The sequence below is a fragment of the Ahaetulla prasina genome, chromosome 1, assembly GCF_028640845.1.
Source record: "Ahaetulla prasina isolate Xishuangbanna chromosome 1, ASM2864084v1, whole genome shotgun sequence".
In the NCBI taxonomy this organism is placed as follows: Eukaryota; Metazoa; Chordata; class Lepidosauria; order Squamata; family Colubridae; genus Ahaetulla; species Ahaetulla prasina.
Genome location: NC_080539.1, coordinates 264864783 through 265008961, shown reverse-complemented (window position 1 = coordinate 265008961; position 144179 = coordinate 264864783). Strand labels below are relative to the sequence as shown.

The window sequence follows — 144179 nt, the reverse complement described above, 5'->3', positions numbered from 1 at the left end:
GCCAGTGCAGTCTGCGCAGGATAGGTGTCACACGGGAGCCACGAGGGGCTCCCTCTATCACCCGCGCAGCCGCATTCTGGACTAACTGAAGCCTCCGGATGCCCCTCAAGGGGAGCCCCATGTAGAGACCATTGCAGTAATCCAGACGAGAGGTCACGAGGGCGTGAGTGACTGTGCACAAGGCATCCCGGTCTAGAAAGGGGCGCAACTGGCGCACCAGGCGAACCTGGTGGAAAGCTCTCCTGGAGACGGCCGTCAAGTGGTCTTCAAGAGACAGCCGTGCATCCAGGAGAACACCCAAGTTGCGCACCCTCTCCATCGGGGCCAATGACTCGCTCCCAACATTCAGCCGTGGACTCAGCTGACTGTACCGGGATGCCGGCATCCACAGCCACTCCGTCTTGGAGGGATTGAGCTTGAGCCTGTTTCTCCCCATCCAGACCCGTACGGCTTCCAAGCACCGGGACAGCACTTCGATAGCTTCATTGGGGTGGCCCGTGTGAAAAGTACAGCTGGGTGTCATCAGCGACAGCTGGTACCTCACACCAAGCCACTGATGATCTCACCCAGCGGCTTCATATAGATGTTGAACAGAAGGCGAGAGATCGACCCCGCGGCACCCACAAGTGAGGCGCCGCGGGTCGACCTCTGCCCGTCAACACTGCTCATGCGACTGGTCGGAGATAGGAGGAGAACCACCGATAAACGGTGCCTCTCACTCCCAATCCTCCAACCGGCGCAGCAGGATACCATGGTCGATGGTATCAAAAGCCGCTGAGAGGTCTAATAGGACCAGGGCAGAGGAACAACCTCATCCCTGGCCCTCCAGAGATCATCCACCAACGCGACCAAAGCCGCCTCAGTGCTGTAACCGGGCCGGAAGCCGGACTGAACGGGTCTAGATAGACAGTTTCCTCCAGGTGGAGGGAAACTGATATGCCACCATACTCTACAACCTTCGCCGCGGCGGGTTGGAGACCGGACGATAATTACCTAAAACAGCCGGGTCCAGGAAGGCTTCTTGAGGAGGGCCTCACCACCGCCTCTTTCAAGGCGGCCGGAAAGACCCCTCCAACAAGGAAGCGCCAGAATCGCCTGGAGCCAGCCTCGTGTCACCTCCTGAGTGGCCAGCACCAGCCAGGAGGGGCACGGGTCCAGTAAACACGTGGTGGCATTCAATCTACCCAGCAGCCTGTCCATGTCCTCGGGAGCCACAGGGTCAAACTCATCCCAGACAATATCACCAAGACCGCCCTCAGACGCCCCGTCCGAATCGCCACAATTTTGGTCCAGACCATCCCGAAGCTGAACGATTTTATCGTATAGATAACTGTTAAACTCCTCAGCACGCCCCTGCACCGGGTCATCCCGCTCCCCCTGGTGAAGGAGGGAGCGGGTCACCCGAAACAGGGCAGCTGGGCGGTTATCTGCCGACGCAATGAGGGAGGAGGCGTAGCAACGCCTCGCTTCCCTCAGTGCCACTAGGTAGGTCCTAGTATAGGACCTAACTAGTGTCCGATCAGCCTCTGAACGGCTGGACCTCCAAGAGCTCTCTAGGCGTCTTCTCCGGCGTTTCATCCCCCTCAGCTCCTCGGAGAACCAAGGAGCCGGTTGGGATCTGATACCAAAAATAACATAAGTAATAGTAGTAATAATAATAATAATATATACATATTCATTTACTCATAGCATTCAATTTTTTTCATATTTAATACATGTACATTGAATGTGCAATACATGAACTTTCAATACATTGAAACAGACTAATTCATCAAAAGTGTTGCCTCAAATTTCTAGCTAAAGATCCTGAGGGAATATCCAAGTCTTTGATGCCATGCAAAATTCCAGAAGGATTGAGACCATCCTGATTTTTGGGAAGAGGGGATAATTTCCCACAGGGTAGGCACTGTAAATGGGAAGGCATGATAGGTTCTACAAGATGACATTGCTTAATATAGACACCTGAGCATGCCAACCCTGACTGGAGAAATGGCTGGAGACAGAAGGTCCTCCATGTAACCTGGTTCCATGTCTTGCAGGATTATATAAGTAAAGCCAACGTTGAATTGCACCCAGAAGCTCAATCGAAGCCAGTGCAGCTCACAGAACTGAATTGTCACATGGGTAGCAGTATTTTAGTATTTGAGGAACTGCCACAAAGAGGAGGGGTTCCAAATATTCTCCAAAGCATCAGAAGGCAGGACAAGAAACAGTGGTTGGAAACTAATCAAGGAGAAAAGCAACCTGGAATTAAAGAGAAACTTCCTAACAGTGAGGACAATAAACCAGTGGAACAGCTTGCCTCCAGAAATTGTGGGTGCTCTATCACTGGATGTTTTCTGAATGTTTTTAAGAAGAGTCTAGACAGTCACTTATCTGAAATGGTAAAGGTTCTCCTGCTTGAGCAGAGGGCTGGACTAGAAGACCTCCAGGGTCCCTTCCTTCTTATTCTATTCTTCTTGTGACTCCGGCTCCCGAGCCTGTCCTCATGGAGGAGGATGACTCTGAGAGTGAGGGGGAGGAGCCAACAAGGCCTCCCTCTCCAAGTCCCTCCTTTCTGGCAATGCCTCAGGTGCCAGCTGAAGGCCAGGAAGAAGGCATGTCGGAGCCCCCACAGAGAGAGGGTTAGGAGGATCAATCCTGGATTGATCCCAGACAGCGTCGGAAGGAGAAACATGCGCAGCAAAGGAAGAGGTGTGGCAGGCCCAGAGAGTGCTGAGTCACTGAGCCACACCACCCAGGGGATAAAAGCAGGTGGAGTTGCTCTGTAACCCCTATGATGGACAAAAACTGCAAAGCATGAACTTCGGATCAGTTGTTTTTGAGTTAAGACCTGGACTGTGTGAAGGAATTATTCTGTGTACTCTTGGCTGCCCCGGCAATGGCCTATGGACAAGTGGACTCCCGTCTCTGCCAGTGATAAGGAACTTGGCAGGCATTTGAACTGTAGCTGCCAAGTCTTTTGTCCACAAAGGAAATTGGTTGTAGAATAAATGACTGTTAGACACTCGCTCCTGCGTTCTTCTATGTGAGGTGAGGATGGGGACAGAACTATTCTATTCTATTCTATTCTATTCTATTCTATTCTATTCTATTCTATTCTATTCTAAAGGTGCATCATGAAGGGCTCAAAGCTGCCTGCATTGCTGCAATCTGGATCAACTACAGCTTCTGTATGCTCTTCAGTGACAGCCCCATGTAGAATATGCTACAGTAATCCAGTTGGGAGATGACTAAGGCATGGATCACTGTGAATAGCAATAACTTCATAGTGCTTTACAGCCGTCTCTAAGAGGCTTGCAGAGTCAGCAGATTGGACCCAACAATCTAGGCCCTCATTTTACCGACCTCAAAAGGATGGATGGCTGAGTCAACCTTGAGCTAGTCAGGATTGAACTGCTGGCAGTGGACAGAATTAGCCTGCAATACTGCATACTAACCACTGCACCACCACCACTCTAGTGCCTCCTAGTTCAGAAACAGGCATTAATAGTGCACAAGATGGGCCTTGTAAAGACTTCCCTAGTCATGGCCCTCATCTGCTTTTAGAACAGGATGGTGAACCCAGAGGAATTCCCAGGTTTCATACCAACACTTTCTAGGGGATTGCTACCCCATTCAGCATTACTAGGTCAGGTTGGGACAGAGATATATAATTAATATTACCAATGTACTGATGATAAATTTCCCCAGGATTTTTATTTAACAAGAAAATCTAAAAACAATCATAACACATTGCAAAGAAGCAAATGAAACAAAGAAAAAGACAGAAAAGGAAGAAGATAAAGAAAAATGGGCGAGGGATGAAAATACCAAACTATTCAAATTACAAAGTTCCACTGCCATTCTGCAATGTCAGACTGTTAATTGTATCCTCATAGACATTGTTACCATTCCATTTTTATCAGTAAATTGAATCCAAGTCATATAGAATCATATTTTCTTGATCTTGCCTTTCCTTGGAGTCAAGAAACACCATTAAGCCACTGTGGCACATGGTTAGAATGCAGTACTGCAGGCTCCGACCCTGTGGAACGAACTTCCCCTCAGACTTCGACAATTACCTGACCTTAGGACCTTTCGCCGCGAACTTAAAACTTATTTATTTCGTATGGCTGGACTAGCCTGATTTTTATCTTTATTGGATGGGTTTTTAAAATTTTGTGATTTTATGAGGGAGTATATTTTTTAACATTTGGGCATTTAAATTAGTTTTTTAAGGGATGTTTTTAATTATTGTGTGTATTTGTATTTTATCTGCCTGTTCACCGCCCTGAGTCCTTCGGGAGAAGGGCGGTATACAAATTAAAATATTATTATTATTATTATTATTATTATTATTATTATTATTATTATTATTATTATTATTATTATTATTATTATTATTATTATTATTATTATTATTATTTCTGCTGCCTGCCAGCTGCCTGCAGTTTGGCAGCTCAAATTTCACCAGGTTCAAGGTTGACTCAGCCTTCCATCTTTCCGAGGTGGGTAAAATGAGGACCTAAATTGTTGGGGGCAATATGCTGACTCTTAGAGAGAGCTGTAAAGCACTGTAAAGCAGTATATACTGGTAAGTCTAAGTGCTATTGCTATTGGTAACTTAAGTTTTCACATTACTAAATTACCGTCACCTTCATCCAGAGCTAACATTACCTGTTACCCAATGTTTAGAGTACACTTTTTCTTCTTTTCTTTCTTCTCTCATACACATGCAATCATCAACATTGTGACGATTAACCACATTTTCTTTTTACCAATATGGTATAGAAAAATTGAACCACTAATTTCTTCACAGTCTATTGAGGAAATATTGATACTTCCCCTTCCAAATCATTCTGAACACCAGCAAGCTGTTAACGTCATATAATCTTATTTGACTTTCTAAACTTACTTGGCTATGATGTGTATGTGTTGAATTGGCTGCAATCACAGCGATAAGAGACCCTGTATAACAATGGCAGCAATTGCACAAAAGTATGAAGGAGTGATTTTACCCAGCTGTGGACTCAGATGTCCCTCTTTCTTTCCCAAAATTGCACTACAGAGCAATAATATGCATTCTTTGGTATAAGTTTTTTCAGGCTATGGAGGACATGCAGAATAATTATCAGAATATCACAATAATTTATGGGTAGAAAACGGGAGATGAGTGGTGTGAAACAAAGTTTGGGTATCGGAATTAATATCTTGAACATGTGTGGTATTAAATTATTTGCTGAAACTCTCCCCGATCAAATGGCTTTGCTAGCTAGGAATTATAACATATGTGGAGAATTTTGGACTAAGAAAGCCTGCCATATGAAATTAAGTAATTACTGTTTAAGTATGATATTTTGTGTATGTGTGTGTGAGTGTAGAGAGGGAAGAATGACCTCATGGACTTTACCTGATATTACCCTGTTCTTTGTCACTAAAGGGTCTCTACACACATTTGTTTTCCTCTTTCCATAAGCAATTTCAGTCTGTCCTTGGCCATAATACTATGCCAAATATATATTACACACAGCCAGCACAAATTCCCAACATTACAGCAGCCCCACTGTTCCAGGAATTGCTGCAGCTTTCCAAGGAAAATTTAGGAGATTTGCTTGCTTGTGGAGATCTGAATCAACCCTTAGTGGGTGTGTTATGGACAAGGCTCTTGGCCATAGGACAGTATAGCTTTCCAGTGAGGCCCACTATTAATATAGATGTTTTACATTTCAGCTGCCCTCTACAGACAACAGGGAAGATCAATGGTTGGAGATACACATTCACGGAATATATGTATCAATTACATGCATGGCTGTCCAAAGAAAACAAAATAACAAAAGCAAGAATCTGAGTGGAAAATGTTACAGTTGTTAAAATACTTTTCAGTGGTGGGAGGAAAAGAAGGAAGGAAGGAAGGAAGGAAGGAAGGAAGGAAGGAAGGAAGGAAGGAAGGATGAAAGGAAGGAAGGAAGGAAGGAAGGAAGGAAGGAAGGAAGGAAGGAAGGAAGGAAGGAAGGAGGGATGATTTTGTTACTCTTTACTCCCCCTATCTATATACAAGCATAAATAAAAAACTATTCTATGTATGGAAACTGCCTAAAGTTCCAAAAACTTACAGACATACATAGGAGTTTGGTAAAATGGTTCATTAAATATTCCTAGTGAATTTCCAAGTAAAGCAAAGAATTTGGATGGAATCTGTAAGCAGCAGAGAAACAGTTACGCCTATGCACCCTGTGGTCATTTGCTCAACTACAATCACATAGTTAGGTGGAAAAGCACAGGATGGATTAAAAATTAACACAATATGCTGCTTGTTACTGAAAATTAGTCCTGCACAATCACTGCCATTTTTAAGTGCAGTAACATCTGGATCAAGTACCCTTATGGATCACATTTTAATGCTGAATCTCCCACATATTTGGGAAATATTTGCAAATATTTATGATACATAAGTGGCTATCTGCCAGTTTGTCTGCTACAGACTTTAGGTTTAGATTAAATATCAAAAAGACTTGAAGTTAACGCCAAAAGACTTTAAATGTATCAAGGTAAGTGTGGTGTTTGTGACGACTTTTTTTAGTAGTATCATCACTTGTGTTTTCAATAGTATTCATTTCATGAGTAAATAGCTTAAATAGTTCACAGCCATTGGAAAAAGCCACTGGAAGCTACCATTCATGTGCTTTTTTAAAATCATTTTTAATATTTGAGAGGGAGGACAAAAACTTTTCATTGGCTCTGTCAGGATTGACACGCCTGTGAACTAAGTCAGGGGCAGAGGTGGGTTTCAAATTTTTTTTACTACTGGTTCTGTGGGTGTGGCATGGCTTGGTGGGCGTGGCAGGGGAAGGATACTGTAAAATCTATATTCCCTCCCCAATCCAGGAGAAGGTTACTGTAAAATCCTCATTTCCTTGTGATCAGCTGGGGCTTGGGAGGCAGAGAACATATGGGGGTGGGGCCAGTCAGAATTTTTACTACCGGTTCTCCAAACTACTCAGAATTTCCACTACCAGTTCTCCAAAACTGGTCAGAACCTGCTGAAACCCACCTCTGGTCAGGAGGATTAGTTACCACTCTCTCCCCTACATTTTCTTCCTATGTTCTCTCCCCAAATGTCTGTATGGGTGGATATATGGTCCACAGAGTAATTTGATTTTGGAGGAACTTCTCTAGGACTTTGTGTCTGGAAGATTGAGATGATTGTCCTCTTTTGGTCACTGAATGTTTCTGCTCTGTTTTACAACCTCACCACCAACCCAGTTAAGTTTGTCATTTGTACTTCTTCTTACAGGTATTCTTCTTGTGCCATATCCATCATCAGATGTTGGAGATCATGTTCATGATCCTATTTTTATCAACAGCTGTATAAAAAAGTGCTGCTGAGTTTTGTCCAAACCAGTCCCTTAGATTTTGAAGCCCTGATGTTCCCCTTCTGCCTGGACCTTGTTTGCTTTCAATCTTTTTCTGGAGAAAGCGAGACACTGAGAGTGAGAGTGAAAGTGAGAGAGACAGAGACAGAGACAGAGACAGAGACAGAGACAGAGACAGAATATCATAGCATTATGAATGATTTAAAATATAGCCATGATGGCAAACCCATGGCTCACATGCCAGAGGTGGCACACAGAGGCCTCTCTGTGGGTATGCATGCCATCATGAGCTGCTCTTCTAGGTTTCATTGTGTGCATGCACGCTGGCCAGCTGGTCCGTTGCACATGCACACCAGCCAGCTGCTCTCTTCCAGGTTCCGGCGCATGCATGCACACTGGCCAGCTGGTCGACCAGCTGGCCAGCGTGCATCCACGCAATGGAACCCGGAAGAGAGCAACTGGCCAATATGCATGTGCTGCATACCAGCTGTCTGGCATGCATGCGTGCAACGGAACCCGGAAGAACGGGTGCACCAGCCAGCTGCTTTCTTCTGAGTTCTGGTGCTCTGGCATGTGTGCATGAGCTCCAGTTTTGGTACTCAGTTCTGAAAAGGTTAACCATCACTGAAATATAGCAAACCTTTTGACACCAGTCTGTTAATGCTGCACACTAGGGTTTCCTTTAATAATAGAAAAAAGATTAGTGAGTTATGTCTTCAACACTTCACTGCTTGTATGCCTTCTCTGGAAGTCATTGGAAAATCAGACATAGTTTTTAAAGAGCATGATTCTCATAGTTTTCTTCTGCCACTCATTTGTTGTTAGTTGCAAAGTCGTATCCAACCCATCGCGACCCCATGGACAACGTTCCTCCAGGACTTCCTGTCCGCTACCATCCCCCAGAGTCCATTTAAGCTCATGCCTACTGCTTCAGTGACTCCATCCAGCCACCTCGTTCTCTGCCATCCCGTTCTTCTTTTGCCCTCAATCTTTCCCAGCATTAGGCTCTTCTCCAGTGAGTCCTTCTTTCTCATTAGGTGGCCAAAGTATTTCAGTTTCATCTTCAGGATCTGGCCTTCTAAAGAGCAGTCAGAGCTGATCTCCTCTAGAACTGACCGATTTGATCGCCTTGCAGTCCATGGGAATCTCAGGAGTCTTCTCCACCACCAGAGTTCTCATATTTTATGCATATACTGCAAGTAATATGTCTCTAACAAGTAATATATACCAATAGCCACCAGAAAGGACAAGGTGGTGCTGAACAGATTCTCAGTTATGTGAGGTCAGGTTTGTGCTTCATCCTCAGAGGAAAACTTTTGCAAAAGACAATAATATTGAACCTTTACATTATGATTGAAAACACTTTAAAAGTGGTTTCAATGACGACAGGTGGTATCAATGTGTAGCAGCCTTTTCAAGAACTCATTCAACTTCCAAATACTCCCCCCAACACAGAGACACAATAGTTTGTGGGAACCCATCCTTTAACCATCCATTTAACACATGGTCCTGTAAACCTTTAAGAATGAGTACTAAACCCTGCATTCCTATGAATAATTCTGTACTCATCATTACCATTATTTACAAAGCATCTTAAAGTATGAAAAATATATCTGTAAATTAGGCATAGGTAGTACATTTCAGATTAAGATGACATTAATAGATATTAGTTATTTTCATATTTGATAAATCAGTACCTGACAGCTACTCTATTTTATTTTGTGCAGTAGAACCTGCTCACTTTAAAAAAATACAGGTTACACAATGGACTGAATGGCTGAGAAAAGATTTCATTCTAATCTATCAAACTGAACCACATAACTAACTTTTTTGATTAACTTTTGTTGTACTTGTGGAATATTGAATGGAAGGAAGGAGGAGGGGAGGGGGAATAGGAAAAGGAAGAATAGAATAGAATAGAATAGAATAGAATAGAATAGAATAGAATAGAAGAGAAGAGAAGAGAAGAGAAGAGAAGAGAAGAGAAGAGAAGAGAAGAGAAGAGAAGAGAAGAGTTGGAAGGGACCTTGGAGGTCTTCTAGTCCAATCTCCTGCTTAGGCAGGATACTCTACACCACTTCAGACAAATGATTATCCACAATCTCTTCTTAAAAACTTCCAGTATTTTTAAGGAAGGAAGGAAGGAAGGAAGGAAAGAAGGAAGGAAGGAAAGAAGGAAGGAGACTTAATTTAATCCCCAAGGGCCCAACCTCTGTTTGTGTATACATGATGAAGTTTTCTCCAACCCAACATCCAACAAATGAACAGCAATATTCAGAGAAGGGTAAGAAACCCTCCAGGAAGTTCTGATATTCAATTCCTTGCACTTTCAGCTGCCGTAGACCATGGTGCTAGATGCTGACCATTTTAATTTGGCAACAATTAGAGCACCCAAGGTGTTCCTCTTATGGTTATAACATTTTATTAGTACTCATTGAATTGAATTTATAGTTTGCCAGTCATTTGGAAGCTCAAGGTAGCATGGATACATAGTGCCATATGAGGGAAGTTGGACTGAGCAACTAGCCTTATGGAAGCCATGTCACAGGGTGGACTTGAACCCCTTCATTGCTTTCTGTAATCCTAGTTTAAAACTCATTATCATATCTCATTGCTCTCACTATCTTTGCTAAGCTAACAACTACTCCATGATTCTACCTTTTCCATTCCAATGTTTCCTTCAGCAAAGGAAGCCATTCAACACATAAAAGGCAGCCATCCCCACCTGACACAGCACTAAGAATACTAACCAGTACGGTCGTTGTCCCAGTAGCTGAAGAAGCTCTCCTAACAATGGAAGTGGTAGCCCAGAATTCAGTGTGCATATATGTTATCTCTGTTGTTGATTCAACAGAATCAAGTATTGCCTGGTATACTTTCAAAGACATTTCTATTTCTTTGGAATGTTTATATGAAACAGTACTTTCTAGTGATTCCCATGGCTTGCGTCTCTGAGGCACTTTCACAATATGCCATATGGTTTAGTTCCTAGTCTGTCTGATCTTGTTATTCTCATGAGAGGTTGCATCTAACTTTCAGCAGTGTTGTGGGATTCAAAGGAGATGTTTCATTGCAACATGGCTCGGGATGCTCTGCCAAAAATCTTGCTAAAGCTATAGCTACTGTAATTGTTTTTGAAAGGGAATGGTGTCAATTGCCTAATTTTATTGGTACATGTACAGAATATAATGTGCCAATATTTTAAATGCAGTGTTCCATAAATGTGCATTTATTCTACTTTTAAACCACCCTCTCACAAACATGAGGGTGGTCTATAAAGCAATAAAATAATAATCCTTATTTAAAACAGCATAAAACATCACTGCTCCCCCCACCATCTCTCTCACACACATATACACGGCTAAAAATCATCCAAATAAAATTGCTAGATATTCAATGCTCATTTACGAAGTATGGTTTTTACTGTCTTCCAAAATGCAAGAAGCATAGTGGACAGGCATATCAGGAATTAGAGGTGTCAATCAGATACTATGTTTTCTTCAAAATGATGAAAGCAGCATTATTATGCTGTTGCAATACAAGCTTCACCATTTTCATATAAGTGTGGGATTAACAATGCACATGCAAAGGAGTCCAAGCTTATGGCACAATATCATGACACTGCTTTTCTCATCCTATACATATCCCTATTTGGGGGAAAACTTATTTCATAAAGTGGAGAACACTATGAAAAAATATCTACTTTCTGTTCCATACCCCTTTTTCTTCCCATGGGCATCATTAGCAAGGCCTCCTTAGATGCCCATACATGAAAGGCAGAATACTAATGTTCTCTGGAACTGTACTGGTGTACCACATACCCAACTTTAGAGGTGATAAAGCATTTTAAACTGGGCCTGGAAGCCTACTGGCAATGAAGATAGTGAGCATAATATACTATAGATGTTACTCTAAAGCAGGGGTCCCCAACCTTTCGGACCTGAGGGACTACTAAATTCATAATTTTAAATCCCACAGACTATTAATATGATCTGCCTAATGACCGGCTTGGTGGGCTTGGCAAGGTGGTCATGTGACTGAGTGGGTACAGCCAACCAATGTTACTCATGTCGAGGGGTGCCTTGCCAGCCTCTACTTGCCACTTCTCACCTCCCCGCCTGGGCTCCGTAGGGCCCCAACAGGAAGCAGTCATTGGAGCTAAGCAACCACCATGAGAAAAAGTTGGCAAAACAGCTGGCTCAGTTCAAATTGGATCTGACCAAGGAGGCTCAGCAGAAGCACCTCACTGAGGATTACAAGCATAAGCTTTCCAAGCAGAGGGAAGACTTGCGGGTATGCAAGGCCTGGAGGCTCAGCAGGCTGAGTTGGTCAGCTAGTTCCAGGCCATGAGGCAATCCCACTGGAACAAGGTTCTCCAACTCTTTGCCACCAGCAGCACTTCCTCCAGCCTTCGCCCAAAGCCCTGCACCAGGAACCTGAAGCAGACCCCAAGTTGGAATTGCTGCCCCTCTCCGACACAAAAAGACCCTGAAGGGCAAGAGTCTCTGCAGCAACACAAACGTTCATCGCACGTATCTGGCCCAGAGGCTGTAGATTGAAGACCCCTGATTTAGTGCAATCTAAAGGTAAAGGTTCCCCTGGCACATACCTGCTAGTTATTCCTGACTCTAGGGGGTGGTGCTCATCTCCGTTTCTAAGCCGAAGAGCCAGCGCTGTCCAAAAACATCTCCATGGTCATGTGGCTGGCATGACTCAATGCCAAAGGCGCACGGAACGCTGTTACCTTCCCACCAAAGGTGGTCCTTATTTTCCTACTTGCATTTTTTACGTGCTTTCGAACTGCTAGGTTGGCACAAGCTGGGACAAATAATAGGAGCTCACCCCGTTACACGGCAGCACTAGGGATTCAAACCACTGAACTGCCAACCTTTCAATTGACAAGCTCAGCATCTTAGCCCCTGAGCCACCACATCCCGCAATATAAAAAATGCAAATAATTTTTCTGCGGACCACCAAAATTTTCTCATGGACCATCAGTGGTCCACGGACCACCAGTTGATGACTGCTGCTCTAAAGCACCAAGTTTTTCTGCAGACATCCTAGCTGTTCATGGTTACCAACTTGGTTTTTAGGTCTTCTTCAAATACATCCCCATATAGAACGTGTGGCAGCAGTCCAGTTGCATAAAATAAGGTCATAAATTGATATCACTAAGTCTTCCCAGCTCAATAGGATCATAACTCTCACACCAGCCAAAGCTGGACAAAGGGCTGCCAGGCATGATTTCTACCTATTGATCCTGCAGAATCCACAAGTCCAAATGGACCCTCAAATCACAAAACATGCTCCTTCAGACAGAGGGCTACCTTGCTTACAACTCCCAAAATCAGTATTTTTCTGTAAGACACAGATGTTTATTGATAAACACCTTGCTCCTCACAGTCTCCAAACTTCAGCAAGACTGGGTGGATGTACAATCAGATTACTCCAAATTGATAGATGATTTCCCCCAGTGTTTTCATATATATGTTAAACATTGGTAGTTGACTAAGCTCTAGGGTACTCCACATTATTATTGCTTTCTCCTCAAGACTTCTAACTGAAACTAATTATTCAGATAGAAGTAGAACCATTGTAAACTACTCTTAACCCTTAAAAGTAGTCCAGAAGGATATTAAGATTGATAGTAACAAGCATGATCAAACAGTGAAATGGGACTGGATGGAGTTTGGTTCCTCCATCGAAGTCTTGACAAAAGTCAACCAACAGAGAAACCAGTGGTGTTTCTCTCCCATGTCCTGAATCTTAACTAGAAGGATCCTTGATCATCATTTTTCTAGGTTCTCTGAAGCTGACTTTCCACTACCCTCTTAATGATCATCCAAAGAAAGGTAAGTTTAGACATTGGGTGGAAATTGTTTAGTGTAGTCAGAAAGAAAGTATAGTCAGAAAGAAAGATGATTGGGACGCATGTGGACTAATGGCTTGAAATTCACATTGAATTATAATTTAAAAGAAACATTTAATAAGATGAAGTATAATTGGAATTTAACAACCCCAAAAATTGTCAAAAGTATATAAGGGCATTTCAAACGTATGTTGGAAAAAGGATACTTTTTATAATCTCTGGTGGACCTGTGATAAAACAGAGAAATAGGCATGGCATAACATAGGAGAACAAACCCATCAGGACAAGATTTAGCAGTCCAGCAGCATTTAAAAGACAAAGGCTACTCTTTTGAAGACAGCAAAGTCCACATTTTGGACAGAGAGGACCCTTGGTTTGAAAGAGGGGTCAAAGAGGTAGTTTATGTCAAAATTGAACAGCCCTCTCTCAGCCGAGGGGGAGGGATCTGTCTCTATAATACAGTCCTTTCAGCGGCTCCAAGAAGGCTCCACATCCATTTGCACCATTCAGGTGACCCTGAGGACACAAATAAACTTCCAAGTGGCCTTAATGACTCTCTAAAAGAATGCAAATAGCCAGCTCTGCAAGGAGTATAAATCTTTCCATTGCCCACCATCCAGTCAGAGCTGAAGACGCTTCTTGGATGAGAAGTAAAACGTCTTCAAAGAAAAATCAGAAAGTCCAGTTGCCTGTTGAAAAAGCACTTTTCGGACAACCATGACCTGGATGCCTGAGAATCTCTATACATATTTAGAGAAATACCAGGATCAGATTTCTACTTTAATTCAGAGGATTATTAAAATAAATTTAAAACTGAAACCAGAAGTTTGTCTTTTCCTTTCTCTTTGCACTTTTCTCTTTGCTTTTTAATTTTTTTCTAACTTTTGTTTTTTCAGTGTTCTTATCTTATAACGAAAATAATAATAAAAAAATTCTTAAAAAATAAAAACAATTTTTCAAGTCAGAGTGCAGCACTTCCTCGTCTATGGCAGCTGACATTAGCCCCACCCTAAGAGAGAAATAATCACCTCCCAAATCTAGCCATACACAAGCTATCTTGCTGCCTTAAGGAATCTAATTTACAAATAGCATCGTTCATACTACGGACCATCGTATCTGCTTCCTCAGGTTTCATATGTTAATTGAAATTCCAGGCTGCAAAACAACAGCAGCACCTACCTCACATTGGTCTACCCAAATGCATCCAGACTTATAAGCAAGTGTTAGAATCAACGATAGCTAATCCTTGTATTGCATTGTATTGCATGATTCTTAGCCAATCCTTACTGATTTTAGAATTCTTAGCCAATCCTTACTGATTTTAGAATTCTTAACCAATCCTTGATAATCTTAGAATTCTTAGCCAATCCTTGCTAATCTTAGCCAATCCTTAGTTAACAGAATTAGATAAGGATTTAACCACATGTGGGTACATGGTTATGACTTCCCACATGCCACAAATCTGAATACTTACTAATTTTTGGCAGGGCCAGCAATGATAATTATTTTACCAAGACTGTGGAACTGGACTCACCATTGAATAAGTTCTTTTAAAATTAACAGATCAGGCCTACAATTGTTTGGAATGGGGATGCTTTTTATTTTGGGTACAATTAAAGTATGTGCAATGCCTAAGTGGAGTTTCATCTAGACATTGCCTGTATCCTGATTTAAATAGCTTCAGCAAGAATGCTGGATCATACGACCTTAGACTGTCATAAAACAGAGAGAATCACTCAATACAATGTCCCATAAAAGTTATATGATGAGCCTGTAAGCTCTGGCTTCCGTTTCTCTGGCAAATTTTATTCTGAATTTTTAAAGCCAGAAGACCACTTTATCAGAACACTATTCCACTAACCTGCAGTAATAAAGAGCTTATCATGAGAAATCAAAATTAAATCCATTTCTGTATATAAAAGTAAATTCCAGTGAAGCTCCTTTTATGAATCTTTACTAAATAGGCAGTAAAATTTCTTAGCCGATCAATTGCCTTACATTGCCTTACACAATGTAAGCCGCCCTGAGTCTTCGGAGAAGGGCGGGATATAAATGTAAATATATATATATATATAAAAATTGGCTAATAAAGGAAAATCAAAATATTTCTGGCTTGCAAAACATATTGATAATAATCATAATAATCATAATGGTATGCCAGTACTTGGAATATAAGCAGGCCTCTTCTGTTAATGTGTGAATATATACTAACTATAGCAAAGACAATTTTTTAACACTGTGTCATGATAAGTACAAGGGCAAAACAAAGAAAAAGCATTAATTGGAAAATCATATTTTCCTTTGCTATACTGGGAGGTGAAGCATATAATAAGGATATTTTCAGGCCCTAATTGCTTCCTAATCCCTCAATACCAGTTTGAACACCAACTGTTATCATTTTTCAAACCTGCCACTCTCAAAACTCAAAACAAAAAGAAAAATATTAGTGTCTCATCCCAAGTTGTTGCTGCAATTAGAGAAAGCGGGGGGAACCATCCCTTTATTACTAATTCATACCAAACAAGTCTTAAAAATTGGTTGCAGAACATCTCTGTCTATGTCCTTCATGTGGTATCTCCTTGCCTGCTTATGTCAATGATAGAAAAAAATCTCAGTGGTTCTTATGAAAAAATGTCAGACCACCTCTCCGATGAAATAAACGCAAAAGCAGGAGCTAGAAAGCAAGGCAAGGAGGCAGGTTTCCTGCCAGCTCCATAAAACTGCATCCCTTTCAGAAACATCCTAGTTTGATTGAGGATTCAAATGCACCCGATTTATTCCAGGAATAAGTGGGCTCAGGTCTCGAATATATGTCGTGCGATCACAGAGATCCTTGCCTTGTCTGGGAGTTGAGTCATTAATTATGATTTCACAATTTATTCTGAAAATGAGCAATGTAATCTGTTATGTCTACTCAGCAGGAAACTCTATTGCTCTTAATTTAAATACGTCAGTCAATTTGGCAGCAGGGTTATAATCATGGACACTGGTCAGTACCATTATTTACTTGGGTTCAGTCAATTGAATTAGGAGCATGAATATAGATCACAAAAGGATAAGATAATAGTAGGTGTATAATCCATTATTTCCAAGACTACTGTACAATATAATTTTCTTTACAAAGCTATAGCCATAATATAGATATAAACATCCTACAACAATGGTTTTAATATAATTTAAGGTGGGTATTCTTTTGATTTTCAAAGCTAGTAGTCTAAACTTTTTCTCAATCATTCAGAGATAAAGGAAAGAGTAAAATATTCATAGATTGGTTAAGGAGAAAATTTATCCTTAAGGTTGCTTCTCTTCTGAATTTCTTTCACGCACATAACATCTCACAAATTTAGCATAATGGGTTTCTGGTAATTCATATTTCATGTATACAAAGTAGATTTATGTTATATCTGCTTTAGATAACATTTGGTTTTTGAAATTGCCCCTGCTGAATCACATGCCAAACATTATGACAGAAAGTGGCATTTGGAAGCGCTGAGGACTTAACATGGAAGAGGGAGGAAGGAAAGAAGGGGAGGGGAGAAGGGGGAAGGGGGAAGGGAAGGGAAGGAAAGGAAAGGAAAGGAAAGGAAAGGAAAGGGAAGGAAAGGAAAGGAAAGGAAAGGAAAGGAAAGGAAAGGAAAGGAAAGGAAAGGAAAGGAAAGGAAAGGAAAGGTATTCATCTGAGAAAGATGCAGTAGCAAACAGCTTATATGGTATTGCCAAGAACATGACATGGATATCGCCATGAAATCACTAGGAATCAAGCTTGATTTCAATTAGGCTTTATATTTACGTTGTTATATAGTTACAAGGTCTGAAGAGCACTAAGATGCCAATACTCAATAAGTCCTATTTTCTAAACCACTATGCCATAAATTTTCCCTATTATTGTTTGGCTACAGTTGTACTTTAGAAAAAGATGTCTGTAGATCTGTTCATTTTGGAAAAGTTGTAAAACTACTATTGGTGCTATAGATACACGTAGTTGAAACCTCTCCCTTTCCAGAACTGTTGTTCTTGATGGTCTTGTTTGTATTAGTAAACATACACATATCTTCTCTAAGATTAAAATACATGTCTTATTCATTCATTCATTCATTCATTCGTTTTTACATATCCCCAGATTCAAGAACAACTTCCTAGCAGTTGACATCATGAAAACATAAAACATAATAAAAACTGAAAAATCAATAAATAAAAGTCTGAACCCAGGAATATGTCAGCTATGAAAAAGAACACCAGCCTTAGTAGCAATTTTTATGCAACTTTCACGGAATGCTTAAAAACAAATCATAAAGAATACTTCAGAAATTCAGAGAACTGCATTGGAAATAGATGTTAAAATTTTTATTATTTAGTACTACTATCCACTTTGTCTTTTAGTTTATCTCTGCAACAACATATCTTGGAAATAGGGCTAGGCTAAAAGAGAGCAACTGGCTCAAAATAACCAAGTACCAGTAGGTTTCCATAGCTGAATGTAGACTACAACCTGAAGTTTGCCACTACTGTAGAAACTGGAATATGCTGAAAATTAATGGTGTAAAGTGGTGTTTTTCAACATTGGCAACTTTAGTGTGGGCATCAGCTCCTAGAATTCCTCAGCATACTGGGGTTGAAAGGCAGTGGGGTAACATATAATGAAGACAATTGATGTGGCCACCTTGGGACACATAGAGCTCTACAGGAAGGCCTTTTGTCCTTCATCCCTTGCTCCACATCTTCAACAAAGCTGCTCATGCAGGTGGAAATACTTTAAGTAGGCTGGACAAATCCAAATGATCACTACTAAAAGTAGAGACTTCTGCAACACTTTTACAGAAGACAATGAAGGAAGGAGGAAGGAAATTCTTGGCTTCCTGCCAGGTTGGCACTGTTTGCCATGCAACAAGAAAGCAGGCAGAACTTTCCGGCTCTATCTAAATCTTTGCAAACCAAACATGGCTGTTACTCTTGGGAGTTGTCAGGGTGGGAGCAAAGGTGGGAGGAATGTTTTTGCACACAGGGGGTGGGGGGTAAATAGGGTGCAAAAGAGAGATCTTCTTCGTAATGTGGAGAGTTCTTCAGGTATTCCATATTGGGACTGGAATTGATTTATAAAGCTATCTTGACTAGGAATTTTGCTTCTGAGATAGCAGGATGTAAATATCTTTATATGAAGATGTGCTAACTCTCCCAGTTGGAGACAAACTGGGAATATTGCTGGTGTACCATCAATTGTGCTGCATAGCAGGATACCTTTTTGACCTGCTCAATCTAGTTGTGGGGCTGATGTTTGACCACTGCTCTGACAACATAGAAAGTTGAATTTTTTTTCTCCTTCTGAAGTGGGTGAGTTTGTTTCCCATTTCAAAAATGTCAAGAAAGGAGGTGATTTGATCTTAGTAAAAAAACTTTAAAAATATTGAACGGTAGGACCCAATTCTGGCATTCTGATGTAGATGTAGATAGATTCAATGTTCCGGATTTCTGAAGATTAGAACTGATCGGTCCAAATATACAAAGGAGACATGATAGACCAAACTAGCTTCCACTTTTTAGCTGGTTGAGTATAATCAGCAAGCTAGGTCTAAGTGTTGCCATTGGAAAGAAATTGAGAAGTACAGAAGTGAAATGGTGTAGGATCAGGCCAGTTTTAAAAGAACTGTCTGATCAGTTCTTCATCTTTCACCATCTAGCTGAACAATACATAAGGAACCTTTACATGATCTTTTTGAGCTAAAGGCAGTTTTTGACTCCAGAGAAACTGACTCTCCTCTGTTGACCAAAACCTGCTATTTCTATTGTGAAATATGTGAAAACAATCTAATATAAAACAATCCACTGGGGAGCTTCAGAAAACTTGTCACCTGTAATCCCTGTTTACAAATGGCTGAAGGATGGTATACATTTTGGCATTCCTTCTTGTCCTTACAAACCCAACTAAAACCATCCCAGCTCCTATGTCAATTACTAAATCTGTCTGGTCTTTCTATATGTAAATGGTGCAACAATCCTACCTTGAACCCGTGGGCCTGGAAATGCTTATTTATTTATATAGTTGCAGTAAGATAAAGGTAAAGGTTCCCCTCGCACATAAATGCTAGTCCCTAACTCTAGGGGGTGGGGCTCATCTCCATTTCAAAGCCGAAGAGCCAGCGCTGTCTGAAGACGTCTCCATGATCATGTGGCCGGCATGACTCAATGCCAAAGGCGCACAGAACGCTGTTACCTTCCCACCAAAGGTGGTCCCTATTTTTCTACTTGCATTTTTTACGTGCTTTCAAACTGCTAGGTTGGGACAAGTAACGGGAGCTCACCCCATTATGCGGCACTAGGGATTCGAACCACTGAACTGCTGAATTTTCGATCGACAAGCTCAGCATCTTACCCACTAAGCCACCACATCCCTTTTATAGTTGCAGTGATGAGCAGTTATTAATTACGCTAAACTTTATTTACTATTTTATTTATTTTTATACCGTACATTTTGCCTAGTGGTGGCTCAGTATAGTACAACCAATGTTATAAATATCTTCTTTTCTAAATAGCTTGTTGCTCATTGTTATTCCTGGAGAAATAATGGCTCTAGCATTGAACTAGATGCTAGAGCTTACTTGGTTTGTAACTATTCAGAACATGCATTTCCAAGGATTAGTCATTTGGAACCAGCAGCTAATGGAGGTCACATCTGAGACCCCAAAATTTTCAAAAGAAACTATTGTATTGTACTAATCAGAATGGCCAACCCTGACTGCTCTTTAGAAGGCCAGATCCTGAAGATGAAACTGAAATACTTTGGCCACCTAATGAGAAGGAAGGACTCACTGGAGAAGAGCCTAATGCTGGGAAAGATCGAGGGCAAAAGAAGAACGGGACAACTGAGAATGAGGTGGCTGGATGGAGTCACTGAAGCAGCTGGTATGAGCTTAAATGGACTCCCGAGGATGGTATAGGATAGGAAGGAACATTGTCCATGGGGTCGCGACTTTGCAACTAACAACAACGACGATCAGAATGGCAATACAGGCAATCCTCAATTTACAACCAGCCAGTCTACTCAACAATGCCATTTCTTTTATTTCAATCAATAAACATAACAGTTTCTCTTTTCTATGTCTCTAAAAGGATTTCTTTTTTCATCCCAAGTTATACATTCATAACATGGGGTAAATATTGTTTTTTTTTTAAAAAAAGAAGCTGTCAGGCCTGGAAACCATACTAGACTTTAGGTTTCCAGACGCTGCCACGTTTTTCCCCTGAGGGGAAGAAGGGGGGCTGAGGGGTATGGTAACATTCTTCAGACGGTCAAGGTCGGATGGTGTTCACATCCGCAGGGAGAGTGGCAAGAGGATATTCGAATGAACTGGGAGAACGTGGGACCATGTGACCATCAAAGGGGTCAGGGGGGTGGGACTCTTGGGGGTTGTATAACTGGGAAAAGAATCCGGAAGTTCAGTTTTGGAATTTCACTCATCGTGTGCCAGTTTCCTCATGCTAGTAAAGAACTCTTAAAGACAATGGCTTCTGAGTTTTCTTTATGCAGAAGAGGTTTTTCTGGAACCTTGACATTATTCCAAAACTCCTAATTTTCTTTTGCTAACGGTACCCTCTCCTCCGCTCAGAGGCGGCCCGTTAGGGGGGTGCTGGGCCCCAGCCTCCGCAACCTCCACAGCAGTGCAAAGACCCAGTGAAGATGGAAGAGCAGCAAGCTGAAAACGTAGAAATAGCAGAGAAGCTTGAATCTGACAATTTAGTTGAAATCACCTACTTCCCATCGGAAGATATGACTCCAAAACCCGAAGTGGTAGAGCCTGCTTGTCAGCTTGGAGCACGGCCCAAAGACTCTGATTCATGGGTAAGCTGTCGTTCGGGAGAAAACATTTCCCCGGGGCGGAATGGAGAGCCCCCTCCCTCTTCTCAACCTCACTGGAGGACAGTAAAACCCGGAGAATCGGGAGAGTCACTGGATTGGGACCTGAGAAACCCCCTGAAATCCCAGTCCCTATTAGACCTCCCTGAAACTTTTGAGCGTTTGGAAGTGAGGCCTCGTATAAGCTCAGCTCACCCATCTCGAGAGCCTTTAGCTCAGCCTAAATTCACCTTCCCTCCCACCAGAGAGGGAGAAATTACTGAAGCTCAAAGCCGTTCCGATGAACGCAGGAGGACCTCCCTTCCCTCCTTCAGACGGCAGGGAGTTCAGGCAGCACCAGGGACTTGGGGGGAATCGCAACTCCCCCCTCCAATTGACTTTTCCCGCCAACAGAGGCCTACGCTGCCTCCAGCTGCTTCTATTCCTCCTGGCTGGGCATTTTATCCTGGACAAGGGTGGATCCAGTACCAATGGCAACCAGCCAGTTCAGCACCTTTCTTTCCTGGGGGCCCCAGGCCGAGCTTTGCCTCGCAAGCTGAAGCATTTCAAGGACTTCCTTCTCAGCAGCCAGGGGGAATTCCACCCCCCTTCACAACTCAGCAACCAGCCACAACAGCAACGGCCGTCCCCCAAATCCTTCTTCAACCGCAAGCAGGCCAGCTAAACCCACCTGCACCCCCTCACCCAACCCCTCCTCCTTTCAAACCAACCTTTGATGGGAATCCACACCACCTGGCTTACTTTCTCAGCAGAATTGAGGCTTACGTTGAACAATATAGACATCAATACCCATCAGAAAGAAGCCTAATCAACGCCATCTCGGATGGTATGAACATGGGGCTAGCCTCAGAATGGATAACTCAACTACACAATGAACGTGCACCAGAACTAAACGATGTTCACGCATTCATGGCACTGCTTCGCAACCGGTTTCAAGATGATGACCTAATTGCAGAATGTGAAACCACCTCAAAAACAATGAAGCAAGGTAACAAGCCCCTAAAACAATTTGTATGGGATTTCAGAAGGGTTGCTGGCAATCTTAGACATTGGCCAGAACGCATTGTCCTCCACTACTTCAAAGACACGATTGATCAAAACATCAGAAAAGCCTGCTCCACCAGAGGAATCCCAGAACAACTAAATGACTGGTACAACGTGTCCATCGCTCTGGACAGAGAATTCAACCCCCTCCAAAGCCAATCACCAACTACAACTCCACAACGACCACCTACAAAACCCTCCCTCTTAAGACCAACCACACCCTCCACCTTTCAGCCTTCAACAATAATCAAATGCTACCGTTGTGGAAAACTAGGACATCAGGCGTCAGTTTGCCTAGCCCCAACACCCCTCCCACAGTATCGCCCACCAACTGCTACCCAACCACGCAGACCCCCTCGAAGGAATCTGAATACCAGTCGCTTTGCGAGACAAGCCATAAACCTCCCTACTGACCTTCCGTCATCTAATTCACCTCCTGACGACTCAAACCAAGCAGAAAATGACCCAATAGTGAGTGCACCCATTCCTCCATTTGCTATCAAAGTAAATTTGGTAATTCCAGGGGGAGGGGCCAAAAAAGATTTAGAGGCTATTGTGGACACAGGATGCACCAGATGCCTAATTTCAACCTCTATGGTTGCCCAACTCTGTATAAAAACATTTCCCTTAAAACACCCAATTAAATTCCACCAAGTAGATGGAACCTTGATTGGTGGCGTTCCAGCGACCCAAGTCACACAACTGGTTCGCTTAGAAATTGGAGCCCATCATGAACTTATAAGATTCATAGTAATTCCCAAGATGTCAGAATCCATCATCCTGGGTTTAGCTTGGCTGGACAAATGGGAACCCACAATCAAATGGGAGGATGGATTCAGGAAAATTATATGGACTTTCAGACCCTTAGACCCAATTCCCCCTATCAAAAAAAAAAACCCTTATCCAGAATGACCACCAGAGAGAACCAACAACCACCATATCCAATCCATCTCCTAATGAACCACGCATCCCTAAACCATACATGGATTTATCAGAAGTTTTTAGCGAGAATGAATGTAACCTCTTACCCCCCCCCCCCACCGACAAACTGACTGCGCAATTGAATTGCACCCGGGGGCAAAATTACCAAAACCTAAAATGTATTCAATGACACCAGCCGAAATGTCTGAACTAAGAAAATACATTGACACTAACCTAGCCAGAGGGTTCATTGAACCAGCAAAATCACCTGTAGCTGCGCCTGTGCTATTTAAACAAAAGAAAGATGGTTCGCTTAGATTGTGTATTGACTTCAAAAATATCAATGCAATTTGCATACAAAACACATACCCTTTACCACTTATGCACGATTTGTTGAACCACTTAGCAAAAGGCAAAATTTTCACCAGATTGGATTTAAGGGAAGCCTACTACCAGGTCCGCATCAAAGAAGGTGACGAATGGAAAACGGCTTTCAACTGCCCCTTGGGCAGTTTCCAATACCGGGTCATGCCTTTTGGCCTCCAAGGAGCTCCAGCTGTTTTTATGCAACTAATTAATGAAACCCTGCACCCCCACCTCTACAATGGAGTTCTTGTCTACTTAGATGATATTCTTATCTACACAAACAATATCAAAGAACACATCAAATTGGTCAGACAAGTCCTTAAAAAGCTCCTAGCGGCCAAACTATATGTCAAACTTTCCAAATGCGAATTCCATAAGGAATCCCTAGACTACCTAGGTTACCGGATATCAAACAAAGGTATCGAAATGGACCCAGGAAAAGTAAAAGCAGTGTTGGATTGGCAACCGCCACGCACACGTAAGCAACTTCAAAGTTTCTTGGGATTCGCGAATTTTTACCGCAAATTCATTCCTTCTTTCGCAGAAGTAGCTCTACCATTAACAGAATTGCTAAAAATTGGGCCATTACCCGCCAAACCCAAACCTACCCAACCCCTACCTTGGACAATGGACTGCCAATGTTCCTTTGAACACCTGAAACGCCTATTCTCCATGGAACCAATTCTTCAACACCCGGACCCAAATAAACCTTTTGTGGTCCAAGCTGATGCAAGTGATGTAGCAATAGCTGCTGTCTTATTACAATGGAATACCAACAACAATCTAATGCCCTGCGTGTACGTGTCTAAAAAACTGACGGACACTGAACGCAGATGGGCAGTTTGGGAAAAGGAAGCCTTTGCAGTACGCTGGGCACTCCTCTCCTGGAGACACTTCCTTGAAGGGGGAAAAGAACCATTCGAGGTGTGGACCGACCACAAAAACCTCGAATACTTAAAAACCTCTCGAAAGCTTTCTCCCAAACAAGTTGGATGGGCTCAGTTTTTCAAACGGTTCCATTTCACCCTCAAATACATCCCCAGTGACCAAAATCTACTGGCTGACGCCCTATCTAGGAAACCACAATTTGACAGCCAACGCGAAGAGGTAATACATGCGATGATTCCCGATAGCGAACCGGCCAGCCAAGCAATTACTCGACCGCGATCACACCATAGTACTAACATCCCACCAAATAAACTACTAGCGGAATTAAAATCAGCACTCACTGACGATGCTTGGTTTAAAGAAAACTTGCCACACCTCACCTTAAGGGATGGGATACCCTGGAAAGGAACCAAGATTTATGTACCCGTCGCTATGCGGCTGCCTATACTACAGAGAAGCCACGACTCTCGCCTAGGAGGTCACTTTGGATTTTTAAAGACTCTCCACTTGGCTAGAAGACAATTCTGGTGGCCAAAAATGAAATCAGATGTCGAAGACTATGTCCGAAGCTGTGCTACCTGCGCCACCATGAAGTCCAGACCAGGGAAACCCCCTGGACTCCTACAACCCGTAGCCGAACCCACCAGACCCTGGGAAGAGATTGCCATGGATTTTATTGTTGAACTCCCATCTAGTGGGGGAAATACAGTGATATGGACCGTAGTGGACTTGTTCTATAAACAGGCCCATTTCACTGCGTGCAACGGCTTGCCGTCGGCGAGAAAATTAGCAAAGCTCTTCGTCAAACACATCTACAGACTGCATGGAGTTCCTAAAAGGATAATATCCGACAGGGGTGTTCAATTCACAGCCAAGTTCTGGAGGGAGTTCCTACGGTCCATTGGGTCGTCTCAAGGACTTAGTTCTGGGTTCTATCCGCAGACCAATGGAGCGGCTGAAAAATTAAACTCGATGGTAGAACAATACATACGGTGTTATGTAAATTACCAACAAGAGAACTGGTCAGATTTATTACCATTTGCAGAAGTCGCATATAATAATGCTGTACACAGCAGCACGGGGTTAACCCCTTTTCAAGTAACCTCTGGCATGGACTTCGTTCCAATGCCTGAACTCCCTGTGCAACCCCCCACTTCCGTTTCCCTAACGGACTGGATGAATTCGTTAAAAAAAGGTTGGGAAAATACAAAAAAGGCCTTAGCTGTAACAGCTCGGAATTACAAAGCCCAAGCTGACAGACACCGTTCCCTTCAACCCCCTTTTCGCATTGGAGATAAAGTCTTTTTATCTACTAAGTATCTGAGGTTGAGAATACCCAGCAGGAAATTCGGTCCAAAATTTTTGGGTCCTTTCCCCATTGTAAAAATTATTAATCCCGTTACCATCCAACTCAAGCTCCCTCGAATGTTGGGGAAAGTACACCCGGTATTCCATACCAGCTTATTAAAACCTGCTAGACATTCTGGTCTGAGACCTCAACCTGCTGCTCCCCCACCACCCTTGATAATCCAAGGTGAAACCCACTATGAAATCAAGAAAATCCTTGACTCTAGACTATACAGAGGTCAATTACAATATTTAGTCCACTGGAAGGGATATCCATTATCTGAATCTACTTGGGTCAAAAGTTGGAAAGTAAATGCGGACGATTTGATTAAACAATTTCACGACACTTTCCCTGACAAACCTAAAAAACCTCTTGAAGAGGGGAGGGGGGGTAGAAGGGAAGTGTAGACCATTGACACTCTTCTTTATCAACTCTTTGTTTTCTTTCCTAGGATATGGCTTCTTTTCCAAGGGGGGACGCCTGTCAGGCCTGGAAACCATACTAGACTTTAGGTTTCCAGACGCTGCCACGTTTTTCCCCTGAAGGGAAGAAGGGGGGCTGAGGGGTATGGTAACATTCTTCAGACGGTCAAGGTCGGATGGTGTTCACATCTGCAGGAAGAGTGGCGAGAGGATATTCAAATGAACTGGGAGAACGTGGGACCATGTGACCATCAAAGGGGTCAGGGGGGTGGGACTCTTGGGGGTTGTATAACTGGGAAAAGAATCCGGAAGTTCAGTTTTGGAATTTCACTCATCGTGTGCCAGTTTCCTCGTGCTAGTAAAGAACTCTTAAAGACAATGGCTTCTGAGTTTTCTTTATGCAGAAGAGGTTTTTCTGGAACCTTGACAGAAGCTATATATAAATTTAAATCTAGAATTGCTGAGCTCTTATCAGTAATAAAAGGCATAGTTTACTATTTTGGGAGAAGTTTTAATTGGGCTTAAATCCCAAGGAAACTTGGGCATGCTGCCTGCAAAACCTAGTGTCATCTTGGTTCATGCCAGAATTCTGCTCTGATCTGAAGAATAAGATCTATAAAAGCATCAATGAACCTTTTCCATCCTTGAGAGAACAACATTAGTTCAAAGACTGGAAATATAAAGAATAGCTGAATTCTTTCCAAATGATCTGGCTCAATGCTTGAAATGGAAAATGCAAGCAAACTTGACATGCTTTTTTGACATGAATAAACCATCACAAGAAACTATTTCTGAGTCTTGTCACTTTTTAATTGTTCTTCCCATTTTATGTCCATACCAATTTCCCCCCCCCTTTTTTTTTTTTTTCTTAAAGCATGCATGACATTCACATTTCGGTATTAAGAATTTTGAATGCATATATTTTAAATGTATTCTATTTATTTGCTGGATCTATTTGTTTGCTTGATTTTGGGGTTAATGCCTCCACTGAAAACATTCAGAGAAAGTAGAAATCTGATGAACAATTATGTTCCAAACCACAAGCAAAAATAATCAAGGCAATTCATAGCAGAACATGCAACAGTGTAGTATTCACTGAACATCCCTGTATATCGGGGGTGGGGGGAATAAATCCAGGATTAGGGTTGGAGTTTCCACATATAAGGGGGCACGCAAACATATCCTGCACAGACTGGTTGTTTCCAGATTCGGTCCGGGGGCAATTTTGCTATCACAATTGCTGTTGTGTAAGCTAGGCCTGAATGTATATTTGACTCTAGTTTATACTAAACTACAATAAAAACTAAATATGCTGAAACAGCTGTTTTGATTTACTACATTAAAAGGCTTTCTACTACAAGCGTCAGTGTTTCTTTTGCATTTAGCTAAGCCAGCTTTTCTGTTTTGGCCTATGGAACTTACTAGTATTAATATTAACAATCATTCCAAGTCTAGGACAAGAGTGTATTTTATTAATGATGCAAACAGACGACGCCAAAGACCTTAGTCAGGGTGTTGGAATGAGAAAATGAGTCCGGTTAGTTCAAGGGCTGGGCAAGCTTGTTTTGCTTGACTGTAGGGACTACCCAGTCATTGTGGGTTTGAAAGTTAAGCTTGACTATTACTGTGGCACTTTTTTATGTAGGAAAAAAATCTATGGGGAAAAGGAAGGGTGGAACAGCAAAATATCCAAAGGGAAAATAAATATATAGTGAATGGGGAGCATCCCATCTACAAGCTGGATTGCACCACATAGGCCTGTTTCAAAATACACACTAATTAAAGAACACTGTTTTAATTGACTGATTTTTGAAAGACTGCTACAGCCAGATTATAGAGGAAAATGAATTACGTTGGAAAGAGATATACACTAGGTCAGCGCCTCAACTCAATGCAAAGCTTTAACCCAACATGGTATGAAGAAATTCAGGATGGCTTTTAACTTAGACAAGAGGAGGATAAAGTGCCTAAGTCTCCCTAACTCTGATTGTGAATCGCTCTACCCAGCTCTACCCTCTTAATTAGCAAGGAAAAAATTGGTAGAGAAGAATCCAATTATGGTGCCCACTGCTATTGGTGGTTCTAGAAACAGCCATCTATATGTTAGCAGGGTTATGGGAAAGAGAGAAATAGATGTACAGATTAATTAGTTTTAAACCATTCACTCGTGTATGACTTTTAGCGACTTTATAGACAAGTGCTCTCTATGTTACCCTGTCCAGCACACCAACTTTCAGTTGTTGGGTGTTCTTCTTTGTATTAGCTTTGAGGGTATCAAGCCAGCAAGATCTTTGCTTGCCCCATCTTCTTGATCCACTAACCATTCCTACATCATTGGCTTCTCTAATGAATTTGCACACATGACGTGGCCAAAGTAAATCAGACATAGACTTGTGATTTTGGCTTCTAGTGATGTTTCTGGATTTATACGATTCAGCACTTTTCTGTTGGTTGTTCAAGCTGTCCAGGGAACATGCAAAAATTTATGCCAGCACCATAGTTCAAAGACATCAATTCTTCTTCCATCAGCCATTCTTAGTGTCCAATTTCTCAGGCCCATACATCATTATAGGGAAGACTACTGGTCTAACTAGCTTGCTTTTTGTATTTGTATCAATATCTCTGCTTTTCCAGATCTGATTCATGTTACCCATTGCAGTGCATTTCATCCCAGGTGTAGAACTGCCATCTTGAGCAATTTTTGAGACAACAAATTCTTGAACTACTTCAATTTCCTCCTTGTTAATATTAAACATCCAGGATTATGGGAAAGAAAAAAATAGATGTACAAATTAGACCTGTGTAAAAAAAAAATAGATGTACAAATTAAAGGTAAAGGTTCCCCTTGCACATATGTGCTAGTCTTTCCCGACTCTAGGGGTCGGTGCTCATCTCCGTTTCAAAGCCGAAGAGCCAGCGCTGTCCGAAGACGTCTCCGTGGTCATGTGGCCAGCATGACTCAACGCCAAAGGCGCATGGAAAGCTGTTACCTTCCCACCAAAGGTGGTCCCTATTTTTTCTACTTGCATTTTTTACATGCTTTCAAACTGCTAGGTTGGCAGAAGCTGGGACAAGTAACGTGAGCTCACCCCGTTACGGGGCACTAGGGATTCGAACCGCTGAACTGCCGACCTTATGATCGACAAGCTCAGTGTCTTATCCACTAAGCCACCCTAGATGTACAAATTAGACCTGTGTAAGAAAAAATAGATGTACAAATTAGACAGCGATCCAATTTTCAATAGTGCCTTGCATAGAAAAGTTGAATCCCTTCATCTTGACACCATGCCAGAAATGGACCTCCTTGGTTCTGCTGGCTACTTCAATGCAATGCAAAGAATCTCATGTATCTCCCTGTAGCAGTTAGGCCACTCTGATCCAGCAGTGCAGAGGGGATCTCCCAGCTCAGGGGTCTCCAACCTTGATCCCTTTAAGACTTGTGGACTTCAACTCCCAGAGTCCCTCAGCCAGCAAAGCTGGCTGAGGAACTCTGGGAGTTGAAGTTCACAAGTCTTAAAGGGACCAAGGTTGGAGACCCGTGTCCCAGTTGAAGATTCAGCTTTGAGAGGACACTTCAGACAAAGCTTCAATAAATCAAGGTGCCTTTCAAAGTTTCACATAGTGTGTATTGCTGTCACTACGTTGCCCCATGTTATTGCCTAGTTTTTCTTTTGAAGTGGTTCTGTATATGACTCTGTTCTCTTTTGCAAAACACCAATTGACTTATAATTCAGTTAATGCTCCTCATTCCCCTTCTTACTGGTTTCTCAGCTTATTTAATTTCCTGTCTTATCCTATTCCTTCCCTTCCTTCTGTTCTGGTACAATACATTCCATTCTGTTCCAATGTTTTATTTTGTTTAAAGTCAATGATGATTCAATTATATTAGTTCTTACTAATTAGTTTAGGGTTTTTGCTTAGCCTTCCCATCAGGTTCATTTTAAAATACTTCTTTTATTTTATTTTATTATTTTATTTTATTTCATTATTTTTAATACTGGGAGGCTGTGCATTTTCCGCAATATACTGTTTCTTTCTTCAAAGTGCCATTATTTCTATGTGTATTAAGATAATTGTCTACTTGCTTATTATGGTTCTGAGGCAATGCACTTTGTCCTCTGATGGGATATTATACATCTGATCATTTGAAGAAAAAAAAGTCAACCAGTAAATTGACTAGTGCTCCTCCACCATCTGTTATACAAACACAGGGCTATGTGCTATCTTTGCCAAATCAATGTACAAAAGTACCAGGTAAATCAGCAAAAATGAATTTAAGGAAAAAAGAGGCCTATAATTCAGAAATTCAGAAGAAAAGTAAAAAAGAATCTAACAAGTAATTGTACAATCTAATCTAACTGTATACAAAAATTGGCTGCTTGAATGTCATTACTAAATGAATGGAAAATACCCTGGCTAGGACATAGAAGATACTTCTTTGTTTTTCTACCTCTTTCCTTCTCTCTTAGTGTCATGTACCAAGTCATCTATCACTTCTGGTAGCTAAGCATAATTTTACACATCGCACCAGTGGCTAAACTGCAAGCTGTTGGAATGGATTGTTCCAACCTGGAAGAGACTCTGGAGAGATGGACCTCAAGTTGGTCTGTCATCTACGGTACCTACAAGTAATAGATACGCTTTTGCAATTTATTAAGCGCTATTAAACCTTTCACAATGTAGTAATGGTGAATAAGACACACAACTTAGAAGAATGGAATGTCCTCCCAAAAGATTTTCTCACAAAGTACTAGCAATCACTATCTAGACCTAGCCAGGAAACCCAGCAATTTCCATGGAATGAGATATGAGCAGGCATCTTATCTAAATTAGATAAGAATCGGTTCCTGTGCAGAAAAAAGGGGGGAAATTGAACAATGTAAGATGAGGCCAGAGGAACTAACATGCTCAGAGATAGGGCAGAAAGCTGGAGGGAGGGGTATCACATTTAAGCTTAATCCTCGGTGCTCATACTGCCCTTCTAAGTATGTTGTCCATTACTGAATATTTTGTACAGTGGATCAATGATGGTCTCCCAGATCTTCTTAGCAAAAGTGCCTACACACTGATATTGTGCAGCTCAAATGTTAATACTATAGCACAAAGGAAGCATGATATGTCAAAAGAGCTATTCCACAGCCTTCCGAAAAGTTAGCTTCAAGTGTGTAGGATTAGAAGAACTACACACCAAGAAGACTGCCAGAAGACTTTGATTCTCTTTGTTAGGGTGATGATGTAGAACTTATGGATCAGGAGTCAACTGGTTTAGCAGAACATCTGCCAAAGTCAGTAGAGGATCACTTGATTGAGTTAATCTGCAGAAACACAAATCTCACTTATGAGTTCTCCAGATTTGCCACTCATATGGTAGCCAGCCATAATCAAATGTCTGGATTGGATCTTGGACCAGATTCTCATTTAATAGAGGGGGGTGGAATACCAAATTGTCTTGGGGCTGCCTTTGAACAAATCTGCTGTACTGTCAAGAGATGAACAGTGACATTTTCAGATCTAGCCCAACTGTGTAACTGAGCCTGCTAGGAAGATAGAAAATATTATTTGGAAGAATTGATCTGTGTTTTGACAAATGCATACTCAGAAGTTTGAAAGATGGCTAAGAGAGACAAGTTTCAATCAATGCTTTTGCCTTGTTGAAGATAATCAGATGGGGCTATAGAGTTCCATTATGTCGGCTGCTTCTAATAAAATCACCATAGACATAGCATTAAATATACAAAAGCCATGAGATGCTTGTCTAGAAAATAGATTAAAGTGGTTCAAAAGATAGCAAATGGCTTGATCCAGTAAGGCTCTTATGTTCTTAGATGTTTTCCCAAGAAAAGAAGGGAGAGAATAGAAGAACACACACACACACACACACACACACACACACACACACACACACACACACACAAATAGAAGAATAATTGCTGCTTCTCCATTGTATGATAAACACATAATAATTTCCTAAGGTTTATCTTGAACAGTTGTAACCCAAGACAAAAGAGATTTGAAAGAAAAGGTATGAGACTAATATTACCAGCTCCCATTGATTTTAGAAAAAGTTCTTGTAAACCATAATAATTTACAGCTGAGTCTGTGTTTCATTCCAGAATATGATTACAGGACAAATAGCAGCATTTTCCATTTCTAAAATTCTGATATTGCAACATCAAGAGATCTGGCAGGTAGCCATCCTAATCCAGTAGAAACAGGGGAAATAAGATCCAAGCATTACAATGATAGAATGTTAGGAAAGTAAATTCCTGATACCAATATATTATCCCACTTTCCTACAGATGGTTTGGCAGCATCATTCAGTAACTGGCATTATTGGAGCATTAGATCTAATTATATTATATTTGTAAAGTTAGGCTTGTATACGGATATCAAAGCACTTTTAGTGGAAAGACAGAACAAAAGAAATAACATCAGCTGTATGGCATTTGAGAGTGGGGATGGGTGGGAAATATGATTCTTAGAGATCTTCTGAAGTGATATTGATGATAATTGTTGAACTTGACTTCAGATATTAGTCTAATAAGGGTAAGCAATTAAGAATCAACATTTATATTCGTACCATTTATTTGTCAGGATTTCCTTGGATGGTGATGGTGAAACCTGACTCTATGGTTTCATCCCCAAACCCCCATAACTTTAACCTTAGACTGTCTACTGTTGACCTCACCCAATTCCTAAAAGGTCTGTAAGGGGCACCAACGGGCCTACCGTCCCTGTCCTACTGTCCCCATTTATTCATATCCATTTCCTGTATTCATAATCATGTTTATACTTGCATCTGTTATCTTGTACATGCTTGACAAATAAATAAATAAAATAAATAAATATACTACAGAATCTGGAAGGAGCAAAACATCCATTTTACCCTCTTAGCCAATTAGGGCCTTGAGATCAGGAATAATATCACTTTCAAACCAGCCAACGGGGAAACTGAGTTTGTGATAGTCCTTTAAGTGTGCACATTTTACATTCCAGGGAATGAATACACTCCAACTGGGAAGAGTTGAGACAGTCAGACAGTCTGGGGAATGAATGCACTTCAACTGGGAAGACTTGTTGGTTCATTATCACCACTTCACAGGGTATTTATGAGATGTGGTTGAAGAGAGAACAACCCTCTGAGGTGCTTCCTGGAAGGTGATTCATCGGCTTACTCATATGGACCCTCTAACCATTTTTAAAAAAAATATATATAGAAAGTTGAAGTATCAAAATGAATTTCTGTATCACCCTTCTCATTTCCTGATCTAAGGAGATAGTGAGCTCATACATTTCTCAATTGCAAACAATGGAACTAGAAGAAAGCACTCTAATGGGTGATGGGGGGGGGAATGTGAAGTCATCCCTATGCAATGCTGTGTTGTTGACTATGTTTGGAGAGCTACAATACTTAAGACACAATTGCAACACCTTTCTGGCAAGAAACCCTTCTTGCCTTCTCTTTCCCTTTCATCTCCCTCCCTCTGTCTCACTATGAAGAAAAAGAGCATCAGTATCCTAGAACAATATGTGTTTGTTTTTTGCCCCACTATTTCCTCTTTTCCTGACATCCCTCATCCCTGGGGCATGATTCTTCCATCTTTCGCAGCAAGGCGCAGAATCAATAGCCAGTTTGCATACAAGTTCAGCAAAGAAAGGGAGCATAGCCTGCCTGCAGCTATTTAGTGTCAGCAAGGATGGTGAAATCTACACCAAGGGAATCTAAAAACCCTGAAGAGAATGTTATAGATAGTTCTTTAATGAAAAGGAGTCAGGTTTATAAAAAATAAATATAACAGGGCATGTTAACAAAGCTTCTACAGAAAGGAAAAGGTCCTAAATAGGAAATATGCAGGACATTGTACTGAAATTTAAGACTATAGCAAGTACCACTGAAGACAGGAGACTTGGTGCTTAGGGCTTAAAGGTCTGCCTTGAGCAGACACAATTATTCAGCCGCAGATTAAATAAATAACAGTGTGGAATCTGAGGAAATAAAGATAATTACTTTAAATAGAAAATCCCCAAATCAGTTTATGCCTATTATATTATGAGCCATTTCAGCTGAATAAAGGGGCTAAAATCTGTTGAACACAACCCCAGAATAGAAAGGTTTAGTCTTCAGATATTTGAGGTGGCATTTTTCTTCCCTCATTCATGGAAAAAAATCTTCTGTAATTCCAGTAAAGGACAGTGTTTCCTACTTTGATCAATCCATCGCCTAGTCTTCTCTAGAAGCTGAAAAGGACCTACTTTACTTCCCCTTTTCATTACCTGGTACAATTTCATTGATACAACTTTTAATCCCATAAAGTGTCTTTTAAGAAACTCAAGCCATATACACGTGGTCTTCATCGAAACAAAATGTCTTGATTCTACACTTCAACAGCTGCCATCAAAAAGAGATTGTAGCATAATGGTGGTAAATTTGTGCATAAACCAACATAGACTGAATGTAGTAGGACCAGAAGATATCCAGCAAATTTGCCAATTGCAATAAACCTCTAGTAGAATATGCAAGACAATATTTTTCATCTTGTTTCAAAGACCCTGATTACCTGACCCTATCAGGTACTGTATTTTGTTTGAATAGGTGCTAGATCTCTTCAATAATGGCAGCCCAAAGAAGAAATATGACTATACATATTTTCCCATAAAGCTGTGTAAGGAGAATAACAAAAGGGAGTCTAGTTTCGTCTTATTTCTTCTCTGTTGGTTTTCATGCCAAATTCCAGCCCTGTAACTCTGTGAGAGGTGAGAAGAGACAAGGGAGGAGAATGGGAGGCGAGGAGTCAATCCCCTCTTTTTGTGACAGTCCCTCAAGCATGGGAGGACAGTGATGTGCCCCTTAATCCTTCTCTTTGATAAGCTAGACCAGGAGTCTCCAACCTTGGCAACTTTAAGACTTGTGGACTTCAACTCCCAGAATTCCTCAGCCAGCAAAGCTGAGGGAGTTGAAGTCCACAAGTCTTAAAGTTGCCAAGGTCGGAGACTCCTGAGCTAGACATACCTAACTCCTTCAACTGTTCTTCATATTATTTAGCCTCCAGATCCTTTATCATCCTTGTTGCTCTTCTCTGCACACTTTCCGGGGTCTCAATACTTTTTATATCATTGTGACCAGAATTGAATGCACTATGCCGAGTGTGGTCTTACAAGCATCTCTTGATACAACCTAGGACTGCATTGACGTTTTGGCAGCTGCAGCACACTGCTAGCTCATACTTAAGGAGTAGTCCACTAGGACACCTAGATCTCTCTCATAGTTACTCCTATTGAGCCTGGTACTGCTTATTCTATACCTTTGCATTTGGGGTTTTTCCCCCCTGTCTAAGTACTTTTCTCACCACTGAATTGCATCTTGGTGGATAGGACCCAATGCTCAAGTATATCAAGATCCTTCTGTATTTTTTTTTATTGAAAAAGTTTTTACAAAAATTAGTAACTTTCAATATCCATTCTTCTATTGTAGGTAACTCTTTTTTCTTCCAGTATTGTCCTATCAATAGTCTTGCCTCTGTTATTAAGTTTAAATTCAGCTTAGTCTCGGTTACTGTACAGTCTGTAATAATTCCCAGTAGAAAAAATTGCGGTAGGAACTTTATCTTCTTTTTCAAAACATTTTGTATAATCCACCAGATCCTTATCCAAAAAGCCTTAATCTTCTTACAAGTCCACCAAATATGAAAATATGTAGCATCATCACAATTACATCTCCAAAATTTCGCTTACATACATGATAATTTCTTAGGGTCTAAATGCCACCTATAAAACATTTTATAAAAACTTTCCCTTAAATTCTGTGCTTGCGTAAACTTAACCTTTCTAACCCAAAGTTTTTCCCAAGTTTCCAAAAATATTGGTTCCTGAATATTTTGTGCCCATTTTATCATACAATCCTTTACTAAATCCCTTTCAGAATCTATTTCTATCAACACATTATACAATCTCTTTATATGCGCCTGGGTTTGATTTCTAATTTGTTTTACCAAGTTTTCTTCATTCTGCATGATACCAATTTTCTGATCTTTTTTCCATCTAGCTCGTACTTGCCCATATTGAAACCAAGTATAATTTCTCCCTTCTTCTTTTAGTGTATACAAGAATTTTAATTGTAAATTACCTCTCTCAGTATATAAAAGATCTTTATAAGTAATCATTTCCTGTTCTATATTTATATTCTCTATTGCATGCCTGGGATTTGCCCAAATAGGAATTTTGTAATTTAACTTGTGATAATATTTCTTCCAGACACACAGAAGAGCAATTCTTAACACATGGTTCTTAAAGGCTCTATCCACTTTTTTATCATACAATAAATATGCATGCCATCCATATAATAAATCATAACCTTCTATATTCAAAATCCTTTCCTCCGTTAAATTAAACCAATCACTTATTACAGAAAGAGCAGCTGCTTCATAATATAATTTAAAGTTGGGCATTTTTAAATCTCCTCTTTCCCGTATGTCTTGAATTATTTTCATTTTAACTCTCGCTTTTTTACCTTCCCATATAAGATCCTTCTGTATTTTGAGTCTATCTTTCAAAGTGTTAGCAATTTCCCCAAGCTTCATGTCATCTGCAAGTTTAATGAGTTCCCTTCTCATCAAACCCCCTCATGTACACCATTTATGAAGACGTTGAAGATTGTTGGGCCCAAGACTGGTCCTTGAGATACTCCACTTTATGTTTCCTTCCATGTAGAAGCTCCATTGAAGGCTAACTGCTGAGTGTGGTTGCTCAGCCAATTGCAAATCCATGTAACAGTGATATTGTCTATCCCACATTGTTTTATCTTACCCAAAAGTAGATTGTGGTCTACTTTGTCAAATTCCTTGTTGAAATTCAAGTATACTATGTCCACAGCATTTCACTGATCCACTAATTTAGTTACTTTTGGCTTTCATATGGTTCCAGTTAGTCTTTCATCCAGGTATTGCTCATCAGAATTGACCTGATCTTGATATTTGAGCTATCAGGATAGCATATATATAGTCTGAGTTTTATATATGAGTCTTACTTGTGTTCTTAGAATAATAAATACTGAAGCACAAAATAATCCCTTGCTCGATTGCTTTCTTGTGAAAAACTAAAAATATTAAGGCAAATCACAGAATTTGAGAAAATGTTAATATAAAAGCATGTTCCTGACATTTTGTTTATGATTGTTTGTTTAAACCACTTGTTCCAGAAGCAAAAAGAAAGATAGGAAAAGGTATTCCTTTCTCTGGGGTATTCACCTCTGCTTCACTTAGCGGAACTCATGTGGGTGCAGGATTAGAAGGGAAGGGATTGTTGAGAAGCTGGAGGCAGTCAATGAGAGAGGAGTCCAGTTTCCATCTTTTTGCTCCCATTTCAGGGTAAGATTAAGCTAATTCCAGGAACAGGCTCGGACAGTACAGCTGCGGAGTTGGAAAAATACTTCCTCTGGCTATGACAGTTCATTTCCAGTTGCACTGAAAGACAAAGGGGCTCTTCAGAGAGGAGTGGGGAAGAAGTGTAAAAACAAGAGTAGGATTAGAAACCTGAGACTTTGGGGATTTCCTGAACAAAGTGAATCAGTGGACTGAGTTATTTGGCATTTTCCTTCATAAATGATTATCTGTTTGACTTGGCTCTATGTGTTGAGATGATTAATTTCTTTGACATCTCTAGCAGGTCATCTTCCAAGTGAGTTCCATGGAAAATGGCACCTCTGCCCAGAAGAGCCTATAATTTAGAATAAAAACACCTGTAATTGTAAAGTTGGATCCTTCCAATTGGTTATTTGGATTCAGATCAGAACCTAAATTGCTTACAAAAGGAGAAGAAGGAATTAAAAGGCTCTAAAATTTATATATAAAATTAGTTTTCAAGTCTTCAGGCATGTAATGAATATACGGTATCAGGTAATGTTCCAAAAGCATCTATAGGGTGGATGGAAAAAATAAAGATGATGGCTTGGTGAGCAATACATGGGTTGACCTAACAAGAGTTCATAAACCAATGAAGAAACAAGAGAAGAACATTATGATTCTTGCACAATTGACAGAACTAAGAACTTTACATTTAGCTAAGTTTCCATCACGTATAATAGGCATGACTTCTTTAAAATAGCTTTTTCCAAACTCCTATTTCTACTATTTATGTTCTGCATTCCAGATTGTAGAATAGATTTGTCGCTCTTCTGTTGAACATACTGTTCTATAGAGCGCCTTTTATAATAGCGCTACAGTGCCAAATTGACTGCCATGACACCATTCCTATATTATAGCGCAATAAACCTCTTTCAGCCAGCTAAGCCTCCCACCCCCCATCTGTATGATGTATCAATGAAATGTACAATATTGCAATCCAGCTTTTTATTGGCAGCATAAAATTGTTATTTCTATACCACGTACTAAGGCTGCTTGAAAATATCAATGGAAAATATCAATTTTAAAAATATAAATAACATTTTAGAAACACAGAAAACTGACAGCAGAAAAAGACCTAGGGGACTGTCTTTCCTTTTAAATTCTATTATATCTATAAAATGCATAGAAAGGTATTTTTCAAGGGTTAAAAACAAATGGAATCTATAGTAAGCATAACCTAGAAATGTGAAAATCTTAAAGTATCAGGAACACAGAAATTACCAGTTGCCTCCTGAAGCATAATTAACAATCAGAACAGAAACTATATGCAAAGACTATGATGCAATTAAAGTAATACTTAAACCATTGCAAAGAGATGTGCAGATATGAATGAACAGGCTTTTTCTAGTCCATGTGATTAATTTTTGATCTATTATTTTTCTTCTCATGATGTCTAATAGTTAAAAATGGTCATTTGCACCTCTATAACTGTCTGGTTTGGTTCTGCAACCCAACAAGAAAGACACAGACTTCAGAGGATAATTAGAACTGCAGAAAAAATAATTGCTACCAACCGGCCTTCCATTGAGGACCTGTATACTGCACGAATCAAGAAGAGGGCCGTGAAAATATTTACAGATCCCTTACATCCAGGACATAAACTGTTTCAACTCTTACCCCCAAAACGACGCTATAGAGCACTGCACACCAGAACAACTAGACATAAGAACAGTTTCTTCCCAAATGCCATCTCTCTGGTAAACAAATAATTCCCTCAACACTGTCAAACTATTTACTGAATCTGCACTACTATTAATCGTCTCATAGTTCCCATCACCAATCTCTTTCCACTTATGACTGTATGACTGTAACTTTGTTGCTGGCAATCCTTATGATTTATATTGATATATTGACGATCAATTGTGTTGTAAATGTTGTACCTTGATGAACGTATCTTTTCTTTTATGTACACTGAGAGCATATGCACCAAGACAAATTCCTTGTGTGTCTAATCATACTTGGCCAATAAAAAAATCTATTCTATTCTATAAGCAATTTAAGTGTGGTAGCAAAAAACACATATAGTTTCCTTAATGTTTCCTTTGATGAAAAGTTGGGGGAATTCCTAAAGCTGCTATTCATTTACTGACAGTTTGCCTGGTTATAATAAAGATATCAATCTACACATAGCATGTTTCTTAAGTACAAATATGATTCATTGAAAGCTTTGAGGGGGAAAAATAGCAGACATTGCTTTCTTAAAGTGATGGGCATTTTTTATTTGAACTAACACAGGCATTATGGGTGTCGTGCACCAGCATATAACTTTTGTATTCTGTTGTTGCTCTCCAGCCCCATCTAGTCACCAGAGAGACAAATACCAAGTATACTGTTTGAAGCTGACCCAACACATTTACCTATCAGCCTGCATTCTCAAACCAAGTGCACACTGGGAAGCCAGACTCCATTTTCCTTTAGCATTTGGAGAAGGCAGAAGCACAAAGAAGAATCCATCTTTATCTGTGGCATATGGTCATCCAAGGACAAACCCACATCCCACACACAGAGCATTGCTGGTGAGACTTAAATTGCTTATGTTTATTAATTGTTATGTTCAGCAGTAACTCAATACTGTCTATCTTGTATTTGGTTCTCATTGTATGATTTTCCCCAGTTTCACCATATCCTGTTCTTTCAGTAAAGCATTCAGATCTATGCACCCAGTCTGTTTTATTGGAGGATAGGTGGGTTTAGCTGCATGTTGAGATGCACACAGACTAATGTGTAGTGAGGACAGAACAATGGGACCTGCATACTTTGAAGAATCTGTTTGTAGTTTAAGAACTGGTAAAATTTGGAAATATTTTGAAATGATACAACTCCACCTAAAGGATCCTTTCCAGTGGTGGGTTGCTACCGGTTTGCCCCAGATCGGACAAACTGGTAGCAGCGGGAGGCCCACCTGTCAGGATGTCTCTGCGCATGCACAAAAACATTGCATGCGCTCGCGAGCGAACCGGTAGCAACCGAAATTGAAACCCACTACTGACTCTTTCACCATTAATTTTTAATGAAGTTTAGAATAAAAAATTCCTATTTCGGACCTTGCATATGGGCAAACGTATCTAGGCCCCATTTGGGTTTGGAGTAGAAGTTGCTATCCTGGAAGAATGTTTTAACTTTTGCAGGATGTTGATTTTATTAATTTTACCTCTTTTGTGTATGTAACCCATCTTGAATGGGAAGGGTTATTCTCAGAGGCAGGCAATTTAAAAAAAAAAAAGTAACTGCAATTCCATTAAACACAAAAAAGTTTTCTATGCTTTCATATAATTGAAGTCTCACTTTAACTGCCCAATCCAACAGCACTGCCAAATGGGATAGTAAGTTTGGGGGGAGGGGATTTCTTTAAAAGTGATAGAAACATTTATGAACTGAATCCAGCCTATATAGAAATCAATAGCATGTAAATCCATTGATTTAGAGGAAATAAATGTGACCTTCATGGCAAATCACTGAAGGGAAGAAATGCTAGAATATAACGTCTTCCTCTGATTAATGTTTTTCAGAACATAAAATTAAAAACATCAGACAGAACAGTCTCTCCCGTTGAAATGATACTGAAACGAGTAACAAAATAGCAGAGCACAGTATGATGCATGAGATGACAGATGCCAAGGGAGCACCTGTCTTTACCTTGGACCAAGTGCAAAGAGTTCTCCAGGGTTTGAGTGAAAGTTCATGTCTCCAAGTGCTCCTCAACATCAGAAACGGCTTCCCCCATGTATTGAAATGTAGCATATCAAAGAAAGATGCATCCGAGGTCAACTTTTTACATGACAGGAAGTCTTTTAAACATAGGAGCGCACTAGAGAATTGAAACAAGGAGCCCCAATCTACAACCCCAAAATCAAGGAATCCTAGAGTCGGTTACTGAAGTTCTCTGAGAAGTCTATTGAAAGTAAGAGAATCCAAACCAAAATATTCCTATACTATGTCTGCTTAGCCTATGTATGAAAATGTTCAACAAAGAAGTTGGTAATTCCTTAGGTAAGTGGTTCCATTGTCAAACTGCTCTTACTACTGGTTACAATTTGGTCTGGTATTTCTAGATTATACAAAGACAAACAGAACTTTAGAGCTAAGGAGAAGTTGAAGGTTTCTTGCAAAATTTCTGTTCTGGAGTAAAACTGATTTCCATACTCAAAGAACCACAACCAAGTAGCAAATGTAACAATGGTGGGTTTCAAAAATTTTTACTACCAGTTCTGTGAGTGTGGCTTGGTGGGCGTGGCTTGGTGGGCATGGCAGGGAAAGGATATTGTAAAATCCCCATTTCCTCCCGATCAGCTGGGACTTGGGAGACAGAGAAAAGATGGGGGCGGGGCTAGTCAGAGGTGGTATTTACCGGTTCTCCGAACTACTCAAAATTTCTGCTACCGGTTCTCCAGAATTGGTCAGAACCTGCTGAAACCTCTGAAATGTAATATCCTGGCGTTGTAATAACTTTCAGTAATTAGGAGGTACCAAGAATACCACATTGTAGCTTTCCCAGAAGTCTGATAAACCTAATGTTAAGTATTATTATAAACAAAGATGCTACTTTCTCCACCTAAAGGAACTCATAACCCTGCTTGCAGAGGGCAAATTCCATTAGTTGCTACTATCGGTAAAGTAAAAGGAAAATACCACAAACTCCAATAACATCCTTCATGCAGGAAATGAAGACAAAGTCTCAGAACATTGCTCAAAATGATTTAGAGGAAAGAAAATGCAAAATACAGGGGAGAATTAAGTAAAGACAGGAGGCTGTTCTTATCAGTATTCCAGATATAGTTAAAACACTGGTTTCCTTCCTTTCCAGGATTTAATGACAGCCAGCTCTATTTCAAAAAGCCTAATGCCATCTCTTAATCTTTTTCAAAGGACAAATATGGGAGAATGGATCCTCCACTATCAACATCCTTAGATTCATACTAAATTCTGAATAATGTTGGCACAAGTAGAAATGTACAGTATGCACTTAGGCTCTGCCCGAATGAATCGTATTTGTGGAATATAGATCACATTTTTTGCATATAAAAAGAGTGTTGTTGAAGTTTTCAGTGGAGGATGATTGTTGTGTTCATGTCATACCTCTTAATTCTAGTTGAAGAAGGCAGTCCTGAAATATAGCACCTCAGCACCAACCGTACAGGGCTTTGTGGATTGAAACCAGCATTGATGTGGTGGCGGCAGCATTGTGAAACTCCACACTTTTACTGCATTTTTGTGAGAAGATGCTTTAACTGTATCAATAGAAGGGAATATTTGTAGCTCAGGGTAGAATTATGGGGTTCTGGATGCTCTCTGAACTTGGTTATTCTCTTGCAGATGTTTCATTACCAAATAAGGTAACTTCATCAGTGCTAGAAGGGAATGGATTTACTCTCATTAGACATATTAGACATATTAATTGATAATTTCCTAACATGCTAAGCTAATGGAATAAAATGCTATGATGATTAAAGACTGGGAGACTTTGGTTTATATCTACCTTCAACCAGAGAATCTCACTGGGTAATTTCAGTTCAGTCATCTGCTCTCAGACCAGCCTACCTCACAACCTACTTCACAAGCTGGAATCAAGGTCTTGTACAAGGTGGAGTCATCAACGTACATGGGCCTTGAGCTACTAGAGAAAGGATATCATATAAATATGAAAAAACAACAAAATACAATACATGATGCCAATAATAATATCAAAGCCAGTAGTAGAATAGAATAGAATTCTTTATTGGACAAGTGTGATTGGACACACAAGGAATTTGTCTTTGGTGCATATGCTCTCACCGTACACAAAAGAAAAGATACATTCATCAAGAATCATAAGGTACAACACTCGATGATAGTCATAGGGTACAAATAAGCAATCAAATCATAGGTTGTCACATATGAGCTTCTCAGTAATACTCTGAAGCTAAACATAATCATATGCTGTTATCTTCATCAATATGAAAGATGCCACTAGTTTGTCCAACAATTAACCTAGGGTTAGATCTTCTAAGGAACTGTCTATAGTCTGTTTTTTCAGACTAAAGAATTGATAATATAGTCTTCTTTAAGATGTTTTTGAGAACTCAAGCATTTAAATCTGGAATTAATGGTTCCATGGTATCTTTTGCATGTAATTACATTGAATCATGTGTCTATGTGATAATGTGTATATGGATAAAGTTTTTCCCAGCCTTTGGGCTAGGGTGGTTGGAGTCTTTTGCTGGGTTTATGATACATTTGTTTTGCTGATTAGATTCACCAGCTTATTGTTTTACATTCCATTTTTGATTGTATATTTGTTGTCTTGTATTTTTGCTGTGAGCTGCCCAGAGTCAATTGGAGTCAGGCAGTGTCAAATGAAATAAATAAAATATGATTGCCTTGAAGGTATCATTTGTGCCAAATTACAGCATCAACAAATCCATGTTATTTAAAAAATATGGCTAGTGGGAAATGAAGCTAGCATATTGAGTGAGACATTACAATCCTACACTGAGATGAATGTGGAATGAAAATGCAAGAATATTTTACAAAACACAGTTCATTCTGAGAAGGTATGTGACCATGTTTTGTGTACTGCAGTGATATTTAAAACAAAGAAAACTAACTATGTACAGCACAAGCATGGATTTGGACGTGATTCCAAGAAAGTTCATATAGAGCAGCAGTCTAAGCCACAGTACCAAAATACATGGTTGCATATATAAAGGATACAGCAGACCTGTAAATAAACTAACACTTATTGTTCTGTTTCCCTTCCCCCAATACTCCCAGCAAAGAGTCCGTCAGAGGCCTTCCTTTTTTCCTTTTATTTACATAGATACATGTCCTGGCCACGTCTACCCACGGGCCTGCCAAGTTTCTGGAGATAACGAGGAAATTATAGATAAGGCCAGAATTACTCACGAATATATTCTTCCCTCCATTGAAACAGTTAGCTCGCGCCAATTCATTAGCTCGCGCCAACTCATTACTTTGTCCAAGACAAAAAACCAGGAAGTCCCGCCTCCTATTTATAGTCTCTGCAGATGTCACTGCATGACAATTATGACTTGGCTTTGTCCCAACTCTTCTGCTGCTGCGCACGGCGATCACATCTACGTAATCTTGCATCACTCCAAAACTGTTCGTGGGGCGTTGCCAAATCAGCAGGAGGCTCCATGGAATCAGGCTGTGCCGGCCCCTCCTCCTCCCTTTGAGTGGGTGCCAGGGAGGGAAAGGGCTCAAGAGAAGCAGGGCTGGCCAGGTCTTCTCCCTCACTTTCTGAATCATCCGAGTCCAGGAGTCCGGGTCCAGGAACCTGGGTCACAACACTTATGTTAGTTTATGACCAGCATTAGTGTTGTAAATGTTGTACCTTGATGAAGGTATCTTTTCTTTTATATACACTGAGAGCATATGCATCAAGACAAATTCCTTGTGTGTCCAATCACATTTGGCCAATAAAAATTCTATTCTATTCTATCCCCAGCCAAATTGGCTCTGCAATTGCATTATTTATGATGATCCAAAAGAAATTACTAAAATCTTACAAAATTTTAGTGCTTTAGGCTTTCCAACCCAATGTTATGTTTGAGGGGGGGGGGGAAACAAAGAGGCTCTGGGTTCTATCTATCCATCAACAGAATAACTCTTTTAAAACAAAATCAACTAAATGTAGAAACTAAATGTAGCATAATGAGAGAAACTGGTAAAAGAAAGTTCACTAAAACACACAGAGGCAACACAATCCTAGTAAAAAATGCAGGATCTATGAGAGAGAGAGAGAGAGAGAGAGAGAGAGAGAGAGAGAGTCAGTGGTGGGTTTCAAAAAATTTTATTACCAGTTCTGTGGGTGTGGCTTGGTGGGCGTGGCATGACTTGGTGGGCGTGGCTTGGTGGGCATAGCAAGGGAGGGATACTGCAAAATCTCCATTCCCACCCCACTCCAGGGGAAAGATATTGTAAAATCTCCATTCCCTCCCCAATCCAGGGAAAGGTTACTGCAAAATCCCCATTTCCTTCTGATCAGTTGGGACTTGGGAGGCAGAAAATAGATGGGAGCGGGGCCAGTCAGAATTTTTACTACCGGTTCTCCGAACTATTCAAAATTTCTGCTACCGGCTCTCCAGAACTGGTCAGAACCTGCTGAAACACAGAACCTCTGGTATGTGTGTGTGTAAAAGAGAAAGGCAGAAGAACTCAACCATCTAGGACTAGCAGATAGGAAATGCGAACATTTCAGTATATTCGACTGATAATAATAATAATAATAATAATAATAATAATAATAATAATAACAACAACAACAACAACAACAACAACAACAACAACAACAACAACAACAGAGTTGGAAGGGACCTTGGAGGTCTTCTAGCCCAATCCTCTGCCCAGGCAGGAAACCCTACACCATTTCAGACAAATGGTTATCCAACATTTTCTTAAAAATTTCCAGTGTTGGAGCAATACAATTGAACGTGTCCAGAAATATTTTACAAGAAGAGTTCTCCGTTCCTCTGAAAACAACAAAATACCTTATCCCACCAGACTTGAAATCCTAGGCTTAGAAAACTTGGAACTCCGTCGCCTTCGACAAGACCTAAGTTTAACTCACAGAATCATCTATTGTAATGTCCTTCCTGTCAAAGACTACTTCAGCTTTAATTACAATAATACAAGGGCAACCAATAGATTTAAACTTAATGTAAACCGCTTTAATCTAGATTGCAGAAAATATGACTTCTGCAACAGAATCATCAGTGCTTGGAATACTTTACCTGACTCTGTGGTCTCTTCCCATAATCCTAATAGCTTTAACCAAAAACTTTCTACTATTGACCTCACCCCATTCCTAAGAGGACCATAAGGGGCGTGCATAAGCGCACAAACGTGCCTACCGTTCCTGTCCTATTGTTTTTCTTTTCTTCTTCCTATATATGTTTATATGTGTATATACTATATAATCTTTTTGTATGATGTTGTGACAAAAATAAATAAATAAAATAAATAAATTTACAACTTCTCCAGGCAAGTTGTTCCACTGATTAATTGTTCTAACTGTCAGGAAATTTCTCCTTAGTTCTAAGTTGCATCTCTCTTTGATTAGTTTCCACCCATTGCTTCTTGTTCTACCCTCAGGTGCTTTGGAGAATAGTTTGACTCCCTCTTCTTTGTAGCAACCCCTGAATATTGGAACACTGCTATCATGTCTCCCCTAGTCCTTCTTTTCATTAAACTAGGCATACCGAGTTCTTGCAACCGTTCTTCATATGTTTTAGCCTCCAGTCCCCTAATCATCTTTGTTGCTCTTCTCTACACTCTTTCTAGAGTCTCAACATCTTTTTTACATCGTGCTGACCAAAACTGAATGCAATATTCCAAGTGTGGCCTTACCAAGGCATTATAAAGTGGTATTAACACTTCATGTGATCTTGATTCTATCCCTCTGTTGATGCAGCCTAGAACTGTGTTGGCTTTTTTGGCAGCTGCTGCACACTGCTGGCTCATATCTAAATGGTTGTCCACTAGGACTCCAAGATCCCTCTCACAGGTACTACAATTGAGCAAGGTACCACATATACGGTACCTGTGCATTTTGTTTTTTTGGCCTAAATGTAGAACCTTACTTTTTTCACTGTTGAATTTCATTTTGTTAGATAGCGCCCAATATTCTAGTCTGTCAAGATCTTTCTGTATCTTGAGCCTATCTTCTGGAGTGTTGGCTATTTCTGTCAGTTTGGTATCATCTGCAAATTTGATGAGTTCCCCATCTATCCCCTTGTCCAAGTCACTGATGAAGATGTTGAAGAGTACTGGGCCTAAAACAGAGCCTTGGGGTACTCCACTGCATACTTCCCTCCATGTGGATGTAGTTCCATTGAGGACTACACATTGAGTGCGGTTGGTCAGCCAGTTATGAATCCATCTGGTGGTGGTGCTGTCTAACCCACATTTTTCTACTTTATCTAGTAGTAGGTTATGGTCTACTTTATCAAATGCTTTACTGAAGTCCAAGTAAATTATATCGACAGCATTCCTCTGGTCCACTAATTTTGTCACTTTGTCAAAGAATGCAATAAGTTTAGTCTGGATGATCTGATATTAAAGCAAAAGCTACGAAACTTTATGAATATGTGGAAACTCACAAAATCATTACTGGCAGCACTGTTGCCCCTTCAGAGGATGGGAGCTAAGGAGGATATAAAAAGCACTATAGTAAATTTATTTAAAATCTAGCTATCCCTGAGCTCCCCTGTAGAAGTTTTATCTACTGCCTTTTCTTGTTTTTGTTCTATTTTGGTACAGGTAGGTCCAGTTCCCAATAAAGAATTAATGTTGCCGCCAATTCCATTCATTGCATTTTCAAAAAATGCCCTGGAATGACCCAAAGCATTCTTGGAAATAAAGATGATACTGGAAAGTGGTGCCTTACTTTGAAGCACAACAGCTACTTTTTCTTTTCGTTCATATGATTTTTATTAGAAGTCAGATGAGGTCTGCAGTCTGTGAGTATATATACAGGCACATTGGTGTCTTTGCATCCTTTTGGGGATCTAACTAATGGGACAATTCAGTCCAAATCTTTCTGATCAGTTGCTTGCCCTACAAAGTCATAATTAATACCAGGATCCTCTGCATTGAAACACTTTCACCGCAAAATTGGAGAGACAAACTTCAAACACTAGTATTGTCTGAGAAAGTTACAGGTAGGATGAAAATGAAAACAGAACCAACAATTTAAATATAAGTATGCATTCAAATATTAGGCATATTTACAACAGCAAATGCTATCAAGGGAGCAGGAAAACTAACCATATCCATGAATAAAACGGCTGCAAGTCAAATCACTGAAACCGGTGGCATATAATAAATAAATCAAATAAAGAAACAAGCAATTTGTCAGCAGCCTGAGAACCAGCCTGAAAAATATCCTAGAAAGTTTTAACAAGTAAAAAATTTTCCTTGGTCCTGAAAGAACGCCAGATTTGGAGCCAAGCAACCTTATTTTAGAAGGATATTGTATTTCCATATACCACAATTAGGAAAAAAAATCCCTTTTGGCTATCTTCATAAAAGCAAATGTGGGCTCAGGAGAGAGCCCAGGTATGATTTCAACATCCAGAAATGGCTGAGTAGAGCAAACATAGTGAACAAGCCATTTTTCTCACTGAAGATCAGAAACTTTTAGGATAATAACAACCTTCCATCATCGCCTAGTTAATCCTGGCCATTAATTGCACTGCTTCTTAATATTAAGTCATCTGTATTCACTGAACAAGAACAAAATAGATTGTGAACAAGGGAAAACCAGGCCTGTGCTGGTTTGGGTCGATATAAAACAACTGACTACATTGGAGAGATCTGTCAGAACTCTTCCACTGCTTACGACTAGGGATCAGGGAGAGGTTTCTCTTCAATTTCTTGTATTTGGTAACTCACCAAAGGCCCTAGGGCAGGGGTCCTCAAACTTGACAGCTTTAAGACTTGTGGACTTCAACTCCCAGAATTCTCCAGCCAGCATAGCATAGCTGGCTGGAGAATTCTGGGAGCTGAAGTCCACAAGTCTTAAAGCTGTCACGTCTTAAAGCTGCCAAGTTTGAAGACCTCTGCCCTAGGGAAAAGGGAATTAAAGCTGGACTTGAGGGCATGATAAAATTCTCAGGCAAGAGACAGTTAACAAACTGCCATGAAACTAAGTGTCATTTTTTATTTATTTTTGAGCAAGTGTATAGCTGGCTCATTTTGTTATGTCTGAGGTTTGAGTCACTTGCAAAACAATATTTTTACTTGAAAACATGGAGAAAAGCTAGCCTAATTGGCTGATTCTATATTCTTCTCTCCAGCTTTCATTATTTCTAACAGCTGCATCCACAATCATCCATACTGAGCCTCCTTCAAAATGAAACCATAGACAGTGTCCTTGACACCCAAACACTGAGAAGTGACATAATGCATCATCAGCTCCATGCATCTTCGGTAGAGAAAGCAGCCATGTTATTTGATAACAGAGCTCTCTGAAGCTTGGAGCTGTTTTTCTGACCAGTCTTATGTTCTTTGTTTCAGCTGTTGCTTGCGGTTATCTACATGTCATCTCACGTTTTGTTTACTCTTTGCTTAATGCAGAAATGAACAACCTTTAACCACACTTGTTTTCTGTAGCCATCAAATCCCCTGCCTTCTGCACTTCTGAATTTTAGTGGTATGATTGCTGGAACTCAGTGGTGCAGGTTCCTATTATTTCAAAGTAGAAATGCTCTAAAATTATGCAGTGTAAGTTGTAAACTGGAAATTACTCAACAAAAATAAGCTTAACATAACTGAAATAGCAAAGAACCAGCAGCATGCTGGGAAAATCAATGAAAAGGTAGAAACTCTATTGTTCATTGTCATGCCACTCACTATGGTCCTTGTACTCTCCAAAAATATGAAATAGGACCTTCGTTTTTTTCTACCTTGGAATGCTGATTAAGTAGGCTATTACAGTTTTTCAGTAAACCATGATTTAAATCAGGGGTCTCCAACCTTGGCAACTTTAAGCCTGGCGGACTTCAACTCCCAGAACCCCCCAGCCAGCAAATTCTGGGAGTTGAAGTCCGCCAGGTTTAAAGTTGCCAAGGTTGGAGACCCCTGATTTAAAAAGTCCCTAACCAAGGGTAATGTATGAAGCTAGTTTTGTCTTCCCATTAATATTTCCTAACTTTTCCTTTGAATTGTAATAATACAAAGAGAAATATCTGCACACATTCCCATCTCTAAATGGAATATTTCCAGATAATGCAAGCCAAAAGTTTGTTGTCACATTAAATCCATTTACTGCCACATGATCCTTTGACAATTGTTGCTGAAGAGTATCTGGTTGTGTTTGTATATGTGTGGCAAGAGAGACTTTCAGGCCACCAGATGTCAAATCACCAAGATTTCAGTTCACCAAGTAAGAGCAAGACGGTTAATAAAGGAAGCAACTGGCATAGTTACATTTTATGTACTATACAAGCCATTTTGCAAGGCATATAAATACAAGTGATGATCCATCAAAGGGAGGCATTTAAAACAAAATTGGCTGCTGCTCAGTGCAATCTGTACATAATAATGATAATTCTGCCCAGCGCAAACATTTCCACATCTACTATTTACAGCTGTGCACAGAATCATCTTTGCCAGGATAAAAAAAACAGCTGGTCACTTGCCTGATTCCCTTAGTCTTCCTCTTCCTCCCTCTCTGCCCCTAAGAGAACAGTGGTTAGAATGCAGTATGGCAGGCTGACTCTGCCCACCGCCAACAATTTGATTCTCACCGCTCAGTGTTGACTCAGCATTGCATCCTTCCAAAGGCAGTAAAATGAGGACCCAGGTTATTGGGGGCAGTGTGCTGATTCTGTAAACTGCTTAGAGAGGGCTGTAAAGCACTATGAAGCTGTACATAAGTCTAAGTGCTATTGCTATTGCTACTCCTTCTGTTTTCCACTGGTAAGTACTCAGGAAACCATCCAGTGAACAGTAATGGATTAATATCATGGTGGACAGTAGCTGACTGCAACTCATGCCCAGCTTAATTTTTTTTTTTTTGCTTAATTATTTTTTGACTCCTCTCAGCCTATCTCCAAAAGTTCATGCTATCCATTTAGTGACTTCCTCATGGGTGTCTAGACTGAAGGGCTACATACGTAAATCACCCACACATGGTTGCTGGCACATTGTTTTGGAAAGGCAAGACAATAATAGACCATCAGAGGAATAACAAACACTATAGATCATATAAAGTTAAACAGAATCCAGCCAAGGGTGTTTTCTCTCATTCATTCGGTTTTTATTTTTCATGTTTCATTTTGGAGCAAGGTCCTGTTTGTCTAGGAAAGCATATTCTGATGATGAGGATTGTTTGCTTAGGGAAAAATACTCCGCTCCAGATGACAGTAAAATACTAAAAAATAATTTAAGAGTGAATATAAGACAACAACTGAAGAGAACACAGTGAAATAATAGGGATGTTTGTCATTACACTGTTCTTTTTGACCCAAGTCAGAAATATTGGATTAATTATCACATGTTCTGTTCTACATGAAGAACTTTTTTGCACCACAGTGGCAATATAAAAAGATCCTTGAAGTCCTTCCCCTGGATGATCTTGGTGTACCAGGAGAACTATGTGAACAGGGCTAAGTGTACTAGGAGAGCAACAGGGAGTATTGCAATGCTCTATCACCGTGTATCAGTCCATAAATTTTCATTTGATCTCTGTTTGTTTCCATAGTGCTGTGCCTTCCCTTCTCTCCATTTCCTGTTGTTTCTCCTTCTCCCAGCAAATCTTTGTTTCTTTCTCACTCCTCCTTCTCTCATAAATTGGCTGCAAACTCTTGTTTTCCAAGATGTGCCTTCTATAGCATTGCATCCATGGCAGACTTTCACATTTCTACAGTGAAGGCAAAGGTAGCACCTTTATCTGACTAAGGGAACAAGAGCTCAGCTTCCTGGCCATCTTTTAAGATGGGCAGGTTCACCTCCCAGTTTCGGATTTAGGAGACTGTTCAGCCCTAAATTGCTTTACTCCAACAATCTCTCCTCACACGAAACTACCCTTTTGCGGCAAGCATCTTATCTGCCTTTCAGCAACAAAGCCCAAATTCAGAGGCTCCCATCCAACCTTTCTCTTGTGAGTTGCAAAAGAAGCCTGGTGCGGCTAAATTGCTGGAAATAGGGCTGGCCCAGCAAGCCAAATCAGAAATTTTAGTCTCTTCTGAACTCCTTTTTCCCCCCCAAAGCTTAGTTATTTAAAATTTAAAGCAGGACGGGCAATTTGGTATCCTCTACATATTCAACCCTACAGTTCCCATAGACCTTTCCTATAGGCTATGACAGTTTACAGGGATTAAAATCTGGAAGGCTGTAACCCTAAATTAAAATACAGTACTCTAGTTTTCAGTATCACAGCTAAGGACCTATCATAACTAATCAAAGAATATGAAGAATAAGCATATTTCCCAGGGCATGCTTTATTGTTTCACAACATTCACAAGTTTAATGGGATTCCTATCTCTCACATGCACCCATGTATTAAAAAGAAAAAGAGTACAAATCAAGGTCCATTTTCCTTTTATTTCATAAGCCCTTCCTATTCTCATATAGGGTGATTCTGCTTCAGACTAAATTTGGTTCCCTGAAAGTTAAAACTTTATAAGAGAAACTAGTCATAAGAGAAGCTGCACATTGATGATAGAAATAATGAAAGTGGAGCATGAAACTGAAGGGGTTATGAAACCGATTGGGTTCTCCAATGAAATCTAATCATGAAATAGATTAGAATATAGTGATTTGCAGGGGAATAAACCCAATGTGTATCGAGACGTAGTGCAATGTGAGCTTACTTGCAACATTTAGATCTGATGTCAAAGGGCCTCTGTGGCTCAGACTGGTAAGACAGTCTGTTATTAACAGCAGCTGCTTGCAATTACTGCAGGTTCAAGTCCCACCAGGCCCAAGGTTGACTCAGCCTTCCATCCTTTATAAGGTAGGTAAAATGAGGACCCAGATTGTTGGGGGCAATAAGTTGACTTTGTATATAATATACAAATGGATGAAGATTATTGCTTGACATAGTGTAAGCCACCCTGAGTCTTCGGAGAAGGGCGGGATATAAATGCAAATTTTAAAAAAAAAGCTATATTGTAAAGCAAAGCATTTTTAAAATAATGTTATAATGGCAGAATGATGGATTAGTGCAAGTAGCCCTCAAGGAAAAAAAGGGGATTGCAGGTGTATTTTTATGGGAAGTCACATGTGAAAAATTACTTTATGCTCAGATTGCAAGCAAGAAAAATACTGAGCAAGCAGGCAGGAACTGTAAAATGTTTTCAGAAGAAGAAGGAGTCAGAGAGGCTGGTTGCTTCATATATAGCTGGGAAAAACAGAGGGATATGCAGGGAAGACTGAGCTATATGCTGCATGCTGTAGATTCCCATGCCTAGATGACTTGTATGAGGTAGTAGCTTATGAGTAGCAGTAAATAGAATCTAAGCCAGCACCGAACATGAGTGTATTGTTAATTATCCCAATAAATTGCAAGGAGCATTTCATAGAATATGGAAGCAGACAAAATAGAATGTGCCTATCAGAAAGAATCCATGTGCTTTATGGAAACTATGAAATTAAAATATCTACCTAAGGTAAGCCATACCTACAGATAGATCTATCACCTAAGTCACAGGTGTCAAACTCACCGCATCATGTTGATGTCACGTGACGTATCATGACATCTTTTGCCTTCACGGAACTTGGTGGGTATGGCCTGTGCATCCGGCCCGCAGGACTGCATATTTTACAAATTAAAATCTGCATTACGTCTGGATACACATTGGGTTTATTTATGACATCTGGCCTGCGGGTGACCAGTTTGACACCCCTGAAAGTGATACTTCAATTTGCATCAGGAGAAGAAATCGCATTGTCATCTTTTCAGCCATCATCAACTAAAATGCATGACATGTTGTGAGAAGAACAAGGCACCTTTTTAAAGTTCTAAACCTTTGCAAGATGATTTATCCGGTTGTTTTATTTTTCTTTTTTAGCTCACACACACACAGACACACCAGTAGTGAAATCCAAATTTTTTTACTACCGGTTCTGTGGGTGTGGCTTGGTGGGCGTGGTATGGCTTGATGGGCATGGCAGGGGAAGGATACTGCAAAATCTCCATTCCCATCCCACTCCAGGGGAAGGATACTGCAAAATCCCCCTTCCCTCCCCACTCCTGGGGGAAGGATATTGCAAAATCTCCATTCCCACCCCATTCTGGGGCCAGCCAGAGGTGGTATTTGCCGGTTCTCTGAACTGCTACCAGTTCTCCAGAACCTGTCAGAACCTGCTGGATTTCACCCCCCCCCCTCTCTCTCTCACACACACACACACACACACACAGAGAGAGAGAGAGAAGGGGAGGGGAGGGGAGGAAGGGGAGAAAATACCACTTGATCAGGAGGGGAAGGAGCCATAGGTGGTGGGGGAGGCTGGAGGAGACTCTGGGGGGACTGGCACAAACCAGATGTGAGTTGGAGAAGGCTTGGGGGTTTGAGAGACCTGGCCCAGGCTGAGTTCAAGCACAGGAAGACCAAGGGATGGTTGGCACAGTGGGGTACAAGCACAGAAAGGCCATGGGCCACTCTGACTTCCCTGTTGATTTTGCTTGTGGGAAGCCAGCAGGAAAGAAATAAGGCCATCACATGTCCACAGGACTCTGCAATCCTCATAAGTGCAAATCAGTTGCAGTTATAGGAAGCAAAATCATGTGATTGTGGAGAATGTCAAGGTTCCAGAAATACCTCTTCTGCGTAAAAGAAACTCGGAGGCATTTCTTTTCCAGAGTTCTTTACTAGCACCCTAAAGTCTAATATGGTTTCCAGGCCTGACAGAGGTACTGTGATAGCCGAAACTTTGAGGACTGGTCAAAACTAACACTCATTCAGTGCAGCTTGCAATGGTTGTTGAATAAGTGCTCTGTAGACCAAAAGACTCTAGCACAGTGATGGCTAACCTTTTTGCCGTTGCGTGCCGAAAGCGGGGGGGGGCAGGGGGGGGTCGTGAGTGCACATGCACACCCATAATTCAATGCACCCCACCCACCGCGCATGTGCACATGACCCCCTCACATGCCCCCCCTTTTGGCATGTGATGGCAAGGTGGGCCTGGTGGGCCTGTTTTTCATTCTCCCAGGCACCAGAGGCTTTCTTGGAGCCTGGGGAGGGTGAAAACAGCCTCCACCCCACAGAGGCCCTCCGGAGGCTGGAAACAGCCTCTTTCCTGACTTCAAGTGGGCCCAGAAGGCCCGAAAATCAATTGGCTGGCACACGCATGCGTGCTGGAGCTGAGCTAGGGCATAGGTTCAACTATGGCACGCGTCATCATGGCTCTAGCAGAATTTTTTTTAAAAAAAACAACAACAACCCATTAATCTATTGCTATGTTTATAATCAGGTTTTTTTATAATTTAACAGATCTGCAACTAATCTGAAACTCAGAGAGAAAAGATGAACTTGATGACTATTGACCATCTAGGGTATCTCTTCCATGATATATTCTGTGTCTTCCCCATATTTTTAGACGTTGAAGAGCATTGCAATCCCAATTCCCCTAAATCAGTGATGGTGAATCTTTTGGGCACTGTGTACCCAAAGTGTGTGCACCCCCAAACTGCAAGGCACAGGTGCATGCATTCATGCCCTGCACAAGCGCACTCTCTATGCAGTTGCACGCCGCCACAGATGCGTCTGCACCCTTTGTATGCGCCTGTGCCCCTCCCAAACTGCGAGCCCATGCATGTGCCCACACCCTATGCATGCGCAGCAGAGACCCGAAGACCAGCTGGCCGGCGGGAGGTGCACACGCATGCACGACAGAGACCTGAAACAGAGCTGGGGCGATGGCATGCATGTCCACAGAGAGGATGCCATATGTTCACTACCACTGCCCTAAATTATCAGCTGCAGATAGGTGAGGGCAGAAATGCTTCTCTGGCAACAGGACAGAAAGCCCATTTTGCAGGGACCCTACCCATCCCCAGAAGCATTAAGGGAGAAGATCTGCTGCCAGCAGTATTTACATCCAAACAAGGCATGGTTCTGAATCTAGTGGATCTAAAGGTCACTCACTCCTTGAACCTAGGTTAGGCTAATGCTGATACAACGGAGTTCCCTGCCATTGTTTGCAATGAGAGACAACACAAGATCAGAAGAACTGCAAATCAAACAGTTCAAACTCTCTTACACACAATTCTACCTTTAGTCCCAAATAGATTATTACACCAGAAGGATTCTAAAAGACGTGGATTACCTGCCAACTAACCCACCTCTTCCCCCTTCCCAACTCTTCCTAGGATTGCTAATTCATTCCTCCTTTGAAAGGTACTCCCCACCCCTAATTGAAATTTTAATACAAGTATTTAAAGCACGTTATGAATCAATTGCCAATTTCAATTGTTTTCTTTATCTCTGCTTTTCAAATACTAAAATCCTCATGCTGCTGTTTTTGTCCTGTGGTATTTAATATTACTATATTAATATTGAATATAGTGTCGAATATTTTACACCCCATGAGTGTTCTGGCTTCCATTTGACTCCCCTAACTCTTCATCTGAATAGCCCTAGCTATTATGCCAGAGAATGGACCCTTTTAATTGTTTGACAAAGTACAGAACCTACAAGGACTTATAATGGGGCCAACCTATATTAAGCTTTTTCTCAGCACATCTGGCTCCCTCATGCAACGCACAATTTATTTCCAGCCCTGATTCCTGACCTGATTTTTCTCAATATACAAATTTTCCAAACAACCTTTATGAAAGTTTCTCTTGTTGCTGTTGATTGTGGTTTTTGCGTTGAATACATGTGTTCCATCTAGAGAATAACTTTTACTGGTAGGAATGGCTTCAAAGCTAGTTTTGCAACAGTTTCACGACCGATGTGGGCAAGGAAGAAAACCTTTGCAGAGGCAGAAAATTCATGGCTCTTTTCCACTTCTTCTCCTTTAAGGACAGAATGGAGGTGTTGGTCAGCCAATTTTTAGAGGGTTTTTTTGTTTGAGGATTGTAATTTTCAATGCACACTGACCCAATTGTGCAGCTGTGAAGAACTCTGCAACTTTTAATTTGTAAAACCTGCAACCCAACACAGCTGCATACACATTTACTGGACTTTTTTTGAAAGGCAACTGAAGCACCATAACTTCAACCTTGTATATAATGCACGTGCTCCTGCTATAAAGAATTTCTTGCAATTACAGTGCTATGTACTGAGGCAACACTTAACTCTATTGCAAGCACAGCAGACCCTGCACTCTGTTAACAACAACAACAACAATCAATCAATCGATCGATCAATAATATTAATATCAACAATATTGATATCGCTGTATCAGGAGACGCCAGAGTCGAAGAAAAAGAACTAGAAAAAATCGCAAAATATCACGAATTGGTCATTGAAACTACATGATTATGGATGAAACATGTAACAGCGATACCCATTGTCATCGGGGGCACTTGGTACCATGTCCAAGAATTTTATAAAATACATCAAGAAATTGCAGCTTCCTGCAATAACACCAGTGGAGCTGCAAAAAACTGTACTACTCGGAACATCGTACATCTTAAGGTACTTGATTGATACCTAGGACACTGGCAGCAACCCATATCAACCATTAGTACCAGTCAATGCTATTTGTGATGCATTTTAAATGTCCAGTTGACTGAATTTCATGTTTAATGAATAAATGAGATAATAATAAATGTTAATTATTTAATTTTAATTTAACAACATAACATAGATATTTGTGATACATTTTAAAATGCTATAACAATAACAAATAATAAACAAACAACAACAACAATAATAATAATAATATTTTTTTAAAAAATTAGTGGACTACCAAACTTCAGTAGACTATGTTTGATGTACAAAACTAAAAAACATGGCAAGAAACATTTAATCAACAGCCTACCCAGACTAAAATATTAATAAAATCCAAAGGAGCCATTAAACAATGGCAAACAATAATCCCAGGCCTGGGACCACAGCCAGGTTTTCAAGGCTTTCCAGGACCCCAGGAGAGAGGGTGCCATTTTTACCTCAGAAGAGATGCTACTTCAGAGGGTGGGGGCCTCAACAGAGAAGGCACACCATGTTTAATGAAAGAGATATGGAGCACACCCATTCAGCTGAACACAGCAGCAGTGTCTCAGGCCCTATGCCAGGGATCAGCAACCTGCAGCTCTGGAGCTGCATGTGGCTCTTTCATCCCTCTGCTGAGGTCCCCGTCACTCAAAATATGTGTCACAACTGCCAATGTGTGACACCCTCCAGCCTGCAATTTATTGAGCTTTTCAATCCCCGGTAGGCCAACCATGGATAAATCCAAGAAAAGAAAAAAGTTTCAGAAGAAAACAGAACATTTAATTCAATTACATATGCTAGTTTTGTGGCCGCTCAAGAAATAGTCAGGCACTGGAAGGGTTTTGTGGCTCCTGGTGTTTTCTTTTCTATGGAAAATGGGTCCAAATGGCTCTTTCAGTATTTACGGTTGCAGACCCCTGTTTTCTGCCATATGATTATAGGGCAGCAGTTGTTTGTGGAGGGGGGGGGACTTTGAAAAATTACATAGGTTCCAATTAGAATTCAATCTGAAAAACGATGAGCTTGCTTCATTATAGCCTATCTGAAAGAAACTTCATTGTTTTCTTGATGAATACTGTTGCTTGGCTTCAGCCATTGGAGAGAACAAAGTATTAGGCTAAACCTGTAGGGGAAAGAGTGGGGTGGAGTTAAAAGAGGGATCAGCCAAAATCCCAACATAATCACAAGTGAGCTAAGTTCAACACCACCCCCTTGAATTCCCTCGACCCTTATCTAACTCTAACCAGGTGTTGTTCATTAGTTGAAAATATTTCTGTGCATAGGCATGAGTAGCAATAAATCAGTTTAACTGGACCATGTGTAGACCTGATCTTTCATGCCTGACAGCGCCACAGTGACCATTTTTATTTCAACTATCTCAGATACATAAATGGTATTTAAAGGAAATCCTGAAAGTGAAGATGATTTGACAGTAAAGAGGTAGAAGATTACATGGGATGTGAAAAATGCCTCATATATGTCCATAGAAACTATGGAGGTTGCCATCAGCCCACATATTGTGTTATTATTTTATCAAATAAACCATAAATGGGTAGTTTACACATTGCCTTAAAATCAGATCTGTTGTTTACAAAAGTACAGTCTATTGGTTCACATATTGTCTCAGCCAAAACCAAATTAATCAAATTAGAAAGATTTCTGAGTTAGCAGCTCATAGCATCACCCATCCATCCATCATTGTGGCAATATAGAGCCTGTCTGCACAAATGATTAATTGCTGCAGTGATGATTGGATGGGGCTATTAATCACTAGTGTGGGCTTCTCCCATGGCTTAATGCAATGTGTGAACACAGTCAATGTACAACTAATCATTGCAGAATCTCAAAAGTTAGATCAGACAAGGTAGTTTTCATATTGTTTGATTACAAAGGAAGACACAAATATTTGGTAGGAATCCTGGGAACTGAAATTCCAGTGGGGAGGGCCAGGTAATTGTTTTAAAAGGATTTTGAAGTACATAGAGTACAAATGAAAAATAGAAGCAGTGGCTTGGTTATAGCACTGTAGAACACATTGCAAACTCAGAAATCCTATTAAACAGAAAATACAGCCACTATAAACAAGTATTTTGGGCCAGGGTTGAAATTGGGGCTTTATGTCTGTTCCTCATTGCTCAATTAGCATGTCTTGACCCTTTAAACAAGGTGACTGATTTTAAGGGGGGGGGGAAATAAAGTTATTTGCTCAATATTGTGCCTTCTTCTGGACAATTTTTATAGCATACTTTATCAGTTGTTTTCAAAAATGTTTTAATAACTTAATGGCTTAAGATACATTGTAAAAACAAACAAATAATTATTACCAGGAGTGGTTCAACTTGGCAATCCCAACAAGTTAAAATATATATATATATTTTTTACACGGATGTAAACAACTCACTGAGAAACTGAGAATTAAAAAAAAAAAACCAAGCTTTTGGTCTGCATAAAATCTCTGAAGGCCAAATGAGGTACAACAGGATTGTGAAGGTTGGTGATCATGGCTTATCATGGTGATAATCTCCTGATTAAATACGCACACATAAGCCCACACATTTTATGATAGCTGTGATAGAATAAGCAATTTATAAACTGGATATATAAATAGCCAGAACAGTACAGAGTATGCTTAATTTACATAATTAATATACAGTATATTATAGAATTTGGGGTTTTAGGCATAGAGATTTCTTGTTTGTTATATCCATTTATATAGCCACTCATCTTAACAGTGAAGAATCATGGGCAGTGAATATAAGATTAAAAACCAGCAACAAAAGGAAACAATAGCAAAAGCAAAATAATACAATAAGAACATAATGGTGCCCTCTAACCAGAAGTGGGTTTTAGCAGGTTCTGACCAGTCCTGGAGAACCGGTAGCAGAAATTTTGAGTACTTTGGAGAACCGGTAGTAAAAAGTCTGACTGGACCGGTCCCCATCTATCTCTGCCTCCCAAGTCCCAGCTGATTGGGAGGAAATGGGGATTTTGCAGTAACCTTCCACTGCCATGCCTACCAAGCCACGCCCACCAAGCCATGCCACGTCCACCAAGCCACACCCGCAGAACTGGTAGTAAAATTTTTTGAAACCGGCCACTGCCTCTAACCCAATGTTTTTCAAAGTTGGCATGTTTACGATCTGTGGACTTCAACTCCCAGGGTCTGATCAAAACCAACCACATAACAAGCCATTTAAAAACTCACATTGAATGGGCTCATTCAATCTCAATCTCTGAAGGGAATATCTAGATTTTCAAGGACTTACAAAATATTAGCAAATGATTCACAGTCAAGCAAACTTTGTTCCAAAGGTCAGGTGCTTACAATAGAGAAGACACGCTTTCTGGGTTTCAACCAGATGGCATAATTCCTGTTAAAAGTACAGAAAGTGATTAAATTCCAAATTTAGTTGAATCACATTTTCAGACCTAAAATTATAAATATCTTCCAAACAAATTGTTTCAAAAACACAAACTACAGATTTGACCCAATCTTTATTTTATAGACTGGGTGACTGGGTCCACACATCTCACTAAATCAGGGGTCTCCAACCTTGGTCACTTTAAGACTTGTGGACTTTAACTCCCAGAGTTCCTCAGCCAGCTTTGCTTTGCTTTGCTTTGCTTTGCTTTGCTTTGCTTTGCTTTGCTTTGCTTTGCTTTGCTTTGCTTTGCTTTGCTTTGCTTTGCTTTGCTTTGCTTTGCTTTGCTTTGCTTTGCTTTGCTTTGCTGAGAGACTCTGGGAGTTGAAGTCCACAAGTCTTAAAGTGACCAAGGTTGGAGACCCCTGAACTAAACTATGAGTTGTTATTTATTGATGTAGTTTTGTTATATTTATGCTGTACTTTCTTTTAAAAATTCAAGGCCGCATAGACGTTCCCTTCGCAACAGCTCTCTGTGGTAGGTTGGTCTGAGGGAGGTTGACTATCCTAAAATCAACAAGTAAGCTTCCATGCTCAGAAGAAATGAAAACCTGGCTTTCTCTGTTTCCTTATCTTACCCGCTAGAAAGCACAATGGATTCCTTTGCAAGAAACTATATGATTCCAGGTTAAGTCTGCTTCTTCCACTTTAGTATTTGGTGAACATCCTTTTTTTAAAAAGTTTTTTTATTTTTTTAAATTATTTTTTTATAAAAATGTCAAATCAATGAACAGTGTGACACCTGGGTGCCACACATTCCAGTACAAACAAAAGTGATCAGATTAAACATTATTATTACATTCAATCAACTTATGAAATTCCCATAACAATGCACATTTCTATTAGGTTACAGTCTATCATTATTCAATTATTCCACCTATTTCTCATTATTACTTTCACTTTAGAAAGAAAAAAACAATCGCTACCAACCTGCCTTCCATTGAAGACCTATATACTGCAGGAATCAAAAAGAGGGCTGTGAAAATATTTAAACATCCCTCACATCCTGGACATAAACTGTTTCAACTCCTACCCTCAAAACGACGCTACAGAGCACTGCACACCAGAACTAGACACAAGAACAGTTTCTTCCCGAAGGCCATCACTCTGCTAAACAAATAATTCCCTCAACACTGTTAAACTATTTACTAAATCTGCACTACTATTAATTTTCTCATCTTTCCCATCACCCATCTTCTTCCACTTACGACTGTAACGTTGTTGCTTGTATCCTTACGATTTATACTGATATTGATTCTTTCCTGATTGCTTATTTGTAGCCTATGACTATCATTAAGTGTTGTATCATTAAGTGTTAAATTTGTACCCTATGACTATCATTAAGTGTTGTAAGTGTTGTACCTTGATGAAGGTATCTTTTCTTTTATGTACATTGAGAGCATATGCACCAAGACAAATTCCTTGTGTGTCCAATCATACTTGGCCAATAAAAATTCTAGTTGATTCAATTTGATTCGATTATCAAATAAAAATGTAATACATTAATATTCCCTTTATTTCTATCTCTTACTCTAGCTTTTAATCATATCACCCTATATTAAAAGGCTTTTTGTTTCTTTCCTATCTAATTTCTAATCATGTCACCTTCCTACAAAAAGAGGAAAAAATAGAAAGGGAGAGTTAGGGAAAGACAATTCAATACAGCAATCAAGAAAAGGAATCATCTAACCACCATCTCTTGCCTGCTTTGTACTGTAGTTGCTATACTTAAAAAAAAAAGAGGGGTAAAAAGAAAAGCAAGTCAAAACAACATTAGAGAAAGAAAAAGGAAAAATCATCTACCCATCTTCTCTTGACCGCTTTGATACTTCAATTGCTATGCTTTTTTTTTTTACTTGCCTCCCCCATTCCTCTCTTAAGTCTCCGTTTATTTCTATTTCTTGGATGTCCAATCTAAGTGTTCCTCCCACCTCTACCCTCTTCCACTGCCTATTTTAGTATTTGGTGAGCATCCTTAATACAGTGCTTGGTACTGTAACTGTCCAGCACAAGCAGAACACAAATCAATTTTGTATCGCCAGATCCATGAATTATTTTTCCAGCTATTCCAACCACTAAAAGAACATTTCTTTGAAGATTAATAAACCATACAAATATTTATTAATATATCAAGCATTTCCAAGTCCCAATGGCATCCCTGAAGCCACTGATTCAAAAGATTTGTATGGCCGATTGTAGGACTCTGGGCAACTTACAACAACAATAAACATTTTACATTATCCAGAGTCACTTTGTGTGTGGGTGTATTGGGCATCTATATAAATTTGTTTAATAAATGAGGTGGGGGGCAGGCAGGCAGGCAGGCAGACAGACAGACAGTCAGACAAAAACCTAAGTAAGTAAAAAAAAAGCAGGGGTATCTGTCTAGGTGGGAAGATGGAAAGTGTCAAGGTGGCAGCTATAACTCCACAATCAAAACCTCAACCCCCTTTGACATGTTTCACATGCACAATGCTTGTAAAAAGGACAGGCTTTCAGTTCCACCCACTTCTGCAGGAAGGAGAAGCAAACAGTTGTGTTCTGAACCTCAAGATAAAGTGAAAATGGCACAATGAACTTTGCCTAAATTTTTCAAGTTAAACACCATTTTTCCCTGCTTCTGAATTCTGCTCATTCTTGCATTCTGGCCCTTTCAGATTCATACGTCCCACAAATATACTCTCACACACACAAACACAAAATCCAGAATGCAAAATGGTCTTGATGTGCAGACACATCATCTTTGTATATGATTCTTCGATGCCCTCCCAGAATGGATGGCAGATTTACCTGATTTTTCTTTCCTACGGGCAATATCCAGTTCATACATTCCTATGAATTCTTCATACAGTTCGTGTGGCCCAGAGATCTCTATAGTAATGCTTTCATAGGGGCATTTTTCTATATGAAACTGAAAGATCAAATAAAGCCTCTTATCTAGGGTCATATTTCTGTTTTAATAACCCTTAAGCAGCTATGGCTGATGGGGAGCCTGCAAGTTCCCAAATGAATTATCTCTTTCAGGCCCAGAAATGAACTTCTCTTGTAGGTCATTATTGGATGCCTCAAAATCAGTGAAGTTTCACATGCAAACCAGATGAATTTCAGGCAGCAGTCGAGCTAATTGGTAGTCTCCCCCTTCCTTTCCCCTTTAGGTGAAAACAATTTCAACAGCAAAGGAAAAGTCTGTGCCCTCTCCCCCTCCCCCTCCTTCACCCCCTTTTACAGCCATAAGGAACATCTGCAGAATGAAACCAATCAAAGCCAGATGTGGAAAAGGTCACTTATTATGACTAGGAAGCATATTATTAAAATAATAAAGGGGAGGGGATGATAAAACAAATAAAGAGGAAGAAGAAATACGCAGCGTAAATGCAAAACAGGCCAATCAAATCATATGCATCCCCTTTCGAGAGGCTGTTCATGAATTTCATGGTACTTGAAGGCTTCTTGGCTTGTTCTGAGGGTTGATATCAGAGACCCCAAGCTAATTGCATCTTTGCCATTGTCTCTTGGATCGCGTGCTCAAAACAAACCAGAATGGCGAGATTGCTGCAATCTTTAATTGCCAAATAATTATTTTCCCTTTAATTCCAGGCAAGAGAAATTTGAAGTGAACCCCATCATGCCCAGATAATTTCCAGGATTCATCATCATTGGTCAAAATAACTGGAACTGCTAAGAGTTCCTATATCTGGCCATTATCTTAATTTTGGTAATAGTTAGGAGGTTTTTCTTCCCAGTAAACTGGAATGTGTTGTGCAATTCTTGAGGTAGATGTGAAGTTTTGCTTCAACTATGCTACTTTCAGCATCTTCAAAAGAGAAGGTCAAGGAGCAAAATTGGCTGAATAGAAAGAGGGATGTTGCTGTGGTCAGACTGATGGGAAAGTGTTGGCTATACATTTCTTGGCTATAGCCTTGGAAGAGGTTTAGGACAACACAGTTCTGCATCCAGCTGCCCCTGAATCTTTCATCCCAACCTGCTTGCTGGAAGCATGCCTTGCAATGGCACAGTTTTGCTATGTCTCTGAGTTGAGCAGGAGGGATGCTAGGAAATTAATTTTTTAGTATTGTGTACCATGAACAATAGGAATGGAATTGTTTCACTGGGGAATATGGATAGGTAGGCAGATAAAGAAAAGAATATTGAGAACATTGAGAAAAGACATTGAAAAAAGACCAGATTCAGTTGTGTGCTCAGTAACTTAATGTGGGACATGAACAAATCTAGTGTGACCTGATCCTGCCTTGGGACCTGGGTCCATTTCTTATGCTATCCCTCACTAAATCACAATTGGTTAGGTTTGCACATTGAGCTAAATCAGAAAACCTCCATTTACAGTCCTCAATGGATGGGTTCATACAACATGCTAGGCCAGGGGTCTGCAAACTTGGCTCTTTTAAGACTTGTGGACTTCAACTCCTAGAATTCCTCAGCCAGCAAAGCAAAGCTGGCTGAGGAACTTTGGGAGTTGAAGTCCACAAGTCTTAAAAGAGCCAAGTTTGCAGACCCCTGTGCTAGGCCTAAATCAATCCATATAATAGGTTTGGTTCAGCACATTCTGAGAATACAATCACACGTAATTTTCTTTCCACTTCTATTTATTTTAATCCTTTGATTGTCTCTTTTTTTCCACCCTACCCTTTTGGGCCTTCTGCCTCTATTTTTCCCAGGTCTTTAGTCCTTCTTTCAGTTTTATTTTTAGACCAGGGGTCTCCAACCTTGGTCCCTTTAAGACTTGTGGACTTCAACTCCCAGAGTCCCTCAGCCAGCAAAGCTGAGGGAGTTGAAGGCCACAAGTCTTAAAGGGACCAAGGTTGGAGACCCCTGTTTTAGACTGCCTTAACCGTAAGCCAATCTCTCTCTGATCTGATCTAAGTTCTTATCATAGAAATTGGAAAAGATCTTTCAGCCTTCTAGTTCTCCCTCAGGAAAATATAGTACTATAGCTAGCACTATTAATCAAAGGCTATATTACTCAGTGTTAACTTAATCATGCTTCTCTCCACTGGCCCAATGTTTTGAGTTCACATGACACCCTGAATCGGGCAGCCTGGGTTCATGCAATATGCTAGGCTAGAATGCAATTGGTTAGCTTGCAGTTCAGCCTGTTATGCAATACTTCAACATAATCCCCACAAAATCTTGCTGTAGAGCAAATAGGACATTTGGGAAACATATTTGAGGTAACAAGAGAAAGGAATGGGGCAAGTTGATATATATTTGCTAGTGCTAGGCGTTCCAAAATAACACCCACCATGTTTGACGGCAGAGTTCCTGGAGCCTGCTCCAAGTGAAAAATTTATCATATTTTTCTCTTCCTAAGCCAAAGAAAGCAAAGGAAATGTCCAAATAGAAAATAAATGACTATCCGTGTGGGTGTACTTGTCCTTCAGTAGAATCAGGACCGATTAACTGCAGCAAAGATAGCCATCTACTTCAGGTAGTTCATGGCAGTTAATTATCAATGGGATGGAGCTGGGAGGGTGGGGCTAGGGTACTATTTCCCCCGTAATCTAAAATAAAGTCCAAGGCCTGACCAAATCCATAGTTTATAGCCAAGGAACTTTATGTGCCGGAAATGTGAAACAAAATGCATGACTCCTTAGTGCCGCGATGGCAAACCTATGGCATGCATGCCAGAGGTGGCATCTAGAACCTTCTCTGTGGGAACATGCACAGTCACCCCAGCTCAGCCAGCTGGTCATCGGGTTTCTGGCACATACCTTCCGGTTTGGGCACTCTGTGCCTAAAAAGTTCGCCATCACTGCCTTAGTGGAGTCTTCTATGGTAGCCATTAATTTCTTATCAGAAGTTCAGGTCCTACCAATGCCACTACTCAGTTTCTGTGTTTGCAATCAGGTCAAAAGCAGAAGTTGTCACCTTAACTTTCTAAACTCTCACAGCTATAATGCAACCCTCTAGAACAAGATTGTACAAACTTTATTCTTGATAAGAGCAGTACACGGTCATAATGTGTGGTTCCAGATAATACATTCCCAAGAGATCGTGGCCAGGGAAAATTAAATTTCATTTAAATCCATGGTGTGCAATTAGTAAGAATTCTACTTGTGTGTTCATTCATTTCCTTCTATCATCAAATTAAAAACCCCAGCGTACCTTTTCGAGGAGTTTGGGCTAAGTCCTGGGCCTTCCAATTATCCATCTGTGATCTAGCAGTGCCCCCAGGGCTCAGAATATGTAAAAAAAAAAAGTATAGGGCTTTGATTGCATGATTGTTGCTGCCATCTGGATTTTTTTTATTCTCTGAAGACCCCTTTGTTCTGATCTATAGATATAGAACCTTTCTCAACCTTGGCAACTTCATGATATATGGGCTTCAAGTGTCTGGGGAATTCTGAGAGTTGAAATCAACACATCTTAAAATTGCCAAGGTTGAGAAACATTGCTTTATGCACGTTCACTCACAAACACACATGTAGGTTTGAGGGAGGGAGGGAAGGAGAGACTGGAGAAAGCAAAAAAAGAAAAAAAAAGCAATGCAAATGAAACTACCCCCAATAAATGGCTATTGGCCTCTTCTTGGTGTCTTGCTCCAGATAATTGGTTCATCTATTATTCTTGCTGTTTAATGGTTTTTTCCTAATATTTTCTGGGAATCTGCTCTCTTGAATGTTAAATTCTTAATAGACCTGTGGGTTGGGATGAGATGCTTTCAAATTCTTGAAATATGTTATTATATTTCATTTCAGTCTTTTTCTTCTCCAAGCTACGTGTTCCCACTTTCCCTTGATCACCCTTATTGTCCTTCTCAAAACTTGCTCCATTTTGTCTGAATCCTTCTTAAAGAAGACACAATAGTTAAAGTGGAACTTAACCAACACAGAATAAAGACTTCTGGCTGATATCGTGGTGAGATTGAATATGAGGAATGGGTTTCCACACTCTCACGCTGAGTTGTCCATGTTGGAGGGCTCAGAAAGGAGCTTTGAGTACAGTTTTCAACTGTCCTCTAGTTATATTCTCCATGTTCTCCAACTTAATATCCATCTGCTGAATGTAAAACTTAACTTGTGATTTATCTACCAAGATCTGCTAAATGAAGAAGTCAACTATATTTTGTTGCAAGCGCATTGTCAAATATAATAAAATGGTAGCATTGCTGCATATCAGTGCATATCACCTATCATCTCTTATCCATCTACAAGATACCAACAAATGCAAACCCATCTGTTGGATACTGCTTGCCAGATATCAGTTACCCTCAAATGTTGCATTCTTGTCTCGTCAGTACTTAATATATTGCAGGGGAGAAGGGTGGCCAGATGATTATTGCTTCTGAAAGCGAAATGTCAGATTCAGTTTAATCTACTAAGCATCAAACATCCATTGAACATTTGGCAAAAATCTCCCAAATTTGTAGAGAAAAAAAAAATTAAGATAATGTTGAGTGACAATGAAGTCCAGATCTAGAATGAATTACAAAACATATTTTTAGGACAATGATTGCTTTTATTGCTCTTTTGTCAGCCTGATCAAATCATTAGTAAGGAGTTTTTCCTGTAAGGAACAACTTTTCCCATTTATTTATGGGAATCTATTCCTTCTTACAAACTGGATCCATAAAATGAATAGGGAAATTTCCAAGGATAAAACCTTGGTTCATGGTCTATGAAAGCTCTCCACATCAGGGATCCTTCTTGTGTCATTTGTTCAGTCACTTCTGACTTTTAGAAGCTTTATAAATTAGGTTCTGTTTTCTGTTTAATGCTGTTCCATAATTTTGTTTAATGTTTCTACTTTTAAACCTGTATCTTATGCAATCGTTTCTATGCAAGGTGTTGTTTGCCACATTTCTTTTCTAGAATTTCCATCCATTTTTCACATAATCAAGCTAATTACCAGCCTTAGTTCAGTAATCTTAGTCTTGACTACATGACATCAACAAAATAAGACAGCCTTAGTTTGGTAATCTTAGCTTCCAATGATATTTCTGGCTAGATATGGTCTCATTCATTATTTTTCTATCCAAGATATGAGCAGCAGCAGCAATCTCCAAACCCATCAATTTAATTTTTTTTAAAAAAATATCCAATTTTTACAACTGTGAGTTATTATTAAAAAAACATAGTATTATTTATTTATTTTATTTTATTTATTTATTTGATTATCTTATTTTCAAGCATGTATAAGATAACAGATATAAACATTTATTTATTTATTTATTTATTATTTAAATTTATATACCGCCCTATCTCCCAAAGGACTCAGGGCGGTTCACAGGCATATAAAACATCGATACACAAAATTAAAATAATCTTTAAAAAACTTATTCCAATGCCCTATCATTAAAAATAGAAATATAAATATTAAAATCAATTTAAAACCCTATAAAATTTAAAATCTAAGCCAGTCCTGCACAGATGAATAAATGTGTCTTGAGCTCGCGACGGAAGGTACGAAGGTCCGAAAGTTGACGGAGTCCTGGGGGAGCCTGCTCCAGAGGGCGGGAGCCCCACAGAGAAGGCCCTTCCCCTGGCCGCCGCCAGACGCCACTGCCTAGCTGACGGCACCCTGAGGAGTCCCTCCCTGTGAGAGCGCACGGGTCGGTGAGAGGTATCTGGTCGCAGTAGGCGGTCCCGTAGATAACCCGGCCCTATGCCATGGAGCGCTTTAAAGGTGGTCACCAAAACCTTGAAGCGCACCGGAAGGCCACAGGTAGCCAGTGCAGCCTGCGAGGATGGGTGTTATCACGGGAGCCACGAGGGCTCCATCTATCACCAGCGCAGCCGCATTCTGACTAACTGTAGCCTCCGGATGCCCTTCAAGGGAGCCCCATGTAGAGAGCGTTGCAGTAATCCAGGCGAGACGTCACGAGGCGTGAGTGACCGTGCATAGGGCCTCCCGGTCCAGAAAGGCGCAACTGGCGCACCAGGCGAACCTGGTAGAACGCTCTCCTGGAGACGGCCGTCAAATGATCTTCTAGAGACAGCCGCTCATCCAGGAGGACGCTAAGTTGCGCACCCTCTCCATCGGGGCCAGTGACTCGCCACCGATGGTCAGCCGCGGATTTAGCTGACTGTACCGGGATGCCGCATCCACAGCCACTCCGTCTTGGAGGATTGAGCTTGAGCCTGTTTCTCCCCATCCAGACCCGTCGGCCTCCAGACACCGGGACAGCACTTGATAACCGTTGGGGTGGTCCGGTGTAGAAAAGTACAGCTGGGTGTCATCCGCATACAGCTGGTACTTCACACGAAACCACTGATGATCTCACCCAGCGGCTTCATGTAGATGTTAAACAGAAGGCGAGAGAATCGACCCCGCGGCACCCCACAAGTGAGGCGCCTCGGGCCGACCTCTGCCCCTGTCAACACCGACTGCGACCGGTCGGAGAGATAGGAGGAGAACCACCGATAAACGGTGCCTCCCACTCCCAATCCCTCCAATCGGCGCAGCAGGATACCATGGTCGATGGTATCGAAAGCCGCTGAGAGGTCTAATAGGACCAGGGCAGAGGAACAACCCCTATCCCTGGCCCTCCAGAGATCATCCACCAACGCGACCAAAGCCGTCTCCGTGCTGTAACCGGGTCGGAAACCGGACTGGAACGGGTCTAGATAGACAGTTTCATCCAGGTGCAAGGGAAACTGATATGCCACCATATTTCTACAACCTTCGCCAAGCGGGTTGGAGACGACGATAATTACCTAAAACAGCCGGGTCCAGGGAAGGCTTCTTGAGGAGGGGCCTCACCACCGCCTCTTTCAAGGCGGCCGGAAAGACTCCCTCCACCAAAGAAGCGCTCGTAATCGCCTGGAGCCAGCCTCGTGTCACCTCCTGCGTGGCCAGCACCAACCAGGAGGGGCACGGGTCCAGTAAACATGTGGTGATTATGAATACATGAAATTGGGATGAATAAATGGGGACATTAGGACAGGGACGGTAGGCCCATTGGTATACTTATGCACGCCCCTTACAGACCTCTTAGGAATGGGGTGAGGTCAACTGTAGACAGCCTTAGGTTAAAGTTTTGGGGGTTTGTGGAAGAAACCACAGAGTCAGGTAGCGCATTACAGGCATTGACCACTCTGTTGCTGAAGTCCTATTTTCTGCAATTGAGTTTGGAGTGGTTTACCTTAGTTTGTAGCTATTGTGTGCTCATGTATTGTTGTTTTGATTTAGGCTTCCTGAGACAGTAAAAAGCACACAATTAGTCCCAAAAACTATATTTTAATTTCAACAGCTGTGGATTTTGTTCATTCACATTCTGTTCATTCACAGATAAGTCACAAATAGTTGTAAAGAGTCTGACAGAAGTCTGCCACAGTCCTTCGGGATAAAGCTAATAAGCACCCACCTTTATCTCTCTTGACACACTGCCAAGACCTAATTGGCAATTAGCTTTACAAGGCCACATGGAGTAGAGTCAAAACAGAGCTGCAAAATTTAAACTGACCAGAACGAACAACATTGCTTCCTACAAAGGCTCACATGTTTTTGCTCCTCCTTTATGTCTTATGGGAGGGCCCTACTCCTGAGTCATCCCTTTTCTTTTAACTGTTCTTGCCTTCTGGCAGCTCTGCACATGCGCACACTGGGAACAAGCTCCCCCTGTTCCTCTGCCTTGCTGATGTCTGACTCTGGAGGCTCTGGAGTCCACACATAACTCCCAGATAGCTCTGGGTCCATCTCTGCCTCCAATGCAGAGCCCTCGTCTGAGCCTTCCCCAGACTCCAGGACTGGCCCATATTCCTCCCTAGCCTCCTCATGTTCAACTCTGCTGCCAGCTCCACAGGCCACCGGTGAACCACAACACTTGTTCTGGCCTTGGTATTAAGCCTGATGACCTTGCTTTTCCGGGTCTTCTCCATGCTAGTCATTACAGGACATCCAAGCAGCCATTTCCATGTAATTTCTGGTCCAATGTCTCCTGCATGGTTAATTTTGAAACAGAGGAAAAGAGTCCTGGTTTGATTCAGTTTCCTCATTGCCAATTTTTATCTGGCTGTCACCATTTCTAGCTATAGTCATTACTTTAGTCTTCTTGATGTTTTGGCACAGTCCAACCTATTCAATTTCTGCCTTGAGTTTTAGGATCAGTTGTTTTATATGCTCTTCATTTTCTGCAATAGATGGTATCATCTGCATATTATTAACATTTCCATCACTAATTTTCCAATATGTTTACATTAAGGTGCCTCAAATCTTCCTGTATAGTATAAATTAAAAAGAATCGGCAATAAAATAAATATGCCAGTATATGCTTATTTGTACCCTATGACTATCATTAAGTGTTGTATCATTAAGTGTTGAATTTGTACCCTATGACTATCATTAAGTGTTGTAAGTGTTGTACCTTGATGAAGGTATCTTTTCTTTTATGTACACTGAGAGCATATGCACCAAGACAAATTCCTTGTGTGTCCAATCACACTTGGCCAATAAAAAATTCTATTCTATTCTATTCTATTCTATTCTATTCTATTCTATTCTATTCTATTCTATTCTATTCTATTCCATTCCATTCCATTCTATTCTATTCTATCCAAGTCTTATGTATTAACCAAACTGCTGATCTCCGATTAATAAGTTATTAAGATATTGATCATTCAGTGTTATGATCATGTAATTTTAATAGCAAAAACCGGTTTCTCAAGGCTTACAATTTCCCTAGCCTGCCCTCCTCATTTTTCACAATCCTTCCAATAAAAGCTTTGCATGCAAAACAGCTCCTCTTGCATCTGGCCTTTTTCCTAGCAAAGTAAACAACTTCTCCTGTCCTGAAAAGCAAAGCAAGCAAGTGGGCTGGGGTTATTGAGAGAATAAAATATTCCTGCCATATTTACAATCACAGTTCTTTTGAGATGAAACATAAACTGTGAAGGTCTCCAAACCTACCTACCTACTTCCTCCCTCCCTCCCTCCCTCCCTCCCTCCCTTCGTACCCATCATTAACCACATTGTACCCTTTAAATACATGTCTTATGAGCAGAAAAGAGGCTAAAAAAGTCTGTGTCCAACAGTAGTTTTTATGTCTCTCTCTTACTTTGCTATCTAGAACAGAGAGAAATGTTCCAGGCCCAAGCCATCTTTCATTGCTGATCTTTCAAATCAACTCTTCTTTTTCTCTAACACTAGAGTTGCCTATTATGTTTCTGCTGAGGTGGCACACAGCACCCTCTCTGATGGCACATGAGCCGTCACCCTAGTTCAGCTCTGCCGCACATGCATGCATGCCTCCCACCAGCCAGCTGGTCTTCGGGTCTCTGCCATGCATGTGCAGGAGTGGGGCATGTGCGGGAAGAACGTGCACCTCTGACTGGCCCCGCCCCCATCTATTCTCTGCCTCCCAAGTCCCAGCTGATCGGGAGGAAATGGGAATTTTGCAGTAACTTTCCCCTAGAGTGGAGATTTTACAGTATCCTTCCCCTGCCACGTCCACCAAGCCTTGTCACACTCACCAAGCCACACCCACAGAACCGGTAGTAAAAGTTTTTGAAACCCACCATGGGTTCTGATACTGTTCTTCACCCAAATCATGACCACAAAACCCACAGCACATCAAAATTTGCAAACAGGCAAGGACGCATTTACTCCTCAAATAAAACAATCCTGGTTGGACACTTTAGGGGTTCCTGCTGTTGTGCTCCCCAGTCTCTAGCTTGAGATAGCTTGCTATAGGATGCTCTGATTCTTTTTTTTTTTTTTTAAAGTATCAATAAGCTATTATAAATCCTCTGGGTAGCTCACAAAAACAGAACGATATTAACAGTTGAGACAGTGGCGGAAAGAATGAGGCCAAGAATCAAAAACTGGCTGAGAACCCAACAGTTCAAGCACCTGCCATCTGTGGCTTACCACGAATGAGCCACATCTCTCAATGTCCCATTGGAAAGTTGTTGTAATGAGACCTGCTGTAGACATGGAAATGGAACTCTAGCCCAGTGTGCAAATGCAGAGCAATCCCAGGCCATTTGCTTTACTGCTTCATGAGATCACGTCTTAGTGCAAGAGTGATATATCTTTTTTTCCCACCACATGAAGCCATAGGCTTGGTTCAGAACTAGAGGCAGACTTTAGATACTCAAGTTGCCATCGAGAGGACCTCTGTGCTGTGCATCGTTGAAGCTTAATGCGCGGGATTACATGATCAAGTGCTAGGAGATAATCTAATCAAGTCAATGCCCTTTGTTGGCCTTCAGCATGAGCAGACAGAGAGTCATCCAACCCTTGTAGATGAAGCAAGACAACATAAATCCCTTCATGTTCTCCCCAGTTCACTTCTTGCAAGGATCTGCCAGAGGGGAAAGAATCCACAGCTACATGACTTGACAGGAAGGCCAGCAGCTGCAGCCCTTCCTGTGCCAAATGTGAGAAACAATTTTGTGCGTCATTCCAGAAATGGTATTGCTTCATTCCAGGCACTGTTGTCAAATAATTGTTTCACTCTTCAGAGACATGCACCCACTTTGGCACCCAGAAGCTGATTCCTAGGTCCAGTCATTGGTCTCTTTAGCCACCAAACAAAGGCCAGTTGCCAGCTAGAAGTTGGGAAGTTCTCATGTCCCACAAGGAAGTGTTTAAACAGAGGGGTGACTGAGGCTGGGATGTCTGTGTGGAGACTAGGAGCGGAAGGCTAAAAAACCTCAAGTAGGCTCTTACCCAGAAAGAGTGGATATCCCTCAAAAGGCCAAAGAGTCCTTCTCTTTTGCGATCAAATCCCAAACATGGCATGCTTTGGAAGGGAACGTTATATGTCTTCCTACATTTTGTTCTCTAAATCTGGGAAAAGATGAACCCAGAACATGCGACCTTTGGGGAGCACCCAATGTCAGTGTCAGTAACAACCGCCAGCTCATAAAAATGATGAATATTTTCTGGCTTTGGCTCATGTATCTTATTTCTGTGAGAAAGAGATGCTGGCTATCTCACATTAGCATCTGCTAACCAATGGATTTCCTTCATTCCATCTTTCGTTCTGTTTTAACCAATGACATCCCTCAGAGGCCATATTTGGGGATCTGTAAGATTTGGTGTTAATTTCCTCCTACTGTCCATTTAGAAATAAGACTAGCTGCACTTCAGAAGACTTGTTAGAATCTATGCCTAGTTTTGAATTTTCAGTGGTTCTGTGTAAGGCCAAGCATATATTATATAAATGATAGTATTGTAATTTTTATAGAATGGTTTTGGCGGAGCTGGGACTATGAATATTTTATTCAGCATGAGTGTTAAGCAATTGCCAGTCCCATTTCCCTCCCCATGAGAGAAAAGACACAATCATACCTGATTAACAAAAACTGAATAAATATGTTCAACTCCCACCTAACAGATGCTAATGGTTTTGTTGGCTGTTGTAGGGCAGTTCCTAGGGGAGTGAAATCTGGATGTCAAGAAGCCCATTTTTGAAATACACAAAGAACAAGGTACTGAAAATAATTGTCTTTGTACAAACATTAGGGATTGCATGAGCCTTTGGGGTTCTGTAATCCATTATCTTATGCAGTCTCTTCTTCCTGAGTTGAAAAACGACCGGATTTTCATTAGCTTCTGCCTTCTGAATGCCCTCCAAATTCACACAAAGTTTTATTCCTATTATGAAAAGAGCTCAACTCTGTTTGGTTCCATGAGGTGGTCCATGATGCAGGGCTGACAAGCAAATATTCATGGAAGACAAATGAAAGCAATGAATGTATTAGCCAAGCTAATGTCCTCCCTTTTGTTGGCATAGTTGCATGATATAGTCAATGTACCAGAAGCCCCATTCCTGATCCTATAATATAAAATGCTCATGAATGTTCAAAGTACTGCATGTGCAGGAACTACTCAGTACAAAAACTTTTAAGTAGGCCAACATGACTATCATTTAGGGCAGATTGAAACTGATGTTGAGAGTGAATTTCTTGCCTAAGACCACCTAGGGAGCTTAGGAAGGTTAAGAAATCTAAATAAATGTTTTCCCAGGGCACAGTCAGATATTAACCCACTGCATGCCATGAGGACTCATTTTCAGTGCTGGCCCTTCCATTCAGCAGAACAAAACACTCAATTTATGCAGCAGAATTTGAATGTGTCTGCTGAGTAGAAGAGGAACAGGGATGACTTAGCATGATGCCTTCAGGTTTGTTGGAGGATGCTTTAAAACAATTGATCAGTGGAATGGCTTGCCACCAGAAGCTGTGGACACTTCATCACTGGAGGTTTCTAAGAAAAGATTGGACAACCATTTGTCTGAAATGGTATAAGGTCTCCTGCTTCAGCAGGGGGATGGACTAGAAGACCTCCAAGGTTCCTTCCAATCAGTAGTGGTATTCAGTAGGTTCTATCCAGTTCGGGTGAACCAGTAGCAACAGCTGCAGGAGGCTCCACCCACCCACCCAGACATCATCGTTTTTGACACTTTTGACACTCTGTGCATGCGCGGAAGGCGCGTGCTCACATTTGCGAACTGGTAGCGAAGGTAAGTGAATAGCATCCCTGCTTCCAATTCTGTAATTCTGTTATTCCTATGATCCATGTCATAGTAAGATCTGATAGTCAGTTGTTTGTAGTGGGAAGTCATCTTCAGGTAGAAAACTGTCTTAGAAATGTAAAATCATAGAACTAGAAGATGCTATTTCTGCCAGATTCCAAGTTCAGTGCAAGAATGCAGACTGAAGAATCCCAGACAAATGACTGTCTAGCCACTACTCAAGTCAAACCTTGCATGAGATGCTGCTGTGCACAGATGGTATTTGGTACCTGATGCAAAATCTCTACTGTATCATTCAAATTACAGAATACTCATTCATGTGCTTTTCAAAGTGAGGAGCCAGTGGGCTCTATGCCCAAGACTAGCTGACTACTGCTGAGGGAGGCAGGAATGGATAATGCCAGACAGCTTTTCCAGAGCCAGCTGGCACTGCTAACGTCTTGGCTCATCCTGGTCATACTGTATAGCAAACAAGGAGGCAGTAGGCCAACACTGAAATCCAATGGCTGACTTTAAATTATTGAAGGATTTGATTTTGCTTTAAAAGAGGCACGCACACTGAAGGGAAAGCAAAACCAAAAAGCCCCGTTCAAGATGTGGTGTGCCATCTGCAGAACGATCTTCCTTTATCTTCCTTTGTCTGAAATGAGTGGAAGTAGGGGAGAGAGTAGGCTAAGAAATTGGCTCTTTTGCAATAAGGTCTAGCAACATTAGCATGTTGCCCTTCAGCCACAACTTTTTACTCGAATGTCTGCCCATCTGGTACTATTGACAGACTTGAAGAACTTCAATTCATCCAGCATTCTCAGCTAATATGGCCAAACGTCAAGGTCCAGAATGTTCCACCTGTTCTTTCATAGTCCTTGCATATGGTTACTTTCTTCAGCAAAGACTAATGGGATTATTTCCCAATTGGCTATAGTTACCTGTTGAGTCTTCTACTTCCGTCGTTTTAGCAATCTAACAAAGAGAATAAGAACTGTTTTACTTAATCAACTACCAAGTTTCAAAGAGCAGTAAACCTCTGCTATTCAGAGCATTTAGTAGGCAGCTGTTCAGTTGCCTCTGAATATGAGAGTGTACACGTTAACACATTAACACCATGGCTGGTACTTCTGGATTCTATTCTAAACTATGAAAGATCCTCCCCCACTCCTTCTTATGCAACTTCTAGCATACAGATGGCACAAAATATTTCATAGGCACTGCATTAACCCAGTATACTGTAGCTACAATTAATGATTCTGGGGGGGGGAGAGGGGGGGAGACTTGCTCCAAACAGTAAATCATCTCCCTCTTTCCTTTGGACACCTGCAAATGTTTGGATTTTTAAGAATCATTGTGGATGGAGCCAGGACTTGTTCTCATTAACTACCATGTAGTAAGGTCTTCCTAATCCCCATCTATTTTGGATCAACCTTTCTGCTAATTTAAGTTGATCATGACACGCTCTGCAATATTGTTTTGGTTACTATACTCAAAGGGGGCAGGCAGCTCACAAGAGTTGTAAGCAACCAACTACACATCTGATTAACAAAAAGGAGAGGTTTGGTGTGGTGCTAGTTAGAGGCAGCTAATGGGCTGAAGGGTGTGGATGAAATCCTATTTAGATTGTCTCTCAGAGGAACAGCTGTGTCCCTGTAAACCCTTGGAGTTGTTCAGAGTGCAAATCCAAATGAAAAACACTGATTGTGGCCAAGGGTGAGATGAAGAAGCTAAGAAAGAAAAGGTGTCAAGGAGAAAGCTTCATTGCATCATAGAATAGCATCAGGTTGCAGACGTTCAGATGAAACCTTTCAGACTGAGTTACCCTTTCGGTATCCGTGCAAAAGAAGTTGCAGGTTTTTGTTCCCAAAAGTCTACAAGAAGAGCATGAAGACATTGTTCATTATTTAGACCCCCAAAACCAATGTTCAAATGTATGCTGCTTTTAAAAATGGAGTTCCTATTGAATTATTCCTTATTAGTTGATCAACATTATCCTTCCAGAAACTTGGTTCCTTAGTTTTCTAAAAAAATAAAAAAAGCTGCCTAAGTTATTAGACAATTACTTTGTTCTTTATGTAAAATGATGCTTCTTTTCATCTGCTCCAAATTTTTCATTGTTTTACCAAGCTGCTCTTGAGCTATAGTGTTATGATAAAGGTGCAATCATCATTTTATAGATCTTCCTCCAGTTTCCCCATCTTAGTTAACTTTTCCCCCCAAGTAAAAGTGCTCAGATGGTGTTGCTTTTTCCTGGAATGGAAATGCTCCAAGCTTTTGATCCTTTGGGTTGAATTCTTCAAATTCTACATTCTCTTTTGCTGGGGCTGATCTCCCTCCTTTCTTCTGAAGCATTTTTCTTTATGAAGGCCTTTTATGCTTGGCTTACAACTCGTATCTACATCACTTGGTAATAATATATTTAAGGACTAGCATTTGAATTTGCGAACTGACCCTCCCAGTTTGTTTGAAGTGAACCAGAGAAATAATATTTGGAAATTTATCAAGTTTTGCCATTTTTAGTTCCATATCTATTTGTTGAAGAATTACACAAGCTTGTTCTAGCACCAAAATTCAATACATGCCATTCTCAGACAATCCTCTAGCCCAGACATCAAGGCTCTGAAACATAGGTGGGGTTTAATTTTTATCTACTCCCTTTGCAATTCCTGGCTCTGTACCACTTTTCATCTTCAGATGTGGAGACAGATTCAACTGAACTGCACCATATAACTGATGAAACGAAGAAGGCAAATAGGCTCTTCTATGACTATTATTTATTATTTTATGCCTTTGAATTAGAGATGACTCCTGGCAACTGAAAAGTCCCTCCAGCTTTCTTGGCAAGGTTTTTCAGAAGTGGCTTACCATTGTCTCATTCCTAGGACTGAGAAAAAATAATTGACCCAAGATCATCCAGCTGGCTTTGTGCCTAAGACAAGATTAGAACTCATGGTCTCCTGATTTCTAACTTGGTGCCTAACCACTAGATTAAACCAGTTCTCTTGTTCTAGTTCTCTATTTCTCTTTGACCAGAAATGACAAAACTAACATAAGTTTTATGAATTGTGTTTAATTTTGCCCAGCCTGATATCTAATGGAGTTTTGGTGGAAACTCTAGCAGTTATAATCAAACTCAAGAATGGGAAATTGGGAGATTGTCCTAGGTAATCTCTTTCCTCTTGTTTAACTTTTGGTATAGTGTAGACACAAAGGAAAAGAGCAAAAGAGCCACCACTTAGAGGCTGTTGAAACCTGGCAAAGCATCAAGTGCTGGACACCTTGTTCCACACCTATACTGAAGCTTAGAAACATTTTGGGACAAAATACATGGACAAAATACATGGTATTTTGTGATAGGAATTATGTTTCTTGAATTCACCTTAGGCTGCATATAGCGCACTCTGAAGTTGAATGGGGAGGGAGGTGGGGAGAATGCCTACATGGTTAAATTACCTTGGCTATGACTATCAGAATTGGGCTGCCAAACTCAGGAATGGCCATTCGATATTTTTTATAATTTAATGATGATCTACACTAGTAGCCTTAACCCAGTAGCCCTAATCACAGATAGTCTGTTTTCCCTTATCTAATGCTAGCATAGATTTTGCTAAATTAAAAAGAATTGGTGAGAGCAAAAGGGTGGGGGGAAGATGGTTAAATAGCTGAAAAGCCAACAACAGATTGAGCTAATGGTGCCTAGGCAAGCCAAAGATTTTTTTTTCCACAGAGAATGTTGTGCCATACTAGTTTAATTGGTAATAAACTTGAATGTTAAGAGGAAAAGCAAAACTGGCTCTAAAAAATCTGTCAAAATGCAGCTAATCTTCTAGGTTGGTTGAGTGAATACCTAACGATTAAATATTGGGAGTAATTAAGCACGATACAAACGTTGCAAAATAAAGCTGGATGGGGTAGGGAGGGAATAGGAGAAGAGAAGCAGCACTGGTTTAAGTACATGCTACTAAAACTGCTGTTTGAGGTCATTGCCCTAAACTTGTTGTCTACTCCAAATGCTTCTACCCCATCAAACAACTTTTCTTTTAGTCTGAAAGACTGGTAGATTATATAAGAGGAATTTATAAAACTATACGCATTTCTGTCTTCCCTATGTCACTCTTCCCCTCAATCCTCCCTCTTCAGTAAATCATTCCCATTACTTCAGTCAAAGCCTTAAAAATCCAATAAATCAATCAATAAAGTCAGTTTGTTTGGGAGCAATTATCTTCAATTGTCTCAGTAAGTGGCGATACCTACCCCTGTTGATCTTGGAAAACAGATTACCTGGTTAGAGGACAATCTAGAAAATCCAAACTGTTGATTAGGAATCAGAAGAAAAATGCCAGAAAGCACCAGTGGCATAGCACAGCACTGCCAAGAAAACAATATGGAGGTAGAGTTAAATCTGCCTCTCAGACATTTTTACTATTATATGTGAATAAGACCCATAGTCGCGCAGTGGTTAGAGTGCAGTATTGCAGGCTACTTCTGCCGATCACTGGCTGCCAAGATTTTGGCAGATCGAATCTCACCAGGCTGAATGTTGACTCAGCCGTCCATCCTTCTGAGGTTGGTAAAATGAGGACCCAGATTGTTGGGGTCAATATGCTGACTCTGTAAAACTGCTTAGAGAGGGCTGTGAAGCGGTATATAAGTCTAAGTGCTATTGCTATTGCTAATAAAAGCCACTTCTTTCCAATTGACATTTAAGGTTTTGTAAATTAAGCTCCCCCAATTTAGGGACAACTAACTATATCCTCTATCTCCCCTACTTCTATAAAAATCCTATTGGCTAAGGTCACCCTGATTGAGAAGGAACATCTGTAGAGGAAGAGAAAGGGCAAGAGACAATGGAAGGCAACTCTGAGGAGGCAGAGCATTAGTTATATGCCTGAATCTTTGGCAGCAGGAAGTGTCATTAGATGGCACTATGAATGAAGCAGAGATCAAATCCAATGTTGGAGGGTAGGGATGGCCCTCCCATAGTTAATAGAGGTGATTTGGCGCTGGAGGATTGTGCTATGGTGCTCATTATCACTGTATTATCACTACATTTTGGCAGAGATAACATATCATATTTCAGAACATTTCAACTGACTTTCCCATTGACAGCTGTTAGAAGTGTTGCCGACTCACGGCAAGTTCTGCCAGTTAGTAATATAGCCTTTGCCAGAAAGAAGGTGAAATAGTACCAAACCATTACTACAAAGGGTGAGATTAGTATAAAACCATGGCATTGTACTGACAACATTGGATGACCTATGGTTCAGCACGGAATTGAGGACACAGTCTTCCTAGGGCTTCCCCCGGTTCTATACTCCCTACTATAAGATTCCTACATGTGAACTTGGGTGGGCAAATGTTACCCTCCTTGAACCAGTATCACAGGGAGCAACAACATAGGGAGCAATACTGGGGTTTCTCTAAACAGCAAGAAACAAAAGTATGATATCTTGTACGTTTTGTGTGTCTTACCAGCTGGGATACCTTTCTCCAAACCCATTGCTGAAATCTCTGTGCTTGATCTATGCTTCTTTTCAACAAAATACAGGCCAGGCTTTTGCCCAGGCTGGCAATGCCCAAAATTCATTTACTAGAAAAAGCCTTGGTGAACTCCAGAGCCTTAGCAAATTGACTTAACCCTGCAGCTCTGAATGCTTGAAGCCCCTGAGCAAAAAGCCAGACAGCGAAGCAGAGAATAGTCAGTCATGACAACTTCCCTGATGGACTTGGTGGCTTTAGGTCCTAGGCCAAAGAGGCTGGGTAACAGCCAAGAGGAAGAAGCTCAGATCTCTAGTTGATGCCCCACCGCTAACAGAAACCATACCTTAAGAACAGGTTTCTCCCTGGCTAGCACAAGAATAATAGTACCCTCTTAAGGCAGTGTGTTTAGTCATGCCAGAGGAATAAGTGGTGCTATCTCTAAGAGGATCTGCTGTAGGGTTAGCATCTGAATACTAAACATGTGCGTGTAAAATGCAAACTTTCCAAAAGTTAAGAAATGGAAACTGTTTCTCAGTAGAATTTACAAGTAGTCCGTTTTAGAATGAGGAGGGACTTGGCCCTCTGTTCCCTTTCCCTACTTTAAATGTCTGTTCGGTACATTGTTGAGCAGGAGGAATTATTAACCTGCTTAAATTTCCTCTGACAGTTCTTTTGCAGCATGTACTTTTGGCATACGTAAAATGGATTAATCTGGTTTCTACCTATCCTCTTCGGTCAATAAAACACTCATTTACTGTAGGAAGAACATTACTAAAGCAGCCAATTAACTCACACCTGGACAATTTGTTCGAACGCCTCTTAAAAGACCAATCTCCCCTCTGAGTTTTTCCTGAAGGTTAGCCTCTTACCTCAGTCTCCAGGTTGTCACCCACCCATTGCCAGCTTAAGGCTGAGAATCTCCATTGCCAGCTTAAAGCTGATGACAGTTACCAATTGGCTGAAGTTTCAACCAGCCTCACGCCAGTGGCATAAGTTACCGCTTCCATCCCAATCATTAGCTCACACCACTGGAGTGATGCACATTGGGAGCCTGCCAGTCTGTAGCATCATCTGAGCTAGAGACAAATCCAGCCACCAGACTCCACAGACCATCTTTCAAATATCCATGAATGGCTAATGAAATTTGCCAGAATTTGACAGGTTGTGCTAGTCTTGAGGCCCATGGCCATGGCCACACACACACACACACACACGATAATGAATAGATGCAATTTGGGTTGAAGTTCAAGCTGACTAAAGCAATTTACTTATATAGTATTGTATCTGTATCTCTGACTATCATTGTCCTGTATGCATTATTTGCTGTTAAAAGTTCGTGAGTTCAATTCAATGTATATGAGTTGTATTTTCTTATACGGGCAAGGAACTGGTAGGCAGATGCAAATATGTACTCATGATGTGTAATGCATAAAGTAATATTGCTAATATTGTTGCAGTCTTCAAATTCTATATAGAGTGAACACAGAATATTTTATTGGTTTATTCATCATTGCCTCCTGAAAAACACAGTACTAGGGCAGCAGTCATTACTGTTAACATGCCACAATTTAAGTGTTTTGTTTTGCTTAACAAGTAAAACAAACTAGTACAAACAGGAAAAGAAATCCACCCAAAAGGAAGATTTTATAGGCTAAAATACACTCATTCTTATTAGTCACAGTGTATTAGAACTGGGTAAAAATTGTTTCTTTTGATCACTACAGGATTTTTTAAAAAATATTTTCTCTATATATGTATTTTAAAACTCATGCCCTTGATCTACATTTTGGTACATTGGATGGCATGTAGTATTCAATAGTTAAATAGGGATGTTGGCAACAAAATTTAGGCAGGTTTGGAGTTTCAAAGTTGTACGTTTGTTTTTGAAATTATTGTTCTAAAAAAGTTGAAAAGCGGGAATTTCATAGATCTCCCTCCCTTACATCAAAAACATGTAACTCAAATATTTGTGCAGACTGTGGACACTGAGCTAAATAAGATCACTAGAGTTATGTTCATTTGCATAGAAAAATTCCTTGGAAAGGTTTTCACAAAATAAATTGTTTCGAAGTTTTGCAGCCCACATCTAAATTCAGCATAGCACTTGTCTACCTGGTGTAATCCCTGAAGTGAAATTCAGGGAACAATGAGATTGGTTCCAAGCTTCTATTGTTTCCTACTACCAGAATGCTCAAAACATTTTAAGTTTTATTCACTCTAGCTACAGCCAACTCAACTTGAGTGGGCTATTTCCCCCTGAATTTTAGAAATGACCATTTTCCATTTCTATACACCCATATTCTCTAGAGATGGAGCCAACAAATAAAGAACATAGGCCGACAATGGCTTTTGCTGGATGAGATTCAGTTGGAATATGTATGTTTTGAGAATTTTAGACTCCAAGAACACATTATACCATTTCCACCTCCAAACCAATACTCTGTTAATATGAGAAGAATCATATTCCATCTCACACTCCAAGGGTATTACCCCAGAGCAGTCCAACTCACCCAAAGATTTAGCGTGTCTCATTTTAGTGGTAACCGGATAATTCCAACTCTTAATATCTTGATCACTACAATACCCATGTAGATATTGTCCAATGGCTTAATGAAGAACAGATACAAGTAAGTCTGCCTTGCCTCTAAGCATGAAAATGAACTACAGTTGAAGCTGATGAACTTGTCCCACACTTGCCACTTTCTATGTCTAGAGCTCTTCATTTTTTACTAAAATAATTGCTGCACAAAATAGGGATTAAATATATTTGTAAAGGTTTTACAAATACAATGGCATTAAAAAAGGAAGTCTAAGACTGGATGAAAAGTGTTCACATCCCTCCAAGGTCCCCAACCTAAAACGGCAGATCTTCTATCAATGCCAAAACCAGTTAGGAACATCTCCACGTTTGAGATCATTAATTTTCTTCTGTTTCTCTTTTTCAACTTTGTTCTCAATTTCTTCAGAAGAGTCAGGCTCAGGAGGTTTGTCCTTGTCTGGAAACAAGTTTGGAAATTGGAAAGTCTGTCCTTCCGCCTAAAGACAGAAAACAAATGTTTAATCATGTGTTCCAGTAGTATCTGTTTTTTCAGATAACCATGGGAAATTTAAGGCTAGTCCAGAAAAGAAAAAATGCATAATATTATCCTTTACTCTATCGCCCTCCTTCCTGCCAAGGGACTCATAGTAACTGACTCAACTTCACTCAGTAAACATATGGATAAGCAGAGTTTCTAACCTAAGTCACCTCTGCTATAGTCCAAAATCCTAAATAGTATATCACATTACCTTTTCTGGTTCTGTACTGCTGAGTTAACAGGCAAATATCCATTGCTAATTCAATAAACTCATGGTTACATTGGAAACACAATCACTAATGAAATACAGTGCAAGAATTTGTTGTACCATTTGAAATAATCCCAAGTCAATTAAGAAGCTGATCACATTAAACACTGAGTGGGTGGGGTACTTTTGTTTTTCTGACCTTCAATTTATAAGTCTTCATCTTAATTCCTGGTGACTATGTAGACAAGTCCATGCAGTTTTCTAGGTAACAATTCTGGACGTGGTTTGCTATTACCTTCTTCCTAGGGCTGATAATGAGTAACTGTCCCAAAGACATTCAACTGATTTAATGCCTATACCTAAAGCAAGAACAGAAATCCAGTTCCCTCATGCTGGTCTAGCTCTTTAATCTTTAGACCACACTTGCTCGCAATTAAAAACCAAAATATTAATTTTTAGCCAAAATTACAATTAGAAAAGCACAGTTCTCAGTTGTAGCAGCTGCAACTGCATGAGTCCAAGAGAAGGTCTTCAACAGTCTCAGAATGCATAATTTTCTTCCATATAATTATAAAGAGAAGTCCAACAATATCTTAACTCTCTATACACATTACTGGAGACCAAGAAAAGACAATCGAAGGGCACACACCCCTAAGGGCTTTACAAAGAACAGATAGGTATAGGGATTGCATAGAAAATAAGGGTAAGGGAGGAAGATTGAAACGGAAAGCCATGGACTAGAATGATATACATTTATATGTAAATTTCTTTGCTTGGCTCAGATTTTTGTTCTATGATGGTAATTATACAATATTATCAAGTGAATTGCTATTAAAATGCACCGATTAAACACAACTGTGAGTAGTTCGACTTTATTTCTCTAGCTTCTGTCAATAAAACAGCGAATACCATGTGCATGCATTAAAGCATGGGTCATGCCTATTTAGTGTCTCTGTATTTGCTGCATAAAGAAAATATACTAAACAGAACTGTATAAATAATGTGATTTAAAAAGGGATTTGTGAAGTTATGTAATTCCTGAAACGCAGTATTAAATTTTTTTAGCAGTCATTCTTCATAATGAAGAGTGTCAATGCCAACACAGAGCATTGCCACAGACTCAACGTCTCCCATTTGGAAAACAATAATCTACTGACCTTTTAGCTTTTATTTAGCAGCAGGAACCTATTATTCAAGAACAGCATTTTATTCTGTTGACATTATCTATTTTTCCATATTGTATGCAGTGTTGACAATCGTGTTAAAATCAACTCTTGTCAGCTTTCCATTCTCTTCAAGTAGAAGACTAAGACTAATAAAACTATCAGACAATGGCGTGGCACAGAAAGATGTGTTATAAAAATAATGTCTGGAGCTATTTTGGAAGGTATTTTCCAGAATACCTTAACAGCTTTTGGCCATCACGAAAGGACTAAAAAAAGAACTAAAAACCAGCACATAAACTTAAAAGACTGTAAGAGCACTCTTGCTATCCTTTAAAATCAAAACTTTACTCACAAATGAACCAGGTTTTGCCAACCAATCCTAGTCTTCCGCTATTAATCTGAACCTATGAGCAAAGCAATTGGACTCACAAAAGTGCAACTATAAGTTTCAATTTTACTTGCTGGTATGCATTAACAAGCATCCTATTTCTTCTTGGACTCACTGAACATGAACAATTGGTTCCACTCCTTTCCAATACCATAATTCTCCAGAAATGCTGCAGTTAGAGATTTTCAGCATCAGCAGGAGACTGAACACTCCTTCTAATGCTGTGATTAAGGTGAACAGAACCTCAATGTGCAACATCAGGGCACAATTCGAAGTTCTACTTGGACCCAGGTAGTATAGTCCTTCCAGAATTAAAACAACTACTCAATGCCACCACTGTGGTTTGCAGAAAGTCATTTCCACAATATGTCTTCTATGAGGAAAAACTAGGCAGTGTTTTGAGAAGTTGCATAGCTCTCAAACATTCTTTCTAGAGTGGGAGGGAGGTATCTATTGAAATCAAAGCCTGGGTATTTTCCAGAAGTAATACATTAGTTGTTGTTTGCTTGTTTGTTTAAAGAAAAAAATGAATTGGTTCTTATTGGCTGGGGAAAAAAAAGGGTTTTGTTTTATTATTTGAATATGGTTGTTGTTCGCATTACTTTTAACAGGATCTGTCAGGATAGAGACATTTTTTTAAAAAAAATACTAAAACAACAAATATAACTCCAAAGACAGCACTGGAAACCCATCAGGCAATGTTTGTATGGTTGCCACCTGCATGTTATACTTGCATGTACAACATCATCATTGATTGATGGTGCTACGCATACTACGGTTTGGCTTGCTGCCAAGGTGAGAACTGAGAGGCCTTGTCTATGAGAGACACAGCCCTTCTGTCCAAAAAAGGAAGGATATGGCCTACAAAGTTGAGCCATGGTTCTAGTCCTTGCACTTCTCTTCTACGTTTGTTACATTTGTCACTACATTACTAAAGCAAATGACTCAGTGGATGTTTCCATGAAGCACCACATATTATCCTACCTTCTCATTTTATTTTAAGGCAATGGAGGAAGATTGAGACATGATGGATACAAGCTCTCGAAGAAAAGGCTCACAGATGCCATTTCAAGACTGGTCAAAACCAAATATTGAGTAGAAATCAATCTGTATCTGGAACCTTTTAATAAACAAAAGTCAGTGCAGACAATTTGGCTCTTTCCATCCCTTGTTTTGCCGAGAAATGCTGATCTTGGCTGGCAGCCAGAAAGGATTTGAAACCGCCAAGATATTACATTGAACTCTCAAAACTGAAAGCTTTATAAATCCTCCAAAATACCGAGCAGTAATTTTGCACTGGTTTGACTCTTGCATGCTGAAAGCTTTATGAAAAAGTTACTGTGCATGTTCAGTAGTTAGTATATTTTGATCATTCTATAGCTTGAACCATATCTCCAGGAATAACTGTGCTATAAAAGTCTTTTAACTCATTTGAAGTCACATCTGAGTATCTGTAATAGGTTCAATTATTTGGCTTAGTAAAGAAAATGGTTAATGGGCCCTTGCTGAGAAGCTGTTTTAGCATACATTGTATGCTTTATACACTTTATAAAGGAAAGAAAATATAGACTCCAACTCAATTAAATTCTGCTCAACTTGTTCTCGGGGATATTGTCACATCTGTCAAGTGGTCACTACTACAGCTTCCATATAGCCATCGAGGAGGCACATTTATGGAATTTCATAATATTCTGGTTAATATAAATGACTGGCCCCCCAGTCAGGAAAAAAAGAAGATTTTTAGACTTTCTAACAGAGACAATTATTGACTCTGCAAACAAGCAGAAACAAGAACAGAATTTTCAAGGCACAGAAACAATTTTCACAGTAATGAAGAAGTTGGTTCTAATTTTTAAAATAGAAAAGGCAAGGAGTAGTTCTGTTTTATAACCATGGTTACAAAATGTTTTCTCCTGAGGAGGAGGGGAAAAGCACATAAAGAACAAACTGAAACTACAGAAGGTGATACTGACCAAAGCAATAGTTTGAGGTCATTTGCAATGGCAGACAAATACTATCTGAACTAAGGAGGGGAAAACCCTACCCTCATTTGCCAAGTTTGGGATATGAAAGAAAAAGTCCTGTCTTCAAGGTAACCTGGATTGCTACATATATGTATCAGTTCTCTCCTTCCACCCGTACTGCTATGTATTATATGTTGTCCAACCATCAGCGTTTTCATCTTCCAACACTTGAATGCAATGATTAATGTGTGCATATTATATTGCATAAGTTGGCCTGGAAATCAGAAGCTGATGACTTCCAGAGTAGAGAAACGTAACTGCTGCTTTCAAGACAAAACAGTATTTCTCAGATACCTAAGAATGCCAACTCGTCAAGAAACTAACGCAAGGAAGAATAATGCTGCCACCTATTGACTATTTAAGAAAGCCAACATTTAAAAAAAAACAAAAACTTTCCCAAACAGATTGCTTTCTTACAAAATTACCTGGAACTTGCCATAAACATGAACTTGCTTAAGCCATGGATTTATTTGTGCCAACATAAGGGTGAACCAGAGGTTGAATTAAGGCAAAACAAGGAAGATATTTAAATGATCAGCAAGTATGCAGGAATCTAAAATTAAAGCCTCTTACTTCACCTATGTAAATAAAGTCTAGGAAAGCCTGCCGAATTATGATAACCATTTCAGCACAGAAGTGACAGGGTACATCAAAGAATAAGTATAATATTTTTCTTCCCACATTTAATGGAATACTGAATTAAAGACAGGCCAGCTACAAAACTGAAATAGGAACCCCACAGAATTAGCTATAACTATAAACAACTCTTAGAAGATATTATTGGTGAAATACTTTCCAGTCTGGAGCAGATAACAGTCAGTGTTTAGAATAAGATCAAAATCAACTTAAAGTATTAGATAGGTAAGGCTACATTTGTTAAGACTGAAGAAACATTCCATTGGTCTACAGGCAGTTAAAAATAGATAAAAGTCATTTCCAAGATCAGCTATTCTCACTAGTATGCAAGGCAAATTCTTAAGAATAGTAAAGATGCCAAAAACAAAACACACACACACACAACAAATCTGGAGTCCTGTAACACCCAGCCTTCAGAGTGACAAGCCAAGAGCAAAAAAACATAAGGTCAATATAGGTTTAGGTATGTAAGTAAACACATTTTAAAGTGGGGGTGGGGGGAAAGAGACATGTGTAGGCCCTGCCCCTCTCTCAAGTCCAGAAAAATAGAGGCAGTCAGCCAGACTGAATTTCAGATTAACTCAAAAGCCACAATGCTTTTTAGCTACTTCTTTCTGATGCATCTTCAGAGATGAAATCCTGCCCTTTGAAGGAAGATGGAGTTAGCTGCGGACGACTGATTTTACAATAAGCATTATCAAAATAATAATAATAATAATGAGAGACAGAAAGCAGTTGCAAATATTATCAGTGATAATAGCAATAACTTTGATTGTTCTGCTGCTCAAAAATGGGTGAGTGGCACTGCTCTACCCAAGTATTTATAAAACAACAGAACATACTCAGGGCCAGGGTAGTCACTAAGATATGCAACACTAAAAGAACAGAGGAGAGGAATCAGTAACTGGATGCAGTTTTGACCTGTATTTCTTTACTGGAGAAAAAGCTGCTATTGAACAATTGAACTAACAGTGTCGTGGGGAGAGAAATCAATCTAATGTGCACCTTAATAAGATCCATCAAGGATCTACAATAGAGCACTAATATATCTCTTCTACCTGATTTTCTGATTTCATATTAAGTGACAAGAATATCCTTGGGCCATAAAAAAAACATATCCCAGCTATTTCTAGAAAATAAAAAGCAGTGGTAACCCAGTGGTTTGTTTTCAACTTTACACATCTATCCAGAAAAAAGGGGGAAACGTAAAGAATTAATTCTATAAGTAGGAAGGGGGCAACTGGTAAGCAAGTGACTAGATTACCCTTTGGGGCATATGTGCTTTTGCAAAAAAGCGATGGCTGAGCCATTTTATGAGCAGGAAAGTCTCCCTGCAGCAGCCAGCTTATCAGAATGCCCACAGCAAGCTTACAAAAATCCAAACATGCCCATTAATCTCAAAAGTGTTGCCTTCTCTTATATTCTACCAAACAATTAACAAACAAAAACCCTCCGTGTATTTACCTCAATAGTTTTCAATCTATAGGATTTGCTCTCTTTTGATTTAAATGCTCTCAGATGTAATGGGGAAAATATGGCTGACTTTTATCATTGTTGTCTAGGACAGGGGTCTGCAAATTTGGCTCTCTTAAGACTTATGGACTTCAACTCCCTTTGCTGGCTGAGGAACTCTGGGAGTTGAAGTCCACAAGTCTTAAAGGAGCCAAGTTTGCAGACCCCTGGTCTAGGCACTCATGGCAAATCCATGTATTTTCAATCAGACAATTTCACAACATCTTATCCTAAGTGCTAAAGCCCAGTTTAGCTATGTAATGTGGATTGTTCATGAAGCTTTTCAAAAGAAATCTCCACAGGGCCTTTTACAATGCCACACATGCCAACTAGTATAAAACTAAACATTTAAATATTAATAGGCTAAGTTACCAATGACGGCCTTCTGACTATTTCTTACTCCTTCAGCAGCTTGTCATTCCAAGTTAATGCCTCGGCTTTTTTTTCAAGTAGCAGTTTCGTCTTCAAAGAATTTAAGAGCAGATCCCTCAGACCAGACTGGCTGAAATTTGCATCCTGTTTCCCCATCGCTTTTCAAGACCCTTTAGAAAAACAATGTCTTCATAACAGAATTTTGAAACCCATAAATAATTGACTCAACTAAAATCTACCACAAGTCCCTCAGTTTCCCAGCTTCCAAACAGATGCATTTACTCACCAGCTGTACATAGGCAACCTTGTAGTCTGGCTTCTTGATTCGTCTATTTTTGTCATCCCTCTGTTTGTTTGAGCCTGTTAAATAGACCAACATATTGACTTACCAAAAGCTAATGGTTCCTTTTCCCTACCCTTTCAGTTAGAGAAAACAGGAATCATATTTACGTGATGTCTAGAAAGGGGCCTGTGGCTACTCCTAAGTGGGTAAACTCTTCTCTCAGAGCAGAAGTATTTAGGACTGGCGCATTAATCATGCAGCAATTTTACCGCTCACAAGTTACTGAATCTCATACTCACACATTATAGTTGTCTTGACAAAGAAACAAGAGTCTCTCAAGGTTAAACATTCCCAGTTTCTTGCATTTCTTTTCAAAAGATTTTGTTTCTAGTTCCCTGATCATCTTTACTTTTCTTCTCTGAATCTGTCATTATTTCTCCTCAATCGCTTTCTCTAAATTTGTTTCAGTTTCTTCCAATACTCAAATATGTTTTCTGTTCCAAAATACAAAGTGCTCAGAACAGAATCTGCTATGGAGGTGGGACTGATCATCAAAGGATTACAGGAGGAATTTTTCCTTCTTGTGATTTAGAAGCCATCCTTTTATTCATGTAACCTTTTATTAACAGCTACATTGCACTCATCTTTTCAGTCAATTAGTGTTCCAAGGTCTTTTTCATAAATATTGTAATTGTGTAATGTGTTGTAATGTTTAATTGTTGTAAGCCACCCAGCATTATGCATTTGCGATGGGCGGCTATATAAATTATAAGTTATTAATACAAATATCGACTTCTGTGGCAGCCCACTCAATACGTTTGATGAGCTCTGAGAATATTTTCAAAGTAGCCTATGATTAAATATTGCTAATCAGAAAACCATGACATATCCAATATCCAGATATTGTCCAATGATTGCTGAAATCAATATATAATACATCTACAGCATTCCTACAATCAGCATTTCTTCAGTAAGTGATTTTTTTTTATTTGCATTTATATCCCACCCTTCTCCAAAGACTCAGAGCGGCTTACAATGTGTTAAGCAATAGTCTTCATCCATTTGTATATTATATACAAAGTCAACTTAATTGCCCCCAACAATCTGGGTCAGTGATGTCATTATGATTCTTTCTTTCCTATCAACTTTAGAATTGGCACATATATTAAGTAATGATCTATAGTACCGGCCATGATAGTTCAGGCTGTTAAGAAGCCTGTTATTAGAACACAGAGCCTGCAATTACTGCAGGTTCAAGCCCGGCCCAAGGTTGACTCAGCCTTCCATCCTTTATAAGGTAGGTAAAATGAGGACCCAGATTGTTGGGGGGGCAATAAGTTGACTTTGTAAAAAATATACAAATAGAATGAGACTATTGCCTTATACACTGTAAGCCGCCCTGAGTCTTCGGAGAAGGGCGGGATATAAATGTAAAAAAAAAGAAGAAAAAAAAAGAAAGTTCTCTGTTTCCTACTACCCTCTCTCATTTTTAAAATAAGAGTTAATATTTGTCTTCTTCCCATCATCTAGGTCCTTGAGTGGCTCAGACTGCTAAGACAGTCTGTTATTAATAGCAGCTGCTTGCAATTACTGCAGGTTCAAGTCCCACCAGGCCCAAGGTTGACTCAGCCTTCCATCCTTTATAAGGTAGGTAAAATGAGGACCCAGATTGTTGGGGGCAATAAGTTGACTTTGTATATAATATACAAATGGATGAAGACTATTGCTAACATAGTGTAAGCCGCCCTGAGTCTTCGGAGAAGGGCGGGATATAAATTCAAATAAAAAAAATATCTAGCATTTCACCCATTCTCCAGGGTTTCTCAAATATAACACACAAAGATTCAAGCATCTCAATAGTATGTCCCTTAATCATCCTATGATGCAGTTCACTTAGCTCTGGAGATTTAAATCCATATTTCTTTTAGCCTTACCTTTCAATCCTACCTCTTTATTCTATTCTTCACCATTTTCAAGTGAAATACAGGTCCCATTTGGAGAACACCGAGCCAAATTAAGACCACAGCAACAGTGCTCCCCCCACCCCAGCGTTCTAGCCTTGTTATTGCTGTCTTAGTACCTGTTAGTATTTTGCCGTTTTTGTGAAATAGTTACTATCCTTTCTTTTATTTTGAGCATATCTAAAAAAGTCTTTCTTGTTACATTCATCAGCCTCAATTCGATCAGAACTTTTGCTTTCTTGACAGCAGTTCTTCAGTTGCAGACTGCCTATATTTTTCCTTTCTAATTAATTTTTTTATTATCGGCATGTATCCTTTTTTCAGATTCTTCATAAGCTCTTTGTGTTCTGATATTTGCTTCTATTGCTGTCCTCCCTGCTTTGATTGGCTTGTAATGGTGGCTTTATAAACTCTCACCCACTATAAGCACCTTTTTCTATCACTATTCCAAATGAAAAAATCATTTCTTTAGAGTTCAAGATATGTGTTGAATTACAGTGAGTTTTTGTTTCCTTCAATATCAAGAACTCCAATTACACACAGTCACTTTTCCCCCATCATTTTATACATCTATATAATCAATTATATCACTAACTTAGTTGTAGGCTAATATCAAGTCCAGGGAGTCAATCCTTTTGTTCATTCTTCCATTCTGTGATTGAAACAGCTCACAGCAAAACAAGTCATACGTTTTCTAGAAGGCCTATGTCTGACACAGTTTAACTCTCTATTTCCTCTGTATTTTCAATTTATTTTAATCCAAATGTTCTAGACTGTCACCAAGTTCATTCACTAGAATTTCTGAAGAGGTATTGATATTTTGAACATACAATGCAATTCCTCTTCCCTTATTTCTATTATGTGTGTTCCTTTTCACTAGACTATATCCTTTAGTTCTATACTAAAGCCATGGAAATCATCCAATCAGCCTTTGTTACATCTATTAAATTGTGTTTGTATTTTTCTGTTAACAGTTTAAAGTCATCTTACTGAATTCCCACAGTCTCAGCATTTATTTCAAGACAGTAAAAGCCATGAATTTCAGAAAAGTGGCTTCCTTCCTTGTTCTACAGACATACTTTCTTAACTCAAACGTGCTGGATTTAATTTACAATGCTGCTTTGCACAAACCCAACAGGGTTTGAGTCTTTTCATCCTAAAGTATTATATGAAGTGAAATAACTTTATCTAAGAAGGTTAAATCAAGTATCAGTTTTGGACTAGAACAACACTTTTTAAAAATTAATATAATATCAGGTTTGATTCGCGTAAAAACAAAGAAATGACAAATCCCAATTCATGCAAGAATTATCTATTTTGCAAAGGAATATAAATTGCACTAATCAACAGGCTGCCATTGTTTATTTAAATAGCAAATATTTAGAAAACAAAAAGCATGTGAAAGAGAATTTGTCAATCATGAATAATCAATGTTCTTCAGTTGAAGACTTACCAAACTGTATCCTGGTTCGTACAGCAGCTACTGGCACATTATATATTTTTTCAAGGTACTCTTTCAATTCTACTCTTGTCATGCTGTACCAAAAGCAAGCAAACAGTTGGAGCACATGAAGGAAAAATGTCAGAATATTAATTTCAGTAAGTATAATGTTATTCAGTAATTCCTGTCTTTGAAAGAAGCATCCTGATATATTGGAAAACTATTTTATTAATAATGTGAAAGCTAAGAAAGCTCAAATGAGACAAGAGAAAGAATCTTATTATGCAGGTACCACAAATAGACAAGAATTGTTAACCATAAGGTTACATTCCCCTGAAGAAAGACTTCTGAGATTTCTGCTGGAACTCAAACTAAGACTTGAATGGAGCAACCTGGATGAAGTCCAGTTAGCACTTTTGACCACCATCTTGGGGACAGACAGGGTTACACAATTTGAATGTTTCACTTTGGCAGTGTACAAAATGTATAAAATGTACATTTTGTACAAAAAAACATGAATCGTAACGGTAGTGCTGGTGTTCTGTTCCCCCACCTCAGTCCGGGAGGAACGTGAACTGACTCAATTAGCCAGCAATTTAGTCCACGGCAGCTATCAGCTCTGGCAGCAGACCAGCGAACATCTGCCAAGGTTTTCCCTGATGTTACCGGAGCAACCAGGAAGTCAGGAACAAACAGCAATCCAGGCCAAATGCTCAGTCAAATAGTTCAGCTCGTTTTCTCCAGTCAGTTTGTTTGTCCGTCACGAAGTAGTAGAGCAGCCCCTCCTGTTTTTATACCCTGTAGGGTGTGGCCCCATGACTCAGCACTTTCTAGGCCTGCTCCACCCCTTCTTCTGTTGTTCTAGCCTCTCTTGTCTATGAAACCGGGGATCTAACCAGGACTGATTGTCCACAGCTGGGTCTGGAAGCATTGCTTGGAGGGGGGGGAGATACAGGAGACAGAGGCCTCGTCACCTCCTCCACCTGGCCTGCCTCTGGCACCTGGAGCTGAGCCAGAGAGGCCGGCCCTGCAGAGGAGAGCCCTGACGGCCCTTCCCCCTCACTCTCTGAGTCACTTTCTGGCAGGGGGCCAGGCCCGGGGGGGGGGGGGCTGGACCCACAACAGCTGGGGTCTGTGAAACACAGAAGATTCTGCGCTGGCATTTTTAGACTCAGTTATTTAATAATGCAGCATGGTGTGTTTACAGGGCTATTCCAGGAAGTACATGGGAAAAAGTAAACTTTTTTAATTATAAAAAAATATAGAGAAAAACTCCCAGGCACTTAAACATTTATAAAATATGCAATCCTGAGCTGCTTCCAGTTCAATCTCGAAAATTTTACTATAGATCAGTGGAAATTTTTTACTATACATCAGTATTTCTTAACCTCAGCACCTAGGGAAGGAAACAGACTATTTCAGAATTCTCCCAAGCCTCTATCTGATCCAGTAGAAAAGAATCAATTCACTGAGATATGGACAGGGAAATGTAAGAACCATCACCCTTTGTAAGAGCTCCTCAGAGTTGTGGAACAGCCTATAAGTAACACAGTGTACACACAAATGAACAAGCAAACAGGCTCCAGTTGTTACTGATAATTTTGCATAATGTACTTGCTTCACCATTATCTCTGAGAAACTGGATAACATTATTCCGAATAGTTTAACTCAAGAAGAAATGTGTTATCTTCTTCACATGTATGTACTTACTCCATGGGGATGCGGAACTGTACCGTATCTTCTGGCAGTGGGCTGCCAGGCCTCACCAGGGTCAAGAAGTAATCTGTCCGGAAAATTCTTGTTGGAGGATTTCCTAACTGATAAAGCGGATAACTACGGACAAGGAAAATAAATATTTCTGAGAATTATGGAATTCTTGTAAATGTAAAGTATGTGGAGAATGTAAAATCTGACTAGAAATTTCCTTTAATATAAGGAATATTTTTGTTTTATGCATACATGGCTAAAGAAAGGAAGCAATAAAAATTATTTATTTATTTATTTATTTATTTAAATTTTTATACCGCCCTTCTCCCGAAGGACTCAGGGCGGTGTACAGCCAAAGATAAAAACAGTAAATGTACAAAATTAAAATATCAATTTAAAATACATATTCAATAGTGGCCGAATTAAAACCGTCAGATTGACCTAACCTAAAATACCCCATATAAAATTACAAAAGATTAAAAATTAAAAATTAAAAAATTAAAAATTTAAAAAATCAGTCCAGTCCCGCTTGAATAAATAAGTGAGTTTTTAATTCCCGGCGAAAGGTCCGAAGGTCAGATATTTGGCGCAAACCGGGGGGAAGTTCGTTCCAGAGAGTAGGTGCTCCAACAGAGAAGGCCCTTCCCCTGGGGGCCGCCAGCCGGCATTGCTTGGCGGACGGCACCCTGAGGAGACCCTCTCTGTGAGAGCGTACGGGTCGATGGGAGGCATAAGGTAACAGCAGGCGGTCCCGTAAGTACCCGGGCCCTAAGCCATGGAGCGCTTTGAAGGTGGTAACCAAAACCCTGAAGCGCACCCGAAAGACCACAGGTAGCCAGTTATTAAATTAATGTGCCTATGTTTTCAATAATTATCTCCAACATAAATACAGCTGTATTAGGCTTTCTATTCGATGGTATATAGCAGAATAAAGCAAATAATAAAATAAATAATAAAATAAAGCAGTAAGAAATTAATCCTTCATTCTGAACTTTCAATGCTGGTGTAATATTTCAGATGTTAAGGCGAATACAACACTCATGTACATATTTATATACTTATGAGCAAATTATTAGTAAATTATTATATGTAATACATGATAATTAAACTAAATATTCTGAGGCTTTTGTGCCCTAGAAGCAATTGTATGATCAACATCCCCATATGTTCCAGAAGACTATTTGGACAATTTCCAAATCCCTAAAGAAGAAAACAGTTACACTATTTCTTGTGTAAACAGTTACTGAGAATGAATACCATATGAACTTACAGATAACAGAATAATTATGAAAGCTGCAGTCTTATGTTAAAAGCAGGTATTGTATATTTCATTTATGGGAAATGTTATGGCTATCATATTAGATGTAAAAAATTTAAGAGCAGGAACAAACAACTGCAGCAAACAGGTAAATAATAATTATAATTGTAATAAAGCAAATGAGGAAAATAATAAAGGACAATAAAAACACTTCAGAATAATTTTATACTTTGAGCACTTAAAATTCTAGATCTACTTCAAATATTATAAAATTTTGTACAAATGATGTTCTCTAGAAATTAAATGGGATTTGTATATGCCTTTATGATATATAGTATCACAGTTTGTATAAAACATTGTATACGTTTTTCCAGTAATAAGCCTTCCCATGGTAGCTGTGATGATGTAATAATGAAAGCCTTTTTCAAATGACACGAGTATTTCTAATGTGAAGCGATTTCAAAAATTTTGGACATGGAAGCACTTACAAGAGAGATAAGTCATTAAGATGCTCAGTTGATAAGTTTTACACACAATGAACAAGAAACATGCAAACTTCCAAAGTATACTGAACTACCATGGAAAAGAAATCTAAGAGCAAAATTGCTTCATTAGAACCAGTGTGGAATTAACAATTTAGTAAGGAGACGTCAGGATATATATGCAAGAATCAGAGGAGAGAGCGTAAAGCTAAAAGTAATATAATTGAGCACATTCCTACAGTTCTGTGAAATACATTTCCGATACCGTAGTTTATGCCGATAACCCTATAGAAAGTCAAGAGTTATTGAAATAAACGTAGGGAAAAAAGCAGGATGCAAGAGAGATGCTTTGAGGTAATATTTTTATTCAAACTTTCTACCTACAGGTGAAACAATCATGGGCAACTATTTAACTTTTGCTAAATAGTAAACTTGCTAAATAGTAAACTTGCATCTAAAAACAGTCCATATTTAGATAATCATTAATAAAACTTTCCTGACCAGAGTTATAAATTGTTTAATTGAGTCTTCCTGCAAGTTTAAATCATATCCCTCTGATAAGTAATCACATTCACATCTATATAGGATCTGGCTTCACTGTAATATGTAAACATGAACTGTCACAAATGTGTTTACATTTGATTTAAATTTGAAATAAAGAGATTAATCCTAGAGAAGAGGCAATGGCAAGCTTAATAAGCACATTTCAATAAGATACTTGGATAATAAAGATCAGAATAAAGCAAGAATTTTATGGGTGTGCGTGTAAGAAATAGCTATGAAAGTTATACACCAAGAAAGAAGTATTTGGCTTCTGAATTATGGACAAGAAATGAATACTAAGAGTACTTACAAACAGCAAGAAAAAAAATTAATTAGTTTTGGATGAAATAAAGACTGATTGTTCCTTTGAGAGGATGATCAAGCAAGCACACTTTGAGCATGTGACGGGAGGTAATTTTGGACCACAAACCTCTATTATGCTTGGCAAGGTTGATAAAACTATAAGAAGAGGAATGCAATCGTGTAGATGGACAGCATGAAATAAATTACTGAAATGTCCTTGGAGGAGCTGCAACTTGTGACTAGAAACGGATTGGAACGGTGGGCATTTGTCCAATCACCTGGAATCAAACCAAGGCGGTGACATTTAATAACCACTAAGTATCATTATCTAACACACTATTTAAAAAAAAAAGCATTATACAACCGATAATCACATAGGAGGGAATAAAGAAAGAAAGAAAGAAAGAAAGAAAGAAAGAAAGAAAGAAAGAAAGAAAGAAAGAAAGAAAGAAAGAAAGAAAGAAAAGTGAACCCACTCCCCCTCTCATTTGAAAACAAGGGAAGCCGAACACGTGAGGCTTTGCAAAGCACCTCCTGGAATAGGGCACTGCACAAAACTTAACATTTCCAGTTTCGAAATGTTTTCCCTCCCGTGGCGACCAGCGAGCTTGCAACTTGCAAACAAGCATCTGTGAAAGCGGAGGCAGGCGACCCTGGGAAGGCTTGCTCTGCGGATGGGGAGCCCCGGAGAACAAGCCAGCGGGACCCAAGGACGGGACTGTCCTGCGCACCGCTGAGCAGCCAAGGTCAGGGAAAGGACGGGAATGGGTGGGGTGGGGGGAAGCGGGAGTACTCACAAAGCCCGCCGAGCCATGATTCCCACTTGGCCCCGCCGGAGCCCTTATCCTCTGCGGAAGAGCAGAAGAACATCCGGGGAACAAGACCGCATAGAGGTAGGAAAGTCAAGATTCGCAACACCAAGGCGCGCCAAGCTTGAACTCGTTTTGTTTGTTTTTAAAACGCTCTTTTAAAAAAAAAACAGCGAGAGGCGTCAGGAAGCTGCAAAACCGGCATCTGGGTTTCCACCGTAAATTAAGGCGGCGGCATTAATTCTTCCTACCGAGCCTAAACCATCCCCGAAGAAACGAGTTTAAAAGTCTCGGGTTGGACTCGCATGCATCGAGGGATAGTTCTCTAAGATTTCGAGCTGCAATGCTAAGAGAGCCCAGTGTAGGAGAGACAGAGATAGGTAGATCGATAGAGAGAGAGAGATAAGTAGATTGGGTAGGTAGATTAGGTAGGTAGATATAGGTATAGATATATCAAAAATTATCTCTATATATAAATATATATTTATATTTACAATGGAAACTTGTATGATGTATGTATGTATGTATGTATGTACCCTGTTTTCCCCAAAATAAGACATCCCCTGATAATAAGCCCAATTGGGCTTTTGAGCACAGGGCAATAAGGGCAAGCACTTATTTCAGGGTTCAAAAAAATATAAGACAGGGTCTTATTTTCGGGGAAACACGGTATGTATGTATGTATGTATCAAAAATTCAGAAATAAAGAGAATAGCATAAATACAATATTAAATATTCTGGGTTTGTTTTTTTTCTGTGCATGGCTATTAGCCCTGCCAGGTGGTGCTGGGTTAATGTGATTCATTAGCCCACCTTAGGTGAAGCATCTGTATAATCCTGACTCATTTCTATATAAAAAAAAAACCTATGCAGAACTGGACTTAGAAATACCAAAGCTGTAAATTGAAGGGCTGAAATTGTTGGGAGTGTGAGGGGCACATCTCAGAACTATGCAATGGCAAATCATTTTACTGCATAAGAGCAGGGTTTCCCAAGCTGTGAGGTGTTCCTCCTTTTGGGAAGTCCAGGCAGAGTCCAGGGGAAGTGTGAAGAATCTTTTAGTTTTGCATTGTTAGAATAAAGGTTGTAAACCGCCCAGAATCACTTAGATGATCTGGATGATGTAGAAATTTAAATAAATAAATCCAACTTTCCCAAGTTGGATTGGATTGTTTTCATTGTTCATTTGTGTTCATTGGTATTTGGATTTTTTAAGAGAGGTGTGTACGTTAACATTACATTAAAGGAAGTCTGATGCAAAAAGTTTAAGAGCATCTAACATAATCAAAGTTCCATGAAGTCACAGAGTTCCATTTTGTTTTGCTGTCCCGTGGTGCTTGTCTGGACACAGTGGACATACTCTAGGTTCCACCAATAAAACCATGTCATTTCATGATACCCCAGAAACAGGTCTTCTATGTAATTGCTCTGCACTCTGGCATAGCATTCATCCTGAGATTTCCATGGATTCCACCCTGAACATTCAAGAAGAGGCCCACTCATCTTTAAACCTGTTCTTTTCCCCAAGCCTTGGACTAAACTGAATTGTGGAGTTCTGAAGAATCCTCTGTCAGAGGTGAGGATATGTTCGTTCTGTGTCAGCATTCATTTTTTAATAAGCTGCTGTGTTTTACTTGTTTTTGATGTTGTCATTTGAAACGTTAGCTATCCAGAGTTGTTATGGTGAAAGGGGTAGCCCACGAAGTGAATTAAAATAAATAAAAATGCAGAGACCTAGCACTCTGAAGAAGTCTGTAATGCCGGGAAAAGTGGCAAGAAAAAGTAAAACAAGACAACTGGCAGCAAAGTGGATGAAAACATTATAGCAGCAATGGTTGCACCATAGCAAGCCCTGAAGAGACTCCTGGAGAATACCTGTTAATGTAATGTTTTTAACAGTTGATGCTGACTTGATGACACATAATCAATCGGTAACAGAATTTAGCAGTAGTAGAACTATGAATGATTTAATGATTTCTGGGGATGAAATTATGACATCTTGGGAACGTGTCAGAAAAAAGATGTTGCTGGGATATTTTATTTTATTTATTTATTTGTCAAGTACATATTAGATAATATATAAATATAAGCATGAATTGAATACATAAAATGAATACAATTAAAGGGAACATTAGGACAGGAATGGTGGGCACACTGGTGCTCTTATGCACGCCCCTTACAGACCTCTTAGGAATGGGGTGAGGTCAACAATAGCCAGTCTAAGGTTAAAATTTTGGGGGTTTTGGGATGAAACCACAGAGTCAGGTAGTGTATTCCAGGCATTGACCACTCTGTTGCTGAAGTCATATTTTCTGCAATTGAGTTTGGAATGGTTCACTTTAAGTTTGTATCTATTGTGTGCTCCTGTATTGTTGTGGCTGAAGCAGAAGTAGTCATTGGTAGGACATTGTAGCAGATGATTTTATGAGCTATGCTCAGGTCATACCAAAGGCGGCGTAGTTCTAAATTTTCTAAGCCCAAAATTTCAAGTCTGGTGGCATAAGGTATTTTGTTGTGAGTGGAGGAGTGGAGGACTCTTCTTGTGAAATATTTCTGGATATGTTCAATTGTATTAATGTCTGATATGCAGTGTGGGTTCCAGACAGATGAGCTGTATTCGAAAATTGGTCTAGCAAATGTTTTGTATGCTCTGGTTAGTAGTATAATATTACCGGAGAAGAAGCTACGCAAGATTAGGTTTATAACCCTTAATGCCTTTTTGACGATGTTGTTACAGTGGGCTTTGGCACTTAGATCATTTGATATGAGTACTCCAAGGTCCTTGACAGAGTGATTTTTTATTGTTTGTACAATAGCTAGGTACAGGTGGGAAATATCTTGTGAGTAGAACTGCCCTAAGGACTATCATACACACAGAGTTAATAAAAGAAATGCAGCAAATTAGATGACTGAATTGGATTGAGTTTGAAATTAATTGATGAACAATAAATTTGATTGCTCTATTGTTTTCCAAAATTGCAGGTTGGATTATTTCTTTCTTTTTCAAGTGGTAGCAAGAGATAGCTGACAGGACAGCAAGATTTATAATGCTGCCTTTTATGGCAACTTTCATTTGAAATACCTTATCTTGATACTTTCACTTGAAATACCTTCTTTCACTTGAAATACCTTATCCCACAATACTTTCACTTGAAATACCTTATCCCACCAGACTTGAAATCCTAGGCTTAGAAAACTTGGAACTCCGTCGCCTTCGACAAGACCTAAGTTTAACTCATAGAATCATCTGTTGTAATGTCCTTCCTGTTAAAGACTACTTCAGCTTTAATTGAAATAATACAAGAGCAACCAACAGATTTAAACTTAATGTTAACCGCTTTAATCTAGATTGCAGAAAATATGACTTCTGTAACAGAATCATCAGTGCTTGGAATACTTTACCTGACTCTGTGGTCTCTTCCAATAATCCTAAAAGCTTTAACCAAAAACTTTCTACTATTTACCTCACCCCATTCCTAAGAGGACCATAAGGGACGTGCATAAGCGCACAAACGTGCCTACCGTTCCTGTCCTATTGTTTTTCTTTTCTTCTTCCTATATATATATATATATATATATATATATATATATATATATATATATATATATATATATATATATATATATATATAGATGCTTAATATTTACTCATATATATGTTTATATACTATATAATCTTTTTATATGATGTTGTGACAAAATAAATAAATAAAATAAAAATAAATAAAGGTGAAACTATTGTAAATGTATACTGTATAGCTCTCTACTTTTTCTATCTCTACAGGATCTCTTAGTAAATAAACTTCATAAGGATACAAATGTAAAAATATTGTCTATTCCACTGCTACCCCCTGCAGGTAGAGTCATATATGTCAGTTATTTCATATGAATTTGTGAGTTCTATCAAGTTGAGAAGAGAGGTTTTAGTATAGCTGTTTTATTCAGTTGTTGGCTTTGTGGTTTGAGCTGATAACTGTTTTCTGTGGAATTTTTAGAAATAAACTAAAGGCTACAATCTTGAATGTAAATCCATTTGAAATAATTTATCCAGATTTATAACTGAAGAAACAATGGCTTTGAGTTGCAGTTTTTTTCAGGAATATGGTTTTGCTGCTAATTTTGAGGAGGATGTGGGAAATTCATTCATTCTCTACCTGTCAATTGTAGTTTCACTAAACTATTTCCATATAAAGTAAGGCTACCATATCTCGACTACAGAAATCAAGAGGTAAAATTAAGGTTTTTTTATTTTTATTTTTTTTGTTGTGCCTTGGTTATCTAGATTTTTACAAAAGAGTATTTAGTTGTTGGTTTGTTTATAAAATTTATAGGCTGCCCATCTTACCTCTGGTGGGTTTACAATTATAATATAATCCCATATGACTATTAGCAAGACCAGATCTTTAATATGGCATTTTTAATATCCTGGATCTAATTTAGCAGACCAATCCATGTTCTAGGACAGGCTGTCCGGATGTATCACATCCTGACCACGCCCATGCCCAGTTTAGTGAAGGGGGGGGGGAGTCTTGATAGAACACGTGACGCTGCTGTTATGTGAGTTTGACACCCTTATTCTAGGATAGTCCATGGCTATTTTAGCTGCCACGAAGCCTCCAGATAGTTTAGGATTAAATTTCCCTAAATTAATCGGCTGAATCATTTATTTACTATTTATTTATCCATCAATCCTTTGCTTTGAATAGAATAGAATAGAATAGAATAGAATTTTTTATTTGTAAAACAGTGTATCTGTTCTAATAAATATTCAAGAGACTTTTAAAAATTTGGTCTTGCAGGGTGAAAAGTGCACATTCAACACAGGCTGTTATATTGGAAATAAACCCTTCCCACTGTGAGATCAGGATCCAACCACCACAGTCAGGATTATTTTCCTGAAAGATGCCCCTCATTTTTGGAAATTGTTCTGGGCTAGATGGTGAATATACTTCTGCAAATACATTCGGCAAGTGTTATTTTATCTCAAATAATTCCATTCAAATTTCTAAAACCAAGTATATGCTAAACCAAGAAAAAAATGCTGATACTGAAATATGTACGTTTTATTATTTTTTTTGAAAAATGGCTGGAATGCATGTAAAGAATGGTTTAAATGCTAGCTGCTGGGGAGCAAACAGATTAATAGACTTCCTGTCATGTGTGGGTTTCCATCTGGGACACAGTACCAGTACCGTTCTGGGACACAGAATGCTAGATTACTTATGGTTTTAGACTGCACACAGCAGGATGCTTCCTATCTTCTTAGAACTGTCCTTCATAACGGGATCAAATGTTTCAAGATGTGTTCTTTTATTTGGCATTTCAGATGAGATTAATCATCACAGGGATATTTTTGTTAACAATTTCACATATTCCAGATACTTTCTCCTGATATTCTATGGGACTGAAGCATGGGGCAGAAGAGGAATAAAGGAATTCGCTGTCCCAGGGATATAATGAAGAACTCTGTTAGATGCTGTTAACATCATAATTCTTTGTGGATGTATTGTGAAAAGCTGAAGCAAAGGTTGCTTCATTGACTAAATGTAAGAATTTGCCTTTTGTGTGAGTGAATAGTTCTGTAGAGAACAAAACAAAAACCATCTAACTCGAAGGAAGAAAAAAGAAAGAAATGTTTTAGTTTGGATTTATGTATGATTCCACCACAACCACCACCCTTGTTACCTTGATTTTTCAACTGGGCTGTTTTGGCTTTCTGAGTGCAATCTTATGAGTTCTTCATTATCATAGAGGCCAATGGAGTTTACTTCTGAATAAGCATGCATAAGATCAGCATTTGCGTTATACATAAATAGCTTACAGTCATTGGTGGATGTAAACTAGCATACATTTATTGACTTCAGTGGTCCTTTGCCAGATTTTATTGACAAGGCCAATAAATTCCAGGGTTTGGTAAATGAATCACTATAATGGAAAAAAAAAGAATGGCTAGACAGGAGTTGCAGGTCTGAAGTATATTATTGACTATGCTTTATTTACAAAACCAAAAGATTCATACACTGCAATCTATGTGGCAGTGTAGGGCTGGAATTAGGAAAAGATACACATGGGACAAGTATCAGCAGGGACTTGTCATCATTCAGAGCTGAGGTCCTGAAAGATGTGGGCATCCTAAAAGTAAGCAGTAGGCAATCCAGGCTGTTGTTGCAGTTATGGTTTTGTTCAGGTAAGAGAGAGGTATTGGTATCTAAATAGGGAAGATGAGCCAGTGATGTTTGGCCATGCCACCATTGATGAATCTTCCTGCAGGGACTTTCCAGATCTTTACTTCCAGCGGCCTCCAACTTTGCCCTTGACTCCAGCCTTCTTGCTGCTGTAATACAAATAGGATAAAAATGTGTCTTGCTGTTGCAATAGATACCCTTACTTGTTCTTGATCTTGCCTTTCATGTCACTGTAACATTAAAGTAAATGAAATGGCGATGTGTTCTACTCTTATCAGATCTATTTTGCTCATCTCTTAATCAAGGAATAGCTGCTGGCAATCTGTTCAGGTCTGGCTCCTGGAGCTAGCTAGATTTTCAAGGTGACAGTCAACATTTTTTTTAAGTCAACAGTTGCCTGAGTTCTAGTCAGATTTGTCAGAAATGTAAAGTCCCATACTTTAATGGCAGAGCTATCTTTGGAATTTAGATGCAATTATAGTTACAGTATGTATTAAAACTAGATGGTATAATTTATACAGTATTTAACCTCTGCCAACTTTTCAATTTAGACTGAACATTCACAAAGTGATTGCATTATCTCCTAAATAAAGTCATCACCCAAAACCCAGACATTACCCAAATTTGACTTTAAATACTAATCGAAACATCATACATTCAAAATTTCTGATAAATCATGGTCCACAAAGCATTATTTTTGGAAGTAGTACAACTTCATCAAGGTAAAAAAAAACATCTTCTAAAGATAGGTGAAAAAACTCATGTTTAGATTGTGCTACTCTTGACAAGATTTCAAATTGTTTTATTGTGCATGCAAAAGAAACAATATTGAAACATGCAAAACTTACCTTAATTTTGAGCTCAGTTATGCACCATTAAGTTCTAAATGAGTACATTAGTTTAGTACAGAACACCACACTTGCCCCAGTAATGAATTGCAGCCGCAATGCTATTATTGGCATGCTATGTATCCTTAGATGGTACTATAAGTTATACAACAAGCTAACTTGGATTAGTAGCTAGGTTTTTGGTGAACTGCAGTTTAGATTACTTGCTATTTGGACACTTCCAATATGAATTCTTCCATAGAACATGAGAGATAGCAGTAAAAAGAATATTTTTAAAGCTTACATGGTAACGGGTGATTTTTCTCAGTGGTAGTTTCACATATAGGAACATGTCAGTGACATCACAATTTGTACACATAACAAGCAAATACTTTAGCTGTCATTTAACATAGGACTTTTTCTCCCCTAAAACAGCTTCTGTCCTCAGAGACAAATGGCTGTTGGGTGTTTTCTGATGATAATAGATATTTGTGCTAGAAACTTATATTTATGTGCTGCCGTGTCTTCCAGTAATGTCCACAAGTATCAATTATAAAAATATCTTATTGATACAGCTTGCAAAAATTTGGTATACCTTCTTTCTGTTAAGTTTCTTTTCCTTTTATTATTTCTTTGTAAGATTTTGCAGCTTCATGATCGGTTCATGAAGCTCATAATCTTTTAACAACCCACTTAGAATTGTTGTGCAGACTATGGTCCAACCTAAGCATGCTCAGTTCTTGTTCAGTATTCTTTTTATGTCTTGTCTTCTAAAGAATGGCACATCATCCTAAATAACTTTCAGCATGCCCTGTTGCTTTTAAAATAGCAGATTTATCTGAATTGCCTCTAGTTCTGCAACAAGGATTATACTTTTTTTGAATTAAATGGTCAAATTAAGAGCTATTAATGAGCCATTCATTGAATGATGTACATAATATGATACAAATAAGCAAAACATCTAGAATTATATGCATTTTATAGAGCAGGGCCATATCAGTGCACTGGTTTTCCTTCCCTGCATGAGAAGTTTTGAGAGTTCATCCCCCCACCCCTATACAGTAATGTCTTCTAGAACTATCCCCTATCAGAACTATCAGCCCTTGCTTTCATTTGATTATTGTTTCTCGCTGTCACTGCCTTTATATCTAAAGCATTAGGTTTCTGAATTGACACATGCAGCAATGAAACTATGAGACAAGCAGGAAATAATTTGAATTAAACTCAAATAACTTTTAAATAACTGTCAAGGATCATTAATCTATTTTTCCTTCTTCAGGTCTTGAATTGGGAGTACATGTTCAGTTACAAATTATCTCTGCCTTTTTATATCAAGTTCCAAGTTTCTGAAAGCATGTCTTGCAAACTCATCCTCCTAACTACATGCATTTTTGTTTATACTTGTGTGAGATCTATAAGTGCATTCATCCTCCTAACTACATGCATTTTTGTTTATACTTGTGTGAGATCTATAAGTGCATTCATCCTCCTAACTACATGCATTTTTGTTTATACTTGTGTGAGATCTATAAGTGCATTCATCCTCCTAACTACATGCATTTTTGTTTATACTTGTGTGAGATCTATAAGTGCATTCATCCTCCTAACTACATGCATTTTTGTTTATACTTGTGTGAGATCTATAAGTGCATTCATCCTCCTAACTACATGCATTTTTGTTTATACTTGTGTGAGATCTATAAGTGCATTCATCCTCCTAACTACATGCATTTTTGTTTATACTTGTGTGAGATCTATAAGTGCATTCATCCTCCTAACTACATGCATTTTTGTTTATACTTGTGTGAGATCTATAAGTGCATTCATCCTCCTAACTACATGCATTTTTGTTTATACTTGTGTGAGATCTATAAGTGCATTCATCCTCCTAACTACATGCATTTTTGTTTATACTTGTGTGAGATCTATAAGTGCATTCATCCTCCTATCTCTGCTAGCTACCTGGTTTTGGCAAAGATTTCTAAAAGAAAGAATTAACAGTTTTAAGCTAAGCTGCATGGAAAAAAAGGCCAATGTAAAGTAGAAGGTGTTATTGAGGCCTGAGTATTTTGAGAAAGCTAAAGCTGTCAGACCTAGAAGCCATCTTTTTTACTGGGCCTTCAGGCCTGTTACATTTACTGCTGTGAGAAATTGGGAGGGGAGATTGTATGGAGCATGGGTGATATATAGTCATAATATCATTCTTTTCTCAGAAAGTCAAGGCCATCTTGCCCTGCACCTGGGAGGCTGGGACAGTGCTTTGATTGGATCATGTGGTGGACTTGTGGGTGTTGAGCAAGGACTTGAACCTTTCTTTGGGTGGGGAAAACCTGGAAACTTTCAGATTCGTGTTTTCCCAGATGTGCCAATATGACATCTCTAATAAAATAGAACTTTGAGGAAATTTAAGCATTGGCGTTTTCTTTCATTGGGGGTGTTATTTGCAACCCCGACATTAACTTGAATCTCCTTTAAACAAAGTACCAGCTCCCTAACTGCCGGGGGGCTGTCCGGGATCCTAAGCCCTGACCGCCACATGATGTCCATGTGGCAGTGGCAAATATCGAATATTAGTGTTATTAAATCCTGTTCCTTACAATCTCGGAAAGTATGCTTTCCATGCCAACACAAAAAGTATATTGGCAGATGAGCCTCACCAAGATTGTTGGGAAAAAAGAGGGTTATTTTGGGGGAGGATTATGGATTCATTTCAGTTTCACCAAAGTATTTTTTGAAAGAAAGAAAAGAGTGGGCTTTAGCGACTGTGCTTTTCCACTTCATTCCCTTCCAATAAAAAATAGATGGAAGAAGACTGAAGTGACTACTGCAAACAGATGGATATTCCAGTCTTCAGACTGGAAAAGTAATCTGAGTACTCACTGTTTCTGGGCCTGATCAATCCGATTTCTGAAGGTGGTAATCTGCAAACAAATATGACTAAGTTTTTAAAAATGACCTGCTTACCATCATGGAGAGAGGGATTTACCAGCTGTTTCGCCACAGTAAGATACGGGCAGGAGGTTTGTGGACTCAAAAGTAATATGCACACAAATGAAGTCAAAACTGAAAGAATTTATTCAGCAGAGCAGAGCAGAAGAATATTGACTGCAAAGCATAAATAGGCAGGAAATGTCTACAGACAAGGCAATAAGAGGAATGTAAAAAGGACAAAATCTTACACCTCTTCAGTAACTGGGAACCTCTCATCTTTATCCAAGACAATTATGGATGTCCCCCAGATTTTTTTTTCCAACTAGTATATAGCATCTTTCCTGGATATGTCTATGCTGAGGTTCAAAGTTGTTTTTCACCTTTTATACTTTTACAAAATATAGGAGGTATAAATAACACGGTACCTGGAGATGGTTTGGCGCTTTACTTTATCAGTAATTTGAATTAAACTCAAATAACTTTTAAATAACTGTCAAGGATCATTAATCTATTTTTCCTTCTTCAGGTCTTGAATTGGGGAGTACATGTTCAGTTACAAATTATCTCTGCCTTTTTATATCAAGTTCCAAGTTTCTGAAAGCATGTCTTGCAAACTCATCCTCCTAACTACATGCATTTTTGTTTATACTTGTGTGAGATCTATAAGTGCATTCATCCTCCTATCTCTGCTAGCTACCTGGTTTTGGCAAAGATTTCTAAAAGAAAGAATTAACAGTTTTAAGCTAAGCTGCATGGAAAAAAAGGCCAATGTAAAGTAGAAGGTGTTATTGAGGCCTGAGTATTTTGAGAAAGCTAAAGCTGTCAGACCTAGAAGCCATCTTTTTTACTGGGCCTTCAGGCCTGTTACATTTACTGCTGTGAGAAATTGGGAGGGGAGATTGTATGGAGCATGGGTGATATATAGTCATAATAACATTCTTTTCTCAGAAAGTCAAGGCCATCTTGCCCTGCACCTGGGAGGCTGGGACAGTGCTTTGATTGGATCATGTGGTGGACTTGTGGGTGTTGAGCAAGGACTTGAACCTTTCTTTGGGTGGGGAAAACCTGGAAACTTTCAGATTCGTGTTTTCCCAGATGTGCCAATATGACATCTCTAATAAAATAGAACTTTGAGGAAATTTAAGCATTGGCGTTTTCTTTCATTGGGGGTGTTATTTGCAACCCCGACATTAACTTGAATCTCCTTTAAACAAAGTACCAGCTCCCTAACTGCCGGGGGGCTGTCCGGGATCCTAAGCCCTGACCGCCAACCCGAAACCGGGCAGCATGAAGACTCAGGAAAGATGGAGGAAGAGAGGAAACCCATGGAGGGAACTATGGGAAGTGGCTTGATGTTCCTCATCGAGATCAGCTACTACCCTTCCCAAGCTGTGGTGAAAGCAGGACAAAAACTTTAACTATATCGGGGGTGTCAAACTCGCGTTGTCACGGTGGCATCACGTGACCTATCACGACATTTTCCCCCTTTGCTAAACTGGATGTAGGTGTGGCCAGCAATCCCCTGGATTGCAAGTTTGACACCCCTGAGCTATACTACATATGCATATTAGAAGAGATGCCACTATGCAGGAAAGGGCAGGGGGAAATGGGCATGCCACTCTTTGCCATTACAATTGTTTTCTATTAGAGTCCTGTCCCTGCCAGGAAGAACTGCTGTGTTGCAGTTAATTTGGCGGGAGGGGGGGGAGGAGATTTGAGAATGAAAAAAGAAACAAAGTAGTTGAAAACATAGCATTTTCAAAACATAAATGGTGACAGGAACAATAGTCTCCGATGAACAAAATTATGGTATGTGTGTTTGTGTGTGTTAAGGTAAAGCATAAATTCATTTTATAAGTCAGTTATTTGCACAGTCCTAGTTAACTTAGGACATCTCCCAAAACCCACTTCTTACATAGTGTGATCAAGTTGTAAAACATGAAATCCAAGTACAACTATCTGTTCACCTCAAGATTACATCTATTGTATAGCTGTGGGTGCATGTCCATACATCCATGTGTGTTATGTTATTTTTCCAAGCTCGCTCAATTTTGTTTGAGTTGAGTTCCTAAACTCTCTTGATATTGTTCATTTGAGTTTGGTTTCTTATTTTTCCAAAACAAAGGGAGAAAAACTAAAGAAAACCTCACTTTTTGAAAACTGGAATGAGAGTTTGAAAACATTCTGATTTTAGATTAGCCATAATAAAAACAATTGTTGCTGAAATGTATATAAATTGTAGGTAATGGTCAAGAAGATTGATTTGTTTAACTGATGAGGGGCTAGATATAGAATGGCTCTAAAACAAGAAGTAAACCAATGAAAAAAATTGCTCCTGAAGTTAATGTTCATATTTCTTGAGAAGTGCTATACTGAAATGATGAAAGCCTCTTCAGACTTCAGGTAAAAATGAAAGAAAAAGAGGGTGTGAGAAGTAAAGAATATGAAATGGGAATTGATGGTTACTATAAATTAAGAAAATTCCAAAAATTGCTCCAGCAATAGAAATTTTCCTATGCATAAATCAAAATAGAAAAGCTGTCAGCAATATTTGAAGAAGTAATCCTTCTAAATAAAGCTATGCCCTCAGTCATGACTTGAAGTGTCTTCATAGCATCACCAACCATCACTGATATAACTTATTGCATTATTATTTTGGCACAATAGTGGCCAAATGACTCCAAAAGAAGCTATAAACTTCTTTAAACTTTAATTGGATAAATTATTTAAAACTTCATTTGCTACCATAGCAGCACAATTATTTTTTCTCATGTTTTTTCCTCCTGTCATCATAATAATTAAGAATAATTCATTTGAGTGAATCATAATAATCAAGAGTAATTCATTTGGGTGAATGCCTAGCTGAAAAAAACATTTCTATGACTGACTTAATTCTATGCTTGTGATTTTAATCATCATTACATATGGGCCGTAATAGCTCAGGCTGGTAAGAAGCCTGTTATTAGAACACAGTAGCCTGCAATTACTGCAGGTTCAAGCCCGGCCCAAGGTTGACTCAGCCTTCCATCCTTTATAAGGTAGGTAAAATGAGGACCCAGATTGTTGGGGGGGCAATAAGTTGACTTTGTAAATATACAAATAGAATGAGACTATTGCCTTATACATTGTAAGCCGCCCTGAGTCTTCGGAGAAGGGCGGGATATAAATGTAAATAAAAAAAAAATTAGGCAAAGGAAAGAAACTAAAGAAAACTAGTTCTTAGAATTCTGTGTGTATAAAGGCTGGCCAGTTAAAAAAAAGTCAAATTTGGGTTATTACAGCTGTGAACAAACACTTCCTATTTAAAAGTGATCCTGTTATTTCACAAATCAATGTTTCCAAAGAGTAAAAGAAAAACTATTCCAGGTTGTTGGGAAGACAGACTAGGAAGTGTGCTGGAAATTTAAAACCCATTTTCTAGGTTTTGGGCAGTTGCAAATTGAAAATGCTTCAATCACAATACAAATCAAAATATAATTTCTGACTTAAAAAAATAAAGAGGAGTAGAAAAAAAATAAAATGTTACCATTAGTGGCAGCATCATCCTTAATATTTCCATTGCTTTGTTCGCTATGCGATAAACATACTACTTTCCTCTTAAGAGACAGCTGGCCAATTAAGCATATTTTTTTTCTTCTAAGCAGTTCTAACCTTATTTTGCAGCAATACAATTTCCTGTACTGTAAATTCACAATATTCAAACCATAAGATGTCTTGTTCACCATCTTGGGTTCACAGGGTGGGACTTTCTTCCATGAAAAGCAGAAACAAAAAACTCCAACATTGGAAGCAACGGGACAACATGAAAAAGGAAAACTCAGCTACCCGATATACTTACTTGCTTACTTGTAGATTTTGAACACGTGCCTTGTGGAACTGAGGGCACAGATACTGAGTCTGCCTCTTAACAAGGAGTTTGATTAAGGAACTTTGTTTACCAGACTAGCATTGGTGCTTATGACTTACCTTCTTTTCTACGTGTGATGTAAGATAGACAATAGGCATGGCACTTAGATTCTTGGGTAACAAAGTTGGACAAGAAACGGCTCTAAAGGCAGTGCTTCCTTTATTTTGCTTTCTTATGAACTTTCCTTGCTATCCATCTACAGCTCAACTGTTCTTATGGGCAACAGCAATTTTCCCTTTAATTGTACAATTCTTTTTTTAAAAAATACATAGCTGTTGCCTTGGTGGCTCAGAATCAAGTTCCATATACCAATTCAGTTTTCTCTGGTTGCTTCTTTGATGCCTACTTCAATTATCTGCAGCTAATTTACTCAATTGTCAGGGATTTAGCAATTTTTGGTGCCACTTCCATATCACTGACATCTGTATTATTACTCTTGTTTTTATCCCTCCCTCCCGACTCTTGATGGTTTGAGCTATAGAAATGATTTTTTAAGACACTACAGTCACTCTATGAAGTAGCAAACTAAGATAACCACTGGATGGAGAGATCACCCTCCAGAACTGATTTTTCTGCTGGTATCACTTTTTATTCCCATTGTCCTGCATTCATTTAGAACAACATTTTCCAACTTTAGCTAGGGAATTCTGGGATTTGAAATCTATACAGTAAATCTTAAAGTTGAGAAATGCTGATTTGGATGACTGACCACCATTTTTCCAACCTGCTGTCCTCTACTATCTTTGGCTATGCCAAAGGATTATAGGAGCTGAAAGCCAACACGTCAGGCTGAGAAAGGCTGATCTACAGAATACAACATTAAATCTCTATTCGGCTACTTCTGAATTAATGCAATAAAGGTTGACAAGAAAAAAAGAGGAAGAAATGTGGCTATTTCTTGTTTTGTAAGCCAGGAATTGAATGCCAGCCTGATGTTTATCTATGCAAGTTTAGAGTTTACAGACTCCCAACATGCAGGAGGATCATGCATGTAAAAAATTTTTGCTGCTTATATCATCTGGGTGAAGTCATTGTACTTACAACTTGGACAGTGCCTGCACCCTGCAACGTAGTGATACAATCTAAGAAAGATTAAGATCATTATTGGCTTTGGGGTTCTTAACAAATTGAGTTTTTTTGCAGTAGGTACTCAGAAACATACAAGCATTCGCCTTTTAACGCTATCAGAACTTTCTCATTGTTTTGTGAGTGCATTACAAAGGATTACCTCAACCTAAAAGCAGACAACTGGTGTAAGAGGGTTGCCTTATTCTTCCCTATTTCTAAAATCAAATTCCAAGTAGAGAGAAATAACATTTGTGCAATCCACCAGTTCTCCTTTATTCTTAAGCTCAATTTTTTGTGTCCCCACCACATACTATAGAGTGTAAAGCATGTTCTATGAAAAATTAAATATGGCAAATTATTTGGCTCTATCTACAATAACAGAATTAAAACATAGGCAGAATGGTTATAACCATGCTCACAGTTTGTAGACAAATTTGGAGTATTTTCTTCCACACAATATGAAGAAGATATAATCTATTCCAATTTTTTTTTTAAAAAAACGGTGATTATCTTGTAGCATTCTCCAGACAACAGAAGAGAATGGTGCTGGCTTTTCTGCCTGCATAAATTCATATGAAGATAAGGCTGGAGAGTTAATAGAGGCTGGGGACATCAGAAGTGGGTTCATTATTAGTCTCATAGATATTTCAGTGCAGTGCTGACACTGCCTAGGAGTTATACAGATCGTTGGCTCCCCTGCTTGGCTTGGCTGTGATGGGGTTTAACATCATGAATGAGCCATCTGGTTTGTGGAGATGCTTCAAAAACAAAGATGGGCATATTAATTAAAATGACAAAGTTATTTCATAATATTTTCAGGTACATCATAGGACATATTTTAAGTAGAAGGCAGAAATCCATCCTAGGTGTACAATTAAGAAGTTATCACTCTGGGATGAAAAACTGAATTTTGTTGATAAACATTCAAAATAGTATATGGGCTTTAATGGTCTTCTACGGTCTTCAATCCAGGTTTCCGTTAGGAATATAACTGATTTCACCCTGAAAATAAACAAAAATCAAAGCCAAGGTCTCTTTTTCTACTCACATCATATTTTTGCCTCTTGATCTTCTCTAAATATTCATATTTTTCTGTCTCCAGCTCATACAGTGAGTCCCACAATTCTTTGGCTTTGTCCCTATTTATTTGTGAAGAAGTGGAGATATAACAAAGAAAGATATACAACTCAAACAATTAGCAATTGTAAAGAGACATATTTACATAAGCTCAATATTTCTTAAATTAATGGTTAAACTGGTTGAAAAACTGTTCAAATGGAAGTCCAACAGAACTGAACAATTCTAGTTTGTGGATTTCATTAATCCCCCATTTAACTTTTCCTTATGAGGATTTATTTGAACACCTAAATATAATAGAGAGCCTTCATTACTTACCCTATCTCTGGATACTTAATGAAAAAAATGAAGCATATTGGACCCAATACAGATACTTGGAGGAATCTTATTGCCCATTTTCCCCTTAAATATAGAGGCCCTACCTGGTTTTTTAAAACTAATTTACTAATGTTGCAACTGCAGGCAGAAGTTATAATTTAATCGATTCTTTGTCTTACTATATAAATTATTTTTACATTATCCATTAAAGTTAAATATTATATATTAATTTTAAATCAAATTTGATAGAATTCATCAGGATTAAATAATTATCTGGATAATAGCAAATGTTGTTTTCTTAAACATCACCTCCTTTTTTTTAATACCACAAAAAGTACTAAAACAAATTTGAGCACAAGCTCAAATCTTGTATGTACCGTAGTACAAGAGGCAGTGGGGGAGGTGGGGATAATTTTTTTTACCTCAGTTTGTCTTCACTAAGGTGATCGATATTCAGAGGTTTGCGTCTCTCTGCCAAAATTTTCTTCTTCAGTTCCCTTGCAGTTTGTTTCTTTCCTCTCTTTTGATCAGCCTGTGCAGAGCGAGTTTAAAGAGCATTAAACAGCCGGTTTGATCTAGTGGTTGAGGCACCGGGCTAGAAAGCAACAGTCTACAAGTGCAAGTCCTGCATTAGCCATTAAAACCAGCTAGGTGTCCTGGGGCCAGTCACTCCCTCACATCCCAGTTCACCTCAAAGTGTTGTTCTTGTGGGGACAATAGGAGGAGGAAGGTGTGTTGGATATATTTATGGGATATAAATAAACAAATAATCATCGCATGCATCCCATTGAAGGAATTAATGAAGAATATCAGAACCTGACAGGAGAGCAGTAATCCTGAATTGTAAAAGTGCTTGATCACAATACATATCATCCTCCATCAATGCATTGAACATAGTGCCTGGATTGTAATTTGATATACAGTAGTGGCCAAAATTGTGGAAAACTTTTGGGAATTTGGGTATTGGGTATTTTTAAAAACAAGGTAATAACACCACTCTTTTTTTGGGAATAGTACCATAAAATTATATATCAATGGAAAGATAATTTAATTAAGAATGTAATGCAATAATTTTATGAAGGATTTGCTATTAGAATAGCAGTTACAGTATAAAGAAGAAAAGTGAAACACGTAGAAAAAATGAGATATACAAAAATTATCAGTTAATACTTCGTTGGATAACCTTTAGCATGAATTATGGCCTTACAATGTCTTCCCATTGTGTGAACCAAGTCTTTTAGTTCTGCAGCTGTTATAATGTGAAACCATTATAATTATATTAATTCAGTTTTATTGCTGGGTTGCTTCTGACTAACAAGTTTGTTCAGTCGGCTCCACAGATTTTCAATTGGGTTAATGTCTGGGCTATTCCCAGGCCATTCCAGCAGTGGAATATGATTATCTTGAAAAAAGTGGTTCTATTAGCCATCAAACCTCAAAAATACACTTTTCCCAAAAGGTTTCCACAATTTTTGGCCACTACTGTATTCAGATGCCATCAGGTTAGTACTAAAGTAATTGTTTCTAAGAATTTTCCAGCATGCCTTTTTACATGTCTTTCTGATTCATTGCAGGAAATGCTCTAAAACAGGGGTCTCCAACCTTGGCAACTTTAAGACTAGTGGACTTCTGGGAGTTGAAGTCCACAAGTCTTAAAGTTGCCAAGGTTGGAGACCCCTGCTCTAGAAGCCATAAGACTTATCCCTCAGGGCTGAAGAATCATTAGATCAAAGCTAAGGGAAGTTGTAAGACTCTATCCCTCTAGCCTAAAGAAAAAAGGGAGAAAAAAACGTAAAATGGAGACTAGCAGGTCCTTCCTGTGGTGAATTTCTTTAGTCTCTTCTTGAAAGTTTTTGCCATTGTAAAATTAAGGAATTCCAAGAAATTCTTGGATAATTTTCAGATGAGCAATGCTCATTCTTGATCACATTCTGGCTTTCTCTGCCCATCAGTAAATTTACCTTAGCCAAATAGCTGCTGTATGTGGCACCCATAGAGGAGAGGGCTTTCTTCTTCTTAAAATCATCTTCAGCCTTCCTCTTGGCATCTTCCTCCTCTCTTCTTGCCTTTTCCTCCTGTGAAACAGATAGTAGAAACAAACACTGGTTCATACCTGAGACTCACAAAGGCAGAACAGAGAATTTGGGTCTGGGACATATGGTGCTTTTTGGGAAGGGGTAAGATAAAACCAGAAGTAATCATCATAACTTAACAGATCGTTTTACACTGAGGACAACGATTGAGATACCAATGACGAAAGGTTGTAGATAGACTCACAGCAAGTCTGGCCTGACGCTCCTTTTCTTTCTCAGCTCGGATTCTTTGCTGGTCAGCCCTCTCAGCTCTACGTTTTTCCTATGCATTGCAGAGAGAGGGTAGTAATTTGGTTAGATCTACATTCGGTTCCAGAACAAAACACTTTGAAAAATGTTCCTGAGAATGAACAGTTGAAATTAAATTGTGAACAGTATTAAGATGAGACTCTATAAGGAGTTCAGAGAAGAGCAACAAAGATTATTATGGGACTGGAGGCTCAAATAGATGAAGAACAGTTGCAGGAATTGGGTATGTCTAGTTTAATGAAAAGAAGGACTAGGGGAGATATGATAGCAATATGTTTCAATATCTCAGGGATTGCCACAAAGAAGAGGGAGTCAAGCTATTCTCCAAAGCACCTGAAGGCAGGACAAGAAGCAATGAATAGAAACTACCATAATCAAGGAGACAAGCAACCTAGAACTAATGAGAAATTTCTTGACATAACAATTAATCAGTGGAACGACTTGCCTCCAGAAGTTGTGGGTGCTCCAACACTGGAGGTTTTTAAGAAGGAATTGGACAATCATTTGTCTGAAATGATATAAGGTTTCCTGGTTGAGCAGGGGGTTAGACTAGAAGATCTCCAAGGTCCCTCCCAACTCTATTATTCTGTTATGACAAAAATGTTCTTAAGTTGATATAAAGGTAGTCCTTGGCTTAAAAACAATTTATTTAGTGACCATTCAAAGTTACAATGTGACTGAAAAAAGTGACTTATGACCATTTTTCACACAACCGTTGCAGCATCATGATCAAAATTCAGACAGTTGGCAACTGTCTCATATTTATTACTGGTGTCCCAGGATAATGTTATCACTTTTTGCGACGTTCTGAAAAGCAAGGTCAATGGGGAAATCAGATTCACTTAACTGTATTACTAACTTAACAACTGCAGTAATTCACTTAACAGCTATGACAAGAAAGGTGATAAACCGAGCAAAACTCAGTTAGCAATGTCTTACTTAGAAACATGAATTTTGAGCTCAATTGCGATCATAAGTTGAGGACTACCTGTAGATAAAATCAGAGGGAGTTTATATAAATGTAGCAGTCTCCTCTAGTCTACTCTTCCCACAGGGGTGTCACACTCAAGGCCCCCTTAGAAGGCCCACGGGGCTTCCCTGGAAACAGTGTAGGACCAGCCCACGGTGTGTCTGCTAGCAAAAACAGAGCCCGTTGTCGCTGGCAGAGGGCTGCAGGAGGCCGTCTAGGCCAAAAATGGGGCCCAGGGTGTGTATGCCCCTGGGCTCCATTTTCATTGGCAGATGGCTAGTAAAGCAAACTAATAATAATAATAATAATAATAATAATAATAATAATAATAATAATAATAATAATAATAATAATAATAATAATAATAATAATAATATTTTAATTTGTATACCGCCCTTCTCCCGAAGGACTCAGGGCGGTGAACAGGCAAGTAAAATACAAACAGAAACATACACAATATTAAAACAACCCTTAAGAAACTTATTCAATTAGCCAGGAAATTTAAAATAACATTACACCCCATAAAATTACAGAAATTTAAAACCCATCAAAATTCAATTAAAATTTAAAATTTAAAAATCAGGCCAGTCCAGCCATACGAAATAAATAGGTTTTAAGTTCGCGGTGAAAGGTCCTAAGGTCAGGTAGTTGTCGAAGCCCAAGGGGAAGCTCGTTCCACAGGGTAGGAGCCCCCACAGAGAAGGCCCTCCCCCTGGGGGCCGCCAGTCGACACTGTTTGGCTGACGGCACTCTGAGGAGTCCCTCTCTGTGGGAACGCACCGGACGCTGGGAGATAGAAGCCGGCAGTAGACGGTCCCGTAAGTAACCCGGTCCTAAGCCATGGAGCGCTTTAAAGGTGGTAAGCAATACCTTGAAGCGCACCCGGAAAACAACAGGTAGCCAGTGCAGTCTGCGCAGGATAGGTGTTACGTGGGAGCTCCGAACCGCTCCCTCAATAACCCGCGCAGCCGCATTCTGGACTAGCTGAAGTCTCCGAGTGCTCTTCAAGGGGAGCCCCATGTAGAGAGCATTGCAGTAGTCCAGGCGAGAGGTAACGAGAGCATGAGTGACCGTGCATAGGGCATCCCGGTCCAGGAAGGGGCGCAACTGGCGGATCAGGCGAACCTGATAAAAAGCTCTCCTGGAGACGATCGTCAAATGATCTTCAAAGGACAACCGCCCATCCAGGAGCACGCCCAAGTTGCGTACCCTTTCCATCGGGGCCAACGACTCGCCCCCGACAGACAGCCGCATCTGCAGCTGACTGTACCGGGGTGCCGGCATCCACAGCCACTCCGTCTTGGAGGGATTAAGTTTGAGCCTGTTCCTCCCCATCCAGACCCATATGGCTTCCAAATACCGGGACAGCACTTCGACAGCTTCGCTGGGGTGGCCCGGGGTGGAAAAGTACAGCTGAGTGTCATCAGCGTACAGTTGGTATCTCATCCCAAAACCACTGATGATCTCACCCAGCGGCTTCATATAGATGTTGAACAGGAGGGGTGAGAGAATCGATCCCTGCGGTACCCCACACATGAGGCACCTCGGAGTCGATCTCTGCCCCCCTGTCAACACCGTCTGTGTCCGGTCAGAAAGGTAGGAGGAGAACCACCGATAAACGGTGCCTCCCACTCCCAACCCCTCCAACCGGCGCAGCAGGATACCATGGTCGATGGTATCAAAAACCGCTGAGAGGTCTAATAGGACCAGGGCAGAGGAATAACCCTTATCTCTGGCCCTCCAGAGATCATCCACCAGTGCGACCAAAGCTGTCTCCGTACTGTATCCGGGCTGAAAGCCGGACTGGAACGGGTCTAGATAGACAGCTTCATCCAGGTACTGGAGTAGCTGACATGCCACCGCACTCTCTACAACCTTCGCCGTGAAGCGAAGATTGGAGACTGGGCGGTAATTTCCTAAAACAGCTGGGTCCAGGGAAGGCTTCTTGAGGAGAGGTCTCACCACCGCCTCTTTCAAGGCAGCGGGAAAGACCCCCTCCCGCAAAGAAGCATTTGTAATCCCCCGGAGCCAGCCTCGTGTCACCTCCTGTGTGGCCAGTACCAACCAGGAGGGGCACAGATCTAGTAAACATGTGGTGACATTCAGCCTACCCAGCAACCTGTCCATGTCCTCGGGAGTCACAGGTCAAAATTATCCCAAACCACCTCAACAAGACTGGTCTCGGAACTCTCGCCTGGATCTACCCAATTTTGATCCAATCTGTCCCGAAGCTGAACGATTTTATCATATAGATAACCGTTAAACTCCCCAGCACGCCCTTGTAGGGGGTCCTCCCGCCCCTCCTGTTGGAGGAGAGAGCAAGTCACCCAAAACAGGGCAGCCGGGCGGTTATCTACCGACGCAATGAGGGAGGAAACGTAGGAACGTTTCGCATCACTCAATGCCACTAGGTAGGTCCTGCAATAGGACCTAACTAGTGTCCGGTCAGCCTCAGAATGGCTGGATCTCCAGACACTCTCTAGGTGTCTTCTCCGGCGTTTCCTCTCCCTCAGCTCCTCGGAGAACCAAGGAGCTGGTTGAAACTGATGCCGGGTCAGAGGCCGCAAAGGCACAACACGGTCCAAAGCTCCAGCCGCGGCCTGTTCCCAGGCCGCGACTAGTTCTTCAGTCGTGTTGTGGGCCAGATTCTCGGGAAACAGCCCAAGCTCCATCAGGAACCTCTCTGGGTCCATCAGGCGCCTGGGACGGAATCAACGCATTGGTTCCATCTCCCTGCGGTGGTGGGTAGTGGTCAGAAAGTCTAGACGAAGGAGAAAATGATCTGACCATGACAAAGGTTCGACAACTAAATCAATTAAAACCAGATCATTCAACCATTGGCCAGAGATAAAAATCAAGTCTAGGGTGCCTCCCCCGACGTGATGCAAAACAAAAGAAAAGGAGAAATGTTTCCCCCTTTGCATGTGAGCATCCAAGAAGGGATGCTCAAGGAAAGACAAAGAAAAAGAAGGAAAGATGGAAAGAGAGCAAGGAAGGAAATAGAAGGAAAGCAGGGAAGGAAGAAGAAAGGAAAAGGAAGAGGGGAAGGAAAAAGAAGGTGAGGGGAGGGAGAGTGGAAGGAAGGAAGGAAGGAAGGAAGGAAGGAAGGAAGGAAGGAAGGAAGGAAGGAAGGAAGGAAGGAAGGAAGGAAGGAAAGTCTTGCCTTAGCACTTGGCCACCAGCAGCCCTGCTGCCCTTTTGCCATTCCCTTCTCCCCTTCTCCTGACCTCTCCTGGTGGTCTCCCATCCTATCGCTGAGGATGCTTTGGTTACAAAGCCATGTCTCCTTGTGTGGAGGGGGAATGACCCACACACTTTGCCCTCCCACACACACCATGAGCAACCTGGCCAAAAAGAATGAGCACATCAGCAGCAGCCTCGAGGAGGTAAATGCAGCCGGGCACTCTCTCAGGGAAGCGGGGTTGGCCTGGGCTGTGGGGTCCTGGTGCCCTGGGAGCTTGAGGGCTGAGCTGGGCCCTCCACTGCACTCCATCTGGGGGTCCTCTGCATGGCCTGAGATGAGACAGTGAGGCTCCTCTGGAGGACAAGGGTTTGGCGCTCTCCCTGGTCTCGCCTTCCTCTCCTGGAAACAATGGATCCCTCAGCCCTGCCTGAGCCACCACAAGTGCCCCTGACATAAGTGACTTTGAGCTGGCCATGCCCCCCCCCCAGCCATTGTCCCCCCCAAGGTCAAACACAACCCTCATGAAATCAACTTTGACACCCCTGCACTAAAAGGATTACTTTTCTTAGGTCCCAAATGACTAGTAACACCATTTGTATAAGAATTATATATTGTCCTTTCAAGCTGTATGAATGGGCATATAGACACATAGAAGAAGACATGACTACTCATAAAAATTCTTACATGCAATTTATGTTCAGCAAAAAAATATCATTGGCTCCCTTAACATTTAATTTCATTCATGGTCTATACTCGTGCTGAAGACCTTACAATAGTTGACTACTTGAGGAAAACTTACAATTCTCTCTTTAAGAGCCATTATATCTTCTTCCTCTTTTTTCCGGCTTTCAAAGTGATTATCAATTAAGGCCTGAAGCTCAATCAAGTCTTTGTTCTGCCTCTTCTTCTGAATATCCTGGGGAAAGAAAGGAGAGGAACAGAGGTGGTATTCAGCAGGTTCTGACCAGTTCTGAAGAACTGGTAGTGGAAATTTTGAGTAGTTTGGAGAATAGGTAAAACCACCTCTGACTGGCCCTGCCCCCACCTATTCTCTGCCTCCTGAGTCTCAGCTGATCCAGAGGAAATGGGGATTTTGCAGTAACCTTCCCCTGCCATGCCCACCAAGCCACATCACGCCCACCAAGCCATACCCACAGAATCAGTAGTAAAAAATTTTGAAACATACCACTGGAAAGGAACCAAGGTTCCATGATACCAAGTATAATTATTGGGATGGCGTAGATTCCCCCCACAGAAAACTTTACATATTCCCATTTATTGAAACCTCAATCAGTTGCATCAGTTATATCTTCTCATAGTTACAGAACTTATTCAGAAATGATTTTTATACTGTGATGAAAACCACTTTCTTGTCTAAATCTTAGACTAGTGAGACAAGAGATTCACTGGAAGAACCAGCAATACTCACATCAAAGTCTACTTTCTCACCCTCTGGGATCTTGGGTGCAGTCAACCTTTGTGGATGTTAAGAGAAAGAAAAACACATAAGATCTTGAGAAAAAATATTTCAGAAGTAAAGGGAAGAGATATTTTTTGAAAGATTTGCTTGCATGACAATTTAACTGAAATAAATTTGCCCAAATACTATTTAAGAAAATCATACTACAGGATTTGGAAAGTTGAACTCAAAACTGTTTATGGGTTTGATGCACTGTCTAGCAACCATCACATTTTTCCTCCAGTACAAAACATTAATTTTACAAAATATCCATTCCAATTCTATTAGAGAAGCATCAGAAATAGTAAATGTAATGTAAATGTAATATTAATGATTAAATTGGATTTTTTTTTGTCTGTTGAAAGCATTAGTTCTCTAGAAATGAATCTGGATGAAGATGTTGAATATCTCTCATTTAATTAATATGTAGTGGAAAGTGTGACTGAACCTCTGTACTTTTTGTGTGATGTCCAACTTTACCAAATAGTTGGGGTTTTTTTCTTATATCACCCTTCAAAACATTAGAGAAATATTTATGCTATCTGTCTCCAAATTAGTCTTCCCCAATCTGGTGCCTTCTAGATGTATGGAGATTGCAATTTCATAATCACCAATCAACAGAATTAACAGTTGGGTTTTCTGGAATTTATAGTTGTAAAACATCTGTAAGTATGAGGTTAAGGACAACTGTCACAACATATCCAACAAGATTAGTTCTGTGACCCAAAGGTGCTTTTTCAGGAGGCAACTGGACTTTCTTATTTTTTTCTTTTGAAGATGTTTCGCTTCTCATCCAAGAAGCTTCTTCAGCTCTGCAGGATAGTGGGGAATGGAAGGGTTTACATTCCTTGCAGACAGCTGGTAATCTGCATCCTCTAGGGGGCGTTGAAGTACTTGGAATTTATCTGTGTCCTCAGGGTCACCTGAGTCGTGCTCCTGGTTCCTGTAGTCTGCAATTTCCATTCCTACTGCCACACCATTCAAAGGGTGTTCATCCCTAATGTATAAAAATTGCAGACTATAGGAACAGGAGCACTACTCAGGTGAACCTGAGGACACAGATAAACCTCCAAGTGCTTCAACGACCCTCTAAAACAGAGGTGTCAAACTCGATTCCATTGAGGGGCACATCAGGGTTGTGTTTCACCTCAGGGGTGGGGGCGGGGCTGGGCGGGGCATGGCCAGCTCAACATCACTTATGTCAGGGGCACCTGTGGTGGCTCGGGCAGGGCTGGGTAGATCCATTGTCTCCAGCAGAGGAAGGTGAGACCAGGGAGTACCCTAACCCAACTCTAACCCTGCTCTAAAAAGATGCAGATTACCAGCTGAATGCAAGAAATATAACTCCTTCCATTCCCCACTATCAGAGCTGAAGAAGCTTCTTGGATGAGAAGCGAAATGTTTTCACAAGAAAAAACAAGACAGTCCAGTTGCCAACTGAAAAAGCACCTTTGGGACACCAATGACCTGGATGACTGAGAATCTCCACAGGATATTAATTCTGTGCGTATTACTGGATGGACCATATGTAAATCTAATTGTGAAAACTTCTTTTTTATTCAAAAAGATCTTTACATTTCATCCTAAAATAAAATATGAAATATTTGAAAATTACGGATAAATAGAGCTAACTAAATTTTAAAGACACCAAATATCTAACTAGCTATCCTCATTTGCATTACATGAACCATAAACATTTAAAACCAAAGTCAAGAATGGCTATAATATTTCTCCATTAAACATGTTCTAAACTTACGTTGGTACTGGTCTGGGTTTCTTCTCTAAATAAAGCAAAGCAAGGGAGAAAAGGGGAAAAAAGATGAAAGCAAGAAACAAGAACAGAATAAATCCTACTTCATTTCATTTTATTTATGAAATTAAATATATGAATTACACTTTTGACATATCATAAAGACATACTCTTTGACAAACTAATTTCACTTAGGAGGAAAAAAAGTTCAGAAAAATACAAGAGCAGTCTGCACGAAAGCTTTGGAATAATATCCAGAAGGCAATAATTTCTTTTAATGACTGCATCTAGTTCTCAAATACCTTCCATAACCCCATACATTATAAAAAAGGTAAAGGTAAAGGTTCCCCTCACACTAAAGTGCTAGTCGTTCCCGACTCTAGGGGGAGGTACTCATCTCCATTTCAAAGCCAAAGAGCCAGTGCTGTCCGAAGACATCTCCGTGGTCATGTGGCCGGCATGACTAAACGCCAAATGCACATGGAACGCTGTTACCTTCCCACCCTATTTTTCTACTTGCATTTTTTACGTGCTTTTGAACTGCTAGGTTGGCAGAAGCTGGGACAAGTAACGGGAGCTCACCCTGTTATGCAGCACTAGGGATTCAAACCATTGAACTGCCGACCTTTTGATCGACAAGCTCAGTGTCTTAGCCACTGAACCACCACGTCACCATCACCGTCATACATTATATATGAGTTCAAAGAATTCAGTCTTGCATTGCTCTTACTGACTTTTTTTAATTTTGGTTTTGTGGTGATATTTCAGCACAAAAGTTCATTACTTTTTGAATGTAATACTTTGTACAGTACATAGTCTAACTTCAAAAAACCAATCATTCTGCTTCTGAATGCATAAAATGTCTTAAGAATACAAGTGATTGGGAAAACATGTTATATTATTCATTCAGTTCAAAACCAATCATCCTAAAGCAAAACATGACTCTCTCCTTCCTCTCTGTTAAATGAAAACAACATTTAATAACACAGACAATTAAAACAGACAATTTGCTTTGGAGTAAGAATTGCCTGATAATTTTACATATAGACATTTTTATCCAGTTTCTGAATTATTCTAATCAAAACCAGACAAGGAAGTATGCAGAAAAAATAATAAATATTGAAGGGGAAGGGGAAAATGAGATATGAAAACTATGACAAATTACAAGAATAAAACCCACTGGTTGAAAAGCATTTGTTTCTTGCACAAAATAACTTTCATATGATTATGGCATGTTCATGTTTTTTTTTTTTAACCAAACGCCCATGTCCTGTCATATTTTTTTCTAATTTTGTTACATCTTACATATCTACTACATCCATATAGAGTTCTTGGTGTTTTCTGAGCTTAGTTGTTACTTGGAAACATTTCCTTGTCCATCTGGCTAATATTTAAATAATGATGTTTTCTAGTTGGGTAATTAAATATCTCCAAACAAACAACTAAGCTATGAGAACAATGAGAACTCCATGGTTTAATCCTGAGCGAAATATATTATCTTCTATTGGTACTAAACTTATGCTAAATTATATATTGTATAATGTTCTTGCTTAAGTAGTTGTTCGACTTTTAAGAAGTTTTCCATGAACATTTGGTTTTTAAAAAAGTTTTTTTGTTTATTTGCTTCAGGAATAGGACAAATATTTATATACTTCCTGAATATAAAATAACACTAAAACCAAAGAAAATAAAAGTTAATTCTAATTCAATGTAGGTTAGGATATTTCTTTTTGAAGAAATTGGATAAAACATACAAATAAAGATTCTTTTTTTATGATGTCCTTTTTATTTTTTAATCTCGGTCATTTTCTTTCATATAAATATTCAGAGGCATACTGTAATTTCTACACAAATCCTGCCAAAAGATAAAGCCCATCCTTAAAAAGAGGTCCCACGGTGAACCGGTAGTAAAGGCAAGTAGAACCCACTCCTGGATTGCACTGATCTGAAAGTAATGAAAGGAGCCTTGGAATACTGTATTTGGCAGAACAAAAAAACTTCTAAGAATATGAGTATGGTAACTAGGCAAGGGCTTTGCCTGCTGCCAGAACAACAACAGATCACCCTAACATTTAATGAACTGCTTTTTTAAAAAAAAATCCTCTAGTTTATAAGATTGTTTGCCATGTTGTAATGAAAATAGATTTGCATTGGCATTATTCAAGAATTAGAGTGGAAAAAATAAGATAGAAGTAGAATCCTCTGGATCTTAGAGTTTCAGGTTTCTACATATATTTTTAAAATAAAAGCTAAATGAACTCATTGTCTGAGGCATCCCATCTGAGGACAAAAGGTGCTCCTGTTAATATTAGTTGAAAGGTTTAACCTGGTGCCATCTAGATATCTTGAACCATAACCTAAAGATAAAGGGAATGAAGACCATGCTTGCTAGGAGTTTAAGCACTGTAGACCAATACATTTGAGAATTCTGGGGATTATAGTCCAGCATTTGGCTGGTAATTTATAGATCCTAAGATTTAAACTGATCAACTGAAATGAGAGTGACATATTTTGCTCATACATAGAATAGAATAGAATAGAATAGAATAGAATAGAATAGAATAGAATAGAATAGAATAGAATAGAATAGAATAGAATTTTTATTGGCCAAGTGTGATTGGACACACAAGGAATTTGTCTTGGTGCATATGCTCTCAGTATACATAAAAGAATTATATTAAAGAATTGTAATGGGCTGCCTACAAAATAAAAAAAAGGCATTCAAATTTTGACTAAGTAGAAGGAGGAATGTCAGTTGCAAACACAGATCTTCATGGGCTATCACTTGGTTTAGGTCTAGTTGTAATCAAACAAGCAATTCATTCAAGAAACATCACTCTCACTAGTTCATGACAGAACACCATTCAACCTAAAAGCTGATTCACTGCCAGGAATATAGATGCAGTCCAAATTGTAAGCAATGACTCCTCAATGTTTTCCCCCCACATATACAGACATATTCCATTCAGGCACACTTTCTCTCTTATATTATAGTTCTTTGTCACAGGTATGCACACCTTTCAGTCAGAAGGAGGAGTGCCTACAACAGCTGAAAATGACCAACGGTACCACATCAACCTCATCAGAGGCTTTGTAGAATGTCTATATGGCAAGACAAAGAAAAGGGGGAAAACACTATCTTAATTCCAAAACAACTAAAAATGAAAGTAAGTTGCCTCCATAATGAGTTGGGGACAAAATGAAGGCTATTTCAGGAGGACATGTACTCTAAAAATAGTTAGTAGGACAGTTTGGGGGTATGTTGGTTAGATGTGAGGATAATCCCACTGTCACACAATGCAAACAGACTTAACAGCAGTTTTGCAGTTTGGGAAGGTAGTTTTTCAAGGCTACATCATCAGAGAGAGTTAGCCTTATCCTTTCCAAAAGAAAGGCCTCTCAAAAATCCCTTCTATCATACTAACGAAACTCTTTTTTATGTTATAACATTTTTAAATGTCATGTAAATATATTTCAACTTTGCTTTGTCTCTAAAGAATTCAAAGCACTTTAAAGACATTCTCAAGTGTGGTGGTCTGGTGTGCATACGCAGAATATTCTAGAACAATCTCCTACGAAAAACTCAACATTTTAACATTGTCCAACTCATCCTCAAGTCATTGGGAATATTGTTGAACACTGTTGGTACCACCCTGGAGAAAATAAGGAAGAGATAAAATAAAGTTGATTGAATGGGCAGTACATACCTTCTTCCCAGACTTCTATCAGAAGCATCATGGCGGAAAGAATAGTGATGTGAAGCAAAGAAGGAAAAAATATAAAAATATGAACATATGTATGACTAATGGGTAGAATGGGTGATTAATTGGTAGAATGGAAGAAAAAGAAAAGAAAAGGTCCACAGGCATTTGTGGAAGCTGTGAAAATTTGAAAAATTGTAATGGCAAGTTAATGTAGCTATGAGTATGGAGCAATAAAGCAAAAACATACTTGTTTGTGATAGTAGGTTAATAGTACTTGTTGATCTTGTTTCTTCTCTTTCAATATCCCATTCACACAAATATATATTATGTACATATTAGAGAATAGGAGGAATTGGAAGTTGTGTCACATACCTGGCTCATGAACTTCATCAGGTAAGAAGTATCATGGATCAAGATGTAACAAACCGCAAGAGAACAAAAACAAGAGTGACATGTTAATCTGAGTGTCTTTGAACTTTGAGTTTGAAAAGAAGAAGAGAAAAGAAAGTAGTAAGCAAAATCGGTAGTCATTGGTGAAGAAAGTTAATAGTCCATGTAAAAGCAGCCAAATAGCAAATCCATAGTGAATTTGCCAAGCCATAGAATTAATGCTATTTTGCTCATGAATAGTTTGTCAGCCTTGTATAAACAAAAAGGAATTCACAGTCTTATCTGCAAATAATTATTGTTGTGCTAATGCCTAGGAGTGAAATAGCAGGATGCTATGGAAATGCAGGTGTCCTTTCATTCTGCTAAAGCACAGTAATATCAAAAGTGCTCACATAGAATTATTTCCATGAAAACAAGGGGATCAGAAGTAAACATTCTTTTTTATGTTTATTTTTCTCTGGTTAGATGGCATAGTTTTAGTCATTTATCTATTAGATTTAGAAGCTGCCCAATTAGATTTTACATTTAAAAAAAGGTCCAGAATAACACAACATAAATGCCCCCACCACATGGAACAACACCCTCCCCCAATAACTGACAGGCGTTCAGCAACCATCTCATTCCCAAACCATCCTCGAGTATGTTTATGTTAAGAGTGCATTAATTCTCCAGAATAAGGTGTTATTCTGAAAAGAGTATCCTATTTTTCGTTTTTTAAAACAGTTATTCACAGAACTGCACACAAAATCTTAGGCTGACTATGATTTTATCTTTTTAGCATCAAAGAATGCAAGTCCTTGCTATGGTTATTTAGCAAATATTTCATCTATTTTTTCCTAATAAATGGAAATAAATATTCTTCTGTAAATGTTACAATATTTATGACCAATAAGAGAATCTTGCTCCAATTCCAGAAGAAAAAACCCCTCCAAAATTCATTTCTGCAGGGCCACATAAAGCTAGGATTTAGTTCTAAAACATAAACAGTGTTTTTGCAATAAAACAATCACAAGGAATAGTCCTTTATGAACATATAAACTTTTTATGCAATATAAACTTTTATGGCTACCATGTTAGTTCCCCTGCCCTTTTCAGCATATATTAAGAGAAATCCTATTTTTCCAAAAGCTAAAATCTTTTGGCTTAGGTAATTAGGACTTTTGAAGCTTGTAGCCTCAACACACCAGAAAAGCACTGAGTTGGGGCAGGTTGATGTTGTGTGAAGAGATCAGTCCCTCATTAATTCTGCAACTTTCATCCCAATTCTATGACATTTTGCCCTTGAGGTTCTGGGCAGCTCTATATTCCATACCCTTTCTTCCTATATGTAATGTATGTTAAACATTAAACTTTAAACATTAAACTTTTGCATTTCCTTGCTTCACCTTTGAATTCCTCCACACACATCTATTTAAACAATTGGTGGAATTCAGACGTTCATGCCACACATCTGGTTCAGATGAAGCACAGGTGTCAATAGAGGAGAAGCAGGATGAAACAAAGAAGAAATACAGGGTTGTTACAATAACCTTAAACTTCTGCAAGCCAAAGTTAAAATGCTTAACTCATGTTTAAAAAACAGAATGCAAACCCACAATGTGTGGAAAAATTAATGGGGAGTCAAATGTGAATGAAAAAAGCAGGCAAAACAGAGGGTAGAGAACCATGCAAGTGACTCATGTGGTCAATTAACAATGAATTTTATAAGTCCTCTGGAATACAGTGTGATTTATTCTGAGGTAACATGTTCTAGATGCCACAATTCACACAATTGTTCAATATTTACATGAAACAATTATTCACAAAGGTTTTATTCTTGCTTGTTATTGTCATAATATCCCAACTTTTTAGGGGGGCATTACACATGGCATAAATGGGAGCCTTTCTTCATTTTATTACAATACAACCCTGTGAGATATTATGAGATTAAAGACAGAAGCTAGTCCAAATTTAGGCCCAAGTTCTTAATTCTACACAGAACTCACTAGATCAGGGGTCTCCAACCTTGGCAACTTTAAGCCTGGGGGACTTCAACTCCCAGAATCCTGACTGGGGAATTCTGGGAGTTGAAGTCCGCCAGGCTTAAAGTTGCCAAGGTTGGAGACTCCTGCACTAGATGACCTAGTGAGTTCTGTATTGAGTTAAGGACTTGAACCAAAATTTATAAAATCTAACTGTAACACCACTGCACTAAACTATGCAATTCACACATGGTAAACCATCTCTAGATCAGCTTTTGAAAAGTTTCTGAAAGGGATGTGAGCCCTGCCCAAAAATATTTCACTTTTCCAGTTCTAGAATTTTCTGATAAGAATCCTGAACTAAAAAGTACTGTCAATAATTTCATATCCCAAAATTGTTATATAAACTTCTTTTTGTATATAAAAACTGTTTACATGCTAATGACAAGACTGCAGGTCCTTGTACATGGTAACTGCACAATTTATAAGTCAATAGTGATAGTTAAGGAAGAAATAAGTTGTTAAGGTAATGTGTTGTTCTCCTGTTCTCTTCCATCAACTTCACATTTGTGCACACATCAATATAAGATGGAAAGAGAAGAATTCAGAAGTCAAATCACATACCTGGTTCATGAACTTCACCAGATGGGAAGTATCATGGATGAAATAAAATTGAGACAATAGAAAATAAGAATTTTAGAAAAGGAAAAAAAAATGCAACAGCCATAAATTATTTTAAGATAGTATTGAGAAAGACAATGACTTATTATAGAAAGGATAATGCAGTTAAATCTTAAAACATAAAATTATAGTATGCATATTAGCAAATGCTTCACTGGAATGTAGAGCATGCAAATGCAGCTTAGAAAAACATAAATATCAAAACTTGCAGAAGACTTGAAGACCAGTAAATACGGGTGGCTTTGAAGGACACAGCTATGTTTTTCAGGTATTGGGTTAATTTATGAGGAGCACATCTAGCTCCACAATCTATATCTATATATATATATACCAATTGTTTAGTTTATACCAGGGGTGTCAAACGTGCGGCATCATGGTGGTGTCATGTGACATATCGGGACTTTTTTCCCCTTTGCTAAACCGGGCATGGGCTTGGCCAGCACGTGAGGCATCCGGCCTGTGGGCTGGGAATTTGACTGCCCTGGTTTATACTATTCCCTTCACACACATACACTTACATATTTTCTCTCAAAGAATACAGAGGGTAATAGGATATGAATTTAGTTTATACTAGCGTCACACAATGACACCAAAGGAAAAGATCAGCATGTTCCAGGTACAATTTCTGTTTTTTGTTGCATGTACAATGCCCAGCCAGAACCAGGAGCAGCTGCTCTTTATCATTTCCTCCCTTAAGTTTTCAGATGTTTAATCTGAATGTTTGTAATGAGGATTTTGTAACATTTGCTCTATCACACTAACACAGTTATCTATCTGGAATTGGTTTTATAGTTTGAAAGTTCTAGGGACCAGTTATTAGTTTTCATTTCTTGCCGTAGACAAGGGATTACTTCTTGAATCATCCCAACAAAAGAAAAAAGTGAAAATAATGAAGTTCCTAGAATCCCAAGATCTCTTGCGCCATCAGGGCATCACAATATTGTTTCTAGCAAAAATATTGATACAAATATTCCTTATCTGCAAAACAGACCATCATCTACATGTCTGGAGGTGAGGCATCTGCAGTGAGCACCATTGGCTTCCAAATGATAGGCACAAGTGGGTGATCAAAGTCTCATCACTTTTTTATGCATAAGTCATGATAAAAAGGGTGGGGCTTTAATTGTCCAGTCACTGTAGCCATTTTAAAATTAGTGACTATTGTTCTAGATGCCTCTACGTGGGTATATGTGGGATTGCTGGGACACATGGCAAAATGAAGCCAATCTACAGGTGATACAGGAAGAAGCAAGACTGCACACAGAGAATAACTCCTCCTTCTACTAAAACTTGAATTAGAGTTGCAAGCACCAGACTTTACAGGTAGCTTTAAAAGCACAGAAATTTCAGCCGCATGAAAAATGCAGGGTCAATTTAATAGGAAGATGTATTGAAAAAGGTACAGCAGGAATCCATTTACCATCTTTATCAAATATCTTATCTGTAATAGATTCAAATCTCGTGCAAAATCATAGTTTTTTTAACTATGATTAGTTAAACCAACTGGCTAAGCTAGCAAACTTTTTTTAAAAAAAATCACCTTCAAGATTACAAACCACAATGCCTGAATTCACATAATACACTAAATTAAAACCAGCCAAACCATATTATGTCTTTGCATAATGTTGAACCGGCTTGTATGGTACATTCTTCCTTCATATTTTTTTTCAGAAACATACAGACTACCAAGTTGCTGCAAGCAAGATAATTTGGCCATCTAGATCAGTTCACAAGCTCATGCTTTGAACTACACTTTGCCAGAAATCCACGGAGGACTTCTGGAAAGTAGCTACTTTTATACCTGATAAATCTCAAAAGCTCATTCTGGCAATATAATTTTCAACCATGAATACATAAATGAAAGCTGTCATGCACAGAAAGAAAAAGAAGAATTTAAAACCCTAGTTTATCATTGTTTCATTAGCATTTTCCTTCCTGTATTTCTTGAACATCTGTTATATTGTAATTAGCAGCCATATAAATCAATGGTAAGAACTGTTTGTTCAAAGGAAGGACCATCTAAGCTGTATTTATCAACTAATTGATACATAATGTAATTTCTTTTACTTCAGACGTATGTTAGCTGAAATATCATAAAATCAGTCACTGAATGAAAATGACCTTCTCTCCTGTTCTCACTAGTGAACTAGCCCACTGGTCACAGAGTTTGAATAGGAGTTATAAACCAGCAGATCCATAAACAATACATAGGGAAATTATGCTTTATGAAAATTACAGCTACTTCTGTTTCCTTTTCATTTAATTAGCATGGATACTAAACCTAACCACACCCTCCCTTCTTCCGTAATAGTTTCCTATCATCTCCCTTTAAATGCTGAGAACTGAGCAGCATCAACACATACCTTCTTCTGGAGCTTCTTCAGGTGGGAAGCATTGTTAAAAATAGAGAAACAACAGAAGAAAACAATATTATTGTACAGTATTTGTTTATTTGATTAGTAACCCATATTTTTTTTATTAGTAACCCACTTCCACAGGGTTGAAAACAGGAAGCATGAAATTAAAAAGCTTCTAACTGTGCGAGAAAGATGAAGTTAAAGGGAGAGGATTTAGAATAATTAGAATATTGTAGAACAGATAAAACAAGTCCTATGCAGATGGTGAACTGAAATGTTGACTATTTGGCTCTTTTACTTGGATGGGAAAAAAAGGTGAAGTTAAAAAATGCATGTTGGTAACCAAGGCTCAAAACAAGTTTCCATAATTCCAATTGTTTAATTTATACACTAATATAATGTCTCTCAACTGCTGAATTCCTAAGAAAAAGTCATTGAGGAAGACTATAATCCAAGTGAGGTGGTTTGGAGTAAGTTCTCAGTGTATCAACTGTTGAAAAACAATATTCATTGAGGAGCAATGGTGCTAAGAGTAGATTTGGGCATTGAAAGCCACAACGTGAATGATCTTTGATTCTCATGCATACTTTTCCCTGTCCCTTTCCTCCTGTGCTTTTTCTTCTGTTATTTCAGGATTCTTTTGTATAAACAAACATGCACTCTTCTAAAAAAGGAAGAGAAGAAATATAGAAGCTATCACATACCTTCTTCCTCGGCTTCTGATGGGGGGAGGGAAATAATGGAACAAGAGGCAAAGATAAAAAGATTAATACACTTAATAGAGCATTAATAGTTGTGAGTTAAGACTAGAGAAATGTAAGATTAGAGAACATATACCCTGGAAGTGATCACCTTAGAAGAAGACAAATAGAGGTTAGGCAAAGATGTAAAACCAGCAACCAAAAGATACAAAAGAAATACCCTCCAGGGAAAGAGGCATGCAGATTATAGAGCCATCTAGTCAAGAGAATATATTTGAAAAAAGAGAAGAAAAGAATTAGGAAGAAAAGAAAGCCCTTCAGTGGGAAGAGTTGCCTGCATCAGGTTAGCATCCTTGATTATCTCTTTGTAACTGTAATAAAGTGCTGAAGATGGAGTTCAAAAGGTGCCTTCATTCATTTAGCAAGCACTGGGGTTTTCTTGTCCTAGAGCAGAGGTGTCAAACTGGCGGCCCAGGGTCACACACAAGCCATGTCCATCCCAGCTCCGCAAAGGGGGAAAAACGTCACGAAACATCACGTGACAGCAATGTGATGCAGCAAGTTTGAGACCCGTGACCTAGAGCATCATTTTTCTTGATCTAGACCAACCATGCAGGGGAATTATTAATAATACTAATCCTTTTATCATTCATGTTTATGGGTTTTTTTCATATGCTTTTTATATTGAGTTAGGTGTGAAGTAGAGGTCTTGTTTAGCTCCAAGAAAGACTATAATTTCCCTGTGTGAGAATCCTACATAGAAATACCACTTCAGTTCCAGTTTTGTTCTCTGTATTGCACCATAAAGGTAAACAATAATGCAGTGTTGAAAACATCCCTGCTTTTTTCATATAGACTGAACATTTCAACCTCGTAGAAAGCAGTGTTTCTCAAAGATGTGTGGGCTTCCACTCCCAGAATTCTCCAGCCAACGTGCTGGGGGATTATAATGGTTTATGGTAACTGGGATACTACTGAAGCCCGCTGTGCCTGAGGAACAGCTTTAAATAAAAGATCAGCTTCTTTTTTTTACTGGTTTTCCTTGTTTTATAAATTGAGAACAGTGTTTTAGCAACCAATGCCAAGTATTCCCCACTTTTAACTGTCTTCACATTTTGTATTTAGCAAATGATATTAACTTGATGACATTGTATTAGAAATCCCATCAGCACTTCTATGATTTAGTAACAGTATCATATTCCTATCTTAAAAGCTCCATTTAATGGAGCAAATTCATGGAGCAAATTCTGGAATGTATCATGGAACGCATCCTGGGTCAAATTCCGGAAAATAATAAATTTAGCAATGGTGAAACCTCTGAGAAAGCAAATCTTCTGAACTCCTTCTTCCAAAGAATTGCTAGGCAAAAATGTATCAATTCATGAATCAACTTAAAATGATAGTCATTTTCCAGTTAATTGTACCTACATGGACATTTAATTTAGCAGATTATTAAGCTGAAATATTATAATTGGAGTTTCTACTATTAAATTTTGCAATTAAAAATGGCTATAAAATAAATCCAGTTGAATGCGCAAAAGAGCAATCCAATAACTACTTGATCAAGATTACTAACTGCATTGTCACACTCTGATTTTAAGTCTTTAGAATTAAAAACAGAGGCTAATTCATAGTAATTGGGGTTGCTTTTTCCCAGAATTTTAGATCATCTTTCCCAGCCAGTAGCAAAGAGATAGATGGATGAACAGGCAGTGAAAGAACTGATGATCAATGGATCATCAGAGAAAGAAAAGGTTTCATTCCAGGGTATGTTTCTGTTACCTTCTTCTTCATATTCCTCTGCATGGAGAGAAAAACAAACAAACAAGGAAACAAGAAAAGCAGCAGGATCAAAAACATGGCTTAGCATTGCAACACAAAGACTGACATGGAAGATAAAGACTTGCTGAGGATACTACAACCAACTTTTCTTACTAAAAGACGGAAGACAAAAAAGCCACAACTTCTTATAATCATAAAAGAAATCAACTTCAGGAGGCAATTAAATGCAAACAATAAGTAATAATGATACATTTGGGCCATGTAAGAATGAGAGATTTGAATTAGAGTTTGCAGAAGAGACTTTAGATTCAGATCTAAGATTGCAAGATGTAAGAATCCCATTAAAATGACGGCTTATTTGTTTTTTTGCAAAGTAAAAACACATGGTTGAAAGAAGAAATTCAGTGGCTGACTGGGACATCCACAGGATGAGTCAAAAAGTCAAAATAGTGGCTGCAACCACACAATTGAAGCCCCATCCTGGTGAATGTCCTTATTGTATCACTCTGATACAAAAAAATTCTTGTTTTATCTAACTTCATTAGATTAAGCTTTTCCTATAAATTCATTAAACATGCAAAACTTGAAAAGACTTTGTTTCCTTCATAAAATGTTTTTCCTTAATTAACATGTACTCACACGTTAAAATCAGTGGAATTCTTTCTGTGGGTAGGATCACTGAAAGTATTCTCGTGATCTACTGTTTCAGCAATCTTGAATTCTTATGGATAAATATTGCTGCTGTTATGATGGTCATATTAACAGGAATTCTCCATATACACTATATTAGTATAGGCATGGAATGAATAATGGTAATATATTTTTGTTCTGATATGAGAGTCACATGATGATTGCTTAAAAGCTAAAGATTCCATGCTGATATTTCATGAACAGGCTCACCCTACAAAGCTGTTCCTCTCAAATGTTCAAGCTGAAATAAAACTTCATCTCAGATTTCTTTAGAGAGATTCTGGTGAGTGACCTCTGACCAAAGCAGAGAAAAAGGCATATATATGAGATAGCCATCTTGTGCAATGCCAACAAAGTCATTCTTGAGAACTTACACCAATTCTTGACTAGAGCCCAGCTGAGGGACAATAAGACAACACATGAGCACAATTCATGTATCAGGAAAAACTCCTATGACAAAGTTATGGAAGTAATATAATTTTAAAATGTGGGGAAGGGGTACCGAATTTGCCTTTACGCACCCATTTTTCTTCCATAGAATTATTTCTGGTCATGAAAACTCACTGGGAGCAAAAAAGATGAGGAAATACATTTACAGTAAAAACTATACTTAAGTGTTCCCTTTGTTCACACAAGTTATAGCAAGTTAACTTTAATATACCATGTACATTCGTTGGTGACAAATGAAGTCAGGAAAAATTCATCCATGTATCCTTAGATGTGTTCAAGCAAGTTTTGTGATTTCAATATGCCATAAATAGCCTCAATTTGAGCAAAAGACTTTTAAAAATGAATGTTATCTATTTCTGATCCAAGGAGAATAAAAGAGTTAATAAAGTCCAAAGCTAATAAAATCCAAAGCTAATAAAAGTCCTTTTACTTTTGTTTGCAAGACAACAAAGTCTGTTTCCAAACATACCATACACAAATACAAGACACAAACATAAAATGTGTAATGGAAATGATTAATGTATTTAGTTCATCAATCTTGCTCAAGGAAGACAGACACAAAACTACCTAGTAATAGTGCCTAATCTGCTATGCCACAAACACATTTTAAAAGGCTCCCTCACTCTATAATGGGTCACCAACAGATGGCAGCAGCAGCTCTATAACAACAAAGCGGGAAGATAAAAATAACAAGGGCAGAGCAAAGATGGAATAGGATAAGATGTCAATGGTCTGGAAACCCAATCAGATATTGATTTTATGGTAAATTCAATACAAGCCAGAGGTTTATACATCTGTGAAAACACTGCTATAAAACTACAGGCTAACCACAATTATGTGTTGTATCTGCTGAACACAGAATCAGAAATATGTCTAAAAAAACACATACAAGCACCAGGTAAATCTGTCTATGATTAGACTTTTAGAAATATGATATTCCATTATAGCTTTTTCTAATCCTCTAATCACTGGCTTCAAAATTAAGGGACCTTGGAGCCCAAAACATTTGGAAATTCTTTTTGGAGACTGCAAATACCATACATGATGCCTTTCAAGGTGGGGAGAGGGATAGGGCTCAATTTCCATCCACCCACCCACCCAAGCATGGAAAGGAATATTTATTTTTAGAGGCCGTTGGATCTGAACTAGGTAACTTGATGAGGCTTCTCTTAGACCAGGGGTCTCCAACCTTGGCAACTTTAAGACTTGTGGACTTCAATTCCCAGAGTTGTGGACTTCAAGTCCACAAGTTTTAAAGTTGCCAAGGTTGGAGACCCCTGTCTTAGACAAAAACTAGTAAGAGCTATTGTGGAACAAAGCCACAAAAGGGAGATGAAGAACAGGCTGTGACTGTTTCCTGAATACCCTTTTTCTTATTGAACAGTTCTTATTTCTCAGTGATCTTAAACTCAGCAGGACAACAGTGGAATAAGGAAGCATGAGAGATCTATTTAATTTTAAAGGTGATCTCCACGGTATAAATCATGGCTATTAAAATTAAAAATCAAAGTATGTCTACCTGGTCAAACTTTGTTAGCTTCAAAACTACTATGAGTCACGAAATTAAATTGGAACAATGAGCTATTTTACAGCATATACATATAAATAATTACTCACCCTCTACTTGTTCACTGTAAGAAAGCAAACAGAAAGAAAAAGAAAAGAAATCAGATTAAGTTTGCCTGTTTAGATCAGAAGTAAGACAAACTACCATGAAACGTAATCCTGGGAAACTAGTTTTTTTACATTTTAGTTATTACGGTACTTGCTTTTTAGATAGTTAATCTGGTCATTCCCCAAACGTTAACCCTTCAGTTGTGTGTATCTGCCAATGTGTACACAGTGAAGGTTCAATGTTGTATTCCCAACACATTTGAAATATCCTAAATTTGGAAAAGCCAATCCATATCTCCAAGTGAAATATTCAACTTAGCTTTCAGAAATTGTCATCTTGAGAAAGTTTGTTCTCGTGCTTGAATCATTATTCTGAACTCATTTTGCTAAGATGTTTCAGGTTTCTCTCCAAAATCCAATTTTGTGAGCCAGTTCCAACTTTACCTTCATTATCCCTCTGCCATTAACTAATGTGTAGTCCTCTTAGATAACATCACTTCAGCTACCAAGGTTAGACTCTACAAAATTGTTTTCTTCTATCATTGTAGGTCAATCTAAACTCCTGAGCTACATCAATAGTGTTTTCATAATTACAGAGTAGTATCTTTGTTCCTTGTTCTTGTTATTTATAAGAGGGGAACTTCAGTAGATTCCATTTTATCTGCAGAAACAGGAATTGAAGCCCTTAGAAATACTAAGAATTGAGAAAAATAACTGAAAACAAATATAAATATTTTTTGCAATTATTGAGTAAAAAGCATGTTTTAATAAGTGCACTTTACACAGTACATGTCATATTATTTTAGATTAGATTAGATCCTCCCTTAATGTCCTGTTTCAGATATTATGTGGCAAAAAGGCAATGTTAACTCCCAAAACTCACATAAAGAGATTTATTCTTTTCAGGAAAATCTATCCTCATGTGATCCTTTGGTCTTCCCCCAGTATGTCCATTACTACTGTAATTGAGTCCATTCACTTTGCTGCTCATCTTTTTTCTTTTTCTTCTTTTCTTCCACATTTCCCAGCATTTTAAAACTTTTCAAGATGATCTGAGATAGGATAATTTTATGATGGCCCTGCGATCTTTACCGCTCTGATGGCCACTGAGTCAGAGTTGCTAAAATAATTTGTTTAGTTATTAAGGCTATTGGGAATGGAGTATCTATGGAATATACCTTTACTGATTCTTCTTCTGTTATTTGCCATATTTCCATAGATACTCCATTCCCAATAGCCTTGCAACTTAGTAATGACCAGACTTTACTTAACGGTTTTTGTAAGTAGGAAATACCTTTTAAAGTATCTTGGAAATTGACATCTCTGCTGTGCAGAATTTTAATGTACTTCTTCTATCATTGTTTGAATTAGTTACTTTCCAACCACCAAAACAATACACTTATTAAGAATACAAGGGTACATCCTCACTTTGCATCTGATCAGTTAAAATTAGAATGCTTTCTATTTGCTTTCTTATATACAGGTACGTGGGTATTTAATATACAGGTATATATATACAGGTATGCACACACACATACGTGTGTGTGTGTATAAAATACAGATATACATATTGTCATGGCCTCATTGGAGCCTGAGTCCATGGAGGAGGATGAGCTGGAGCTGGGGCCAACGGAGGTTGAGGATGCAGCCCCGGGTCCCTCAGGCTTGGGACGGCTTGCCAGCAGGGAGGAACAGGGGCAGGACGACCGAGATATAGGGAAAGAGAGAGCAGGCAATGGAGATGAGGAGCGACGGAGCTCAGATGATGAGCAAGGACCGCCCCCTCCTGATCCCGAGTATGGAGAGTGGAGAAGAGAACAGCGCAGGCCAACCCGATGACTCGGGAGAGGAGCCCCTCTTCACAAGGCACACCTGGGGACTTAGATTTAAGGAGACGCTATGGGGAGGGGCACTTGTTTGGAACAAGTGCTGAATTTGTGGAGTTTTGTGTGGAGTTTGCTAGACTTCTTGCCTTTGCTTCGTAGACTCATTTCATTGTTCCTTTGCTTTGTGGACTCATTGCTTTGTTCCTTTGCTTCATTGGACTTCTTGCATTGAAGCCATTGTTCTAACAGCATTTTGCTGGACTACTTGCAGCCAGAGGCTGCTGGAGGTATGTGTGTGAGCACTTTGTTCTGGGACTTGCCATAAACGTGGATGCATTTGGGGAAAAGCTGGAGCAATAAAGGAGAGTTTGAATTATCAGCTGGCTGCATTACCTCCATGCCTTGCCCCAGGTCATCACACATATATCTATATCTATACCTATCTATCTATTCAGATATACCAAATTGTATTTACATATCACATTGTCTCCTTCATAATTACAATACACACTGTTAAGAAGTTATATTCTGCACTTATACAAGCAATAAATATATATATTTAAGGTTTTGGTCACAACCTTTAAAGCGCTCCATGGCTTAGGGCCTGGGTACTTACGAGACCGCCTGCTGTTACCTCATGCCTCCCACCGACCCGTGCGCTCTCACAGAGAGGGACTTCTCAGGGTGCCGTTCGCCAAGCAATGTCGGCTGGCGGCCCCCAGGGGAAGATCTTTCTCTGTGGGGGCTCCCACCCTCCCACCCTCTGGAACGAACGGGTTTACGCCAAATACCTGACCTTCGGACCTTCCGCCGCGAATTGAAAACAGATAGATAAAATCTATTTATTCGTGCGGGGCTGGCCTAAATTTTATTGGTTTTAAATTTATTACTAATTTTAATGGGGTTTTTAGTTTTATATATTTTTAAAGTTTTTAGGCCACCTTTATAATAAGTTTTTTAATTTGTATTTTAAATTGTATATTTTTGTATTGTTTTGTTTTATCTTGGCTGTACACCGGCCTGAGTCCTTCGGGAGAAGGGCGGTATAAAAATTGAATTAATAATAATAATAATAATAATAATAATAATAATAATAATAATAATAATAATAATAATAATAATAATAATAATATATTTTAATAAAATTACATTTGATAGAAGGCTAAATGCTATTTTTTTTTCTTTTTGGACATTTGAATCAAGCATGTGTGATATATTAACCTACTTGATTATTTAACACCTTAGTTCATTGTCTTTTAACAGAATTTTGATCCTTGTACATATGAGAACTGGTAGTTTGGCTCTACCAAAAAATCCCAACCAGCAAGGACCCTTATAAATGAATTAACAATCAAGTCTGTTTCTACTTACACTTCTTCGGTGTCAGACATTTTGGCAGAAGGTTTCTGGATGAAAAAAAACAAATAAAGGCCTAAGTCAGTCTCAGTGCATACACTTATAATAATTTATTTATGCAAAGATGGCAGTTTAATTAATTCAAAGCAGTTTTTTTTAAAAAAATAGTACATTCATAAACTTTAAATATTCTACAAAGCATAAAGTTAGTTTGAAGCAGGACCTTAATTCTTACTCCTCTATCTTTTATAACGTTGATCTCCCAATCAGGATAAAATACCAAAAACTCTCCCCATCAACCTCACCCAATTGGATTCAAACTCAAGCTGATATTATTAGATTCAGTGGAAAAAAATTCAACCTACAACATGCCCTATCCATAAACAGGCTCTTAAATCATGCCAAAGTCATGTTTGATAAAGTGGAACATTCCATGAGACTAGCCTTCTGCCATCTGGTACCTCCAGATGTGCTTGATTATGACTTCAATAATTCTCAACAAATGACTGGTTTGATTGAGAATTAGGAAAATTCCAGATAAACTTGGAATCTAACCTCTAGAATGCCAGGCTGAAGATTG

At 39.4% G+C, this 144179-nt stretch overlaps 2 protein-coding genes and 1 long non-coding RNA gene across 6 annotated transcripts; 1 reads left to right on the top strand and 2 right to left on the bottom strand.

Moving 5' to 3' along the window:
* Positions 1 to 83364: 83364 nt before the first annotated feature.
* Positions 83365 to 100153, bottom strand: MRPL23 (mitochondrial ribosomal protein L23). Its single transcript, XM_058157916.1, has 5 exons — positions 100058 to 100153; positions 96678 to 96800; positions 94980 to 95062; positions 91569 to 91642; positions 83365 to 84935 (listed from the first exon to the last, which is right to left on the bottom strand). Exons 1-5 carry the CDS (start codon positions 100072 to 100074, stop codon positions 84774 to 84776), a joined length of 459 nt encoding a protein of 152 aa, XP_058013899.1. The 5' UTR covers positions 100075 to 100153; the 3' UTR covers positions 83365 to 84773.
* LOC131185414 (uncharacterized) lies at positions 96809 to 106393 on the top strand. The gene is made up of 3 exons (XR_009152135.1): positions 96809 to 100006; positions 101474 to 101645; positions 104869 to 106393. It is a non-coding gene; the product is annotated as an uncharacterized LOC131185414 (long non-coding RNA).
* TNNT3 (troponin T3, fast skeletal type) lies at positions 106030 to 143649 on the bottom strand. 4 transcript variants are annotated; one of them, XM_058157895.1, is made up of 15 exons: positions 143615 to 143649; positions 140421 to 140434; positions 137664 to 137681; positions 135885 to 135899; positions 135187 to 135201; positions 132767 to 132778; positions 126094 to 126118; positions 124308 to 124353; positions 123678 to 123794; positions 118660 to 118737; positions 118344 to 118457; positions 116805 to 116914; positions 116036 to 116126; positions 114961 to 115001; positions 106030 to 106403 (listed from the first exon to the last, which is right to left on the bottom strand). In XM_058157895.1, the coding sequence occupies exons 1-15, from the start codon at positions 143632 to 143634 to the stop codon at positions 106355 to 106357; spliced, it is 765 nt and encodes a 254-aa protein (XP_058013878.1). In that variant the 5' UTR covers positions 143635 to 143649; the 3' UTR covers positions 106030 to 106354. The 4 variants fall into 4 exon arrangements, with proteins under 4 accessions (XP_058013878.1, XP_058013861.1, XP_058013869.1 ...); XM_058157878.1 differs by lacking the exon at positions 132767 to 132778 and adding an exon at positions 130164 to 130175; XM_058157886.1 differs by lacking the exons at positions 114961 to 115001; positions 132767 to 132778 and adding exons at positions 109962 to 110002; positions 130164 to 130175.
* Between the last annotated feature and the right edge of the window lie 530 nt (positions 143650 to 144179).

Excerpts from the sequence above, each read along its gene's own strand:
- MRPL23 (XM_058157916.1), bottom strand. Across the intron at positions 95,063-96,677 it reads CAGTTCCGCATCCCCATGGA|CATGACAAGAGTAGAATTGA; the intron begins GTAAGTACATAC and ends CTTTTGGTACAG. Across the intron at positions 84,936-91,568 it reads AGGTTGCCTATGTACAGCTG|GCGGAAGGACAGACTTTCCA; the intron begins GTGAGTAAATGC and ends TTCTGTCTTTAG.
- TNNT3 (XM_058157895.1), bottom strand. The coding sequence starts at position 143,634 with ATGTCTGACACCGAAGAAGT. Across the intron at positions 118,458-118,659 it reads AGCGTCAGGCCAGACTTGCT|GAGGAAAAGGCAAGAAGAGA; the intron begins GTGAGTCTATCT and ends TCTGTTTCACAG. Across the intron at positions 116,127-116,804 it reads CTTAGTGAAGACAAACTGAG|GGACAAAGCCAAAGAATTGT; the intron begins GTAAAAAAAATT and ends ACAAATAAATAG.